This window comes from Vidua macroura, chromosome 13 (assembly GCF_024509145.1).
Source record: "Vidua macroura isolate BioBank_ID:100142 chromosome 13, ASM2450914v1, whole genome shotgun sequence".
NCBI lineage: Eukaryota > Metazoa > Chordata > Aves > Passeriformes > Viduidae > Vidua > Vidua macroura.
The window spans coordinates 3,183,029-3,327,207 of record NC_071583.1 but is presented as its reverse complement, the minus strand read 5'-3'; the positions used below and the strand labels follow the sequence as shown (position 1 = coordinate 3,327,207).

At 43.4% G+C, this 144,179-nt stretch overlaps 1 protein-coding gene across 3 annotated transcripts; it reads right to left on the bottom strand.

Moving 5' to 3' along the window:
• Positions 1-25,567: 25,567 nt before the first annotated feature.
• Positions 25,568-125,695, bottom strand: CNTN3 (contactin 3). 3 transcript variants are annotated; one of them, XM_053989501.1, is made up of 22 exons: positions 125,598-125,695; positions 123,887-124,044; positions 102,036-102,172; positions 77,790-77,885; positions 65,892-66,095; positions 64,413-64,515; positions 63,272-63,456; positions 55,530-55,666; positions 53,358-53,487; positions 52,100-52,250; positions 43,012-43,139; positions 41,493-41,668; positions 38,705-38,822; positions 37,420-37,578; positions 37,186-37,335; positions 36,301-36,371; positions 35,251-35,485; positions 34,613-34,728; positions 33,792-33,978; positions 29,900-30,012; positions 28,102-28,270; positions 25,568-27,555 (listed from the first exon to the last, which is right to left on the bottom strand). In XM_053989501.1, the coding sequence occupies exons 3-22, from the start codon at positions 102,091-102,093 to the stop codon at positions 27,452-27,454; spliced, it is 2,790 nt and encodes a 929-aa protein (XP_053845476.1). In that variant the 5' UTR covers positions 102,094-102,172; positions 123,887-124,044; positions 125,598-125,695; the 3' UTR covers positions 25,568-27,451. The 3 variants fall into 3 exon arrangements, with proteins under 3 accessions (XP_053845476.1, XP_053845475.1, XP_053845477.1); XM_053989500.1 differs by lacking the exon at positions 123,887-124,044; XM_053989502.1 differs by lacking the exon at positions 123,887-124,044 and having other exon boundaries at positions 41,502-41,668.
• Positions 125,696-144,179: the final 18,484 nt, after the last annotated feature.

Sequence of the window (144,179 nt, the reverse complement as noted above, 5' to 3'; positions counted from 1 at the left end):
AGTGGATTGGTGGGGCTGATGCCTTTTTCTCTGGTCCTAGAATCACGAACCAGACAGAGTTGGGGTGCTAAAAAGGAGTTATCTTTATATAAAGATCCTTAGGTGCACAACTGGTCAGGTGGAAAATGCCAAAGATGCACACGCTGGGTAACGTGTATAAAATTTTAATAAATTTTGCAAATTAGCATATCTGACAAGAGCCCCCAGTTAGAAGCACACCTGGTGAATTCACCCCCAGTTCCATCCAGTACCTTCTAGATCCTCCCCCCTCAAATGAGGACTAAACTTTATTTAGGAAAAATTCAGTCTATAAGAGCTGGTCTCAGCCTTGGTTTCTAAGGAGATCCAAGACAGCACAGGGGTCTTGGAATGTGTTTTGTCTTTCTGCCTAGGAAAATACTGAAGTGACAATAATAGACAACAGAGCTACAAATATATGTGTAAAGAATACAGAGAATATATAATAGCAAAAAAGGCAAAAATCAGCACGGCATCAGGGGAAGCAGGGTCAGGGATGAGAACACGGCTTTTGCTGTGGTTGCAGCTCATGTCTGGCCTCTGGTTTTAGGTAGCCCCAAAAGGCATCAATGGCTTTTGAAGGATTCAGATGAGCTGAGCACCACAGAATCCACCTGGGTGCGGGTTTAGGGTGCAGGTTTAGGATGTGGGTTTAGGGTAAGTTTAGGATGTGGGTTTAGGGTGCAGGTTTAGGATGTGGATTTAGGGTGTGGGTTTAGGCTCGTTTTCCCTGCCCATTTCACACAGGTGCCTCTGTGGGACCCCTCTCCAAGCTGGCAGGTCTGGGGTGGGGACACGCCAGCCTGATGGGCAGGGGGTGCAGAGTGCCAGGGAGGGGATTTTGGAAGCTGCTTCTGAGCAGCCCCTGGGGCAGCTGGGACAATGCCCTGGCTCCCAGGGATGCTCCAGCCAGCAGCACCCAGTGCTGAGCCAGGGATGGCCTGAGGTGAATTCTGTGGTGTTCAGCTCATCTGAATCCTTCAAAAGCAATTGATGCCTTTTGGGGCTACCTAAAAACAGAGGCCAGACAGAATGAAGGGAATAAAAAGCTGTTCTATTTATTGAAGGGCTTCAGGTACATTTAGGGCAGGCAAAGCCCCCAGGAGCTACACCCAAAAATGGACAATGGATTACAGGTTTTCACACTTTTCTAAGTTTGGTCCATTTGCATATTGGGGGTGAATCTCCCAATTCCAGCTTCAGCTAATGAAGTCACTGACCCCAAGTTTGCTCCCCCAAGTCACTTTTGTTCCCATCTCTCTGGCCTGAGGCAGTGAGGTGTCCTTGACTGCCAGGCCTGGAGAGGAATTGTTGTGTCTGCCCAAAATGGGGAAGCAGCAGCTCACACTGTGTGTGGAGTTTGGAGTTACACACTGAAGAACTGCAGGGTTACAAATAGATAGAAAATATCAAAGCTGAAATCCTAAGGAATCACAATTAGCACCTCAGCCAGCCTTGGCCGCAGCGGAGCAGGGCAGGTGACAGCTCTGCTGGCTGTCCCTGCCCCTCGGGCTGGCACCAGGCTGGCCAGGAGGAGCCGTGGCACGCTGCCACCCTGCCCTGCTCCTGCATGCTCCATGCCAGCCTCGCTCCTCACCAGAGCGGGACTGTGGCCAAGGGGAGCAGGAATGTGTGCAGATTGAACAGGACATGACTTCCCAAACCCAGCAGTGTTGTGGCTGAGCTCAGCTCTCCTGGGTGTGTGTGCAGCCCCTGGCACTGCCCCAAAGCTGCATTTCCACACAGGCTCTCACTCCATGCCACCATCTGTTGGGAAGGGCACTGGCTCCTTTTGCATGCCCTCAAGCCTAATTTATACATGAAAAATAGTGACCCAGCTGCCCATATGCTCCTGCAGGTGAGACTCTGCCTTGAAGCTTCTGAAAACAAAGCCACAAGTTCTGGTGGCTCTCCAAAAGCTGTGCTCTGATTGTGACACCTTGGTGCTGGGACTGTGGAGCACTCCTGGTGCTGGGAATGCTGCTGCAACCATCCCAGCCTTACACAGCATCACCCTGATCCCAAAAGTCCTGGGAATGCTGCTGCAGCTTACACAGCATCACTGTGATCCCAAATGTTCTGGGAATGCTGCTGCAGCCAGCCTGGCCCTACACAGCATCACTGTGATCCCAAATGTTCTGGGAATGCTGCTGCAACCATCCCAGCCTTACACAGCATCACTGTGATCCCAAATGTTCTGGGAATGCTGCTGCAGCCAGCCTGGCCCTACACAGCATCACCACATCCCCAAAAGTGTGATTGGTGTTGAAAGCAGTGTCAGTCAAAATGGGTTTCTGCAATATTGTGATCTACTTGGAAATAACCTGCTCCTAACTCAGAAGGGAGCAAAAGGAGGAACAGAAAATTGCCTTTGTGCTGGATTTAATATTTACATCTCAGACTTTGCCAAATAGGTTTGTTATTTATAGCAGGAGCAGCAGGAATATTCATCAGTTGCCATGGACATATTAAGCTCACCAAGTACAAGAGTGAACCACAATCTGCACTGGAGTAATTTTAAAATGCTTTCATGCCGAGCGGAATAGTTTGTATTAAATTTAAGAGTTAAACGCTGGGTTCCTCCAGTGCTGTTTCTGGGGTTTCAGATATAAAAATGGAAATGCTTTATTGGAAATTTAATGGGAAGAGCAGTGCTGTATACAGGAACCCTAAAGAACTCCCTGTCACTAGGCAGCGTTCAGGATCGCAATTTACGGGGCTTAAAAAGCAGAATATGCAATGAGGGTGCTTAGAGTGCCATTAATAGGGATATATTTTTGATGAGTTGAAATAGTAAATGTAAAATAACATTTTGTAATGTAAATGGAAGCACATTTAGGGGCTGGGTACTGCCTTATTGCTGTTGGCATCTGTGTTTGAAATGTTGGTTGGTGTGTCTGACCTGGGCCAGTAATCACACATGACCAAAGCCTCCTGTTCTGCTTTTGGGCAAGCAACCCTCATTTCTGAAATGCCAGGCTTCCAAAATATTGCTGGAGATGCAGGTTTTTCTTTCCTGGGCTAATTTAAGGAAAGAAAAGACAGAGAAATTATCCAAGGCTTTGTAGTCAGAGCCTGGGCAAGGGGTTGAATCTGGGCAGGGAGATCTCAGCAGATATTTACTGGTTTTCCACTGAACCTGCCCTTCCACTTCCCCAGCCCAAAGAACAAATGCAGCAGTGAAAGAACAGCTGAAAGCTGTCAGGCTTTAATACCCACAGATAAGGTCATTCCTTAGGGGAGACCTGCTCAAATGCATAATAATATAACCAGGCACTGTAAAAGACACTGAGATATATTAAAAGATAAAATAAAGCAGACTGAAGTTCAAACGTAGAGAAACCTAAGCTTTATGTGGTGAAAGGTAAAATATTCTCACAGATAAGTGGAGGCTCTTGAGAGAGGAAGTGTTTGAAAGGCCTGGGAGGCTGGAGAAATCCTTGGGGATGAGAGTTTGAGACTTACATGATCCAGATAATGCAGGAGGAGGGTTGGGAGGGGGCCTGTGGGAGGCTGAACTCACCTGCCACGGTGGCCAGGGGGTCTGGGAGCACAGCAGGACTGGAGCATCGCTCTGGCCAACTGGGGGAGCAGCAGGTACCTGGGGAGAGCACCCAGTTATAGAATAATAGCCCGAAAACCCAAGGAGAGGAGCCTCGCTCGTGGTGTGGCACAAGCACTGGAGGCCAAGGCTGTCTCCAGGGCTCTGGGATTTTCTTCTCCATTGTAGTTTGCAATTTTTTGTGTTAAAACTGAGAGAGTCTGAATTGGATCTGTTCTGAAGGGATTCCTCTCCTAAGCCTTTTTGGATTAATGTTGGCACTTTTTTGTTGTTGCTTTTTGTCTTTAACTTGCAGGGTTTTTTTTAATGCAGCATCATCCTGTAAATCCTCTCAGTGGGGCTCTGGGCTGGTCTGGAAGCTCCAGCTCAGAACACACGTTTGCTAAGGTGTCAATATTCCATCTGCCCTGGGAAAGGAGCCTGCTGCTCCCTGGTTTTAAACCCCATCCCACCACACACCTGAGGGGCAGCCCAGGGCTGGATCCTCCTGCCTTCTGGGGGGGTTCAGTGCTCACCTGGGCTGTGCAAGGTGGGCTCTTGAACATTTTCCACCTGGTATTTGTGCAGGGAGCAAGAAACTGATGGTGGGACAGGGCTGGGAGCGATGGCTTTTGGGGGGATGGCACCTTGGGGGTGGTGAGGGACAGTGCCAGCAGTTTGGGGGGAATCCTCTGGTTTCTGAGAGAGCTGGAGGCTGCCAGGATGCCTCAGCACCAGCACTGGAGCAGGTTATGCTTTCCTGTGTAGCACAGGAAGGATTCAAGGATCAGTTTTGCCAATGAAATTACCTGCACTTGGTCCAATTCTGTGGAATTTTAATAGTTCTGTGGCTGAAGACACAAAAGTGATTATGAGCTGGACTTGAGGAAAACGAGCTTCTTGGAAGGGATATTGCAAATGGAATTGCAGAGTCGGGAGTATTACACCTTGTTGATTAAACTTTTGGTCCCTGTTAATTAAACTTTTGGTCCCTGTTAATTGAACTTTTGGTCCTGGCTAAGTGGTCCTTGCAGGCTGCAGGTTGCTCATATTCCTCTCCAAACCCTTCCCTGCTGCCAGAACAGCCTGGAACCCTCCCTGTCAGGTTTTCCTTTTCTTTCTCAAACAGACCAAGCCATGCTGCAGCTGTTTTATGGTTTTAGCATGGATTGTTGTGCTCAATGTGCCGTTGTTATTTCCTTGCCAGCAATACATTGGAATGAGCAGCCCTCCACTGCTGCTGGGTTCTCTTCCCTCCCAGTGTGTGTGGGAGGGATTACTTCCCTGAGATAGACATGAAATCCCACACTGAGCCCTTCAATGTGTTTTTCTTACAAAGAAAACAAATATGAAGAAGAATGTGAGGGAAAAAAAAAAAATCAATGTTTCAGTTGTTCAGTTTTGTATTTTCTTAGTGAGTTTTTCATCTACCAACTTTCGCCAAGCAAAAGGGGCATGCAAAGTGAAAGTAGAGGGAGAACTCTTTAAAAAACCTACCTATAAAACTCAGCATGTCTTGATCCTTCAAATACTATTCCTCCTCCCTGAAGTGCAGGGCAAAGGGGCTGAATTAACTCTGCAGATTATTAGGACAAAATGATAAAACTCAGTGCAAATGATCCCTCCTAGGTGTGCTCACTGCATCTCCTGAACACCTCCTGCTGCCCTTCAGGGCCTCTTTGTGCAGCAGAGAACTCCAGCAGGACCAGTTTCCCCCCCTGGATTCTGTCTTTAGCTATTCTCCGCAAATATGAGGACATTTTGTCTAGACAGCTCACTTTTGACTCTAATTTTAGAGTTCACCTGATTTCAGCTATCCTGCAATATTAAGCATGTCTTTTTGAAGGCTGGGAAATCCCAGCTGTGCATAATTTAGTTAAAATGGCTCTTGTTTAAGCTGGAATGATCTGAATTGAAAAAAAAAAAAGAAAAAGAAAATTATAAAATTTCCCTGGAAGTAGGAAAGTCATCAATGAGGTTTGTGTGTGTTCACTGTTTCCATTTTGTATTCAGAAGGCTTAGCCCCAGCTACTGCAGAAAAGTTGGGGAATTACCACTTGCAGATAAATCTTGTGTCTAAATTGTACTTCTTGGTTGCTAATTTTGCTAATTAAAATATCTATCACCCATGCACGGCCTCAGACGGATTTAAGATAGGAGCATCACTGTCTGTAATTTAATGAGGAGCTGTACATGATCCTCAGGTTCTGTGCTGGATTTTATCCCTGTGCTGAGGATGTGGAATGTGTGCTGGGTGGATTTGGATAATAATTCACATTTTCCTGGCAGGGTTTGGTGGTGCCATCCCTGAGCCACAGGGTGTTGTTCTGCATTGCAGGGACCACTGACAACAGGACAAGGTTAACGGTTTTAAATTAAAAGAGGGTAGATTTAAACTGGGTTTAAGGGAGAATTGTTGTTGGAGTCCAGCACACCCCTCTGGCTGCCCTGGCTGGCTCCAGACCCTGGCAGGGGGCTCGGAGACCTTGGCACAAAGTCAAAAGCACCTGTGGCTTCCATTTTAGCCCATGGAAAAAGCTGCCAACTCTGTATGAGGAATTACAAACCACAAGGGTTTGAGCAGTGTGGTAGCTGAATTAACACAGGGTGGAAAAGTAGAATTTTGGGGCTTTTTTAGAATGGGGTTCAGGGGACAAGATGGAGGGATTTGGGTGTGTCCTGACCTTCTTCTCCTTCTCCTTGTCCTCCATGTCTCGCTGTGCTGGTGACACTTTTCTGTTGGTTTAAGGCACAGACACACTGTCCAACATCAATGACAGACATTGGCACGTTATTGTAACCATGGCACACGGAGTTTTTGGTATAAAATGTGAACACTGCCCTGAGGGCAGACAGAATGCCATGGCCGAGCTGCTGGACAGAGCTCAGCAGGGCAGAGAGAGAATGTTCTAGAGAAGGGAAAATAAACAACCTTGAGAAGCTGACCCTGCCCATTCCAGACTCCTTCTTTGGCTGCACGGGCTGGGAGAACAAGGACTTTTACACTCTTGGGGTCATCCCAACACACAGACCCCGAGAAATTGTTTTACAGTGAGGGTTGTGAGGCACCAGAACAGTTTCCCAGAATGGTGGTGGATGCCCCATCCCTGGAAGATGAGGTTGGACAGCACAACCTGATCTGGTTGAAGCTGTCCCTGCCCATGGTGTGGGGGTTGCACTCAATGGCCATTAAAGTTCCTTCCCAACCCAAACCATTCTGAGATTCTCTGGTTCTGGCTTGTGCTTTGGAGCTGCCAACAGGGAGACACCAAAACGTACAAAGCTCTGCTTGCCCACAGCCTGGAGCCTCAGTATAATGGTTTTCGTGGGAGTTCTCATCAGATTCCTGTTGGCTCGTCTCCTGAGGGAGGAGGGCTGGATCCTGCTCCTGACCAGGATGCTGTTCACCTCGGGGACACTCTGGAACACCCCTTCTCCCACTGGGAGTTTCCACACTGGACCCCCACCCTCTCACCCTCACTGGCCTGAGGCACCAGGAAATGTTTTCTGCTCTGCCTCTGCATTCAAATGGGAACCAGCATTCCCTGTGCACTAATGTGTATCATCAGTCTTTGAGAGATGCTTGATTTCTGTTTGATTCTTAATTATTATAATAGTTAAGGCACTTAACATGCTTTAGTGATTTACTTCATTTAATTGGATGTAGTGATTAGAATATCTTTTATATTGCCCTCACTGTGGTTTTAATTTAAGATTATAATCTCATGGTTCTTCTCAGCTCCTCTGGCTTTCATTTAGATACTGCTTTTCTTTTCTGATTTGATTTTGTTTATTTGTTTTTCCTGCTGATTCAGTAAACATGCTGCTAGGATGATTTCTTGGGAAACCTGAGTGTGGTTATAAATTCTTTCATTCAGCGCAGACATTAATTAATTAAAAAAAGATATGAAAATGATGCATGAGCCTGTGCTCAGCCTCTGGAGTTGTCTGTTGCTTTTTGCAGTAATGTGCTAGAATTAAAAAAAAATAAAAGAGAAAAGAAATTATTCTCTTGACGGGGCATATGAAATAAGGAGATGGAAAATGGTAATGTGAGACACACTCTGTGTGTGCAATGGAGGCATGCCCTGCCTTAGCAGGTTATGACCCAGTGTCTGAGATTTTGGTATTGGTCCCCAGAGGAGGAGCTGCTCTGGTGAAGGGAATTCAAATCTGAGGCTGTAGGTTCAGAGGACACCAGCACAGGCACTGGAGAGGAGAGAGGAGAGGAGAGGAGAGGAGAGGAGAGGAGAGGAGAGGAGAGGAGAGGAGAGGAGAGGAGAGGAGAGGAGAGGAGAGGAGAGGAGAGGAGAGGAGAGGAGAGGAGAGGAGAGGAGAGGAGAGGAGAGGAGAGGAGAGGAGAGGAGAGGAGAGGAGAGGAGAGGAGAGGAGAGGAGAGGAGAGGAGAGGAGAGGAGAGGAGAGGAGAGGAGAGGAGAGGAGAGGAGAGGAGAGAGTGCTGAACAAGCTCATTCTGTGTGAATTGAGGAACAAACGAGCATTTCTCTGCAGGGACAGTGGCAGATTCTCCAAATTAGTCTGACACGTACAAAAGCATGTTCTTTTTTCCTCTTGGTGCTGCACAAAATCACACAGATAATCCAGCTGGTTTGTCACTGTACAAATATATAGTATCTGTATTTTTTTTTTTTTCTCTGCTCCAATGCCAAATTCCAGGAGTCCTCCATGGCTGTAGTTCTCCTTCCAGAGGGGAAGGACCAACACACATTCAGGCACGCACAGGAACTCAGAGGACCGGCAGGAGAGGAGTGGCTGCTTTGTGAGAAATTCCCACTTGCAATTAGGCTGAGAAAGCTGAGACATCCATTTGAAGGGCTGCTCAGTGCTTGGGGCTTTGTCCAGCTGAAATCCATGGAGGTGGAAAACTGTTTTATCTGCTTTCTCTCCTGGCAGCACAGATACTGCAGCAGGAGCAACAGGGTTTGCTTGAATCCTAACACAGAACTCAAATTACAAAACCCCCAATCCTTATCTTTAAAACGTACCAGGGATCCTGTTCAAAGAGAATAAAGGATGGGGTTCCCTGTGCAGGTCCTGCCCAGCAGTGGCCACTCCAAGAAGGGAAGTTCCTCATCCCACGTGTCCCTCCGGCACCAGCAGTGCCCAGGGCTGGGGGCAGCTGGAAACACAGGGCTCCTTTTTCTGCCAGGCCACCTGATGAGGTGAGAGCCACTGATCCACGCAGGGCCTGAGAAACAGCCTTTGATGAATTAGTGATTTAGCCTGGCTCATCACACCTGTGTGCCCCAGCATGGAATCCCCTCCCGGACTGTGGGAATGCCAGCCAGAGCCCCGTGCTTTCATCCCTGACAAATGAGCTTTGTTCTGGGAAGGTTCCCTGTGAAATCAGTTAGGTTTTGTGCAGATCAAGCTGCACCTCAACATGATGTCAGGTACCTGAGCCTGGCCTTGGGCTACCACAGCATCTGCTTTGACCATGCTGGAGCATCCCAGTCACTGCATTGCCATGAAGCATCAAAATACCTCCAGTGCTTGGAGCTGCCGGCTGTCAGGCCTATGATAGACATCCTAAAGCACTTAAAGTGTTGTTATGAGTGCAAGAATATTAACAAATCGTTGGTTATTGAAAGGGAATCATTTAGGGCTCATCTGGCTAATGAGGAAGGAAAAACAGAGCTGAGCCCTTGCTCTGAGTTGTAGGGAGACGTCTGAGATCTGCTGTGGTAGGAAACTATCAGGGAGCACACCTCGTTAGCTCCCTTGTGGAAAACTCCTTATCTGCCTCTTATTAGTCTTTCATTAATTAAAGCTCCAGAACTCAGTATTTTTGGCTAGCTGTTCTCTTAGCATGAAATTCTGCTAATTCTTCTACTATTGGAAACAAAGCTCCCAGAATGAAGTTTATTCTTACAGTATTCTTGCAGTTATTTATTTCATAGTGCTGTCATGCATGGATGAATTTATATGATGCTCTGATGACCTTTAGAAATTCTTCTGATTAAATGCTGTTCTACTTCATTATGACACTTCTGTACTTGTAGTACCCGATTTGATGTGTACAGCTTAATAACACAACTAGACATGAATGCTAATAACTTTACAATTCATTGCATTGCTATTTTTTAATGTAGATGAATTTTAAAACAAGTTTCTCTTGCTGCAGGCTTACATGAATCATATAAATTAGAAGGTAACAAAAGAACATATTAGCATTTGTTAGCCTGGATGCACAAATTTTGTAGTAACCATTTTAATATGTACTACAACTTTTCCAGCCTCAAGTTTAATATGTACTACAACTTTTCACCCTCGATTTTTCAACCGACATCATAATTGAATTGGTTTCCTTCTTGCCTAAGGATAATGATTTTACACTGATGGAATCATTATTAGATTCTAAGGATTATACTGATGATGCCTGTTTTACATAGAGCTAAAAAAAAATTAAAATTATTCAGCCGTAAAACACTTTTCTACACAAAGGCTACTGTAAGTTGGAGATAAATGAATTAATTATTGTGTTTAGAGTTGTTGTTAATATCCAGCATCCATAACTGGAGCCAACTCCTTGCTGCAGCTCCGTGCAGGGGGTGTGGAGGATTTTTGAAAGCCTCATCCCAGGGCGTGCCCTTGAAGTGCTGCAGGTGGGAAGTGGCTGTGGTGGAGCTGCTGCTGGGCAAGCATGTGTTCATCGAGGCAGGAGAGGGCTCCTGCAGACCTGCAGGGCAATCAGGAAACTCCTCATCCACAGCAACAGCCTCCAGCAGCGGGAGGAGAAGCAGAGGAAAGGTGGGAGAGGGGGAAGGAGAAGGCTTTGCCCAAGTGTTTGACTGGGAGGGAGCTGGGGGTTGGTTCAGTTGGGGTTTGGAAGAGCTGCCCGTGCTCCACCTCACCTTGCTCAGGGGTAAAATGGCTTGAATTGGTCCAGAGTGTGTGAGACCCAACTCTCCTGCATCCATCACTTCTCCCAGAACATCCAAGCACTGCTTCTGGGATGGAGGGAGGGGAAAACAAGCCAGGTTAAGCATAAATGATGAATTTCTGCTATCCTGAAAGCCATCAACATTTCATGGGTAATTACACTTCAGGCTGCAGAAATAGCTGTTGAATTAATTGATTTTGCAGTTTCATCCTGATGTGCTGAGTGGGTGTTGGTCTGTGTGGACGTGTCAAAATAACATCTTCAAAGGTCTCTGGGGTGAAAGACATTTACCTCTGTCTGTTGAGTAATCAGCAATTAGAATACAATAAAAATATCTGAACAAGAGGAAGAAAAGCCTTTAAATGCATGAAATATTTTTTGCAATTTTTACCTGTCAAATATAAAAGTGCCTGGAACTGAAATTCAGCAAGTAGTTCTCTTCCTCTGGCTTTTTAAAGCTGGAGGTTAATCTCAATTAAAAAAAAAAATAATAAAATCATGGTTTTCAAAGCATCTATTTAAAATAATTTTAAATCACAATTGAGAGAGCAGTCAGCATAACTCCAAGGGGCTGAACGTCTGCATGGCTTTAAAAAACCTTTGTGCTTCATGACTGCTGCTCGATGTCACTGCTGAGGTCAGGGAACACGATTGCTTCCCCTCACTTCAGCTTCAGTCAGTTTTATTCACTCCAAAAACAAGAGGAAGGAGCTGCACCAGCTGTAAACTTGCACTTACTCTACTAATTGTGTACAGAGCGATCAATACATAAATCAAATGCTATGTCTGTGCTGCATTAAAACATTATCAAACTCCTGTGCTCCTCAGCTCCTTCAACGGGGCTCCAGGAGCAGCACAGAGCTCCTGTTGTGCGTGGTTCAATAGTTTCCCTAAGCTGAGATGTAAACTTGTCTCTAAAAGAAAAAATAAGCTGACCTACAGGTAATAGAGCTGCATTGAATTCATCTCGAGCACATGTTAAATTTTCTTGACACCATTACCCTTTTCCTTAGGAAACTTCAGAGTGGTTTTGATTAATAATGAAAATAAGGAATACAACCTGTAAAAGCAAACCAGGGGAACTCAGTGGCCCATCTACTTTCAACCTTTTGCTCTTTGTATTCTCAGCAAAAGAAACAAAATCTCATCAAGCTTTCTTTTCAGCATTGCACAGGGCTTTGGACTATTTCCTATGCTCAGCTCTTTGGAACAACAAAACAAAATAATTAAGGTAATTGTTTCCAGCAATGTTAAATCAAGTCGATAACGGGAGACAAGATCTCCAGATCCCAACCCAGGCTCTGCAAAGCATTTATTGAGCAACCTGGGCTAAATTGTTTAACCTATTTGCTGCTGCTCCCCTGTCTTTAAAGTGAAGGCAAATGAAACTTTCCCTGCCCTGGCATCTGTCAGCGGGGGTGTTGGTTTTTGTTCTGGGGGCTTTTGGAAGCCCAGGGCCAGAAACATCCCTAGAAAATCCTGGGGCTGTTTCCAGCTGATTGACGGTGTTGACAGGGACCAGGCTCTGTGGCACCACAGTGCCAAGGCACAGGTGAAATACCCCTGAGCCTCAGCTGGGTATGAATTCACTCCTTTTAGCTCAAGGTGCAAGTCCCCACCTGCCTGGCTGCTGGGAGCAGAGCAGCTCAGAAGGCACTGCCCCACAGCACTGACGTCTCTGCTGCTTCACCAGCTTCATCATCAGCATCAACTTTGGTGTTTTCTTGCTCCCCAGAGCTTGAATTAGTCTAAAAATTGGCCAGATTTCTGTACATCTCTAGAGGAAGAGTAAAATCTGTTGTTGCAGTAAAGCCTCATTATAGGCATGGTGTGATGTTTCAGAAGGGATCAGTTTGGGAACATCTGTCACTGCTCTGTCACAGGAGGTGAAGAGTGGAGCTGCAGAGAAGCTTCAAGTTGACTTTGGGGGATTGGGCATGATCAGGGATTTGCTGAAAACTTGCTGTAATTAAAGGGCTGCTGTCAGAGGCCAAGCAGGCAGAAAAATGTTCCTTCCTCAGCTGCTGTGCCCTCTGGTGAGTTCATCCCGACTTCCAACCTTTGATGGAGAATTAAATTTAATTAAATTAAATAAAAGGGGATGTCTTGTCTTAGGGATGCTGTGGTGACTCGTGAGGGTGTCCAGTGTGCACAGGCATGGAGGAAAGGAGTGGGGTCCCTGATCTACCACCCAATCCCCCAGATTATCCCAAAGGCTCTGCAGGGAGTGTGCTGTGCCCCAGCTGTCTGACTGGAACAACCAAATCTGCTGCACCACTGAAGAAATCCTGGCCCACAGGCTTGGAGAAGACCTTTTCCTTGGCACAGGTGATCCCAGTGGGGATCTGTATGAGGAATGTCCAAAGGCAGGAGGTGCTCCTGAGGGCTTTGGGCAGAGCAGCTCCTGAGCTGTGTCTGTGTTGCCAGGGCTGAGGTTGGGATGTGTGGGACTGGCCTGGATCCTGCAGTCCTGCAGCTCTTGCAGAGTCCCTCTGAGGAGCTGGCAGCAATGGCCACATTTCAGCAATTTCTGCACCCTGCAGCTGCCTGCTGGGGCAGAGACAGCCATCACCACCAAAATACCCCAAACTGTGCAGAGCTGGCACTGATTGCACAGAGATCTCCTGTCCCTCTCAGACCACGCCTTGAATAATTTGGGTGCATTCTGCTGGGCTTGTGGCCTCCCTCTTTGCAAAGAATAATATTCTGCATTTTCAGGAGAAGAGATTCATTCTTCTGTTGTTTCCTTTCCAAACATTTCCTTTGGTGCAAGTGTGAATGTTACCAAGTGTGTTTTAGAGTGTGGGAGCTCACGTTAGGCTGAGGTGGTTCCTTTAATGTACAGTGCACATAGGCTGGATGGATGCATTAATCATATTCCTATTGCCTTTGTTATGGTAATGGAAGAAACAGGCTCTTGGGGTTTTTTTAAATTAAAAAAAAAAGGAAAATGGGTTAGGGTTTTTTTTTAAGATGCATTATATTTCAGCAGCTAATGAAGAGGAAATAATGATGACTGTGCACTGTAATCTGTATTAGAGCTCTAATTAGACTATAGCAGAACTGCTTACAGATATCTTTTAAACACCTGCTTGGTAATTTTGAGCCCCACGTGCTCCTCCATTCACCAGAGCAGGCGTGGTGGGAGGACTGAGGTAACACTGAATCATGGAACAGAGCACACATCAGCCTCCAGTTGTGTCTTTTGTTTGCCCTGCTCCATATATGTGTAAGAAAAGGATCCCGTGGATGGTCATTGAAGGGCCCTTTGTGTGGGCTGGGATCTCTACTGCCCGTGGCAGGTGTTGGGAAAGGAGTCAGGTACATTTTCTGACTTCCTTGTGACCACCCAAAGGCAATGTCACCACATTCAGGACAAGAATTTCCAGTTCAGACTCTGTTCCTGCTTGTCTGTTAGACCAGAATGTTCTGTATTGTGCCTCCAACATTCACTTACCATTGATTTAGTTGTGAGTGTGTGTTTTGGAGACCATTAAAAGCTCTCAATCTGGAAATAATGCTGGCCTTCCTTTTTAAAGCTGTTTTGAAGTTGTCTTTTACTGCCATAAGAAACCACAAATATTTTCACTCTGTCATCTCATTTGCTTTCACATTTCTGTCAATTATGTAAATAATTGAATTCTAAACATGAATTACAAATGTGCCCAAAATCAAGTGGAGTTCCTAACTCAGCTGTACCTGTGATTCAGCTTGTTTCTCTCAGCTCTTCCCAAAGGAAACCTTCCCTGACTTCACGTTCAGGTGTTGGAGGATGTGGAGCTGTTGGTGCCTGAGATCTGAGCACAGCCCAAATGAGGGTGCTACAGGTGAGCAACTCTCATTCAAAGCCTTTACATTTTTTTTATCTTTGCAATGAAAATTTTCAGTGGATGCACTAAATCCTGAGACAGCCACATGTTTAAATGGAGTATGACCACATTTTTCAGGGGATAATGCATTTAAACGTAACCAGCAATATTTTCGCTCATAGGTATGTCAGGCTTATTTTCTGTATTTTGAAATTTTTGGTAACTACCTGCGATTTCATAGAACCCCATTTCAGGTGGTCATTGAGAGCTACAACTGATCTCATCCCTCTGAGGGATCAGTTCTTCCTTGCAGAGGTGCTGCTGCTTTGTGTAACTTCTGCTCTGAACCCTGAATGCAGCAGTAAAATTTGGGTAACTTAATGCAACCCCCATAGACAGGACAGAGCTGAAGAGGAGAAGAACTCTGGGGAGTTCAGCTGTCCTTGGTAGGATTAGAGTCCCAGAAGAGGAAAAGATAAAAGGATCAGGTAAGTGGTGAATGCAAGTGGCATCAGGTGCCATAATCAGCTGTGGATTTGTTGAAGGCAAAGAGAGAAAAGGAGAATCTCCTTTCCTCTTCCTCCCTTTTCAGCAGGGCATGTCCAGGCTATGTGGCAGATGTACACATTTACACCTGCTGCAGTGGCACTCTGGGAGGCAGACACATGGAATTTCTCAAGGTGATTTGGGGCTGGTGGCAGAGAAAATCCCTGAGATTTCACAGTGTCCAGTACTGGTTGTCCTGAAGGGATGTCCCAGGGACTGCAATAATGGAAGGTGCTGCCCTTGGATGGGAGGTTTACAGGCAGAAAGTAACAAAAAACTTACTCCAAAAATAAGACAGGGGACTTATTTGGATTCAGCAAGCAACTAAAAATCCCAGGACAAAGCCCCAGCAATTTTTGTCATGCTCCTCGCTGGGATAAGTGATGCTCTCAGCACCAGCAGTGCTTGTGGAGGCAGCAGAGCAAAGAACAAACGCGCTCATGCAAGGGACCTGGGAGGCCAGAAACCGAGTCTGGCAGAGCCCCAGGTGGCTGCTCTGCCTTGCTGAGCCAGCCTGGTGGCTCGGTGACGCCAGCTGCCTGTCCCCAGTGCCCTGGGTGGCACGGGTGGCAGCCGGGAGCCGCGGCTGTCAGAGCCGAGCTCGCCCGCCAGTGAAGCGCTGAGCAGGGACCTCGAGGGTTCCTGAGAAACCCAAGCTCATCTTTCAAGTGATGCTGCTGGGGCTGGTGCTTCCCTTCCGTTCTGGGGGAAATCAGCTCACTACCGTTTTTCAAGGGAGGAAACTTGAAAGAGGCCTTTTAAATTCCACTGTGTGCAGCTGCCGTGCTGGGAAATCTGAGGGGGTTTTGCCACCACTCCCAGTGCTGGGGTGTCACTGCCTGGGCGTTTGTGAGACAAGTCTGTGCCCACCTCTCCTTCCCTTGTGGCCTCAGAAGTTGTGTCCCCTCTCCAGAGGAGATGGAACCATGTGCCACCTCACCAGCATGAGATGAATGGACAGTCCAGAAGAGCTGAAATAAAAACCCTCTGGAGGGTATGCACTGCTTTCTGGGGTCAGATCAGTCCCTGCAGGGGCCCTGCCCTACCAGCTCCCCAGTGCATTTCAGGTGAATCCAAGGATCTTGGCTTGTATTGCTGTTTAACTGCCCACCTGTATCAGCAGCATTCTGAGACATGAGCCATATCAATCTAATCACAAACCCAAACAGAGCAGCAGTCACTCAAGTCCTTTATCTATTGGCGGCAACAGCAAGCCCTCATCTCTTATCCACTCTGCATACACACAATGTTTCTGCAGCCTTCATCAGCACCAGGAATTCAACAGCTGAGACCAACATTTATCTCAGTAAATCCAGCATGTGTGTCTGCCCCTGCCATGACTATTCAAACACGCAGCCACATCAGAGCTGCTCGTTTGGAAGGCGATGACAAGGGTCATCATTTTATGCTTTATCTCTTGCTCCTGGATGCCAAAGCAAGGCAGGAAACAGCATCCTGGGGAGCTCGAGGGTGTGGATGACAACCTTGCCATGCCTGGCTCTTCATCAGGGTGTCACAGGAGGATGAGGAGCAGCGGGAGGCAGAGCTGAGCATCCGTGCCCCAGCCCTGGTGCCAGCCCTGTCAGCCCCTCCAGCCACGTGGGGAAAAGCCAAAGGGCAGAATTGCCATGTCAGGTAAGAAAGCTTCAGCCTGGTCAAAAATCAGCTTAATTTCTGAAGATGAGACAGGTTTGAATTGAGTTTGAATGTCTCATACTTCCCTCAGGGCTGTGTTTTTAGGAAAAAGGTTTTGTTCGGCTGCTTTCCACTCACACGGCATTTACGTGCCTAAAAGGATTCAGCTGTCAGAGCCTGACAAGCGCTGAAAAGCTCTTGTTAAGGTCACTGGTATCAGAGAAATGTCTCTCCTACAACATCCCAGTGAATCAGGGCCACTGGCACTGGGACACAGGGACTGATGTCAAGGCACTGTGCTGCAGACAGGACCGTGCCCTGCTGTCCCGGCACGGTGCCTCCTCCCGAGGAGAGCCGTGGAACTCTGCTCCAGCTAAGTGCAAAAAAACCCCAGCTCTGAACATCCCTGACCTTTAAATTCAGGCTGCAGCGAACAGATCTGCTGCTAACCAAAAATCCAGGCTTGCTTTCATGTGCCTGAGCGTTCAGGGAGTAGATGTAGCTTAACATGCAAATGCTGGGCTTCCTGCAGCACGCCGCTGCTTTTCAAGCTCTCTCATTTCATGCTGTTACCTCCATCCCTGCTGTGTCTGTGAAAAGAGCCTCTCTGAGGAAAAGTTTCCCACAGACACAAAACCTGACTGATGCGGTAAAAAACCCAACAACCAGTGACTTACAATTTTATTTCTAAATGCAGTGTCCATCTGCAGCCTGGCAATCAGCAGCATCTGTGCTGCTGGCGTGTGGAGAAACCAGCCCCTCGCTCCCTCAGGTTTCTGGGTGTGTGTTTTATATATTTGTCCTCGTGTTTAAGTGAAGAAGTCCTGAATTTGTGAGCCAGGAGTCCTGTCCTGCCATAGGTGTGCAGGAGAAGGTTTTCCCTCTGGAGCAGTGATGTTCCAGAGCCCTTTGATCATTTGAACATCTCTGTGTCCGAGTTCCCGTGCTCACAAAATTCAATGTTCTACACAGAGAGGGAAATAGATATCTCTTGTCCCAGGTAACGAGCCATAAGAGAGGGAAAATGGCCTCAAGTTGTGCCAGGGGAGCTTTAGATTGGATATTACGAAGAATTTCTTCCCTGAAAGGGTTGTTAAGCCTTGGAACAGGCTGCCCAGGGCAGCGGTGGGGTCACCAACCCTGGAGGGATTTAACAGAGGTGTAGATGTGGTGCCTTGGGGAGGTGGTTTAGTGGTAACCTTGGCAGTGCTGGGTTAATGGTTGGACTTGATGATCTTAAAAGGCTTTTCTACCCTAAATGATTCTGTGGTTCTCTGTTCAAATGCCTTTTTCCTTATCACCACTGAAAAATGCCCTTCAAGCCCATGTACAGCAGCTGCTGGGCAGGTGGGACTCACCAACAAATAATGTTTTCTTGGCACTTCAAATATCTTCCTTGAACCTTTCTTGAATCCTTAAAGCAACACATGAGGCGTTATTGACAGGTGAAATGGACAAAATGTTCCATGTTTCTCTAATTCTCTTTTTATTCTCTTCTAATTTCAATTTTTTCCCATTCTATGCCACTACCATATAATCCAACATTTTAAGCATATTGTCCCTCATAGTGTCTGCTTAAATTTATAAGCTTGTCTGGTTATTTTGGCCACAGGAGACATCATGAATTCCATCAGCAATTGCTCTCCTTGGGAGCTGGTCCCAGCCCTGTGCTGCCCCAGCAAGAGCAGTGGGTCAGGAGCTGCTTTGGGAATGGCAGGACTCAGGTGTGGCTGCCCCTCAGCTGGGCTGGGACTGGAGAAAAGAGCATGTGGAATATTGAAAGTTAATTTAAACCTCATAGAAATGAGATTTAAACCTGATTTTCAGCAATTCAGTCTTGAAGTTGTGGCTGTATGTAAGGGAGCCCATCAGCAGATGATCCAGGCCTAGAAATCAAATCATGGTCTCTAAAATCTGGGCTCTCATCCCAAATATGCAGCTGGGTGTTCATGCTGCCCAGGTGTAAGGGAGAATTCTGATCCATGAGGCACCAAGAAAATCAAGAGATATTTGGTTAAAAGCCCTTGAGGAGGGGCCTGACCCTGTCCCACACTTTCTAGCACAAACTCCAGTTAAGCAGGGAATCTCTTCTCTTGAACTCCACGAGCAGGAATGACTTGCTCAGAGGAAAAGGAGGTGCTGGGAGCAATGCCTGGCTCTCAGCTGGGCTTTTCTCAGGCTCCACCACGGTGTTCACACTCACATGGCAGCACTCTGGCCCCTCAGTCACCTTTTCCATCTCAACAATCATCATGGACCACTCCTGAATTCTGGCAGCACTCACCCAGGACAGATGGGCTCTGTCTCTGATAGCTCCAAAACATCACAGAACTCTCATCCTCTGAGGAAAGCCTTCCCCAAATGGGTCTCATTTAAAGCATGGCCTTTCTCATTTCTTCCCAGAAGACAGCTAATTAAGTGCAGAAGGGACAGCTCTGCTCCTCCCAGGGCAGGCACAAGTGGGTGTTTGGTATCAAAAGGTTTGTGGTTTGATTTGGTTCCAGCACATCAGAGAGGAGAGATGATGAACTCGGTAGAATAAATATCAGTAAATGTTTTGAACTCCCCATTTTGTCTGAGTTTACCAGAGCTGGCCAGAAAGAGATGAATTCTTAAGAAATACCTTGTGGAAAAAATTTTTTACTGCAGTGGCCAAACCCAGTTCAATCTGTGTTATCTCTCATGAGTTCTATTAATAGTCTGCTGCCAAAATTGGTTGTTGCAGCTGAGGAGCTCAGAGGAGGTTGAAACAAAGCTCTTGTCTTCCTTTCCAAGCTCTGCCTGCTCCAATCCAGTTGTTTCTGGCTGCCATTTCCCAGTCAATTGTCTGTGGTGGGAAACTTTATTCTCTTTTCCTCTTGTGCATCAAAGTAGTTGCAAGAGATTCTTCTCCTCCAGGCAGGAAACCCTGGAAACCCTGGGTCTTTTAAATTAGCTGCATCACAAACTGATTTCCAGCCTTGTCTCTCTTCTCTTACACGAGCAATAAAATCCCTTTTCTCCTCCCCTTTAGCTGAACTAAAATGGGCAATTTTTAACCTGCTTTTTACAAGCGTGTCTGCATGGTACAAATGAGGAGTTCTGCCTTATCTTGTGTTATGTAAATATTTTTGTGCTTCCCAAACAAAGTTTCTCTTTCCTTTTGATCTGGCTTTCTTGTAGCCAGTTTAACCTCCAGAAAGAGTCAGAACATTCACAGAGATTGCCACTGGCATTAGTCCTGAGGGAAACTGGAGAGAGAAAAGAAAACTCCAAATTACTGCTGTAAACAGCTCGTTTAGAAGTGGATGCTCACCAAAGGAAAAGGTTGTCTTTCAGTGTCCTTTTTAAAGCAAATTTTTTGCTTAAAATAGCTGGGACCAATATAAAAATAGCATTTGCTTAGTGTAATAGAAGATGAAAGTGGTGCTTTTCCAGGGAGGTGGCTGTGCCCCAGACTTGTGCTGTGGCTAAGATCTCAGAATTATTGGAGTTATTTTTACCCTTCCATACTTTTTTCACTGCCTAAATTTTTCACTGATTGCTTTGGGCTGTGATGGCAGGGCAAGTGTAGCATTCCCAAAGGAAACTTTTATGGCAACTTCAAACTCCTACAAGAAGAGGCTGATTCCAGTTTCAGTGATTTCACAGCGTTATTTATTACAAGAGTTATTTCACAAAGTAACCATATAGAGTTACATTTCCTAATTACAAAACTAGCACCAAAGCAGTGCTGAAGGGAGGAAAAAGAGCACGTGAAGTCTGTAGATAAAAATGTTTAATTCCACTTAAAAGTTGTTATTATACAGAAGATGTAACAGTAAAGATTTTAGTAGCATTTTGGGTAGAATGACAGCAGAAGGTCTGACTGAACTCATGTTTTTGTCCCAGTGGCCAGGACTACCAGAATGGTTTTTATATGGAGAATATGCATATAAATAAATAAATAAATAAATAAATAAATAAAATGTATATTTTATATACTATATATTATATAATATATATAATTATATTATTGTTATATTTAATATATATATATATATATAATATATATATAAATACCCCCAGTGGCCAGGACTACCAGAATGGTTTTTATCTGGAGAAAATGCATATAAATAAATGCATTAATAAATAAAAAAATATTATATATATATATATATATACACGTATATATACACACATTGTATATATATAGATATATATACATTATATATATAATTAATATTTTATATACTATATATTATATAGTATCTATTATAATATTTTTGTTATATTTAATAAATAAATAAAATTATAAATAAATAAATAAATAAGTGGGGTTTATATAGTGTTTGCATATCTGTTTTCTGGACGTTTCTCAGGTCTGCTGCTGGTACCTCCTTGAAGAAAAAGTGCCTTGACTATAAAAACCAACCAGGTGAAGATGTTGTTGAGGTCATGGATGTGAAGGCAAGAGGAACCACTGCCCTGGGAGTGCCCTGGAGCCTCCTGGTGACACTCTGGAATCACAGCCAGCAGGAAAACTTGGCAGAGCTTTGCCTCAGCCCTGCCCTGGTTCAGCAGGGCTGATTGATCAGCCCAAGGCTGCAGAAATTGGGGTGAGGGATTCATTAGCCTGGGATCAGGCCCTCAGCACTGGATACACTGCTTGCTTGAAAATAGGTAATTAATGGTGCTTTATTTTTCACGTTTCCAAGGTAACACAAACCCCCAAGACATTGTTTTCCAGACCATGAACTGATGCTTTTGGCTGCGGCAGAAGCTGCCCCATCTCGTCTGAAGCTGCTGAAAAGGTACCAAAGCCATATTTTTTGTCATTATAGTCTATTTACATCCCATATCCAAAAAGTAATGGTGATCAGATGCTGCTGATGAAATGATCTGCTCTCACTGCAGAACTCATTCAATCAGCAGAGAGCTCTGCTATTCAAACAGATAATTAGTGTTGTGACAAGGGTGACTGTAAATGCCTCAGTTTGGTGGCAATGTTAGGAAGTGTGACAAAAATTAAATTATTTGTCTGCCTTAAGCATGGCCCTCCTTGGATTGCTAATGAGGGAAATTCTTGTTAAACACACGTCCTCTTCAGACTCCTTTACAGGTGCTGGGAAAATGATTTATTCTTTGTATCATCGGGGGCAGGAAAGCCAGGGCTTTCCCCTGCTTTCTCTGACTCTTTTTTTTGTGCTTTTACCTGATGTAAGAGATCGCTGCTTGTGTTCCAGCACGAAAGAGAGATCCCCCCAGGGACAGCGATCCCGATGGACACCTCTCCTGCCCAATTTGGGAAGGAATCGGCTCAGGGAGAGCCTTTGGGTGCTCCAGTCTCAGGGGAACAGTCACAGCAAACAAAACCCACCTGCAGCTCTCCCCGGGGCTCCAGGCTTCAGGGCTGCCTCAGAGTTTGTGTTCCTGGAAGTCCCTGCCTCACTTTGCAGGATCAGGAGGCTCCCAGGGCCCCGTGTCCCTGAGCAGGAGGATGCTGTGGAAGCAGGGAGCCCCTCTGGAGCTTTTGTGCAAAGGAATCACTTTTATGGTGCATTTTCATCGATGGCCACGTGTTTTGGCAGCTGGGTTTAGGTCCCACCTTTGCCCAAGGGGATGCAAACCCACCCTGTGCTGCTGGGGCAGTCCAGTCCTGCAGCCTCGGCTCATGATGGAGCAAATCCCTGTCCCTCCTCCTGCAGTTCTGCATCCCGAGGCGTGCAGGATTTGGGAGGATCAGGGCTGAGCAAGCAGCAAGGAGCTGGACTCCCCCAGAAGTTTCTCTTTCCTGATGGATAATTTTGGCAGTCCCACTGTCCTGGGAGCTGTTTTTGAGTTTAAATTGTCACAGCCTGGATTAATGAACATCCTGAAGTTGCATCCTTTCACTGGCTCCTAACGGGATGCTTTTGATTCTTCCTTTTTCAGCCTCTGCCAGTGCCTTGATGTTCTCCCCCCCAAGGGAATTAATGGCTGGGAAGGAAGGGAGAGCACAGCACAAAGAGCAGGCATGGTCCAGACCTCACAGGACTAATTATGCTCTTAAAGGGTGAGAAAATAATCTCGGGTACATTGGGAAGAAAGCGTCTCAGTAATGCTGCATGGGGGTTACAGGCATGTCTCCTATATTTGGGCATTTGAAAAAATAAACAAAAAAGAGCTTCAAAGACACTTTTTGACCTCAAAAAGATCAGTGAAGAGTTCAAGAAAAGAAATTTAATTCCAAGTTGAGTTTATCATGTTTTCTTGACCCTTAAGGATGGAAAAATCAAAGGAAGGATGCACATGAAGGTCCTGTGAAATTCTAATACTAAAACACTCTCATGCACAAACTGTGAAGTCTGAAAACAGAGTTCAAACCCACAGCAAGCGAAGAGCAGGGTATGAATTCCAACGAGGGCACTGCAGACGCTGCAGCCTGGCAGCTCAGGCTCTGCAAGAGCAACCAAAGGAAAGGTGAGAGTCTCTATTGAAACACCAAACTTCTGGGGGGCAGCTCTGTGGTGCACCTGAGAGGCAGGACAGAGGACTGGCACTCACAGCCACTGGCACAAGAGGAAAACATGGAGCCCAAAGTGGTGCCAGGGTTATTTGAGAGTGACAGTGGGCTGTATTTGTGGCAAATACTCGTGCACAGCACACTGGTGCCCTCTGAGGGCATCTCCTAGGGACAGTCCCCTTGCCCTGGCACCACCTGCCAGCAGGGGAGAGTGGCAGAGCTGGCACAGGACTGTCCTGGAGGGGGTGCCCCAGGGGGGGCAATGGGGTGTCCCCCCCTCAGCCACCTCGGGAAACACTTCCAAGCCAAAGGTAAGGCTCTAAAAGCTGTGCAAAACAGAGCTTGCTGAGGCTGCTGAGCAGGAGTTCACAGAATTCACAGAATGACCAGGTTGGAAGAGATCTTCAACATCATCCAGTCCAACCCAGCCCCGACACCTCAACTGAAAGGTGGCTGTGCTCAGGTGGGGCTGGGCTCTGTCTCCAGGAACTGACAGAACCAGAGCACACAGTCTCAAGCAGCACCAAGGGAAATTTGGTTGGGTATCAGGAAAAAGTTTTTTACAGAAAGGGTGATAAAGTTCTGGAATGGCTGCCCGGGGAGGTGGTGGAGTCACCATCCCTGGGTGTGTTTAACAAAGCCTGGATGTGGCACTGGGTGCCAGGGTTCAGTTGAGTTGTCAGGGCTGGGTTGGACTCAATGATCTTGAAGGTCTCTTCCAGCCTGGGGATTCTGTGAATTCTGTGAGTTCAGCCTGGAAAATGAGACATTCTGTCCTCCTTCCTGGGCTGCTCCCATCTCCTCAGAGCCCCAGGCTGTGACCTGTGGGATTGCCAGGAAATCCCTTTTCCCAGAGGACAAGGCTGCTCCCCAGAGCTGCTGAAGGCGCTCCACATCCCCAATTCCTGGCAGCTCCCGGGTTCCCAGTGCCTCTTTCCATCCATCAGCCCTGATAAAGCAGCAGAAGGTGCACTCAGGTCTGTCTCTGCTGAACACATCCCTTTTTATTGATTTGCAGGAGTTCACAGCATTAGCATAAAACAATCGAGGCGGTTGTTTCCCCTAAGAGAGCCAGGGCTTGTTTACAAACTCATTTTGTTTTCACAATATTCCATTGTTATTTATTTCAGACAGAGCTGCCAGATGAATGCACTCCCTCATGCTGGACAGCTTGCTTTATTGCCTGTTATTAAGACATAACAGATATAACCTGACAGGCACTGCCCACATCTGCCTGCCACCACTGAAAGGCAAATTAAGTAGAAAATAGAGATCTCCAATATTTCTTTGGCCTGAAGTGATATTAGTTTTTAGCTCATTTTGTATTCATAGCGAATCCTGCATGTTTGTAACATATCCCACAGTGAACTGTTCAAAGGAAAAGTTGGGTTTTAAAAAAAATTCTCACTCCAAGTACCTCTGAGAAATTCAGGCTTTAGAATACAGCTCTGATGTTGGATGGGGAATTGAAAATAATGCAATTTTTAAAACTATGACTGAAGCCTACCATTCTTCCTTATGAGATTTCATATATTAGATGTGACAAAGTGCTGGTTATTTTGGGGAAGCCTAAGTCCAATGGAATGGCAGAACCACCTTCCCCCCCACCACCTGCAGTTCTTGTTGTATAAGTAATTCTAGTCACATTTTTCATTATTTTATTTTATTTTTTTATTTTTTTTTACCCCAGGACTGAGTTGCTAATTTGGGATGGTCACAGGAGCTGCTCAGGAAATGCCTGCAAGAGGTAGGATTATCCCTTACTGCCTCTCCACCTTTTCCTCCTGCCCCTTCCCAATGCCAGCTTGTTTTTCATCAACTCACTGGAGAACCAAGACACTTCTATTACTGCAAATAACCCTGAGCTGTATTAACATGATAGGAGGAAGAAAGAGATCAGTTTAAAGGAAGACTAATCTGGACACTGGAGGAGGCAGAGCAAGGCAGGAGTGTCCACCTACAACCATCTGACAGGAAAAACCTGATTTACTCAAGAAAAATTACTCTACTCTGTGTGTAAGTACACACTTGTGATTTGTTGGGATCATTATTAACCCTTATTGCAGTGTCTGGATCAGCTCCCTGTAAGGCAGGTAGGATCCACACTTTAAAAACTTAAAATAAAGTTAGTTGTGCTGTGCCTGTGTTCCCAAGAAAAAGGTTTTAGTGCTGGAAAACCTCAGGTTTTATGGGAAGCTGCAGGGTGTAAGGAACAGGCAACTGCAGCAGCAAACAGGACCTGCAACTTAATGCTAAATAGTGATATGCTGAATAAATTATTATAAAAAAAGAATATATAATTATATATGTTATATATATTATATATAACATATATATGATTATATATATTATAATATATATTCCTCCTATCATGTTTATATATATATACATATATATATATATATATATAATATATATATATATAATTATAATATATAGTATAATTACAGTGTAATTACAGTGGTTTTTTTTTTTCACTTTAGGGAAGAGGAAACAGCCTGATTGGATAGATGGGAAATGAAGCCAGGGAAATGGAGGTGGATTTCTGCCCATCCTGATGTAAACCTAGGCAGAGGAGGAGCTCACAAGCTTGAGCACAACCGTTTTTAGATGTATTAAACCCCCAACGTGTGCAAACATGTACAGGAACAAGAAATAACACTCTGAGATGTTCTATTATCCCTCAATGTAATAAATATTTTATTAGAGCAATAGAAAAGAATGCATACAGATAACCATAGGATACACACACAACTGGAAGTTCAAGGATAAATTTCAACCTTTTCAATATGAAACAAGGTACTGGGTACGTATCTCATGGAGATATAGAACTAGAAATCAAGTAGTAATACAATATAAGCGCATGAAAAATGGGCAGTACAGGAACCTGGACTAGAATTTTGTGAAACAAGAGTCACCCTTTGTTGCATGAAATATAACTATTTACTCACTAGGAACACCTGGATTTCCATGTCCCACCCACCCCCCTGTTTGCAAGTGTCTGAAAACAACACTGGTCAGCCACATGGAAAAGCAACTAGTTTTTAACTCATTTGTAACTTTCTATATACAGTATATACAGCTCCTGCTTTCCTCAGCAGCACTTTGTCTCATCTGGAGCTCATTTGCCAGCTGTATGCATATAAAGGAATTTTTTTTTCTACAGTGCTACCATAATTTTATGAATCCTGGTTCTCCCTTTGTAGTTGTGTGTGTTGTGATAGTATTGTGAAATTAAAAAAACCCCAGTCTTTAAGAGGAGATGCTTTATGTCATGTGAACACGTGCTGAACAGGGATGCTGTGACCTCTCTAAAAGGTGTCTAAAAAGGCTGATTTGGCTGAAGCCACAACTCTGAAAGTCAAATGGACCAGGCTGAATGTATCTTTAATTTACTGCCATGAAAGAAAGCACAGATTTCTCTTCAACAGCAAGTCTGAAGTGTTGTTGTATCATTTTTTTTTTAATATTCCAATATTGCCATGAACTTCCCAGACTCATGTGACAGTAGTGGGGCGCAGCTGAGAGCCAGAGCAGGTGGAACAGCTCAGAACTGGCTCAAGAGCAGCAGGAAGGAGAGGTCTGCCTGCAAGTCTGAATTCAGGGTGTTTGCAGTGCAGTGTGGCAGAGAAATGAGCAAGAGAATTTGGGGCTGCAGGTCTGGGAGCACCAGGTCACAAGGGAGGGAGGAAGGGGGTGGCTGTCCCTCTTCCTAAGGCCAAGGTGCCCCTGCAGCTCACCAGGGCTGCCAGCTGGGCACTTCAGCTCCTGCAACGCTGGCAGGAGGCCACAAAAATCACCCTCAAGGTGGGAGAGTTTGGTTTTGGAGGAAGAACCTGGTTAGGAAAGGTAAGGTGGGGAGATGGACTTCAGAATTTACTGATGAAGGCTGGGTGTTTGAGGAGGTGCACAAAAACATCCTCAAATCACAGCTGGGAGATCATTTCTCAGGAGCAGCAGTGGAGGCCCTGCCTTTGCCCTGCTCCAGATGGGATTTCTTTGGAGATTCCTTTTGGGATTTTCTTTCCATTTAGAGCAACTCCCACAAAGGGCAGCAGGAAAATGATCCCAGCTCCCGGGTGATGGCACTGCCTTGGGAGCAGCCACGGGGTGGTCGTGTTACCCTCCAGCTGGTAACAGCCACAGCCCTGACTTCATCTCTTCCATGTCAAAAGTTATTTTAGCAATGCAGAACACACCCAGAACAATTCAGGGGTGCTGCAAAAATGGGGTTTCTCATTCTCCATCACAGCCCCAACCTCACAGCGCCATCCCTCCCCCTCTCTCTTACACTGTATCTGAAGTATGTAACATGTAAACTCCTTTGGTTCAAGTATTAAGGCATTTTAGATTCCTTTTTAAAGGATTTGCTAAACTTTACATGGTATTTTTACTTCAACTTACAGTGAAATATAAAGAATTTAAAAACACGTCAGGATAGAAGAAAAAAACATGCATTAACCACTGCAGTTTTTTTTAAAAAAAAGCACTTTAGTAACCTTTTTTTTTTTTTCCCCCAGCAAATGCAAATATATATCAGCACAACACAGAATTAAGGGTCAAGGAAAATATTGTTGCTAAGAAGCTGGAGACACTGAAGATACTCAAGACTGATTGCCCAGAACCTCTTGCATCCATACCTGTGACAAAGGAAAAAATGAATTCAGGATTAAATGAAAGCATAAGTATGTGCTCTGCCACATTATTACTCTTCCTAGATGCTAAGCAAAAATTACTGTAATTTTTTTCTTAGAAGCAGTAGAGATGTATAAAAATACAGTGAATATTTAAAAATTACAGAGATGCTGTGATCATGAATGGTTTTAGTGCTCTGGTTTAGCTGACAAGGTGGTGTTTGGTCAAAGGTTGGACTCAATGATCTTTCTGGTCTTTTCCAACCTTAATGATTCTGTGGTCCACTTTCAAGGTAATAGTTTTTAAAAAAAAAGAAAAAAAAAAAGGAGAAAAAGTAAAAAAAGTAACATTTTTAACATGAATCTACATGGCAATTTACCACTTCAGCAGAATGGAGTTTGCCATGCATAAGGGCACGAAGACTTTAATTGCTTTCCTTTTTATCACCTTACTACCACACAACGTCCAAGCATTAATTTTAGTTTTTTTTTTCCCCCCATCAACAAAGGAAGCAAAGACAAGCTGGGACAAAGGAAAGTGGTTCAACCTACTGGCTAGTCTGGGGATGAGGATCTGCTCGCTGCTGCTGCCATCTCCCCCCTCCGTGGTGGCTCTGACCTCGATGAAATAATCGTCCTTGAGCTGCAGCCACAGCTCGGCCGTGGTCGTGTCCGTGGTCAGCACCTCCACCCTGCTCTGGCTGCCGGTCCTGTACAGAACCTGCAACACAGCACACCCTCAGCACCTGCCCTGCCCCTTCTCTGCCCCTAACAAACAAGGCTGCAGCTTGTGGAAGTGATGGGATGGAAGCAAAGATCTGATTTTTGGTTAATATTCCAGGGCAGAATTGTATTTAAGGGAAAAAGGGAACATCAATCAGGTGTTCTCTTTTGAACACTGACTCAAAAATGTTCAAAGATTTGAACATTTTGAAATGTTCAAAAACATTTTTTTGAATGTTTTTCGTTCAAGAAAAGAATGAATTTTTCATTAATTTTAGAACATTTTTTCACCTTTTATTCCAGATTTAATTTAAAATGGCACAACAGATGCTAATACATATTATGTATTATTTTTATTAGAGTAATATGAAATAATGGGTGGTGGGACACTGGAACAAGCTGTAAACACGTACTTCTTGCCAATACAACTTGGTGGGTGATCAGATCTTCAGCTTAAATCTTTTTTCAGGAATATATCATGTGGGATCCAGCTGTACAGAGCTTATCAGGAGCATCCTCAGATGTTCTTTTACACACACTTTGCATGACATTTTAAAACACTTCTACATTTGTGTGCTGATCAGATTTAGAGCAGGTGCAGCAGGGCAATTTCTACCAGGGATATCAACATGGCCCACAGCAGGTAAGAGGAGAAAGGTTTAAAATGATCAGTTTAATATATGTGATAATATATAAGAAATATAGTATATACACCTGGCCAGCAATGGAAGCTACACCCATCAGGCTAAATGGTTTTGGTTTCTTTCAAAGTTTTATCCATTTGGGTAAGTGTTACACATTTAAAGTAAGAGTTAATAGATGTGGTAAGTGTTTAAATGTTCTCAGATCTGGGTGTGGGTGGGATCCCAAGAGCTGAGCAATGCCAGCACGGGCAGGAAAAGGGATTAGGGGACATTAATGGTGAGACACTGTCAGAATAACATTTAAAGTCCCCAAAAAGGAGACCCTAGTGAAATGTTTTAGGCGTGGCATTGAACATGCAAACAGACAAGTGTTGGAATCCTGGATGCTGAGAATTTGAAACTTTCTGTGCTTAAAGGCACAGGCCTACAAGAGAACACTGCATTTGACCTGAGGTCGTGGAACAGGCTTTTAAAATTGATTAACAGCACTGGGATTACGGGTGTGGAGTTGGTTAGAAGTGTGTAATATCACAGGGTGGAAAACTCAGAGTTTGGGATTTTAGAATATAGAAATAAGTATGAAGATGGAGGTTTTAGGGTGGAGACAGGTTGTTCTTCTTTACCTTCTTCTTCCTTCCTCTCCATGGGTTTGAGTGATGTTTTGTGATTAGACAGATAAGTCTGCATTGCGGGCTTCGAGGGATCAGTTATTGGGTTAAAAGGGAAAATAATCTAGGTGTCCTTTCTTAATTGGACAGTTTAGTTTTAAAAGACCCTGTAACAAGAGTTAGTTAGCCATTTTGTGCCTTGCTAATGAAAAGCTGCCGAAGTCACGGTAGTGAGGCTGTAACATAGATAAGAAATAAAAAACACCTGAGTCCAAACATGAAATACTGTCTCAAGTGCCTTCAGTCCCCACCTCGAGAAATGGACAGACAAGGAAATACCAGCTCTGGGTTGTTCCCAGCTCTGTCCCCACTGACCTTGTACCCCGTGACCTCGGACTCGTTGTCCATGGCTCTGACCTCCTCCCAGCTCAGGACAACCCTGGAGTCTGTGACATTCCACACCACGTTTCCTGGAGGTTGGCTGGGTGCTTCAAACACACAACAAAAGCACGACTTTAATTTAATTGGCATTGGTGATCGATTCACCAGCTCAGGTAATTGGCTGTCATTGCACCTGGGAAGCAAAACCAACTCCAGTGCAGGCTCCTCTCTGTGCACGTTATGGTTCAGAGGCTAAATGCGAAAAACAGAAGGAAGGAAAAAGCCAGAATGGCACATAAATGATGTTTTTGAAGTTGAAATATCTGTTGCTGGTCCTTCATTCAATACAGCCAGACAGAAGCATGTGCCTTAGGACATGGGTGATTAATTAGAACAAAACTCTAATGATGGTAACAGATAATTTCTAGGTTTAGTACAGTGCCAAGAATAAGAGAATTCTTCACAATAGATTTTTAGACAAATTTAGTCTCGGTGAATATTCAAATTTACTCACTATGTTGATTTAGTTTAAGAGGTTTGTTATTGAAAATATTTGCAGGTTTTTTTTGCCTGCTGGCTCTTCCAACTCGAGTTGTGGTTCTGAAGTGAGCCTGTGCCAAAAGTGGGCTTTGGCCACGGAAATCTGCAGGGATTTTTGGTTCATTAGCAACCCAAGCCTGTTATTTGTGAAGCAGCTGCATGCTTTGGGCTCTGCCCCTCTGTGCACCTTGGAGCTGCCAAGCTCTCAGGGAAGTACAAACCTCCTCAAATATCTCAGGTTGGTTTCCCAGAAAATGGGTCCTGCAGTGACACGAATCAATGATTAAAATCTTTTCTAAATGTGTTAAGGAAAACAATTTACTGTTGCTGTCACCTAGTGGAGGCAACTGCTGCTTAGGTGGACTGAGCTGTGCTTTGAGACTGGTGGTTCCAGCTTTAGGCACTCAGAGTGGTTTTGAACACTTGTATCCATGTGCTTATGGGTTTTTTCCTCTTTTCTTCCCCCTCCTCTTTTCAATTCTCTCGCACAGGAAGTTCCCTGCCTTCTTTCCATAAGCAGTCAGATCAAAACCTACCTGATTATACTCAAAAAACAGAAAAAAAACCCTCTGAGTCTTAAAAAAATTATTTCAAAGTCAACCAACCACCCACAGCTATTTTTTTTTCCACTATTTGTCTTGTTCTGTGTACTGAGGAAGATTTAACCTGATGTTCTAATAATAACCACTTCTTGTAAATGTAAGAGGAGATTGTTTCACTCCTGAGAATGAAGTGTTACAGCATGTATGAATCGTTTTCACACCGAGATATTACAGCTGAATTTCAAAGGAAATGAGTCATCCTTGAAATCCACAACAAAATATTAAGATGACATGTGGGAAAAAAATGAAGAGTAATTATCTATAAAAACTGTAAGCCTCTGTCTACGGGATTCAGAAGCTCCATTTGCTGCAGACACCAAAATCTCCAGCAATCACTGGTGTTCAGAACTTCATTTGTGGCAGGTCCTGATCCATCAAGTCACGTCAGGACACGTCCAAGGAGCTGCAGGGATTTCTGAGCTGCTCAGGAGCTGGAAGCTGCTCTCAGGCAGGAGCATTTCTCAGAATTAAGAGCTGATGGACAGAACACTGGGTTTTATTTTAAGACTTTCGAAATATGAAAGAATTGTCATAACTTAGGCAAGTCTTCCCCACTAATTTGGCATTTTACACAGCAGTATTTAAACCTCCACTTATTATTCTGGGCTGTAAACATGCATATTTCAAATTTCAAAGCAAAGGTATTTTAATTGTCAAAGGCTCACTTTCAATTTTGAAATCCATTGCCAGAAGAACTGAACTATTTGTATTTAATATAGGAAAGAGTTTCTGAGATGTACCTGGCAGGTCCTGTGGGGGAATGCAAACCCTTCACAGTGAAAACCACACCAATCACAAATATTCAAATTAAATCACAAACTGGGATTGATTAAAAATTACATATTTGAATGAAAAATCAGTGTTTTTTTTTACTGCAGTAGCATGGAGAATTATTTCTCTCAGCAATTCAACTAATTTATCAAAATCTTCAGACTGACATTACATGATTTTGCTCTCTTTACTCACCAGAAAGACTCATGGACATAATGCAATTAATTTTCCTTTTTAATGATTCCAAACAGCAGCATCTTACCCAAGGGCCTGATCCAGATCCTGCTCACAGCAGTGGGATCAGGGGCTTGTCCAGTTCTCAGTCACACACCCCAAAAGCAAGGGGCACACTAAAAATGGACTGAAAATCCCTGAGCTGACCAGCCTGGCACCACCTCTAGTGAGCAGCCATAAAGATGATTAATTAGAAAAAAAATCCTTTTCCCATGTCCTGTCCAGGCTGCAGGCAGTGAGTCACTTCAGATCAGCCAGTTCATGGTAATTGTGCATATAATATATTTAAACTCTGGCAAATCTGAGTTGGTTTAGTCCTCAGTGACAGACTGACACTCATTTCTGCATAGAATAATTTCTGATAAACTAGCTTATTTCATAATATTAATGCTACAACTCTGTCTGCTCGAGGGATGTTAATGATTATTGCAGGGAATTTGACCCTTCAGACAGATTTAATTGTATGTTCTTGTGCCTCTGACAGAAACACTTCGAGACTGATGACCCTGATTCTGAGCTGTATTACCACGGAGGAGCAAACTAAAAATATTTCCACTTGTAGAAAAATTAGTGCAGCCTTTGACAATCTGTTCTCCAGCTTAATTTTGCCTTAGCAGCAGCAGAGTGGCCTCTTGTGCAATTTGTTCAAGGGGAAACAGTGGACATGAAGGATTGCTTTGCATGAACTCCATGAGGTTCATTGCATTTCAAAACCCATGCCCTAGAGAACTTATAAATATGTTATAGAGCGCTGAAAAATTCAACAAGTCTCTTTTTTTTTTTTCCTTCTGAATAACGGAGATTTTTCTTCTCAATTTCTTCCAGTCATTAGCAGCATAACAAAGGTTCAGTGCAGAAATTACAGATCTTCCTTGGGCTCCCCTGGCACGGTTGGGTTTTGCCACCCTGCTGAAGGAGAACGTGGAAGCTCTGTGCTTGGTTCACGTGACTACGTGGAAATTTAGGTCACTCAGACTGTGATTCCCAGGAATTCCACTGCTTTTTTTTTCCCCTCTAAGTGCTTGTCCCAGATTGAAAGGCAAGATGTGTTCCATTTGCCATCTGTATGGCAGCTGTCTTGTGTTAAGTGGGCAGCTTTCCTTAACTCTTCCACAGCCAATCCTCTCTCAGGGGAGACATCTGCTGATAATGGGCCATTGAATGTCACTGTGGGACTGATAAGAACTGGAACATCCCACTGGGAGATGCTCTGCCCACAGGGAGGAGCCAAGCATTCCTACCTGGATATAATCTGAGTTTCTGGAACACCAGCACGGCTTTTCCTGCACTGCATTTCCCAGGAGAACAGCTGCCTCTTCCACTGCAGGAAGGCTACAGCCTTTTCTACAGGATCCCTGCTCCAGCAGAACCACACCTGACACTCCAGGAGGGCTGCAGCCATAATTCCCAATTGGACTGCTGCCAGCACCCTGTCCAACAGAGTGTCAGGTTGTATTCTGACTCTGTCAGTGTTGTTTTAGTTCACTGCATTGTTTATTTTATTTTTTTATTTTCTTCCCTAATAAAGAACTGTTATTCCTGCTCCCATATTTTTGCCTGAGAGCCCTGCCTTAATTTCAAATCTGTAACAATTCGGAGGGAGGGCGTCTACATTTTTTTTTTTTTTTTTCCATTTCAGAGGAGGCTCCTGCCTTCCCCAGCAGACACCTGTCTTTCCAAACCTAGACAGTGCTGCCACACCATTTATGCCTCTGCCCGCTCCCAAGTGAGGTACTCACGTGGCTTTTTGGTGGTGGCATTGACAGTGGCACTGAAGGGCCCTGCTCCAGCGCTGTTGTAGGCACGCACAGCTGTGTAATAAGCCAAGTTGCTCCTCAACCCCGTAATTTTTATTGATGTTTCATTCCCTGCTGCTTTTACTCTGTTTGAAGATTCTTCTTTTTGGCCTTTATTCCAGTACCTAACCTAGGAGATAAAAACCAAACCATTTAAATCTTGCATGGAAGGGGCTGTTCACCCACAGCGTTGTACTCGACTTTTTAAGTGCATTTTTTTTTTCCACTTCAGCTGAAAAAGGTAGAAATACATTAAAGTTTCAGAAAGATGTTTACTGTGCAAAAAAAAAAAAAATACTCTTATCCATCTGCTTCTCACGCTTGCTGCTCTTTTCAGTGTGACTGCAGGAAAAAGACAATTGAAATATTAGATCTTGCTTGAACTAAAGAATGACAAGAGGAAAACCATTACTTCATTAAGAAGGAAACAAGCTCAGAAAAATGTATCTTATAAAGAAGTTTATTCGAAAGCAAATGCAATTCTGAAAAAATGTTAGCTTGCAGTTCTGTCGGACACGTGACTATCTATCAGCAGAAGAAGCAAAACACAACTTCATTCTGTGGGTTTTTTTTAACAAAGATAGAAAAAATTATCCTTCTCCTGGCTGTAGATGGGGCAGGAAGAGAAAGATCTGGGGTGAATCTCTGTGGTTGTGCTGCAGCCTGCACGACCCTTCTGGCCCAAGGCCCTTTACAAAGAGGAGTGGATTTTATTTAATGAATAGGGTTGATCCATTGAAATATTTTTATGTCCACAGACTCACCTCATATCCCAGCAGCCTTCCATTGCTCATCTTCCAGGGGATGGCTGTCCAGGACACCTGGATGGCCGAGGAGGACAGGCTGGTGGCAGACACTCCCGAGGGGGCCGTGCTGGGCTCTGCGTCGGGAAATCAACACGGGAGAGGTGACAGTGGGAATAAACCTGAAACCTGCCCTCATCCCAACCCACCTCCCTTCCCCGAGCCTCTGCTGGGTTCCCTGCTGGAACTCATGCCTTCAGTTTTAGTTTTCATATTTCCCAGGCTCTGCACTGCACTGGTGTGACTCTGAACTCCAGATAAAGTGTCAGCAGCTCTCCTCACAGCTCAGGCACACAGAACAATCCTTTTCCAGCCCCAGAACCAAGGACAGCGCTGCAGCTTCAGCCCAAAGAGTGCAAACAGCAGGGAATGGAGGAGAGCAACCTGGGAGGGTGGGACTGCAGCACTTGGAGCTGGAATTGGGCAATGAACCCCAACATGGAAATGGACCAGAACTTATAAAAGTGTCAGAACTCCTGACTCAGGGTCCATCTTGGGTGTAGCCCTGGCTGCACTGACTGCCCAAGGTGCATCCTTTGAAGGCCTTTTAATAAATCCCCACTTTATTCCTTTAACTCTGGGGCAGCCCAAGGCTGTACCTTCCTCGGCTGAGAACACAGTGGCCACGGCGCTGAAGGGCCCCTCTCCCTTGTTGTTGTAGACCCCGACTTTGACCTCGTAGGGCGAGAAGGGCAGGATGCTCTCGTTCCTGAAGACGTATCTGGGCGTGTCAGGAGAGGTCACCACGGTCTGGATCCACGTCGTGGTGCCCGAGGGGCGGAAGGCCACCACGTACCCGAATCCCTCCCCGTTCTGCAGCTCCTCAGGGACGGGCTGGGACAGAACAACACGGACCTGTGAGGCCACGGGGGAGGCTGGGCAGGAAGAAATGTCATGGCATGTCATCAGGGGCGTGATGACATGATGCAGGTGCTGGCACTGCACTCGGCATCAAACCCTCAGCCAATTACCTCTGCTACAGAACAGCAAAATGTGCTCCCTACAACCTGTTTTAAGGCTTGCATTTCAAGAACAGAACAACTTTCAGGTATAATCTCTGGTTTTCACTAAGTATTCTGCTGCAAGATGCTCTTCAGTAAATACAGCTTTTCTTTCATCAAGCCACAGTTCATAAAAAATGAATAATTGCTTGGTCAGCTGTTAGAGAATCCAATACCACCTTCATAGAGTGGATGAAACTTTCTTCTGATGTCACTATGATTAGATAACCACACAGAGTAGTCAATGCTAGGAACAGAATATTAACAGTTCTTTAAATCATTAAAAAAGGGATACATAACATAAATGGAAAATGGTTAGCATGTGCATCCAGATTTAATGGTGGGAAAGCAAGAACTGCAAATCTGCACTGCAAAGCCCAACTCTTTGGCTTAGCCCTCTTGCCCTGCCCTCCTGCCTCCTTTTTAGCATCAACATTTGTTTGAGAACAGAAGAAATCCCAGCCAAACTGAATTCCCTGGGGATTTCCATCCAGCCCAGGGACACAGCAAGAACGAAGGCCAAATCACACAGGGCCCAGAGCACGTGCACATCCCAGAGGAGAAGCTGCTGCAGCCAGGGAAACTCAGAGAGAGCAGAAAGAAAAGAAAAGCAGTTCTGTGAAGAGAACTTCTCCCCAGCAAACTTACATCCCACGTTATGACCAGCTCAGATCTGCTGCCTCCTCCCCCGCTGACCTCAGACGGGGGAATTTCGGGAACTGTGGAAAGGAAATGCAGAGATGTCAGCACAGAGTAGAGACAGGAGAACACGCCACATCACCCTCATGCTCTGAGTTTAACCCATACTCATACTCCTTTTGCAATCAGGGGGAATGGTTTTGGGGTGGGAAGTACTGGAGAGCCCCAGTCCTGACCCACTCTGATCCTTCCTGGGCCAGGCTGGGGCTCCTCTGAGTTGTGAAGAACCTCAGCAGCTCACAGATTACACCACTGCTGCTGTGCTTAGGAACTTCCAAAAACTGGAGACAAGCTTCATTCTTCTAGAGTTAACTCAGAGAATGGCCTGGGTCAGAAGAGACCCCAAAGATCATCTTCAGACCATGTTGCTCTGAATTCCACATCCTTGAACACTTCCAGGGATGTTATGCAGATAAATTGGGAAACAGCCTCATTCCAAGTGAACTGGGGTTATAATTGATGGGTTCTTCTGGGCCACATGCTTGTTACATGGAAAGGTTTCACTGATCAAACACCAGGAATGAAAAATCCCTGTCAAAATTAACCTCTTTCCATCCATTAATACCTTTGGACTCTGCAGCACTGCCTGAACTGGCAGATTTTGCCACAGTAAATGGATTTAAATGGATTTAGATGTTATGCTTCTGTGGTGTTCAGTAATGCAACACAAACTGTCCCACAGCTAAATGGAAACATATGAACAAACTTGCTTCAGGCTTTTATATCCAATGGCAATTCCAAGCTTGTTTGCAAAGAGCCAAAGATATGAACACTCATTTTCTCTGTTAACATTCAAGATTCTTGAATTAAAAACAAATAGAAGGACCCACTAACCTGCCTCTTCAGTTCTTACTTTTTCTGAGGGCAAACTAGGCTCTCCACCTCCTATTTTGTTACTGGCAACTACACGAAATTCATATTCAACCCAAGGATTTAAATCCACTACTGTGCTTGTGAAGGTTTTCCCGTCGATCACATCTGGAACTGGGGAAGAAAAAGGGAAAAGGGAGCTCAGGAACAGGGTGCAAGAGCCATTCCCACGGAGCCTGGGCTGGGAATTGTGCTCACCTGTGGTGGCTCGCTGCCAGCCCACGGAGAAGGGAGTCCTGGCCTGGATGGTGTAGGTGGTCACGGGGCTGTGGTTGTCCGTGCCCTCCTGCCAGGAGATCTGGGCAGTGGTGTCCGTGATCTCGTCCACCTTCACGTGCACAGGGGGCCCAGGAGAGCCTGGAATGGGATGGGAAACCAGGCAGAGTTTGGTGGAGCCCTGGGAATCACTTCCAGCAGGATGGATTCCCGTTTTTTTTCTTCCTCAGGGAGGAGGAAAACAATTCAGACCAAAATCAGGACACTCGTAATTATGGTTTTACGTTCACTAAGCTTAACTCTGATAATTTCAAGCTGAAATACTCTCATTGGCAGAACAGATGTTTTGCTTTTTTTTAACAAGAACCTTTGTTCAGCACATCTCTCTGTCTTTCCAATGTCTTTTCCTTTAGTCCTAAATGTCCTCTTTAATCTACAGACACATCTCTGTAGTCTGGAAGTTTTTTACCTACAACTTCTTTACTGTACAAGGCACTGGAATAATTTTTCAGCACATCTGACCAGCACCCCAAGCAGCAATTCAGTCAGACAAACTTCCTGCTGCCTTCTGGAAAATCCTCATTCTGGGCATTTCCTGGCCAAAATGCTGGGTTTTGTCTCACCTGCATCAGCAAAGGGGGTTGAAATGAGTAACACTGCATTAACAATGAGAAAATATCTGAAATATTTTAAAATATATTGAGTGAATGCTGATCACATAAGGTGCTTTTCTAGTTCAGAGTTTTTACCTTGCAAAAAATGTAGCTGTAACACCAGCAAAGAAAGCCACAGTTCTGGCTCAACTGTGAGCATTCCAGCTCGGAATGAAAAGGAATAATCCTGCATTATAGGCTTTAAAGCCTAGGACAAAGCCTCTCCTGGGCTCTGGCAGAATTGCCCATTTCACAGGAAGGATTCTGGAGTCCCCAGCAGTTCAGTCTGCCGAGGCAGCAACCCCAGCTGCCTCAGAGCTGCCAGTGAGTTCCCTCTTGGCAGTCACCTGAAGGACTGGCAGTGAAAAAAGATGTGAAGTCACTATTACAACCTCCAGCTCCTCGTTTCTCTGGGAAAAAAATCAGGCTTCACCCAAAACGTGAGCTGTAATTCTCCCTAGCTGCAGGTCAGAATGACATAATTCAACTCACAGCCATTCATCACCCCATTCACACCATGCATTGGTTCTGTAACCTCCTCCATCAGTTATTTCTACAGCCTGTAATTTAAGAAAAGGTGGAAAACACGATCCTGGGGCTGGGATGGAATGTACCTCGCACGATGAGGTCGGCAGCAGAGGCCACACTGTCCACCTCTGTCTTCACCATGCACACGTACTTCCCACTGTGCTTCAGCTGGATGTTCCTGATCATTAAATCCCCTGATGCACTCTGGGGAACACAGAACATTCGTTAGTGCAAACACTCCTCCCTTGCAGTTTAGTATTTTCTTCAGAAAGGGAAAAGAAATCCACCAAAAATGTGAGGTTGCTCAAAAGTTGCACTGCAGGACTGTCAAGAGTCCAGAACATCCCTCTGGCTGCCCTGGCTGTCTTGAGACCCTGGCAGGGGGCTCAGGGACCTTGGCACAAAGTCAAAAACACCTGTGGCTTCCATTTTAGCCCGTGGGAGAGGCTCCCAACCTTATATGAGGAATTCCAAGCCAAAAGGGATCGAGTAGTGTAATAAGGGAATTGACACAGGGTGAAAAAGTAAAATTTTGGGCTTTTTTAGAATGTAATTCAGGGATACAATATGGAGGAATCTGGGTGTGCCCTAGCCTTTTCTTCCTTCTTCTTGTCCTCCATGTGATGGTGACACTTTTCTATTGGTCTAGGACAGGGACACACTGTCCAACACAGATTTTAGGTATTGGTACGAGAACTGTAAACATGGTACAGGTAATTTTGAGTTTATAATGTGGGAGATGCCCAGGGCTTGGGGCAGACTGCCATGCCTTCTGTACTAGGTGGACCTCGGCAGGTCAGAGAGAAAATATTTTAGATAAGAAGAAATAACCTTGAAAACTCAGCTTCACGCCTTGCAGACCTTTCCTTTGGTTGCTGGGCTAGGGAAAAAGGACTTTCACACTGTTGGGGTCTTGCCAGCTGACCCTGACACAGGACAGCACGTTCCTGCCCATCAGCAGCTCCATGCTTGTTGTCTGGGAGCATTTTCCCAAAAATCAGGACGTGATGTCCCTTTTTTGGGAGAAATGAGCTCCAACATGAAGAGCTCATACTGGGGAAGGCAGCTCCTGCCTGGAACCCCCAGTAACCTCAGTGCCCTGTGACCATTTGTGTCAAAGCCCTAAAGAGAGAAAAATGTGTTTTCTGTGGCCATTACCAATTTGATTTCTAGACAGAATTCATGGAGTTTTTATCTGGAACTTGTAAGTCAAGTCATGACAGATTCTTAAGGAGTTCAAGTGTGTAAAAGACAAAGTTGAATTCAGTCCATCCTCCAGGTTATTGTGAGCACCTTCATTTAAAGGCTGCACATTCTAGGCTAAATTTCCCATTTTACAAGCCCCAGCTCTGTTCTCTGCTATTCACTGAGTATTTAATCTTTAGTCTTTTTTTCCCATTGTTCTCTCTCAGATCACAGCATGTGGTTATTTCCTGGATCATGGGAAAAGAAATAAAACCTGAATGAAACTGTAACTTCCTATCACATTAGGGCTCCTTGTGCAATGTTTGTTTTCTACACCACTGAACAGAAAACTTGATATTAAACCTTTGCTAAACAGTGTCCCTTTAAAAAAAATCTCTTTGTGTCAGCTCAATTACTGCCTTAACTCAGTTCCAGTCGAATTTTCCAGGTGAAAAATGCCTCAGTCAGATTTTAATTTTTAAATTATAATTTTTCTGGACAAGCAGCATTTTCTTCATGGACAGAACCCTAATTTGTGGGCATTTTCAGCTATTTTGGCCACTAATTCATGGGCAAATAGTAGTTTGTGAGAAAGGCAGAGACATGACCCTGAAGTTTATTTTAGTCTTTGAAAAAACATGAACCTTTCAAAACATTTGATTATTTTTCTTTGTTTCAGCATTACAATGCGTCAATTCTTTATTCAACACAAGCTGAAGCCAATTCTGCCTGTGCCTGGTCTTCTGTGAAAGCACAGATGGAAGTTGTTTGCAGGACAATTCAGTGCTGATTGCTTACAATAAATTAAAAGTTGAGTCAAAAGCAATCTAAAATCCATCTCCTTGATTGGAAGTGGATATTCAGGGAATGCCCAACATCAGCAGAGAATGCAATCACGTCCTACACAAATTTCAGCTAACTCAATTTGAGATATCTCACCAAAGGGGAGGGGGGCTTCAAATAGAACAGCTTGACTTGAAATAAACCTCAGCAAAATGTTAACTCTGCATCTCAGTTATTTGTGGGGGTTTGGGAAGAGTCTCAAGGGACTGGGGGAGGAGCAGGAAGCTCCCCTGTGTTGCAGTAAAGCAGATGGGACTCAGTTTCTTCATGAAGGAAAAGCCAATTCCTTTGGACTTTTTTGGGGAGAGGAGAGGAGAGGAGAGGAGAGGAGAGGAGAGGAGAGGAGAGGAGAGGAGAGGAGAGGAGAGGAGAGGAGAGGAGAGGAGAGGAGAGGAGAGGAGAGGAGAGGAGAGGAGAGGAGAGGAGAGGAGAGGAGAGGAGAGGAGAGGAGAGGAGAGGAGAGGAGAGGAGAGGAGAGGAGAGGAGAGGAGAGGAGAGGAGAGGAGAGGAGAGGAGAGGAGAGGAGAGGAGAGGAGAGGAGAGGAGAGGAGAGGAGAGGGAGAGGAGAGGAGAGGAGAGGAGAGGAGAGGAGAGGAGAGGAGAGGAAAGGAGGAGGAGAGGAGAGGAGAGAAGAGGAGAGAAGAGAAGAGAAGAGAAGAGAAGAGAGAAGAGAAGAGAAGAGAAGAGAAGAGAAGAGAAGAGAAGAGAAGAGAAGAGAAGAGAAGAGAGAAGGAAGAGAAGAGAAGAGAAGAGAAGAGAAGAGAAGAGAAGAGAAGAGAAGAGAAGAGAAGAGAAGAGAAGAGAAGAGAAGAGAAGAGAAGAGAAGAGAAGAGGTTTTCAGCTCACCCCTCCAACCTTCTCGAAGTGCGAGGCGTCCCTCTGGAAGTCCGTGAGGGTCCCGTTGAAGTACCAGGTGAAGCTGATGTCCAGCAGGGGATCGTGCTGCACCTGGCAGGGCAGCACCACGCTCTCCCCCACGGTGACATCCATGTTGGAAGGTGCCAAGGTGATCCTGGTTGGCTCTGCAGGGAGCACACACACATTGGTTATTGGATTTCTCTGCACTGCTGAGCTTTGCCTGCCGCTGATATCCCCCCACGTTCCTCGGGTGGGATCAGTGACAGCCACTTCCGAAGGTGCAGCTGGACTGGGAATGCTGCCTGGAGCTTTGTGTCCTGGCATCTCCCAGCAGGAGCTGCTGGGCACTGCAAAGGTGAATTTGAGCCAATCCACTGCACCAAGCTGAATCCACGGGCAGGAACTGCCTCTCCTCTCCTCTCAGCAGCCCCACTGGGTTTTGAAGCAGCAGCAGCCACTCAGCAGCCACTGGGCAGGTGAAGAGGGTGGCAGTAAGGGAATAAACCTAATAAACCTAATAAACCCCAGAAACTGCAGGAAATCCACTTAAGGAGGAGCACTCTGCCTATTTGGGTCCACACATCACACAGAACATAAACAGTGTCGTGAAGAACAGCTGTTTTGTTATTCCAGAATCACATTAACGGAGAAAAATTTCACCTACTGTAAATACTGTAACCAATAAAATTTAATTCCAGGAATTCTCTGTATATAATTTTATTATTTGTATATAAAGGGATATGAATCATTTAGGAGCACAGGCTGAAAACATGAAGCTGTTAATTCACTGAACAAAATAATTCTGTTTGGACCTATGAGATATATAGGATATGTAATGCAGTGGGATATTAGATAATTCCGAGTTTGGGAAATCTTTTAGTCATTAAAATCTTTGAAAAAGAACACTATGAGAGTAGACATTCTTCAGATAAACTTCACAAACTCTTGGCTCTTTTCATCCAGTATCTCAACCAGCAGCCAGGAATGGATTACTTGGAGGAAGGATCCCTCTGAACAACAATTCTGTATAAAATTTGCTTTTCAAAGACTGTGTTCTACTGCCTGTGGAGTCCCTGAATGCTCCCCTGCAGCTGGAGTTTCCACCACATCTTTTACCATAAGCAAACAGCATTTAAACCTCTTTTGGGCAAAACAGATTTTCGACTGGAATATGAAATTACCTCAAAGATTTTTTTTTGATTGACGTGTTTCTTTATAACAAATTAAAACCCCCACGAACTTAAAAGCATAATTGCACTATTTAGTGTTTAGAGAAGTGAGAGGAGGGAGGCAAGTGCTCAGAACTCCCTCACATCTGAGAAATATCTTTGTCAAAGACAGAAAAATCCCTCAGTGTCTTTTACACTAATGAAAGAGCTGTAACAGCTATCCTTTTATCTTTATACATTAAATAAATAACTTCTCACACTCTTTACATTCTACCACGCCACTGCAGGCTCCTGAGGCTGCAATCCCAGTTCCAGCCCCGGTGTCCCAGCTCACCCACCTGTAACTATCAAGCTGGTGGAGCCCTTGGCTGTTCCAAACTGGTTTGTGGCCAGGCAGGTGTAGCTGCCAGCATCCCCCTTGGTGACGTTGGCTATCCTCAGTCCTCCATCCTTTAACAGGCTGATCCTGAAAAATTACGGGGAGATTTTGAACGTCGCAGCATTTGCAGACAAAATGCTCTCATGCTTTACTGTTATCTCTGACATTAAACTCTATCAACAATTAAGATGAAAACAAGCTCTGTGCCAGCTGAAAGCAGGACAATTACCAAGCTGGGGTTTGAAAATGTTGTGGCCATCCACTGATAATGCACAACAAATTTGAACCCAACCCTGTCTATTACGTTGGACATATCACTTTGGACAACAGTAGAACCAATTTTTTGAGAGATGTGGGCACATGTATGGGTGTGAAAGAGAGAAATCCCACGTGAGCTCCATCTTTTTTAGCTGCACCAATTGAAACTGGAATAATTTCCAGCTCTTTTGTTGTTTACCTCAAGCAATCTTGCACAGCAACTTTGAAATAACTGTGATTACCATGACAACTCCATGGGGCTGTTCATGAACCTCCTTTGTGGAAGGACTTTCAGAACAGAAAATTCCCTTCGCCCCACACAACCTCCCACAGTGAGAGCATGGAAAAGCAGGAAGGTGCTTATAGAAGATGTGGAGAGAAGAAAACCCATAGAGGGACAGAGGAGCAGGAATGTCCCCACAGCTGAGGTGACATCCCAGACAGCAGCATTGCTAATGCACAGGTAAGGCTGATTTGACTCCCTTTTCCCCTATTTCCTGTCCTCTCATCTGTTCTATCCACAGCTGCAGGGACTTCTACCCTAAGACAACCTACAGCATCAAAATAACTGAATATATATATAAATGTCCACAGTAATTAGCAAATTTTAAAAAAGTACCCATTTTACTGATATGCCCAAGTCAAAAGAGCTTCAGAGATTTTCTCTCACATCCCGTCAACCCATCTGAGAGGCACCAAACTGGAGCACAGCACCCTGGTTGGGTGGTGATTTGGAAATTTGGGAACTGAGCCACAGAATGAACAGAGCAGCAAACAAACCCTCTCCAGGCAAAGCCCTGCCTGCATTAGCTGAGTCCTGCTCACTTTCAGGGCAGGTGCCAGCTGAAAAGGCAGCAAGTGTCACCAAAGTTGACACTGCCACCTTCCCTCCCTCAGATGGGAGGGTTTTGCCTGCTCACTTCCACCTGTTGCTTTATTCAGCACAAAAGGAATGAATTCATCACACACCTCTGCTGCTCTTTTAATTGCCACTATTCCTGAGGTAAAACAACGTCAGTAGATCCCCAGCACTCGTCCCAGCTGAGTTCTCTGGCTAAATTCTGCTGTGTTGGGATCAGCATGGGATCAACCCTCCACAAGGCTGCAGTGAGGGGTGGCTCAGTCTCTTCTCCCAGGTGACAAGGACCAGAGTGTTGTAATCTTGGATGCTGAGAATTTTAAACTTTCTGTGCTGAAAGGCACAGACTTGCAAGAAAGCACTGCATTTGACCTGAAGCTGTGGAGAAAGAATTCTGCTGCCCTGATTTTTCAAAGTGTTTGCTTTTATAGCTCTTTTGAAAGTTTTATAGTTCTCATAAAACTTCTTTAGCCTTCTGATAATGTTTACATATTTGAGAGTCAGAGTTCCCACACGATTTCATGCATAAATGAAACATAAACTTTAAGGGATTCAGAGATTTTAGAGGAGCTAAGATTTTAGTTAGAGATAAGCCTTACTAGAGTTAATTAAAATAAATGAGTAGGCCTTGATGAAGTTAAGACTTAGTAGTTAACTAATAAATGATTGCTTGTCAACACAATGTTTAGTTAGCTGGGTTTATAATGGAGAATATAAAAACTGACACACAGCTTTTAGGAACATAAGACAATTGTGGGCCTCCTCTGTTATGAAACCAATTGAAGACAGGGAATGGGAGTTCTACCAAGGTTCATTTGTCATATTTGCATTGAAAAGGTAGAAAGGTCAAAATGAGGAAGACTTCATTTACTTCCTCATTTTGGGGCCCCTCCCCATGAAAGGGACCACCGACCCATTTCAAGGAACAAACTACGCATGCTTAACAGCTTTGGGAATGATTAGCATAGGAAGCGAGGAATGGGATGTACCAAAATGATGAATATGTATTTGTATTTTGGGTATTCAATTCTGGTGTGGATAAAAGGACTCTGTAATGATTGGAAAGGTGCAGTGTGTATTTGGGAGCTGTCCCGCACGCTGCCCGGCGCCGCAATGAACATACACTTTCTAACTTTAAACTGTCAGAGAGTTTTTGTCCGTCACAGTTGGATATCGGTGCTAGATCAATATCGGTATTTCTTTAATAAATCATAAATAGAATAGTTTACATATTTCTCTGTGGGTGGAGAGAAATGATTGATCTTTGGACCAGTGTGGTTGAAGAGTTTTTAATTCCATCCTCCAATCCACGGTCACCTTTGGAATTCTATAAATACCAGATGTTTGAATAAAACTGGCTCTTTTTCTCTTTTGAACTTACCAAGCTTCTGTGTACTCTTTTTGTGTCCAATAACAACAGACTTCCAAAATTGATTAATAGCACGAGGATTAGGGGTGTGTACCTGGTTAGAAGTGTGTAATATCACAGGGTGGAAAACTCAGAGATTTGGTTTTTAGAATATAGTAATGGATATGAAGCATGAAGATGGAGGTTTTAGGGTGGAGGCAGGTTGTTCTTCTTTGCCTTCTTCTTCCTTCCTCTCCATGGGTTTGGGTGGCATCTTGCAATTGGACAGAAAAGTCCACATTGCAGGCCTTGAGGGATCAGTTTTTGGGTTAAAAGGGAAAATAATCTAGGTGTCATTTCTTAACTGGCTAGTTTAGTTTTAGTTCAGCCTTGAAAGACCTTGAAACTGTACATCTGGGGCCATTTTTGTGCTGGTTTTCCTGCACACAGAGCCTGGTGCAGACGGCTGCTGAAGTTTTGATAAGATAACAATAAACTGGAGCTGAAGAGCTGAAGATGGAAAAAGTCCTGTCTGTCTCTTGTTCCTGACACAAAACTGTAACAGGAGGGCTTCCCCCGTCAGGGGAGCCCCCAGGGAGGAGCCCAACCTGGGGCCATACCAGAGCCACAGCCAGGGAGGCTTAGACTGGATTTTGGGGGAAATTTCTTCATGAAAGGGTCATTCAGTGATCCCATCCTGCACACTTAACTCCTCTGACCCAAACCCACATTCCCTAAGTGCAAATCCCAGCAGTGGGAGAACACCAGGGCTCTGGAATTCCACTGCCCCACTCCCTCACCAGCAAACCCAGCTCCTGGAGGCTGATTTCACCCTCTGAAAGCAGCAATCTGCACTCTGCCACTCTGCACTGCTCCGTACAAGGAAAAGAGAATTTCTGGAATTACGACACAGAAATATATGCAACTTTTAAACGCTTTTTCTCTTAAAGAATTCAAATTGCATTTTGTATTTCCCTAAAAAGGGTGTTTCAGCTCTCAGTGCTGGAGCTGAGCATCTCTTCCTCTGGGCAAAGGTGGTGCAATAATGAAATTAGCAGATGCAAATTACAAGAGATAACAAGTCAGCCTGTTAGAACAACAGACAGAAGCATTTTATTGGGGTGAGAAAGAGAGGCAGTTTAATCCATTTATAACCGCAAAGCATCCTGAGTTTCCTCAGCTGATATGGTGGCATTTGAGGTGTTTTTACAAGGGAGGATGTGCCTCACCAGTGACTTCCCTGAGGTTCATTAACTTGTTTTGGAAAATTCCTCAGTCATATTTGGCTGCACGTCGTGTTAGATGGAACATTTAAAATTAATTAAACCGTGCCATATGGTTTATAGGTATTTTAAATGTGTTAAAGACATGAGTGATACATTTTATAGGTAATTAGAATGACATCAAAAAAAAGGTGTTAAAATATATCAATTATGGTTACAAGCAAGTGCTGTTGCACTTTCTAGCTGAGGCTTAATCTACTTTGATGCAATTTCCAACAGAAAAAATACAAAACTAAAGAAACCCCAAGTGTTGACAAAGGCTAAGATCAAACAAAGGAAAAAGCAGGATCAGGGAATAAACCTGAACATGTCTATTGTTTAATTACAATGAATCACTTTTAGACTGCTCTGAGCTACCTGCAAGCCAAGCTTGCCTAAAATAATTAAACAGAAAGCTTATTAAAATCCTGATATATAACTAAGAATAATTTTTTTTTCTAGAATTAGAAACAAAAAGCAAACAATACATGAAAAGAATCAATTAGAGAAAAATAATATAGTGGAAATAAAATCTTTACTGGTAAATTAGAAAAAGAGCAATACTCCACTTTTTCCAGTTACAAAACAGTAAATGCAGCTCAGAGCCTATGGAAACCCCCAAACCCAAAAATAGCTCTGCCCCTCCCGCTGAAACAGGAGACAAACCACAGCTTTTAGTTTAAAAAGAATTATTCAATATTCACACACGGTGCTGGAACAGTGCCAGAGAGAGACCCACACCTGTTACACACACAAATAACAATCCAGCCTTTGGCATTCCTGTATCTACAGGTGTTTTCCCATAACATTTTGCTTAAGGCCAGCAATTTTCCATGGAAATTCCATTTTCCACAACCTGTGCCCTTCTGTAACCTGGCAAATAGCACAAAAAATTTAGCCCTTCAGAAGGGACCATGGGGGGGGAGTGATAGTCCTAAATCCACCTCAATTCCAGCTGGAGATGGATTTAGGACCTGTTTGGTCATCAGGTCAAAGCATCACTGACAAACTCATCACCCCTCACTAATTCCTGAGCAAAACTGGGGGAAATTGATGTCTGGGGAGATTCTTTTTCTCTACAGTCAAATAAAACCCCCTTACCTCACACCCACACCCTGACACTGAGGGCAGCAGGATGGGGAGAAGGATTAAACAACTTCAGGACTTTGGGCTTCCTGACTTGAGAGAAATTATGCCTCTTTATACACTTATTTAAAAATTATACCTCTTTATAGATTGATATTTAGAGAGAGAAGACAGAATGTGGCCTCCACTGAGACTTGGTGTCATTAATGCAGCTGTTAATGACTGCAGACCTGTTCATCTTCCCAAGGCAATGCTTTATTACTGAACTATCAAACACCAGCCAACTCAGGAATCACTGCCTGTTTCATTTCTCAGATTATCCAGCAAACACAAAAAAAAAAAACCAAACAAAACAAACAAACAAAAAAAACCCCAAAAACCAAAAAACAAAAACCCAACTATTTTAGATCCTTATTGATATGGTAATAAACACAAACACATTCCTTTCCAGTTCAAAACACTTCAGAGCAAAGGAACAATGGAAAAGTGGGTCAAAACTGTCTTTTAATGCATCAATCACATTCCAACTAAATTAAAGCAGATTAATTAACAGGCAAGTCAGCAAAATAAAATCCTATGCAAGTACTGGTAAGTAATTTTTTTTTCACATCACAGCACTTCAAACTGTAACACAAAATGAATAAAAATATTGAATTCAAATTGCAAGGAAGCTAAAACCATTAACTAATACTTCTAAGTATAGTGCAATTTTTTATCAGGACTTATTTCTTTCCTCCTTTAATTTGCCATCACTTGGCCACAATGAAAGCTGCTAAAACTGGAGTTTTCCTAAGGGAATTCCACTGGGAAGTCTTTTAGTGAAGTTTTTGCAGCATCTTCTCATCTTTTTCAAGTTTTAGTAAATGCAGAAATATCTAGTAATAAAGGTGAGTTTGTTTAAAGGTGAATTATTTTTAAATGCTGCTCTGCATTTTCACAAAATCCTGGTTTTTAACCCTCTCCCAGTCAGGTATTTGAGCCAGGAGTTCAGACCCACTTCAGCCCACAGGCAGTGACTGTCAAGTACAAACTGAAAATTAAAAGTCATGTACATACATAAAACATTTAGGCAATCTTGGAGGGGTTATGTCTGGACAGCAGCTATTTTAGTATTTATTCTGGTTTTGGTGAGTTAAACCAGCATCAGGAGCATTTAACCTTGGTTAAACATCTAATCCTCCTTTTCTGGAGGATAAAAAGACAACAAAAATTCACCCATCTGGAGGTGGAGGTGTCTCAGGCAGCTGATAAATTTAATTCCCATTTTCTGTCTTTCCTTCTGCATGTTATCCTGTGCTTTCACTGCTCTCTGCACTCCACTGCTCTTTAATGTTTAGCTCTCTTTATTAAAGATATTCTAGAAAAAAAAATAAATCACATACTTCGCAAAATTAACAAGGAACAAGATTGCTTTCTTCAATGCTGAGCGATTTCTCAGCCCAGAGCTCATGAATCCATTTTGAATTATATTTTCTCCCCTCCACAAGACACACTATATTCAGCTCATTTAATTAAAATTTACTGAGTCATTATCCAAATCTTCTACATAGGGAAAAAACAGCACCATTTAAAAATAAATTAAGAACACGAGCAACAGTGCCATCAAAATGAAACTCTCTCAGGCTTTCCTAAAGCATTGTGGTCAGTACCAAGATCTCTGATGACAAGAAATTCAAGTATTTGTGTTTTATCTTTATTATTCAAATTGGAGTTTTCTTAAGACATATAAATTCTAGCCTTGCTGCTGCAAATGGAATTAAAATTCAGCTCCTTTTGCCTCCCCACCTCTCCCAGGTGCTGTCCATGCTGGACCTCCCTTGTGGGAGGAATCCATTCCTCCTGCTTGCTGCAATTAAAGAAGAGGAAACACTCCCCAGCAGACTTCTCCACTGGAACTGGAGTTCAGGGCTGAAAAATGTACTGCTAATTTGAAACCCTTTCCTGAATTGCAGGAATTTGTAGAACTGCATGAAATTCACGAATTGCAATTATTCACAGCAGACAGTAATGAACTCCAGGGTTTTCTGCAAAGAACCTCACTCTGCTCTTCTCCAAAGGCAAGTTTATTTCATTTAGATTAATTCAGGATTACTGCCTTGTTATTGTGCTTCTTCTGGAAGCCATTTACAGTATGTTGTCAAAAATGCACGCTCTGGGTCATATTTTGGAATTACCTGCACTTGGCAGAAGCAACAGCTGTAATTTATGTTCATAAACCTAAAGCAGGCAGCATCATATTCAATTCATTTTTGGAAACTTAGTGTTGATTTCTTCAGCCTGGTACTATCACCCCAAATGAAACTGATACCATTCTTCTTTTTATGAAAATGGAAACTGGGACAAAAGCTGGGAATTTTCCTAAATAGACAAAATCAGCTGCTGTCCATTCTTTGGCACACGCTTTACAAAAGCGGTCATAAAAATAAAACTGATTGAGATCCATCAAAAGGCAACAAGTTTCACACGAATTTGAGAGGTCATTGTTTAATGTAACACATTAATATTGTTTAATTAAAGGCTAGAAGGATTCAATAACCCAGTAGTGCTATTTTGAAAGGGATTTTGCTGGCCTGCTCGCAGGCAGGCAGCCAGTGAGGCTGTGGCACCACGTCCAGCTCTGCAGCAACAGATGCCCCAACTTGTGCCAAATTGTCACATTTGACAACACTTAACACCAGAACACATGAAAACTCCCAAGGCCCCTGTGAACAAAGAGCCAGGGCAAAGATGGCAGTGCCCAAAGCTTCTGGGTGCAAGGAGACAGCTCCAGCCGTATGATGGCACAAATAAAGGTCTCCACTGAAGTGTCTCCACGTTTTATCTATCTGGGAGCAACTTCTGTGTTTAAAAACTGCAGAAGAAAAGCACAACAGGGTGTTTTACAGGAGTAGGACCAGAAGAAATTTGTCTAATTTAGAAGCTGATGCCAGGCTAAGCTTTGTACAAATCAAAACCCACTCCTAGAGGAGCAGGGACACATTCCTTAAATCACACCAGAGTGCCATGGCAATCCTCCTTCAAACCCTCACGTTTGCTTTCCTCAGTGGCACGTCTGGCCTTCTGGACCCTCTCTGTCCATGAATTATCCTGCCAGGCACAGAGTGACACCAGAGGAACACGCACAGTCCCTGTCCCCACTGCTCCCAGCACACACTGGGACCTGCCAGAGCTGCTGCTGGGACTGCAGCCTGTGTCTAACTCAGGCAGAAAGGCTGAGCTGGGCCCAGAGCGAGCTCCCAAAAAACACTTCTGGCTCCCCTGAGCGTGCACAGCCTGTCCTGAGCACTGAAGTGCTGCAGCTGGCATGCCCAAAGTGCCACACTGACTGCAGCCATGCCAAATCACACCTGTAACCACCTCAATCACACCTTTCCTCCAAGGAAAGCTTCTGTGCAGCCCCAGCTCACTCCCTGGAGCTCCCAGTCTGTGTAAATACTGGAATGTAGAACAGAAAGGCTGGGGGAAGTCAGCAGGGCCCAGTGTGGGAGAGCCCTGCATTTTCTTTTTATACAATTTAACCAGCACACTTGTGCACTTTCAGTTTATGACTAATTCAGTAATGCTTTAATGGGTATTGCTGGGAAAAAAAACCAAACATTTATATGCTGCTGGAAATTAATAGCTGGGGCATGGGTAAATCCCAAACTCTCCCCTGAGAATTACAACCCCAAAACACATCCACTATCACCCTAACCCTCACGAATAAACATAAACAATGATGGCATCTGTTATCCCTGGAAGGATCATGGTTGCTTGGAAAGGACCTGGAAGTGCATTTTCCTTTTCTTTTCATGTTTTCATCTGCTGCTCTTGACCTCCAAATCAACTTTTCTTTCTCTTCTCAGCTATATCATCCCCATGGCTGTAACACACCTCGAATGCTCCTTTGCCAACATTTCCAGAGCATTTTCTTGAAGCCTTTTAGTACTTTTGTACAGGCTTTGCATTCCCAGTTTTCTATCAGTACCTGGTTCTCTCTAAATCAGGCTCAACTCTACATTAAACTGAAAACAAAATGTGAGCCTTGACCTCAGAGACAGCAGCACACTTGCACTCTCAGTGCTCTCATACCATCACAACAACAACAAAAAAATACCCAAGCAAAAAACCCCAGGCCAGCCAGACTTCAGAGAGACTTTACAAGTGTTTGGACCAACAGCTGACACTACTGCACAAAAGGACACACAAAAGCTTCTTGTAAGATTAAAACAAATAAACCAATGTAACGTGGTACCTTTCATTTTCCTGCAGCTGCTCACCTCCCTTCTTCCAGGAACATTTGGCCTTAGGGAAAGCTTTGGGTTTGCACTCAAAATCAACTGTGCTGCCTATCTGAACCTGGATCAGTTTCTTCATTGGACTCTTGGAAAAATCTGGAGAAGAAGCTAAAACACAAGGGGGAGTAGCAGTGAAATAAAGCACTTTTAATGATATTAATGATACTACTAGTTAGCACTTACACGAGCGCTTCTCAGATTCCGAAGATAATTAACACCATTAGTTAGCTCAGACAGATCTTCTATTGGGCAATTAGGCATTTTCTCCTCCTTTTTTGTACCTCATCCTGCCACCAAAGGTCTCAGCTGTGTAGGTGAGCACCCAACAAGGCAAGCACAGAAGATCAAAGCCACCAAAGCTCAACGAACCCAGTTTCATGTTCAGCGCCTGCCCAAGTGGATGCTCTGCTGAAGGGAGCACATTTATCTGATCAATCTAATCAATACCACACCAGGAAGCTCACTGAACCTCAGGGAACTGGAAGGTTCCCAGTTCCACGTGCCAGTGCCTGCCAGATGACAGGAAATGACAGTGCAGCCCATTCTGAGCGAGGTTTCCATGAATCAAGTTTTGAGGAGGCTCGTGGCCTCTCCCTGCAGTAACACTGAACTTGGAAAGGAAACTCAGTGTTTGAGGAGAGCAAGGCTGAAAGGAGCCTTGTGTGCTCATCCACAGCACCAAGGAAATAACCTGTGTCCCCAAAAACACAGCTACAGCTCAGTTTGGACTGTGCTGGAGGGAGAAATGGCATAGGTGTGTCAGTCCCAAGGCATGTTCCCTCAAACAAGCGGCTGTGCCTACTCCAGCCCCAAGCACAGGCTGGGTGGGTGAATGGCACTCCCTGTCCCTGGCTCCTGGAGGGCTCCACACAGAGGTTTTTAACCCCACGGTGTCCCTGAGCCTCCCACAGAGGTGAGAGCAGCTCATGAAGACAGCATGAGCACAGCACAGCAGAGGTTTTAATCCCAAACCCCCATCCCTGCTCCTCCCCTCGTGAATAATTTATCCTGCTCTCTTTTAAATGAATGATTGGCCTGAAAATCCTCTGGCAGCTGATGACTCAACTCCTCAGCTCTGCAGATAAAGATATCAGGGTGACAAAAACCTTTTATTTCAGTGACAGCAGTTGAGTGAGTTAAATCTGAGGTGCAATCTGGAGGGGTGTAGAGAGGGATAATGAGGTTTGTGTTTTAGTGAAAAAAGGAACATCTTACCTACAACCCTGAGCTCTGCACTCGAAGAGATGACACCATGTTTATTTTCAGCTATGCACTGGTATCTGCCAGAATCTGTCAGATTTAGATTTGATATTGTAAGTGCACCATTTTCAATTTGGATCCTTCCCTGAATATTAAGAAAAATATCTTTATTGATGATATATTTCCTGTGAAAATTTTAAAGTAAGTAAGGAATAGAAATAGGACAGCATAAATACAATAAATAGGGTAAATGCAAAAGCATAATCATGAGAACAGTTCCAAAAGACGTGACAGGACTGCAGCATGGTACAACAGTGGTGATCAGATATGGAGACTGATGCAGTGTATGAAGTAATTCCTCAAACTTGCCCAGTCTCACCAAGGTCTGGGAATCTCAAATACCCTTTCATTTCTCCAGAAATACTGACAGAATCCTACCAGCCCCTCAGACAGACCAGAGAATCCAAACAGTGCAGATGGCACTGGCATTTCACACTATTTAAGAGATTTCACATGTCCCACTTGCTAATGAGCTCTCCCTAACACTGCAGAAAAAATTCCAGCAGCCATTGCACCAAAGACACAAACTGAGTGCCTTGGAGCCAGCACAGGTACTCAGCTATCTGGGACTTCTCACCTTGCTTATCCTTGGAAAGCTCAATTACAGCAGGAAGTGACAAATCTGAGTGGCAGAACTGGTGGCAAAAGGAACCGGTGAGAAAGACAAAACCGAAGGGGCAGCAGCTTTGGGGAGCAGCCCCTGGGGGAAACCAGAGACACAGAAATGCACAAAACCCCAAAGGGCCTGCCCAGAAGTATTTTCTAAGGGCTGTTTTTGGGATCTGGCCCAAGCACAGGGTGACTCCAGGACAGCTCAGCTCCTTCCCTGGCAGGTCCTGTCCCAGCTGAGGGACTCATCCAGACAGACAGACAGACAGACAACAATCCCAAAGGGGGAAAAGCTGAGTGTCCATGTCTTGATCTCCTCTGTAGCATCCCAAGCTGCTGCTCTTAGGGAAGATTTGTTCATGGAGAAGGGGAGAGCTGAGTGGAACAACCCCAGAGGGGTTTGAGAAGGAGACCCAGCACAGGGATTACTGCAGTCCAGGAGCAGAGGACACCTGATCACTGCACACAGAGAATAATTCCTCTGGTGCCTGCCAGTGCTGGTTCTCAAAGAGCTCCCTCACTGCTCCCAGAGGAAGTCACAGCCAAAAGGCTGGACAGCCACACTCCAAACTGGACAAAGTGGGAGCCTGAATGATTCCAAGGTATTTTTGTACTTCCTGAGGTAAAAAAAGCCCATTGCCTCAGTGACTCTGTATGACACAGCAGCAATGCTCTCAAATCACCCAGAGGAGATTTGTGCTCCCTCATTTAACCTGTCCACAAAACACCACCACTCCTGTTAGCCAGCACGGGTGTAAGAAACGCTTTCCAGTGCTCTGCTCATTTTTCAGAACCATCCAGTGAATTCACCTGAGCAGGCCCTTTCTCCCTCAAAAGTCAGTGCTGAGCACAGGGCACTGGCCAAGGGCAGAAGTGCCTGGAGTTCATATTCCTGATAACCTGAAAGGGGCTGTTTTCCAACGAAGCAGTGAGATTTAAAATCAATAAATAAGGGATAGCAGATCCTGTTCTGCATTTCTGACCTTTCCCCTTCAAAGTTCAGCCTCTCTTCCCTGTTACCAAATGCATTACTTTCAATTAATTTACTATGACAAGTGCATTAAAGTAAATATCTAGGTTATGTTGCTGTTTGCATTCCATTCTTTGCAACAAGTAGTGGTAAACCCATGAATCTTCAGGAGTTTTGTCAAGAAGTTGGAAAAATATTTTCTTACCGCCTTTAATGAAATGCCAGCTGCAAATATAATAAAATAATTCAAGGTCTCTATCCCTTATTTATAGCTCTTTATTTATAACATTATTAAACTTCCTTCTCCAGTCATTCCTTACATCTTTCTTTCTGTGGTTCTATTGGTTTTGAATCTGCTTTTAGCTGGGATATTTCTGCACAACATAATTTGTCTTTGAAGCTATTGAGGCTTCATCAGGATGCTCTCAGAAAATACAAACCCTATATCAAAGACTTCCCTTGACTAATACCAGGAAACTCTGGATTCTCCTATTTGCATGGATATTGTTAATTTTACACAGCACTGCTCCTTCCAAACAGATTGTTACCTCTATTGCCAGCTGCTCTCCATTCTTCAGCCACCTGTAGGATGGTTTGGGCTTCCCACTTGCTCTGCAGTCCCAGGACAAGGTGTCCTCCACAGCAACCTCCACATCCTTTATGGTCTGGATCCAGTGAGGCTTTGCTGCAGGTGGAACACACAACAAAGATGCTCATAAGCTACTGCTCCAGATCAGAATCAAAGGGTTAATTACTGGGCACAGAACTCATCCATTTCCTGCACAGACTCATCTCTACCAACAGAGCTTCCCACTGGCCCTGCTTCAAGCCCCCCTGAGGAAACAAATCACTTCTTATTCCTCTTGCACATTTTTATTATGAGCACTAAACCAGGAGAAAACTGAGAGTACAGATCACTAAAGCTGGACTAGTGAAACCAATATTAAAATCACTAATGATTAAACAATGTCATTTTGCAATCGAGGCAAATGTAAGAGAAAGACATTAATGACAAGACTGAAATTAAATAAGTGATGTGGCTAAATCATCAAATTAATGCTGAAGAGAATCCTTTAAGTCCTAAAAAAAAATAATGGTATGTCAGCCTTAGTGCTAAATACCATTTAAATTGCTTTCTAATGCAAGGCAGCACTTAAGTGGATGAAAACATGGATATATGAGATTGTTTTTGAAAGTAGAAGTCTTGGCACAGAATTTGGGTAATGCAAACCAGTAGAATCAAGTCCATAAAAATCACTATCTTTTCAAGCCAAAATTTGAAGCAATAATACCAGACATCCTTCAGAATTACCCAAAATACAGTTAAAACTGTAAAGATATTTGACACATACATTACAGCTTTCACAGCAAGGAGAAAGCTCACTTGGCAAATAAACATCAATGCATGAAAGACAACAGTAACTTATTTTTATTCCTTTAGTGCTGTTTCACACATCAGTTCAACACTGTCTTATAGGTAATTTGTGAATTTTCTTTGAATTTATTTAATTTACTAGCAAGTTTATAATCTCAGCCTATGCTATTTCTCCAAGAAAAGATAAATTCTGGACATTGCCTATGGAAAAAACAGACGAAAGAGCAGGATGGGACTTGGCTGCAAACTCCTAGCTATGGGCAAAGAATTTTCCAGAGTCAAATTGCTTATCTTAAGTCAGTAATTCAGGAAAATCTCCTACCACCCTCCTATGGAAACAACAGGGAGAAAACAAGTCCCTGGTGACGTAGGAAAACATTATTTAATACCTGAGTTTAGGAAGGACAGAAGGTCAGATTAATTCCCATTGAACTTCCCACTACCATGGAGCTCAGCAGCAATTAACCCAGGCCAGGGAATTAATGATTTGCCCGTGGGCACAGCTGAGAGCTGAACCTTTCCACTGCCACAGCACCAGCCAAGCCAGGTCTGGACCAGGGCTGGCACTAATTCCATTTTAAAAGATTCCTTGTTTCCTAGCATGGAAATTTCCTTTCAGTCCCAGGCTCTGCAATGCAGTGAAAAAGCCTCAACACGACCATGTACAGCACCAGGCTTTTATGATAATGATTATTAATCTATTTATGATTTATGTATCCATATTTGGGGTTAACTTCTTACAGAAGAACTTCCTAAAATGTATTCACTGAGGTTTTAACTACTAATAAATACTGGAATTCAATCAATATTTGCTGATACCCTCTGAATATTACTTTTTTTTTTCACACCTTTCAGTGACTTGGGGATAATTTATTTTTTGCACCCTCTTTATCAAGGTCAGCTGGCAAAAGACAGGATGATCTTTGTGTCACATGGATGCACAATTTCACTGGTATTAACTGGGGTTAAATCTCCAAAGTCCATGTAACAACAAGAGTTCAAGACAGCCCTTGCTCCATCCCACATTGTCAGTGGGAGGATTTGCCCCACATGTGCCAAGGGAATGAAACCTCAGGGCTCCATGCAATGAGCACTTTGCACACCTAAACATTTATGCAACATTCAGCAGTGCTTGAATTACTGATGGATCCATACATGTGGAATATTTAACCTCTGCTGCCTATCTCCACTTGAAAGTAGGTTAAACATAATCTATTTTCAAGCCTAAAGATCCTGGATTCAATTCTACCAATAAAAAAATCATTGTCTATCTAATCTTGTTTCAGGACTGTGTCAGGCAGTCTCCATAGGAGGGCTTCCCAAGTTCCCACACAACACAATAAAGCAGAAATGCACAGAACAGCTTCCCAAGGCACAGGGTGAGAAATTCCTGCTGCTTGTCCGTCCCCAAGAGAGTGCTGATGGAGACTTCAGTGATTTCCTGGAGGAAGGCTCTTTTTCTCTTCCAATTCCTGATGGAGGAGTTGAGCAGGAAGAAAAGCACCATTTTCAGTGTCTTTGAAAGAGAACAATTCGACCCAAAAGCTCAAAATTGAACAGGCAGCTCAACAGGGGCAATTCCAGCTGGGAACACTCTGACTCCTGGCCAGGATAAAGGTGCTTCATGTGCAGAGAAAGAAAGTCAGGTATCAGCAGCTCTGATACTGCTCTGATGCTTTGACACCCTCCCAAAACAGGAGCAGGACTTGCCAAGCCCAGCAGCGCCTCTTTTTGTTCACTTTTTTTGACACCTGAAGGACTCTGAATAAACAGCTTTATTTCCTCTCAAGGTTCAGCCACTGCCAGGCAACCTTTACTGCCCAAAAGATCTGATTCCACCACCACTGCCACATCCGTGCTCCTGAAGGAAGACTTGCTAACAAAGCCTCATTTTCTCCTGGAAATACTGCAGAGTTATTGTGAAACCTGGATCTTCCTGAGGAGTCACTCCTTCCTAAAGCAAGGAACAGGCAAGCAGGCAGCACATCCTTGCTGAGATTGAAAAAAAATAAACCAGACATTGTCCTGCAAGCCGAGAGGTTGGAAGTTAATTTTAAAGGAGTTCACAGTGCAGGGTTTGAGGCTGTGACAGGAATCTGTATTTTGGGATAATATTAAGAATTCTTGGGAACTTGCTGTGCAATCTTCATGAAAGATTCATCTGGAGCTCCCCCGGGATGAAATGCTTGTAGGTAAGTGATTTCCTAAAGCAGGTTAGCCGTCAGCTCCATGGCCAGTCACTTGGAAAAGCACCAGCCTGCATTTTGCTTCAGTTGTTTCAGCCTAAAATATTCCTTGCAGTGCTCGTGGTCCCAGAGGCAAGGAGAGAACAAGTGTGTAACTTCATAAAAAGTATCCCAGCGGGAGGCCTCTCTCATCTTTTCTTGGTGGTTATGATGACCCTGCTCTTCCAGCCAGTTAAGCCTGCAGGAAACAACTGTTGCTTCATTACACTCCAGGCCTTCCCTGTAGGCCAAAAGCGAAGGAAGAACCGTTTTTTCAGATTTTACAAAATCCTCTGTGACGTCCTGGGGGTTGATGTGAAGGAAGACCGACTGCAGGGATGCTTCTGGCTGAAGAAGTGACACTTTCCAGAGGCTGCGCTGGGATTTGTGAATTATTTGTGGGCTAACCACGCACAGTGCATCAAAACATGTATTTTTGTGTATTATCTCCTTCAGAGTGAGGGAATCCAACAAAAATCTGTTTTTAATCCTACAGGCCAGGGGAATGGAATGCAGGGAAGGCAGAAGTTCAGGGCCATGACTCCTGCAGGGAGTTCTGTGCTCTGCTGGGAGCCAAAGCCCCCGGGGAGCTCCTCCAGATCAGGGATTCACACAAGATGTTCCCTTCTTACACTTTTACTCTGACATTTCCACTAGGAAAGCTGGGCTGGAAATCTCTTGGAACACTTCTGAGGAGCTCAGCAGTTGGGCAAGAAAATCAGAGCAGAAAGAACTTCCCAGAGCACAAGAGGGGAAGCTGTGAAGCAAACGGGGGGAAAACCCACCCCAAAAGTGTAAAACCTGCAGGTTTCCCGTCTCCAAGTCAGGCTCTGACACTCCCACTGATGCCTGCAGCAGGGATGAACCCTTATTTCACCTCAGAACTCCAAGGGACTTCAAGCACAAAATCACTTTTGTTCTGCTGAGACAGCTGGGCCTGGAGAAGCAGCTGACAGATCTCTGAAAATGTCCATTATTTTGGAACCCATTCGAAAATAAGAATGCCCCCAAGCAACAGGTAATTCCAAATCACTGGGAAAAGCTTTAGTACGTAAAAGAAGACAAACTATTTGTCTGGGCAGCAAGAAAATTATATTATTAGGCAGCATTAACAATTAAACTCTAGGTGATCAGAGTCAGCAACTCATTGATATTATTTAGTCATTTGTAACTTTGCTATCGATGTTTTGAAGACATGCCAAGCACAAGACAGAGCCAGGCCATCAGATGAAACCTTTAAACAGAGATATTCTTCCACATAAATAACAGATTCAGTTTAATTTTGCTGATAGATTATTCAAAAAAAAAAACCAAAAAAAAACGCCCCAAATATACCAGTATTTTTTAACACACTAAAAAAAAAAACCGAGGTAGATTCTACTTATTCCTGGGGGATTTTGTCTTCATTATGACAGTCCAGCACTGCAGAGCAAAAGGAGAACAGCAGCAGAATTTCTTTCTCCCTGTCAAACATGTTACCTTGCACTGCCAAGCAGGACTTCTGGTATATCAGCATGGGCTAATTAAGAATATATTTTCTTCAATTATGCTTTAAATTAATTGCTTTACATATCTTTACCGTGCTTCATGTTTAATTGCATCCTAAACCACAAAAATGCAATTGTTTCGTCTCCTCTCCTTTTTCTCTGCCATGAAACGTCTCCGTGGATTCTTTTATTTTCTGTTATCTCTTTATGGGAAGCTAAAAGCGATGACAAACGAACACGCTAATAAAGGGAAAGCAAATTATTTAAATCTTCAGGTTCTACATTCAATCAAAGTTGGATAATCTTGTCCTATTTTTAGCACAATCTGAACTCCCCTGAGTAGAAAACTGGCATTTAACAAATGCTGGAACTCTAAAAAGGATAAAAAACTGAACATTTGATGTCAGGCTGTTCTTGATAAAATCCTTCAGGAGAAAAAAGGAAGATTAATAGTCTGTGAGTATTATAATGAACCCAGAATATCTGGTTTAGAATATCTATTTTAATTATCAACACCAACTGTGGGTTGAGAGCTATATTTAAAACACACAATAATTATAATAAAACAGACTAATTTCATTTCTTTCAGGAGTTACAGATGTGACAGATTTATAGAAATACTTGAGAAACTGACTATGGGCAGGAGTGAAGCTGAGCCTGTGTTCAAGGGCTTTGTGGCTTCAAGGCTGTAATTCATTATCGGATGAAAAAGTAAGGCTTTTAACCAAACTATTTATGGACTGGAACACCTGATTTTCAGATTTTAAACTTTGCAGTTTCAGCTCATGAAACAAATCAGAATAGGAGTGTTTCACTTCGTAGCAGAGCAATGAATGCTTCAAGCTTTGGTTTAGGACCAGCTTTATGTTACATTTACAAAGAATCCTTAAAGTTTGCAAAGAAAGAAAAACCATGAACAATTTTTATCAATATTTCTTCTGCCTAAAGATTTATTTTTCATATTATTTCACCATGACAACTTGCAAAACACTAACCCCAATCCTTTTTATACTGTGTTTTTTTTTTCTTTTTGGGTCAAGCAGAAATATGCTTTGTTTTGCCTAGAGGAAAATGAACGTTGTCACTCTTGAAATAAAAAGACATTTGTACTTTTGTAACGTTTATATTTTTCTATGTTTGATATGCAGACCCGCCTTAAACTTCTACCAGTGAAGTGTTCTAACAGCAGCCACCACTCCCTAAAAACAGCAGATTTTTGGATTTTTGACAGCATTGGTACTTTCTGGCAGATGGGCGATTTTTTACTCTATGTCTTCAGTTTATTGCATTAGTTTCCCCCAAATCCTCATCTGCTTTTAGAACAACTTCCTTAAATATTGATCTTTTATTGGAAGGCTGAGTGGGATGTGGTTAGATTTCTTCACCAGACAGATTTCTGGGCTTTGGCACCAGATGAGGTGGCAATCCATCAGAAGATAATATCTTCAGTTATAAAACTTTTAATTATCAACAGAAGTTATAAATGCTCTTATCCTGAATACAAACTGGTTGGAATTCTAACTGCAACAACAAAGCAAGCACCAAAATAAGAAAGATTACTTAAATCTATTTAATTCTGCAGAATGGGTTCCATGAAGCAGAACAAATGAAATGAAACAGTTGGAGTGCCATTACTGCCATTGCAGCTCTCATTATTCTTCTTAAGATAAACATCCATTTCAGGGATGACTCCTACCATGGGCAGCCATTCCTACTGGAACATGAACTCCATCTGAGGGTTCAAATCCCTGTCTAGATTTGCAATGGAAACGTTCACACTGATTCCATTGTTACACAACTGCAGCTGGGCTGCCTTTGTTCATTAGCAACATCCTTTAATTTCAGCTCTGTGGCCTTTTAATGAGCAAAGAAGAATTTGGGCAGCAGGGCAGGAACCCTGGAATTACAAGGACTGATGATCAGATCCACTCTATTTTATATCTAATTTCTCTATTTTTTTATCTACTCTAATTTTATATCTGATTTACAGTGATGTATCTCACAATTGCCCCGATTTCACACTGCCATAAGAATGTTGAGCCAAAATGATGTACAAACCCCAACTCTGGAACTTTCAAGCAGAAAATAAGGTCACTTAACAAAACCAAATGCACAGTGCCAGGTTTGGCACGGCAGAGGACACTGGCAGGTGAAGCAGCTTGGATTTATTGCCCTATGTCAGTTGTAGGATTTCTCAAAAAGTCCTAATTACAATCAGTGCATACCTGACCCTGAAACAACGGGACCTTCATTCAGTGTAAAGATTAATTTGGAAGGTGGGAAGGAGAGAAATTTTCCTTCCTCCTTTTAAAGTGCCTAAAACTAAAATCTTCATGGACCAAAATCTGTGTGTTCTACCAGCCAGCAGCTCCCCATGGAGAGGCACTGAAGAACTTGCTCCCAGCTGCAGAGGAGCTGTGCTCTGTGCCTTTATCCAACTCAAAACCCATCTCCTTGCTCAAATATTCCTCCATGAGGGAAACATTCCAAGGCAGAGTCAGAATCACTGTTTAAATTGCCATTGAAGTAAAGAAAATCATATTTGCTGAGATCTGGCTTTAACAAAAATTGTCAATTACCACTCTGTTGCAAATCACTCTCGCTTTACACCACCACCAGTGTGCTTTGCTGATACTCATTTCACTCTATAGCCTCAAATGCACAAGAGACTGCTTTTTTTCCAGCTATAAAATTTCATATTATTTCATTTCCTATACTGGATTATATCCTCCCATTTATTTACTCATTTTAAAATAAAATCGGCTGTTTTGAAAGCACAGGATTGAGAATATCCATCAGTAATCTTTTCACAAAGCAAGACAAAATTTGTACTTCCCATAAATGGGAGGCCTAAATGATCCCCCAAATAAATCCAATTGACTGAAAATTGAAGGTTTCACCAATGGACCAAGAAGAAATGTTAAAAAAAAAAAAAAAGTCTTTCCATCACAGACAAAACCAAGCACAAGCAGACTGTACTTTACTCTCAGCAATCCTTGTGGGCTTTTAAGCCATTTCTTAGAGACCTTACCAAGAAACTGCTGCAGAAATTCTCATTTTCTGGTAGCCCTTAAAACACGGTGCATTTTTAAGCCCAAATGCCCGATGGAACTGCAGAAAGTGGAAATTCCAGAGCACCCCAGAGCAGTTTGTGTTTCATGAGTGAAGAAAGGTGGGAGAGGGGCAGAGCAGAGGTTTCCTACCATAGTAAGTGAGACGTCCTCTTGCAATGTTTTTGCCTCTGGAGTTTTCAGTAATGCATTCGTAGAGCCCTGCGTCCTCCTGCTGGAAATTAGGGATTTCAATCATGCCATTGGATTTCCTCAGCTTTATTTTACTCGGAAATGGCAGCCCGTCAGTTCTTCTCCAGTTAATCTGAGGCACAGGGCTAAAGAGAGAGTAATGAGATTTTAAACAGTTTTGCTTAAAGTCCTTGATTGTCATAATGAGATACTTAAAGCAAACTAAATTCAGCAGTGACTTCCAGGCTGTGTTAAAAGCAGTAACCACACTGTACATGACAGATGGTCAGACACTCAGGCACCTGATTTGCATTCCCTGCTGATTCCTACGCTGCATTTGTGGGCCCAAATTTGTCAGGAATAACTCTGTGAATGCCCAATAATTGCAACATTTCTTGTAAATCAGCACTGGCCTCCCCAGAGGATGGGTGAGATTTACCAGAGGCTTCTTCCATGGAGGAAGAATCTAGGCAAGTCTTTTGGAAATGCCATCCTCCAGCAGCCTTTAATTCTCTGATTTGCAAACTTTCCCTGCCCTCGCCAAGGAGCCAAAGCAATAGTGTGTGATCAAGTCATCAATCTGATATGGGCACCTGACAAAGAGCCTGCAAACAAACCCCACACAGGTAAATAAATACATTTACAGAAACACAAATGCATTCTCAGATCATCTGTGAAAGAGCAAAGATATCAGCTGTGAGTGAAGCATCATTCAGAGGAGAAATGCATTTCAATCTTTATTTTGGCTGTAAAGAAAGAACAATATTATGAAAGCATCAAGTACATTTAAGGGGAAAAATCAGACAACATTCTCACAGACTTCAGCACCATTTCCTTGCACAAAGAAAAGAGACTTAGCTCAAAGGTCATATGCAAAACCACACTGGAGTTGATTTGAAATGAAATGTAAATTCCTGTGCTGGCAACATACACATCTTAATTCTAAACAAGATCAAAATACACTCTGAGAGTCTCTGCCCTCTCATTTCAAGGCAGGAGCTGTGATGACCAAAATCAGGTGCTGGGGAAACACCAGAACCCCACAGCTCTTGTGCAGGTGAAGCCAAAGGTTCTTCCATTTTCAGTGAAGATGAACACTTACTTTCCTAGGGCAAAGCACTCCAGCTTCACAGTGGAGCCTTTGGCTGCTGCCAGCGTCTCAGGGAACTGAACTTCTATTTTGGGCTCGTATTCCCCCATCACACCTGTGTGAAACAAATGAGAAGGTCAGATTTTGAAGGTGATTTTCAAAGGGTTTTCTTTCTCTCTTCTGCAATTCAAAGATTATTTCTCTGACACTCTGCTTATAAAGGGAAGCACAGTGATATCAGAGACAGAGTTAGGATGCAACAGAGTTTATCTTAGAAGAAAGTTTGACTGTGGGAATTGGAAAAACAGAAACTTCCACAGACACTGAAGGATTTATCTGCAGCCTTGAGAGAAGCTTGGGTTGATGCAAAAATACAATACACAAACATTAAGCAAAAAAATCATAAACTTATGTTTCTATAGCTGTAGGTGAGGATATGCCTTAAGTAAGAAGCTGTACTGATAAGATGGTGATGGGTTTATAATCTAAAGGTGGGGTTGTATGGAATAAGCTGAGAGTTATGAAGTTATGGTAGAAGCATATGTGTGTACATGAGCTAGAAGCCCACTGGATAAAAGTATCCACAGTGCAGCAGAAGTAAGTAAAGGTGACAGGTCAGAAAAGCAAAATAAACCCTGTGGCAACTGTCCATTGGGTTAGAAAGTTCTGTACTGCCTTGTGACAAAGAACTTGTGACTACTCTGAGCTGTGGCCGAATGCTGCTCCTCTAAAACCCCACAGCCTCTGAGACTGATGTTTATCTGAGCAACAAACCATCCTCAGCCCAACAGTGATCTCTAAAACCTCATGGCCTCTGAGACTGGCATTTATCTGAGCAACAAACCATGCCCAGCCCAACATTCCCATCCCTTCATCCCGAACAGCAACAGCAGCAGGACAACACACGAGGATTGACACTGCAAGAGCCAAGAGCTCTGGGAACGGAGTGAAGCTGGGAACGACCCCAGGCTGGGAGTGACCCCAGGCTGGGAGTGACCCCAGGCTGGGAACGACCCCAGGCTGGGAACGACCCCGGGCTGGGAGTGACCCCGGGCTGGGAGTGACCCCGGGCTGGGAACAACCCCCATCTGGGAGTGACCCCAGCCTGGGAACAACCCCCATCTGGGAGTGACCCCAGGCTGGGAACGACCCCATGCTGGGAACGACCCCAGGCTGGGAGTGACCCCGGGCTGGGAACGACCCCAGGCTGGGAACAACCCCAGGCTGGGAGTGACCCCGGGCTGGGAGTGACCCCGGGCTGGGAGTGACCCCAGGCTGGGAGTGACCCCGGGCTGGGAGTGACCCCAGGCTGGGAATGACCCCAGCCTGGGAACAACCCCAGGCTGGGAACGACCCCAGGCTGGGAACGACCCCTGGCTGGGAATGACCCCAGGCTGGAACGACCCCAGGCTGGGAATGACCCCAGGCAGGGAGTGACCCCAGGCTGGGAACGACCCCCGGCTCCCGGTGCTGACCGCGTTGCAGCCGTACCGTCCGTGCGCAGCACCAGGGGCGTGGGCGAGCCCAGCACGGGGCTGCTGCTGGCCGTGCTGGTCACCACGCAGCTGTAGTTGCCCACGTCTGACGGCTCCACCTTGGCTATGTACAGGTGCCCGGTCTCCTGGGACACGAAGCGCCGGCTGTCCTCCTGCACGAACGACGGGTACTCGTTGAAGATCCAGGCGAACGACAAGTCTGGGTGGGGGGAAAAAAAGAACACAGGCAAAGGCATTTGATAGGGTTCCCCCAACCTTTTTTTTTTTCATTCAAAGACCGCTTTATTGCTGTATTTGACAGCACTGCATTTACAGTGCTTTGCTGTGTAACAAACAGAGCCAGTGACAGAGAAAAATACATTTTAAAAAGTACCTGGAACTAGCAAAACCTCCCTTTTTTTTTTTCACCACTTCCTCCAGCAGAAGACAAAAAAGGCAAAAGAAATCCAGAATATTAGCAGGTTTGTTTAAATCTCCTTATTTTCTCTCTCTCTTTTTTTTTTTTTTTTTTTTTTTTTTTTTTTTTTTTTTTTTGAAATGTAATAGGCACAGAAATAGGAGCAGGCAGCAAAAACGAGAGCAAACTTTGCTGAAATGGAAAGATTATTCATTCAGTAGCTACTTAACTCCTCAGCCAGATGATTAGCAGGTAGAAACAGGACAGCAGTATCCACGTGATAAGAATGTCAGGAGAAGCCTGAATTCCCAGCAGGGCTCATCACACAGCAAAACTATTTTTTTCATACAAAAATCCGTAAAAACTCCATTAAAAACATTTCTGTATGATGTAGCAAAGTAGCCCTCGCTACCATTCATTATGATTATTTGAAAGGAAAAAAAAAAACAAACCCACACCTCAAAAGAGAAACGAAGAGATTTGGCAAAAAATCCACTGAATTTGTTTTGTTTCCCCAGCATCACTCTGAGCCTTGTGTGGCCAATTTTAATTGGCAAAAGCCCCTTCCTGTGCGAGGCCACGTGTTTGTCTCATTCATTTCCTACAGGATCAAAGGAAAATAAATTTTTAATGGTGTTCTAGGCAAGGAATAATTTTTTTCACCCACGTGGCATTTATACAAAGATTACAGCTTCTGGAAGTGCTAATTAGCAGTGATTACAGCCTGATTGACCTCTCTGGTGCTGCAGTGTGTGCAGCACTGGCACTGCCCCCACGAAATGGAGATCTGCCCTTCCTGCACAGGTTTAATTTGAGGCTGCACAAATTTGGGTGCACCACGAATTGAAAAGGTGACACATCCTGAGCCCTCAGCACCTCCCCAGGCTGCCAAAGCCAACAGGACAATTTAACACAAGGTAAGACGGTGCAGGTGAAAAAACCACTCAATAAATGAAATTATTAAGATATTTATAGGCTGCCTAATGCAAAAAAGGCATCAAATGAAATGGATCATTAAACTGCATTTAATTTTCTTCTATCAATATTTAAACCTCTTCCGTTACGATAATTTTGCAGCAGAGGCACGTGCCAACCATTAACAGGCTCAGGAGTTAAACTTCCGTCATATTGAGAAATATTATAAATAACTAAAAATAATAATTAAAAATACTAGCAATATTACAAATAAATAAATAAATAAATATTAGAAATATTTATTGTCAAAACCAGAACCATAAGGAGGAAAAGACCTGCAAGATCATCACCCCTGTGGACCTGCAGCATCTCCTCAGGAGCACCAATGGCTTTCACCACAATTCCTTCCTCCAGAACTCAGAGGTGCAATTCATTTATGGAAAGGAAGGCAGCCAGGATTTGTCAGGAAACAATGGGGGAATTAGTGCAGCAGGAAGCATTAAATAATAATGAAAAAAATTTAAAAAGAGAGTACACCTGAGGAATTTGAAGGGGTCTTAGGGAGCAAGGAATGTGGGGCGTTTCTAAATGGGAAAGGCAGGAAATAAAAGAGAACTCTTTCTGCAGAAGAGCTGGGTGGAGAGAGTGATCTCAGGGCTGAGGGAGGGGCTGCACACCAAGTTAGGGACCCAAAAAACTCAATTTTCAGCTCCACGCCAAACTCAGACACCCACAAGGCAGCAGGGGGTGACACCAGGCTTTACTGCTTCTGCTATTTATTGAACCACCTGTGTTTCCTTGCTCAAAATATTATTTTATGCTTAAAAAAAAAAAGGAGGAAATAAAAAGAAAAAAGATGTCCAGAACAGCGTGGAGATCTGGAGATGCAGCAGGAAAAGAAGCAGCTTCATTTCATTGCTGTGATATTGGGTTAAGTCAAGAGTGAACAAGGCACTGGGATGATGGCAGCCATGCAAAGTGGATTCCAGTTTAACTGGGTCCTCCAACCCATGAATAAACACCCCTGGAAACCTAATTCCCCACTCAACACTTATTTTCATTGACTCCCTTAAAAAAGGCTGGGGACAATTCTATCCCCTGTGCCCCACCACCTCACTTTATATTTATTGTCTTTTACAAAATTGCACTCTTATTTTCCAAAAAAAAAAAAAAAAAAAGGAAGAAAAAAAATCATATTAAACAACTTGTTGTGTGATTTATTATGTTTACACCATTTGCCTGTTGCTGATCTTAGGGCACCTCCAGGGACACAAACTCACTCCCTTTCTGTCAATTACAAGTTTTCAGTTGATTTTCTGTTATAAATGGAAGTAATATGTCTCTCCTGGGCTTCCTCTGACTTCTAAGCCTTTGCTTTCCAATGCATTTTTTCCTTATTTGGCGACCATACATGGATAAGGTATTGGAAATTACAGTTATTACTCAATTTTTATTTGTTTACTACGTCTTGGTTGGCGGCTTCTCTTTATTTTGCATTATTTGATTATTATTTACTGTGCAGTTTCCAACACACTCAGCACGTTCACACTGTTCCAGGCCTTTTGTGCACCTAAGTGCTCAAATTAAAAAAATGCTTATAAAATTACCTGTCATTTTAAAACCTGAATTCTTTATGAAATTCAACAATTAAATCACCATGGCTTTTGAGGTTTACCAGGGTCATTTCCTGCTATTTATGAACCTTAAAAAAACCCAAATTACTGTTGCTAAAGGAACATAATGGGGTAAAACCCACACATTAATTGGTTTTTAACTATGTTTGAAGTCAAGCCTTAAGCTTATGCATGTCTTTTTGAAAATATGGCTTTAAATTATGTATAAAGAATTTTAGAAACACAGAACTTAAAGAAATGACACATTTCTTCTAAGGGAGACTGAAACACTTCACTGGGAGATCATTTACAGAAGCAGGGTGATTTTACTTCTTGTAAACAGAATTTAAGTGACAACAGCAGTGGTGGAAATCTCAAACTGTAATTAACTTCACGAAGTTGGAAAAGCAGAAGTTTAGGGGGCAAAAAAAGCCACACAGAGCTATGATCAAAAGGAGTAGGACAATTCACAAAGTTAATTTTATCCACTCTTTGCATAAATAATGCCAGCTCTTGCTCCTTGTCTTCTGGCCCATCATTTTTTTACACCTGCTTAATATCTACCTGCCAGCCCCATAACTCACACCTAAATGAGACTTCTAAAACAGCCACAAGTAAGTGATGTGAACAATGTTCTTCTGAACCAGATTTAAAATGTTCCAAACTGACTGGACTTGAATTAGCTAAGTGGGTGTTTACAGAAATAAAGTTGGTAAGAAATGAACATTCTTGATTTTGGGGAGCATGGAGCAGACTGAACGATACTTCAAGGTTTAAAAAAACCCCAAAAATCCAAAAAAAACCCAAACAAATAGAAAAAACCAACCATCAAAACATAAAGAACTTTCATGTCAATCACTGATACCCCAAATCCCAATTATTTCATGCACTTCTCCAACTCTGATTTCACAATATTCTGTGGCAGAGACACAAGGAAAAGCTGAAGTATCCAGGAATTTTTTGTCTCCAAATGGCTCTTTGCCTATCCCACAGGATGCCACGTGGCTCCTGGAAAACTGTTTCCAAGAAACTAATCAGACAGAATTTAGCAATGACAGAAACTGCAATTAAAAACATGGAAATCTGCAGCAAACAGCTATTTTTGATTATTTTTATGATCTACCTTAGGTTAAAAGTGATGGCAAAGTAACACTGATTTTGAGAGGATAATAACAGACTCCCTAATTAAGGCAGAAACCAATTAGTTCATCATTTGGCCCAATTTCAGCTCCAAGTGTGATGAAATGGCAGAAGAGGGAGCAGTTTGTGGATGAGCATCACTCCCTCAGGAGGGAGGAGCTCTGGGAGCTCACACTGAGCATTCAGGCTGGATTTTGTGGGACAATCACCCACAAAAATGTCCATTTATCACTGCTGCAGCTCTGGCTGTCTGCACAGGAACCTCTGGGAAAGTGCAAACAAATTACCTAAAAGCAGGAAAATTAATTAATGAGGTAAAAGTGCATTAAGGTCCCAGAGGATGCTCTGGGGTGCAAACTGTCCTCACTCACCTCTCTGCAGGCAAATCCTTGGATTACACTGCTGTGGGACTGGGATAATGGGATGTGAGTGCTCCCAGGGGTAGAATTTGTTTTATTTTACATAAATCACTTCAAGCTTCTCCTTAATAGTTTTCCTTTCTCACTCGGGCCGATTTTCCTGCTCTTAGTTCAGCACCTTGAGCACCCCATCCTGCCCTGGGCCAGCCCCCACCACCCAGCTCTGGGTGTTACCTTCCCTGTGCCACAAACCAAGTAACATCTCCCTCCTTTCTTCTGGCAAACGTTAAAGGTTGCTTTCCAAAATAAAAACCTTCTGCCCTGGAGGCGTAGGACAAGGTGTTTATGTGCTCCCATAACATATGTGTAAACTGGAGCTTAAAATGTCACGAGGTGCCCCTGTCAGATATGGCAGCATTTTGGCAATGAAAAACCAGCTTAGAGTATTATTTGAGATAAAACTGTACATAATTTCAAGGGTTTAGGGTATATTCCTGCACATATTCAATGCTCAGGAATTAAAAACTATCCTTGGTATGTGCAGCTGGGAAAAACAAACCAAACCAAGGCTCAGACTGCATTTCCAAGGGGGATCCTGGGCTGCTGGCATTCAAGTAGCTCTATCACTGATAATGAAGAAGTCTTTAGCTGCAGTCACACTTCAGAGAACAAACAGGGTTGATATTTACTTTTTGTTCATGTTCTCTATATCAAAATAATGACAATTACAAAACCTCTATAGCAGGGCTTGAACTGTGGCCTCCCGGAGTGATGTGAGACAGTGAGATCTCCTTGAAATAGGTGCAGTGTTTTCCCAACCACTGAAATTTCATCTGAACTCTGCAGAAGAACTCTTTTTGGCTGAATTTTTGTTTATACCAAATGTAAACTGCGTGATGGGAATGCAAGTCCCGCTTATGGACAAGAAATGAAGAATGTATCCCCAGAAATTAATTTTATTCCGGAGTATAATGGCGACACTCTTGATTTGAAACTAATGTATAACATTAATTGTTTTGGCATAAAAGGTGAATTATTTTATAGCTAAAATGTACCAGATCAATTTTCAGCCTGCTGTGCAGGTAATCAGGCATGCAACTTGTGTGTATGGAACAGCCCAGAACAATGAGAGCAGTGAGACACAAACACACACGATATCTTGCAATTCCAATCTACTCACTTAATGAGAATATTGAAATGTTTCAGCTGAGGCTGCAAGCTTCCTACTCCAGGCTAACACCCGATATTCATTTTTGAATGAAACGGGGTAGGAGTGCACTTGTTATTTTGATTTTGGAATGAGCTTTAGTTTGATGTAAAAACAGATGTAATTCTTCAAAAATACTGAATTGTATTTTTTTTTTCTGCTGTCCCCCAGCCCAGAGCACAGCCATGGAACTGGCCAAGAGGTAACTGCACACAAGGATCAGCTGCCACAGGGATGTCAAACAGCCACTTGTTCCCTACACTAAATAATTCCTGGAGCTTTTCTAAATCATCCCAAAAGCTCACCACTGCAATTAAAGCACCGTCGTTTCTCAGCTCATCCTTGGGAAACAGATGTTCCAGGCTGGCAGCTGATTTCTTTATTAACACCAACCCCCTCCTGGTCAGTCCAGCCCCAAGGATTCCCTGGAGAGGGGCTCAGCACGTGGCCCTGCCTGCTGGCCAGGGACCACCAGCCAGAGCAGCTCTGAGCCTGAACATGCCTTTCCATCCCAAAGTGCTCCTCAGCTGGCAGCTGCAACACCCCTGGGTGCTCCCAGGGCAGCCCAGCTGCTAATGAGAGCCTGACAGAACAGCTCTGCTGCACTTGGCTGCCAGGGCTGAATAAAAATCCCCACTTTGGTTCCCCTGGAGCTGTGCAGGAGACGGATTGGTTTCTCCTCATCACATTTCTGCACTAATTGTTCCAGACTGGCTGTGTCATTACAAGAGTCCTGGCCCTGAGCACTGCTGCTCCCACTCTGGAAGCAGGCAGAAAAAAAGTAAGAAAGTGCTTTAGGAAGCAATATGTAAATACAGCCCCATTAGCCACATCCATTTCAAGTGACAAACTGTTCTTTTAATCACCTCCCTAGAACTTTACATTTAATTGCTGAGAGCATTTCCAGAACTCTGTTGTGCTTTTTTCAATAGCTGGAAGTATTTTAAATTGCTTCCTGCCCATAATAATTTTGAGGATAAAATAGGCGATAGTTTAGTTTATTGCTGAACTAAAATAAATCTGATTTCTAGTGAATGTTAAATATTAGGGACATAAACCAAGGGAAACTAATGGAAATAACCAGAAGTCAATTTTCAAAGTAAAGCACCAATATTTATACGTGGCAGCAGTACTTAATGACACTTTCATTTGGTACTTTTGCACTCTTGTAAGAGAAAGTACTTCATAAAACCCTTGTGAAAAACAAAAATTCCTTTCAGCACTCTTGTTCTGAGTGCTGGGATCAGCTGTGTGCTGGGACTGAAGCCACCTCCCCCTAATCAATTATCCTGTTTGCAAAGAAAAACCCAAATATTTTAGTAGAGAAGATAATAAAGAGCTGGAGGAGAAACATTCCACAGTCACAATTTAGGGATAAAAATAAACTTGGTGGAGGGCCAAATGCAGTTATTGTCTCCAGTTTTCTCCTTTTTTCCCCAAGGCAGAACTGAGATACCTGGGACTGTCTACGTGAGAAGGTTCAACTTGAATTTTTTTCTTGCAATTTGATTCTTCCTCATCTACTTCTCCCTTTTTCTTTCCATCTCCCCATTCTTCCAAGAGACATCCCACAATGGAATGTGGAGTTAAAGAGCTCTGTAAGATTTTGGGGTTAGAAACTGCTAAAAGCTTCTAAGGTCGTTTATCCACCTCTGTGTCAGCTTAAAAACATGCACTACAAAGCAACTGAAGATGGTGCACAAGTATATAAATAAGATATATTAATCTCAGCCTGGAACACAGGTTTATCAAAAGAAAAAAGTGCTTCAGAAAGACTGAATTTGACAAAGTGCACAGCAGAGTGTCTCTGCAGCACTGGTGTGGTACTGGTGGTGAAAATAATGCTCGGGCAGATAGAAATCACTGGAAGATCCAGCTGTGAACATCTATTATTTCCCCTCATATGGACAAACATAAGTGTCTCTCAGGTACCATTTGATTTCAAAGTGTCAGCTGAAATTTGTGCAGATGATGATGATGACACCAGCAGGACTATTGAAAAATATGTTTTTAAATAAAAATGCCATTTCTCCTTGGCAGATTGAAATAGCACAGGAACACTATGGAACCATTTTCAAGGCCAATGCTCTTACAATATTCAAGGTACCACTCTCCTCAAAAGACATTTTTGTGCAAGAAGCTCTGCAAGTGTGATTTATCGCTGATGCCCAGACGTGTGTCACCCACAGCCTGCAATGACAGCAGGAAGCAAAGTGCAGATCCAGGATGGGGAAAGGCAGGTTTAGATGGGATATCAGGAATTCCTCCCTGTGAGGGTGGGCAGCCCTGGCACAGGTGCCCAGAGCAGCTGGGGCTGCCCCTGGATCCCTGGCAGTGCCCAAGGCCAGGCTGGGCAGGGCTTGGAGCAGCCTGGGACAGTGGAAGGTGTCCCTGCCCAAGGGGTGGAATCAGATCTTTAAGGTTTCTTCCAACCCAAACCACTGATGTGCAGTAGGACAGAAATCCTATTCTGGACTCGCACCTGTTTTTGCTTTAAAGGTAGAAAACGCTTCCAAAGCCAAATACGTAAAATTAATTCTTACAGTTCCCTGAAAATATGGCATGTTGCTATTCGAGAGCTGCAGAAGAGAAGCAATCGCAGCATCCAAATATTTCTGGCATCTGAGACTCTTTCCATGCCATGTTATTCATGAAGCAGAGCCCTGCTGGAACTTGCAGGTCTCCAAATGGCAATACGAGAGGCACGAGCAAAAATTTGCAAGTCTAAACACTCATTTGGAACAGACATGACATTATTCAGTGAAGGATTTGTCACAGCAAACACTGAGCAATAAATTGGGATCTATTCTTCCATGATCTAATATTATTTCCTATCAGCATGTCACAACTCCGACACAATATGCTGTGAGCTGAATTGATCCCTGCCCTTCAAATCCTGCCTCATTTATGGATTAAATGGACATTTATCAGGGAGTTGTGTGAAGAGGGAGGACAAATCCTTGCTGCTTTATCCATGTAGGAACATCCCTGCCATACTGCACGAAACAGGAACACAGAGCACACAAGGCTAATTAGGAATAAAGCAGAATTTCCTTGCAATTTCCAAGCAACAGCTCGTCAGCTCCACAAAATTCTTGTTATTTATTTAAGTTCTCTTGGGTTATGGTCACATTCCCCATGGGAATAATGCAGCAGGAAGTACACCAACGTAAAACTAATGTTGTGTTTTTCCAGGCAAACTAAAATTTGTTGAAAATGTTCAAATAACCATCGAGCAAATCTTCACTTCTACCATGAAAAATCATCTTTTTCTCTGTGTATAAAGCAGTTTTAAACCACCCCAGACAACACAAAAGGACCATGCCTCATTGCCTGCTCCTCTCTCAAAGAGCAGATATACCTCATAAATCCAAAATCAATGTCAGCTGAGGAAAACTGACTACTAAACAAATATAAATCACAATATACAGGAACAGAAATAACAGCTGAAGACAAGCTACACAATAATCACAATACAGTACAGTAGTAACAGGAGGTAAAACCCTACAGGAACTCAGATTTGCTTTACTGAGGGCTTTGTCACTCGTTAGATACCAATTTTGGAACAAAATCAGTAGCAGAGAAAAATCATTTTTAGATCTCCATATGTCTAGCTTTTCCCATTCTTGGCAGAATGGGCAAAAATTAGCATCACATGAACATTTTTTAACCAGCTGCACATTAACTGTGTCCAACATTAAGTCTGGGATATTGAGATGTTTGTTGGATCGACAGCCCTTTAAAACCATTAAAGACATCACAGTAACACAGTAAAAAGTGAAAATAGCTGTAGAGATTTCAGTGCAATTTGAAGGTTGTAACAACTGGAAAAGTAGCAGGAGAGCTACATAAGTCCATTTTTGATGTTATTTTACCTTTTGAGCATGTGGGTGAGATGATTTATTGATTTTTGGTGGCAAAAAAAAAGGGTATTTTAACAAGTTCCCTGCAACAGAATTCAAAGATCCAGAAGTATTGCCATGCAGAACGATGACAGATGACCATCTTAATTATCCAAACATCACTGCTCAATTATGATACAACTTAGAGCATTTAACATAAAACCAGCCTGGATCAGAAAAATATTTTGGGGAAAATGTCTTCACACTCAAATCCAGTCATTTACCAAATCTTCCACTCAGTAAATCCCAAACAAGACTGCTAGAAGAGGGAATTTTATTTAATTTCCAGAAAGGGGAAATGTAGTAGCTCTAAAGGAAGTATTGGAGTGCTTTGTGATTCCTAAGTGGAGCCTCACTGTTGGTTTAATGTTGGATGTCCACAGCCCAGAGGAGCTGGAACTGCACACTCAAAAGGACAAAACCACTGCCAAATGCAGGAATAATCTGCTCCCCGTTGAAAAGGGACATTCATATGACTTATGGAAATATCTGTGCCCAAGATAAGCAAAGAAATAAATATGATAAATTGCAGAAGGGAAGCAATTTTCTTTTTCCATACTGTGAGCTGGCATTTCTTTGGGGATGAGCATTGGTTCCTATTGTAACTGGGATGCTGTACACGGAGGAATAATCACTATTTAATCAAGTCTCTTCTTGCAAACTCTTTACAGAGAATGCAAGAAATAAGTGCAATTAAGTTAGCAAGCTCTTAGAAACTGCACAACACACCAGAAAACAAAAGCAGAGTATTTTGGGGGCTACAGGGGGAGAGGAAACAAGCTGGTGGAGAAGGTTTTTAGAATTAGTACTGTCTGGAATTATTCGATAGCTCAGCGCAATAAAAACAGACTCCAAGTAAAAAAAAAAAAAGTCAGATCACTGATCTGGAAAGGGCTGAACATCCCTTAGGCCACGTCAGCTGGTCCTAAACCATCCCTGCCCTTCCTAACAAACCACTTCTGCTTCCTGGCTGGATGTTTTATCCCAGACTTCCTGCCCTGCATCCCACCCTGCGTGTTGGATGTCACCTTGCTACAGCTTTATCTCAGTGAAGAAAAGAGAGGGGTATTTTTCCACCTTGCTCCACATCTCCAGAAAACTTTAACAGTTAATCCTCCAACTCTCAGACAGATTCAAGGATTTGAAATAATTCTGGTACCAGTTCTCAATCCCATTTGGTAATTCTGGGAGAGCTCAGCTCTGTTTTTGCATGAATACCTCAATTACTGTGGGGGTGTCAATCATCTCCCATCTGCTGACTGCAAGAGGAATTCTCACCTCTTCCAACCACTGTTCTCAGCACCATGAGCACGTCTGGCATCACCTCCTGTTCCACACCTCAAACTTAAACCTTGCCAGAGTCAGGCAGCGTTGCCTCAGCTTGGCCATCACCTCTGGGTGTAAACCCACACACAGGACACAGCTGTAGCAACAGCTGGGGCAGTTCAGGCCTTGGACTGCATCTAGAAGGAAAATGCAATCATTCTAATTCTTAGAGGTAGCTGGGAGAAGGACCCATTTCCTCAGCTGCTGAAAGACAAAGCTGTTGCAAGGCTATAAAGATGATTTAAGAGTATGTATCAGTTTAGAGGGGAAAAAATTCTGCAAGCTCAGACAGTTGTAAAATTGCCACTTTATGGCTGTGTCTGCTTGGACTCTGCCAAATTTATGAGGCCACAACACCTATATTATTGAATATAATGTCTAGCTTTTATTACCTTGTCTTTGCAATCAGATCTAATGTTTAACATCACAGCCCTTCAATAATGACACTCCGTATCAATTAAAAACAATAAAACCAGTTCCTTTCAGGTATTACTTGAGGCTCAATAGCAATTAGTCAAAAACTGAAGATGTAGAATGAGGGAAGAAATGCACTTGCAGCTTTTGGTCCACCAAGAATCCGTATACCCACTTTTCTCACTCCCTCAGTGCAGCAGTGGTTTAAATTACACAGCATCATTCCATCCCACCACAGAATGTCTTGATTGCAAGAACACAGGCAGACACCAGCACTGTTCAAGACAACCATTTACTCTCTGCAATTCTCTGCTCACAGGGAAAACTGGATTCATTGAGGCCCAGCAATTGTGAAATTGGGCAGAATGTAACTCCAGAAGATACTCCATTAATTACAGGAAATCCCATAAAAATCAGACACATTAAGTGCACAGAAATTACCAGGGACGAGAAACGCATTTCAAGATAAAAGTAAATCCTCTTAAATACTTCCCTCCCCCCTCCTTTGTTTTTGATTTTTTTCTCCCTGCTTTTACTTCAGAACTCAGATTTTGTTATAATTGTGATTTTACCTTCCCAGGGATGCTGCCCAGCCCCATCACCTCGGGGGTCCCCCTTACCTCCAGCCCGGGGCGGGGTCCCGCAGAGCAGCACGACCCCCTGGCCCTCGCGCACCGACACCGCGCTCCTCATCCTCGTCCTGGAGCTCTCCACATCTGCACGGGGAACAGCAGTGAGCAGCACGTCAGGAAACACCAACAGACAGGACACTGACACTCTGAAATCCTGGCACTCTGAAATCCTGACCTCCCATCTCTCGGTCTGCATCTGAAACCGGCAGAACCACCACAGCCCTTGCAGAAGAAAAGGCTGCCTGGCACGAGGTGGGATGACAGAATTAGGGCTTAAGGGACCCAATCTGCAGTGAGATAATTGATCAGATCCTGTGGCTAATTTTGCTCTTATGCCTGGCTTCTGCTACCCTGACTTTGATAACCAAAAGGGAGCCAGTGACTTAAAAATAGGTCCTTAATCCACTGCTTCTTTGGAGATGAAGGCTATGATGAACACAGCATCAAGCTCCCATTCCAATGTAAAATAACATTAATAACAGCTATTCAGAAAACAGATATGGATCTTTCCCAAGAGCAAGGAACCTCCTGGATCACATTCCTGCAGGAGAATCCCCTGAAGCATCACTAAGCCAAAGCTTTGCACCTCGATGTGCTGACCCAGTGCTCTGCTCTGACTGGCCTCGGGTCTCTGGGATTATTTTAAGCTGTGTAAGGATCACAGGACACCCTCAGGGGGCAGAGATTATTGAGTCCATCTCCTGGCCTTGCACGGGACACCCCAAAAATCACACACAGCACTGAACAGCACTTCTTGGGAGGAAGCAAACACTTCAGTTTCCATAAATTTAAGTATTTTATCATAAATTTATACCGGTTTTCCCTCTACCTGGTGAGTCAAGATCAAAGAAAGTTGGGCCCCATTATACCCTTAAACTAAGTGAAATACAACATGTAATACAAGCCAAGATCAAAATCCTACAGTAACAAAAGCTTTTCCATAAATAAGCCATATATTTTTCCATAACAGAACAGACGACAATTTAAAAAAAAAAATTGTTTATAACCTTGTATAGGATGCTAAACTAACACAGTCTTTAAATAAGGCTGTCTTTATAACCAAGCATAATAGGAGCAGTGAGTTGACCAACAGCAGCTATTTCCCCAAAATACAGCATTTTTTATTACTGCAAAGCAACAGCTGTTACAGGGAGAACACTGAATAAGAGCGATCAGAATTTCAATGCTTCCTTTAAAAAATGCTGCAGTAAGAGAGCGATGTACAGTCCTTTGTTAGTGCACATAAAGTTCACAGGAATATTTCTTAGAAGGGCTGTTTTCAGCTTTCCAAGAGAATTTCCACGCAGGTATCCTCAGAATAAACTCAGATCCTTTTGCTGGACATGACAGAGAAGTCACATACAACCCCAGCCAAACTAATTTCGCTCAGGGATCAAAACAGCACAGCCTTAAATTTTGTTTCAGGCCTTTCCAGCACCTTGCTCTTTCTCCCGTAACATTATACATTCATCAGCTGCCCCAACACCATTCCTCAGAGCCATGGAAGGAAAAACCAGGAGCTGACAGCACCTCAGAGAACACACACTGTTCTGTTTCAGGATGAATCACCCCCACAGAATTAATATTTTACAAAAAAAATTAATTTAACCACATTTTGCCCTCTTACATCACAACCATGAGAAGGCATAAATCTTCAATAATACCATTTCCATAACTGAAATGGGGGTTTTAAGCCCCTGTGTTCATTTATTGCAACTTCAGAACCTTCCTTGTCTTTGTGTTGTCCAACAAATCCTCTGGGCAGGATGGGATTGGGCTGGGAGCACCTTGGGAAGGGATGTGGGACGTGCTGGAGGACTGGGAAGGAAATCATTCCAGAGGTACCCAGTGAGGACCCACCACAGCTCTGCAATTTGGGCTGTTCCAGTGTTGTAAAAATTGGAATGATTAAACACTGATTGCAGGTGAAGACTGTTATCACAGAAAAGCAGTTTTTGAAGAAACAAGAAGCAATGCATATCCATCCAAAAATGGAGAATACAAGCCATGCTACAATAACAGAATCATTTTCCACAAATTAGCAGGAAGCTCCCCACCCCACCTTCCAGAGCAGCTCAACTACCAGACTCATCACACAGCTGCCAAAATACCAGCACTTAGTTTCTCTACAAACTTCTGTATTCTCTTGTCTGCCACAGCTTTGAAATGAATAACGAAAAATCAGGATGCAAAACAGGAGCAGGGCTCTTCATTAGCATTACACAGTGTAGTCCCCATCTCTGACCTTGCAGAGCACTGGCTGCTCCTGAACACGATGCTGGGCTGATTTTCAGGTGCTCCTGCAGCACGTTCAGAGGACTGAAGGTCAAATCCAGGCATGTTTGGAAGTGTATCAAGAGTGATTGTTTATCCTTGAGCTTCTTTGTTAGGTTTTTGTTTGATTTTTAATAAAGCCACTATCGCAAGCACAATAACACCAGGGAGGAGAGCTGTGTCTTCTAAAAAAAAACTTATTATTACATGAACTCATTGGGAAGGGACATTAAGTCCTCAGGGTAAATAAAATACCTAAAAAGATGGGCTAATAATGGCAAAGCTTGTTTACTTTTACAGATTGAACTTATCCCTCCGAAATCTCATCCTGCTGAAATGTCTCAATAGATAAAATATAACTGAAAACAAAGACCAGAGATCAGGACAGAAGATGCTTTTGAGGAGTGGTGAGTCAGAATAGGACATGCTTTCCAGCACCCATGGGATGACAATATCCCACTGATCAGTGAGAGAAAAGGCCAGAAATACATGAAGTGTTCCTGCATTTTATCTGCTGGACTAAAGACTGGTTTATTCATCAGCAGATCTTTAAAACTCTCTCAAACTGGTCACCAAACTGAAGTGCCTTCATTAGTTTCTCTTGCCTTAATCTTTTCACTTCTTCCTTGCATTTATTAAACCTTGCTTCTAATCTCCTTTCATCTGAAAAGCAACTATTCATGGATAAAATTAACAATTTAATTACTTAACCCCACCAGGCAAAGGTTCTAATCCTGCCACTGAAAATATTTTGGTAAAAATGTTACAAAAATCCTGACTACAAGGGGAAAAAAAATCCAACATAAAAACCAATCTGGAACTGTAATTTGCAAATTAAATGTTTTTATTGCCTGTTTATAGTTTGCCATATAGAAGGAAGTTTAAAATTAGCAGTTTCTGAGTCCTGAAACAGCATTTTCTTCTCCTTTCCCCTGCTAATACATGTATTTGCCTCATTGCTTTAATACCAAGTCCATAAAGTTGTATCAACTGAAATATACACGCCACTGCAATAAAATGGAGGAAAAAAAACCACAATTCAGCTTTGTTGAAAAGTCTTTGATTCTGCCCAGAGTGAGAACAACAAGAGGAGTTCCTACCCATATAGAAAGGATGTGAAATCTGCATTATTCCACTGGGTTCCCTCCTTTTGTTTAAGAAGCCAGGTTTTCAGTCTCAAGCATTGAGACTCCAAGTGGCTGAGAAAGATTCCAGAATGTGGAGTGACAGTGATGTGAGTATCAGACCTCTGACAGCTGCACTGGAACACTCCTGTGATACTCAGGACAATTAAAGACATGGATGTGTGGATTCAGGAGGGGAAAACACGACCTGCAGCATCTCTGAAAGGTAAACAGGACTGAGAACAGGGACATTTTAATACAAGAATAAATCAGAACCCATCTCAGAGCCCGCTGACCACATTCACTGCAAGCACCTGTGTCCTGGCTTGTAAGATAAGCATATATTCTATGTGCCATCTGTTGGAGGTGGGGCAGGTATCCTCTGTTGAGCAGTTTTCTTATCTTTTCCAAGAACAATGTCTCCCCCTCCGGGGAGATATCTTCTGTTAATGGGCCATTGAATGACTGATGAAGTTACATCATCCCATTGTGAGATGCTCCACCCAGAGGGAGGAGCCAAGCATCCCTACCTGCATAAAATCAGCAATTCTTGAGACAGCAGCTCAGCCTCTTCACTGGATTCCCAGAGGAAGACCAGGCCCATCTACTCTATCACCAGACCTTCAGAGAGAACTACACCCTTCGACGGGATCATTGCTTCAGCAGCATTTCATCTGCCACTCCAGGAGCAGGAGGAGCAGCCACCATTTAACTGGACTATCACCAACACCCTGACTCCTCAGGCTGTCAGGTTTCTGACTCTATCAGTAGTTTTGTTTGTACTAATTACGTTTTTTTTTAAATTTTTTTCCTAGTAAAGAACTGTTATTCCCATTCCCATATCTTTGCCTGAGAACCTTATTATTTTGTAATTGTGGTAATTTGGAGGGAGGGGGTTTACCTTTTCCATTTCACGGGAGGCCCTTGCCTTCCTTCACAAACTCCTGTCTTTTCAAAGAAAGACAAACTCCCAGATGTTTCTGTTCTGTGATCTCGTGTGACAGAGAAGGGACGGGGCAAGATCACATCCAACAGCACAGCCATGCTTTGGAAAGACACAGAACATCCTGCTGTGAATGAAAAACTCAGAGCATTTCTGATGACAAAGCTGCTCCACACACACAGCTGCTGGCGTGTGGCAGCGCTGAGTTATGTGGTGTTTTGTCAAGAAACCTGTGTGATATTTCACCCCCAGCCACCAGTTCTGTACACAGGAACTTTGTAAGATTTGCAGGCAGTGCTAGAACTTACACCAAATCCTATTTATTTTTTTTAAGTAATACACAGAACACATTCACTGTGAGAGGAGCAAGATTCAGTTTTCCAACTGTTTTTTTTTTTTAATTCAGGTTTCTGACTCCAAGTCCAGCAACAGCCAAGCATCTCATGACACTTCTATCAACTGCTCCTTATTGTCAACACATGTTTGTTAGCAATTCTACCATGTTTTGAAAACTGCAGAACAAGGATTCACGCTCTACAAACATAATTGTCCCTTAATAGCCATGAAAATATTTACTGTATTGCTGCACCAGACCCAGTGTTATTCAAAGGAGCAGAACTTGTTAAATATACTTTAGGTGTAATGCTGTATTGGTAGGATGTTCAAGTGCCTAAATGAGTCAGACAACCAAATCTAAGCTGTTTTCTTGAGTGGGTAATTCTGAAGTGGGGACTCTGTTTGATGTCAGCACATAATGAAGCACTAATTCACAGCCCACTCGCCCTGGTAAAAGTCACATTATTAAAAAGAACAGAAATTCCACTCTCTCAGCTCTTGAGGGCAAATAACAGCCTCAGCACGTTGTAATAGCTATGTTGGTAATGAGAACTGCTGGAGAAAACAGAGTAACACCAATTTGTTTCTTTAAAAAGAAAAAAAACAAACACAAGCAGCAACAAAACCCAACAACCTTCACACCACCCCCTAACTCACCTGTGTGCATGAACAAAGCTTCTTCCCCAGCACCCTATACCCCAAAATTTGCCATACCCAGGCACTGCTGTGATCATGAACTTTGTATTTCTTTAGCCAGACGTCCAAAACTAAATGTGCACTTTGCATAATTAATTTCCACCAGGATATTTGGGGCACACAGCCTGTTAAACCCAACAGAAAAACACCACACCAGAGCTGAACGTGAGCCAGTGAAAAACTTTCTGCTGCCTTCCCAGGGCCTGGATGGAGCCTGGCAGAATCACACTGAGCTAGGAGTGAGGGATGAGACCAAAAATTATCTCTGTAATAATTTCTGCTGGGTAGAGAGAGAGAGGCCAGAAATATTCACAGTGCAGGAGTGAACATTTCTCAGAGCAGGCAGGGTGGGGGTGATTTGTCACTTGAGAGATTTAGAGGCTGCTGGGGAAGCATCTCCATGGTTTCATTCACTTGGTCAGGCTGGTGCTACAGGGAAATCACAGAATTCCACCAACCTCTACAAAATCCCTTTCTTCCGTGCCACATGGCTGAACTTGCATTTTATGCCCCGAAAGCTCCACGACAGAGCAAGCAAAACAACCTCCCACCCTTCAAGGCTCATTTTACACCCAAAATGCTGCTCAGACAACTTGTGAGTTTGAAATATTGTTCCCATCTCTGCTCACGTCAGTCCCGCCAGCAGAGCCCATCTGAGTCCACAGAACTCCACAGGAATCCACTGAGTTTGAAATACAGAAATCCATAGAAATATTGCCAAAAAAATGCTGCAGACCTCAGTGCAGAACAGACCCTGCAGGTTGTTTCCATCCCACGAAATGCTGAATATCTCACAGGTGAGTCCTGCTGGGGTGAACAGGCTGCTGGAGCCAGGTGCAGGGAACAACCAGCCAACAGCAGAAAAAAAAAACCCTACAGATCTTTGAAACTCTTCCCCTTCCCTTGAATCAACTTGACGTGCAGGAAAAAATGAAACAGGAGACAATTAAATGCTCTCACACCCATTAAAGGAGAGGAATTCACAAGTCTGTGTTATATAAACACAAGCAGGAAAAGCTAAAAAATAAATTGGCACAGATGTGTCAGAGTGTGGTGAACAGGAGATGCCAACATGGGAAGAGGCAGAAGAGTTTGCAATAATGAGGGGAAAGATGGACAGAGGGGATGAGGTGATTTGTGGGCTCTGTGGAACTGAAGGAAAGGACCAGAGACAGAAGAGATTAAAAAAAAAAAAAGGCAGTAAAAGAATATTAATAGCATAAAAGTTGAGTCAACATCTGATAAGCAAGGAGTATTTTTTTAAAACATGTTTTGCACTGGCAAAAATGCATTGAAAGAACTGGAAAAAAAACCAAACCAAGCCCTAACAGCGTTACTAGGGAAATGCACGTTTTGAAAGAAAAATGTTCTCCAACATATATTTCCAAAAATATGCCTTTCATAAATTTGTATTATCTGGGAATTACCACTCAACTCCAGGCAAACACAGCACTGAACAAAGCAATTCAAGCAATTTGAGGAATATCTCAGGAGGCAAGGATGTTTGCTCAAGGATTATCCTATAGTCGACTTCTCCGATGCAACACAGATTTTTTTTTTTTTCCCCCTCTAGCACTTCCCCAAAACAAGCCCTAAGAACATCCTGGCAGTCTGCTGAGCACCAGCCTCGGAAGCACAAAGCAGGTTTAGTGCTGAAGAACACCAGGCTATTCACGTTTTCATAGTTAAACAGATGGCTAAAGCCCTGCCAGATCTAGCTCTAATTATCTGAAGGTTTGATTATTTATTAAATATGCAGCAATGTTCCCAAAAAGCCTTTCCTCAATAAATAAATCAATGAAAACCATCCGACAACAGCTCAGTTTTAAAGCACTGGGAACACGCTGATGACTGTGGGATTTATTTTTTTTTTCCTGCCACTGAATTCAGCCCTGATGTTTCCAGAGCTGGCACCTTGCACACAGAGAAATGCACAGATTCTGCCCCAAGCATGGCAAAATTTCTCATCACAGAAAGGATTCCTGGGACAGGAGCAACCAGGATCTGCCATCTCCTCACTCCACAAAGGTATGGAGCAGCTGGCACAGATCCCAGCTTCGACCGGGGCCACGTGGGCCAGCACAGGTGTGACAGTGGCAAAGGACAGACACAGCAGATGGACAAGTGTCCTGCCCACAGGTGTCCCACCCTGGCTGCTCTCCACACCTCCAAACTTGTGAGTCAGCAGAAAAATCTGACGTTCACCAGCCTTCCATTTAGTTGGGTTCTCATCCAAATGTGTGGCCTTACCTGGGCTGAGCAAAAGAACGTGAAATATTTTGTTGTATGTGCAATGAAACACATCATCTCCCCATCCATCTACAGTGGGATAATATTATTTAATTTATATTATATTATATTACATTACATTATTATATATAATTACTATTAATATATAACAGTGGAATAATAGTATTTAATTTATATTATATATAAATTAATATATTCTATAATATATATTACATTATTATATATATTATTACTCTTAATATATAACAGTGGAATCATAGTATTTAATTTATATTATATCTAAATTAATATATTCTATAATATATGCTACATTATTATATATATTATTACTCTTAATATATAACAGTGGAATCATAGTATTTAATTTATATTATATCTAAATTAATATATTCTATAATATATATTACATTATTATATATTATTAATATTAATATATAACAGTGGAATAATAGTATTTAATTTATATTATATCTAAATTAATATATAATATATATATTATTATTATATATTTCTGTATTATTACTATTAAATATATAATATATATTATATTATTATATATAACCGTGGAACAATAATTATTTCACAGCAGTGAAATAATAAGCCAAGAATAAGACATCCAACCTTAACCCAATACTCACCCTGCCAGAATCACCTGTGCCATTTTCTGTTCCAAAATCAGCTGGGTTTTATTTCCAGGTCCAGCTGCTGTTCAGTATTTTTAACTGGACATGTTAAACACAAATGGACTTTTCTTTTTTCTATTTATTTTAATAATTCTGCTCTTTACTGACGTTCTCAACCTCAGGTATGTTATGCCTCAACTCTTTAATAAAAGAAATACAAGGGAACCTGGAGAAGGTGACAATTTCTACATAACTGAATTCAATAACCCACTTGAAGTAAGCTGCAGAGAGGATAAGGTGCAAGGATTGATTCATACCGTAAGAAAAATATTTACAGAGGAATAGAGGAGAAATTTAAACTTTTAATTCTATTACTGCAGATGAAAAAGAGGCAGAAATAAAAGTAATATGTTTTCAGAGTGCATTTGCCTGGCTCATGCAGAGGAAGAACAGTTATTTCACTGCATTAACTATTCACATCACAGTCTGAAGGAAGAGGTGGGCGAATTTCCACGTTTGACAAATAAAGTACCTCAGCCTCAGTATCCTGAGCACAGCGTTTGGGACTGACAGCAATTGCTCCTGTGAATTCAAACCTACCATTTCTGAATCAGGGCTAGAACGTGCTCTTCCCTGGACTCCTCCCCAGCCCCAGCGGGATCTGAGTGAGCACCGAGATGTCACCACAGCATAGAACAGGCTCTGCAGAATTGCTGCAAACACTCCTGACTGTAAATCTCTGGGGTTACTCGCTGGGATTAGACTACATTAACAGGCTCAGAAGGACAGCAGAGATAAGAAAAATGATCTATTTCTATCCTAGCACCGTACAGCAACACTGAAGTTGTAGCTTAATGGATGTTCAGGAGCACATCAAAGCAAACCAGAAGAGATTTTGTTCACTTCCTTCACAGCTGCAAAAAGTGGCTAAAACAGACAGTCTGGAGTTATTTCCTTACAGACTTCAGGGAACAGGAATGCAGGGAAAGGCATTTCTTACCCTGATGTCATTTGCAGCTGACAAGCAAAACAGGTATTTTCTGTGGCAGATAAGGCAGAAAAATGGAAAGAAACCCCACGTTACTGTGATGTGGACAGCAGAGGTGTTTAAAACAATAATAATTTGCCAGGTTCACATAAAAAATGCAAAAATGAAAATTAGAACTTTATCTCCAGGAGACAGACCATGGAAGAGTCCATCAGGCAAAATCATTTCTTCTGTGCTGAAGATGAAAGCCAATGATGAAGCTTCCCAACCAAGCCACATCTCCAACCTGTGCACAAGCACGAGCTGGTAATTAATTATTTAATGAAAAGCAGAAAACCACTGCACAACCTAATTCACTATTGTGCAAACTTATTACTCTCCAGTCCCTAATAAAATTAAAAGAACACACTGAGGTTGCAAACTCAATTATTTGGAGGTAAAATAATCCCAGAATTAAGGCTGCCTAAGACCACAAATATTGGCAGAGGAACAAACCAACAGCCCCATCAGAGAGATTCCTGCACCACGGCTGATGGCTCACACCAGGGCTTCCTGCTATTAAAGCAGCCACTCTCCTGTCTTACCTGGAAACCTCTTAAGTGCTGCTGAGTGTGTTTAATTAGTTTTCAAGAGCCTGAGTGCTCAGTGGAAGGTGTGAGGTTGTTCTGCAGCAGGCTCTGAGCTCTGGCTGAGCGCCGGCTCCGTGCTCCTGGTGGGATGTTTGGGGAAACCAGAGGAGCAGTGGCCACTTGTAGTTGCTCCAACACGCAGAGCCGGACCTGTGGTTGCCGTTCTACTGATGTGTAGCCGTGTAAACAACTTCCTCACACTTGTACTGGCCATCAGCAGCTCCCAGCAGGCAGCAAAGGCTCCGTGGTGCGGGGTGAAGGGATTCGGGAGCAGCTCCAGGAGATGCCCAGAGTGGCTCTTTGCAGGATGCTCCCATCACAAGGTCGAAGCACTTGATCCTGGTGGCATTTCTGAGGCAGGGCAGACCCAAAGGCTGCAGCCAGGCAAACTCGGGTCAGAATGATAACCCCAGGTCAGCTGCTGCAAAGTGGGGAAGGGCTAACACCAGGGTCACACAGTAAAACCCTGCTGTGATACCTGTGAGACCCACACAGACCTCTCACAGCTCCTCCTGACCTCTCATCAGAGGGAGACATGAATAACCTCTGGCAGAGCTCATTTTGTCCTCTCTAAGTACTGTAAGCACTCCCTGTCATCCCACCAGAGCACTGCTCCTGCCAGTGACAAGCCCAGGCCGATCAGCCCAACCAGGGTGACAAATTCCACCTGCTTGCAATCAAGCCCAAATCCCACTTGCTCTGCCACACGCCCACTTCTGCCCCTCACAGCCTCTCTAGAAATCACAGCAGCCTTTTCAGGACACGTGCCAGAGCTTCAGCCTGGTTACAAAAGCTCTCTTTCAATATTAATCATTGCTCTGACCCAGATGTAACAGAGGCACGTTGAAAACCCAATCAGTGTAATCCCCACGCAGATAACAAATCCCATGTTTTGCTTTATGAAGGCAGGAACGATAATCATTACACAATTAAACAAAAGGGTAAATAGATGAGAAAACTGCATCTGGCCTGGCTCAGACTGATCTGGGATCTGCAGTGTCTGGAGCAAGAGCAGGAGACCCTTGCAAGCATGACTTGGAATAAATTAAATTCACTGCACAAAGCTTTTGTGGTGAGAACTCAGTACCTTGACCTACTGGGTCACTTGTAGAGCGACAGATCAATGGCACCCAGGGCGTGTGGCACACGAGGACCTGGCTGTGCCCACGTGCCAGGCTCTCAGCTGGGAGCAGAGCAGCCCTCTGCCAGCCTCTCCACACGCTGGCACATGACAAACCCATTCTACCCTTGCCACAGAGTCAGTCAACACCAGAGCCTGGAAGGATGTGCAGATCCCACAAGTTTAGATACAAAGATCAGACCTACAATCACAAGACAAGTTGATTTTTTTTTTCTTCCTCCCCACAAAAGAAGGATTTATTATGAGGCTGTAAGGTTTCTTGAAGAAGTAAGACAGTAATTCCACTGAATCCTCATCAGGAAAGATAGGAGAAAAATAAGGGATGGATAAGATGCAATTGGCTTAAAGAGGTGCTAAAGTTACTTTTAAATGGAAACAAAAAAGAGATACACAAAAAGATGAAAGAGTAAGTTAGAGCAGCATGTGTTATTAAGAGCTGAACTTATAAAATGCTAAGGAGAAAAATGCTACATATTGCTAACCAAAGCGGCATAAAAATTCCTCTGAAAAGAATCTGAAATAAAATTAGGAAGAGAGATGTAGTAAGAAATCAGAGGTTCAAAACCAGCTGAATGCAAAGGAGTTTCAACAACAGATAAGGAAATGCAAAATACCACTGTTAATATCAGATTATTAAAAATCAAAAGCATCATATCACACACTCATACACTCATCTGGTACCCAGGCAAGCCTCTGGCAAATCACACACAAGAGTTCAGCCAGCAGAGGAGAGGCTGTGGCAGTGCAGAACCAGCCCCTACACCCAACAAATCACTGGATCATTTGATTTTTTAACTTAATTAGTGGATAAAATAGCAGTGTGTACAGTAGAGGCAATCAATGCCATTCCAAGTCATTAGATGTGACAATGACAGTAAGTTCATCCAGTGAAGCTGCACTCAGGGACAGGATTCCTGCTGGGGCTGGCTCATTTCTGACCATCCTCTCCCAGCTCTTACTCCCAAAATCAGGGATTGCTGTGACCACAGGCTGCAAAGCACTGCCACTGCAGACATTCCCTGCAGGCTGGGGGCTTTCTGCAGTGGTACCACTTGTCAGAGACAAATGGCTGTGGACAAAGCACTGCTTCAACTTCAGGCTGAAGTGATTCCCACATGTCATTAATATTTAAACCTGGCTCAGCTTGTTTTGGGCAAAGAGGTTTTGATTCAGTTACTTCTGTTTCAGGAAAACATCTGTACAACGTTTTTGTAAAGAGCTGTAGAAATAAAAAGTGCTAAGAAAACAAATGAAGGCATTTGAAACACAAGTGGTAAAGAGAGCTTCTACCCAGCTGGTGAGTTCATCTTCCCAGTCTGCTCCATCCCCCAAAAGCCAGTCCAAACTGATTATCCAGGAGCACTAGTTTTTTGCTCTTCTTGCAGCAAGAGAGCAAAAAGAAAAGGCAGGGATCATCTGAGCACATTAACCTCCCTGGAAGAGAAGGGAATGAGACAAAATCTTTAGAGAATTGCATTCTGTCTGCCTCTGCAGTAATGGCATTACACTTGAATGAAAGCAAAATTATGTGGAAGACTGTTAGTTTACTGAGGGGGTCAAAGAGATGACAGCTGTGGCAGGAGGAGGCAAACCTTTAATATGCCATGATGGACCAATGTGCACATCCTTCAGTGGATGAATAAATGTGGCTGAACAAGGGATTACACCTGAGCAAGCAACGGCATAGATTAATAAATTCAGCATCAGACCATTCAACAACAGAGGCTGCAGAAGTGGAAATAAACCAGCTCCTGCGAAATAGCTGAGTTCTGCTACTCCATTTAGAGAAACAAATACAATCCCAGTGCTGCTGAGGAGAGTTTAATAGATTGAGACATGTAAATAAGGAGAAAACCCCCAAAAGACAGGGGGACCTCAAATCTTTTTGCTGGTATCTGAGCAGAATTGTTCCACGACAGATGCTCCATGTGCAGCCTGATCCCCAGCCTAAGCCACACTGCTCCTTGCAGGGTGATGTAATCCTCACAAATACATCCTTAACTACAACTGAATAAAAAGTCATGGGCTGAAAAAATACAGTTCCATAAAAAAAAAAAAAAAAAAAAAAAAGAGAAGATGTCTCGCTGCACAGGGCTGAGAGAGGCAATAACAGGAAAATAAATCAGGTACTGCATCTCTTCTCATGAGTATAGAGAATTTCCTTGCTTATTAAATGAGACTCCCCACAATTCCCAGCCTGTGCTCTCTGTAACTACTCAGTGCCACATTGGATGAGAACCAAGACATAAATACATAATCAATACAAGAATAAAGACACAAGCAATGCAGTGTAATAGGAGCAGCTCTCTAACTTCCACTGCTTCAGTTTTAAGATGCCTACTTTGCTTTGCAATGAACATCAGAAAGCAAAATACACAGGCTGGCAGCAAACTGCAGCTCTGAAAAAGTATCTTTGAAGTAAGGTGATACCCAGTGAAGGCTCTGAAATTGTTATTTCCAATCTGTCCACATTTATTGGGCTGCAGCCAGGGGTTAATTCAGTCAAACTTTGCTGTGTATTTTTATAAATTCACTGAATGTCAGAGTAACTCTGTACATCACAAGATACTGTGCTTGTTATGGAATGACAGCACCATTTAGGCTGGGAAAGATCTCCAAGAGCCTCGAGTCCAACCATTCCCCAGCATTGCCAAGTCCCACTAAACCACTTCCCTAAATCCCCCTCTGCACATCTTCCAAGGGACCTCAAAAGAAAAGGACATCTCTACATTATTTGAAGAACACCTTCAGTAAGGTAATGTTGTCTAAAATCATGCCAGGGCACCAAACAAACAAGCAAACAAACAAAAAAGAAAAACAAACAAACCCAACAGCTACTAACTGGTGACATCAAATATTCTCTCAGCCACCCAGCCAAGCCTTCCCTTATTTCAGCTCCTTGTCCAAAGCCTTTTAGCAACACCCTCTTTTTCTTTTTTCTACATCATAGCTTGGTGCTGTAAAACACATTCCAAATTGATATTGTAAATCTTTATTTCAGTTTGAGGAGGCTCCAAATCCAATATGAGCCATGAAGGGTGGGGTAGGACACAGCACAGCCGTGTTTCTGTTGACTGGAACAATTTTCATGTTTGATTTTTCTTTTTTAACGTGCAAGAAGTACAGTTGAAAGATCAAAGCATTCAGTTCCTACTGAATGTTCCTATTAACTTCAATGGGCTTTAGATCAGGCCCTTAATGGGGTACTAATGTAAGGTAAACATTTTTAAGTATTATCTTAGTATTATCAGGAGCATGTTAAATGGGCTAACAAATGGGTAACTCTGACAAATCAAAAGCTGAAATACTTTCCTTAGCAAGGACTTGCTTTGATTTTTTAGTGAATATAAGCTCTGTTTTCCCAAATAACCTGTATTTCAGAGTTTTAAGAACAGTCCTGCATTGCATAAATCCTAAGCAACATCACTGCTTTTCTTAAACAAAGAAACCACACACACTAAAGAATTAAACTATTTCTGGTTTAGAGCTTTACCAGGTGAGGGGAGCTGTGCGGGAAATGCCAAAATTTTTAGTTATTTATAAATATTTTTTACAGAAATGAAGTCAGCATTTCAAAAAGCTCCTGTTAAAAAGATTTCAGGATTTAGGCATAAAGTGTAAAAATCTAAAATCATATTGGTGTCCATTGTCTCCCGTGCACTTCTGACACATCTTATATTAAGCAAGTCCAATCAAGGAGAGTATTTAATAGAAGAAAAAGATGTAGGGAGACAAAGCAACAGCTGTGTTTTTCAACTTCATTAATGCCTAAAGCCAACCAGCAGCTGCCCCTTGATGCCCTGATTTTTAAAAGCGTTTTCTTTTATAGTTCCGTAAAAGTTTTAAAGTTCTCATAAATCTTCTCAGCCTTCTGATAATGTTTACATATTTGAGAGTCAGAGTTCCCACACAATTTCATGTAGAAATAGAATAGTTTACACATTTCTCTGTGGGTGGAGAGAAATGATTGATTGATCTTTGGACCAGTGTGGTTGGAGAGGTGGTAATTCCATCCTCCAACCCACGGTCACCTTTGGAATTCTATAAATAACAGATGTTTGAATAAAACTGGCTCTTTTTCTCTTTTGAACTTATCAAGCTTCTGTGTACTCATTTCGTGTCCAACAGCAACAGCCCCTGAGTGAGGATGTGCAGGTTTTGGATGAACAGGTTTTGTGCTGGGATCTGGAGCCCCATCCCTGGCATCCTGAGCGTTCAGGCACCAGGATTCTCCCAGGGCTGGACACAAAGCTGGGGGTCCTGCCCAAAACTCAACCTTCCCCTAAGAGATTCCACATTCCACGAGGAGCAAAAATCATGGCAAAGCAAGGCTTACCTTTGCTCAGAGTGGCACTTTTCCCAAGTTATAGAAACCATAATGCTACAGAGCATTAAATCTGTATTTCTGGCAGAGCACGTGGGCTGGCCTAAACGTTTTGGAGGAGTTAAGCTCCCACAACATCCTAAAACAGCACTAAAGCTTTAGCCTTCATGAAAAAAAACCACATGGGAAAATGATGATGAGAAATGGCTTTGGGAGGAAAAAAAGTATTCTTTAAGCTCTCTATTTTCTGCTCCAAAATATTCTTTCCCTTATTTTCTATGCCAGAAAGTCTCTGCTCTCTCCTTGCCACACTCCTCTCCTTCACAAGCTATTCATGCACAAGCTTTGAAAGATAGTAAGAGACAAGCAGATTTACATCAAAAAAATAAAGACAGATAAGGTTGCTATGGGAATAAGAAGACAAAAACTGTTACTTAATCCAACATAAAAAGGATGAGAACTGGAGAGAACTCAGATGGAATTGAAACTGTCACCCCAACCAATGAGGTTATGATCTGAAACAACTGCTTTTTCTCCCTCATTTCCTCTATGCTTTTATGTAATTTCATTTTCTCGTCAGAATCTCTTTACAGAATACAATATTTCATGTTAAGATTCAAAAAACTTTAAAAAATGAATTAGAAGTAATATTTTCCAATATGTTGCTCACTACTGTCACTCACTAGGCAAACTCTTGCAAAAGCTGAAATATGTCCCCCCTGCAGCAATGCTATGGATGTAGATGTGAAATTGGAGATGAATCTTTAGATTTTATATATAAATTATGTATAAAAAAATAGATTCAGCCATGTAGTTGTCTCACTTTTAACTACAGTCTATGGTCTACAATAAAATTTTACATAGGCTAGCAAGCAAATTCAGATTTAGGGTTTTTTTACAGCTGCAATCAAAGGCAATTCTTGTAAGTCTGAAGGCAGAAAGAACTGTCACACACCCCCTCTCCCCAAAAAGCCAAGGCACCATTACTGTCAGTGGTTTATCTCAGAAAACACTGTCTCTTATCAGTGCTTGCTGGGACCGTCTCCCAGCCAGCACAAAACAGCGTGGCAAGGAATGAATCTGTCCTGTTTTCAACTTGTTGGTACAGGATAAATGTCTCTTCTCATTTTGAAGAGCGTAGGGAAAATGTCTTTCCTTCCATTCCACACCTCCAGAGCTGCCCTGACTTGATAAATCCAGGGCCAGGTGATCTCCCTACACAGCAAACCTTAAAAACGAGAAATAATGGGATGAAACCTTAAAATACCCAATTCAGAAAGTCCCTACCAGGGAGTGATCTCTGACAACATAAAGTCTGGAAATAATCAAGCTAAAAACTCTTCCTGGACGTGCAGCAGAGCTTTGGAAGAGGAACTCTGATTTGCACCTTAACTCTCCCAAGCTATGCCCACCATCTCCAGGATCAAAATTTGCCACTCAGGTGTTCACCAACAGTGAGATCTTTATGTGCCAGCCCTGAGCTACAGGAGAATCCTTAACTGAATCAAGCATCAAAGTACCTGAGGATTTTCTTTATTGCTTTCTGAGTTATAAATAGCTGTACGAGGATAAAATACACACTAATTACCCTTGACTATGCAAATGAAGCTGTTTTTAATTCAGGTTTAAACCATTTTCAAGTGCTCATTGCACAGCAACTGCCAAAGGCAAGGGAATGCCACACTTCTCTTTGCAGGCCTTTGCTTCCTGCTGCATGCAGAGCACCTTAAGCTGCCCCAAATAATTCTGCAAAGCAAGTGCAAGGTGTGACTTTGCAGCTCACAGTCTGTGAGGGTGGAGTGGCAGCACTGGAGATGAAAAATTTTCTGATTACTTCAAACAGTGATACACTCTGCTGTGTCTGCTGAATAAAAGTGATGCTCACTCCTCATACGGCACTTTTTAACGAAGTGACACTTCAGAGATAGGAACAAACCCTGATGTGCATTTAGGATAATGTGGCAAGTCTCAGCTTTGGCACTCTTTTCACCCAGACCCCTCGGACCACACAAAAACTTCTCAAGTGTCACTGGGCTTTTTCCTGGCAATTGAAGTGGGAACTTGAGTCACCTGCACAAGCTCACAGGCATCACAATGAAAGCCAGGTCTCCTCAATTGTGTGTTATTCCATGTTTCTGTGTCCCTGCCTGTGAAAGGAGATGGAACTGGATGATCTTCAAGGTCTCTTCCAACCCAAACCATTCTGTCCTTCTCATTTTACACCACAGGGAAACACCCAGTTGGCTTCAGTATGGAATTCTTTAATTTGTGTAACTGCACAAAGTCACTCCGTACCTCCCCTCCTTCACTAAGGTTTTCTGGTCCCATTGACTGAGTAAAATACTACAAATAATTGTGGTGGCTGCTTCAAAAAAAAAAGTGGTTTCTACCTTCAAATGTTCCTGAACATCTGAGCCCCAACTATGCAGAAATAAAGGACAGCCAAGCGAAACCACGTTTACCTACACATCATCTTCTGCTTTCTATTCCAAACACTTGCCTGGAAAAAGTTCTGCTTCCCTGCCCAAAGGCCTGGCTTTGAAATGCCTTTAATTTTCTTGAAAGACCCCTAAAAAACCACTGAGAAAGTCGTAACTCCATGTTCCATCCAAGGAGGGGAAAAGCATCACAACTCTGCTAGTCAACTGAATTTTAATATTCTGTTTATAGTTATGGAAATTTGGCTCGTTTTAGCATCAGTAAGTTCTGATTGTGCTAATCAGACAGGAATATAAATGAGCTTTTATTCGCTTAGGTTTTCAAACACGTTTAGTAAATATGGTTGGGGTTAAGCTTAATACTTTACAATGTTGTGTTATTTTGTTACTGAAAAAAACAGTGTGTAAATTGTGTTTTAATCCCTGATAAATACTGATCCCTGAAATCTCACTGCTGATATGTACATCCTGTATTGGAGGAGCTAAAGGCTACTATTAACACATTTGTTATTACACAAAAAACTGAGAGGTTAATTACGGCACAAATAAAGCTTTTGTCCAAGGCACTGGCAGCCACATATTTAAAATCACCAAAAATTAAAAACCTAAAGCATTCATTTTGAACATCATCATTAAGAACAACAAGAAAAATCAGAACAGTTTCTACTGAAGAGCTTTTTTAAAATACAAACTGAATTATTGTCAGTTTTGCTGTTTTTCTGAACATCTGCCAAATTATTCAGCTTTAGATTTCAACCCAGTGTACCTCCCCTGTTTTTCAACTGTCTGTCACAGCCTCTTTAATCTGATTTTTTTAACTCCACAGTGTCCTGAGCTTCCCAAGTAAAGGGATGGAAGCCGAGAGTCTTCCAACAACTTTCAAGATCTCACTTCTGAAACTCTGACTGAGTTATTCCACACCAAAACCCAAAAAAACACCCATGGAGAGGCTCCTGTGCTGTCTTTGTCAAAAGGCAGGCAAGATGGGAATCTTCAGAAGTCATTTTTTCCAAGGTGTCTGGGGAAAAAAGTCTGAAGTCACACAGCAAATAAGTAGCCATAACCAAAATAGCAGGCAATGATCTAGCTACCAAAAAATTCAGCAAACAGAAGTTCTAAGGCACTGGGATCTACCACAATTCCCACTAAATCAATATTTATTTGTGGATTGGAGTAAGCATTCCAGGAGGGGTTACTATTCAATGTGCCCAAGCTCCATAACCTTTTACAAGACATAGATTGGAATTATTTGCTCTATTGTACTGCACTTCAACCTGCAGTAGGCAGAAGAACTGTGTAAGTACAAATGTACAGACTTCATGCTCAGTAGTATGTGCAGTAACAAGATTTTATTGCAGGATAAACCGCTTGGAAATTCCTTCCTGGTAATTTATGTGAAAATCAGAATTGCCACCAGCCAAAATTTCTCCATTCAAATGTCATCAAATCTGCAATGAGCTTAATTAATGAAGATAAAGGCAGCATTTGTCTCGTTAAAATGAAGCACTGACTGTCTGAAGGTGAGGATTCAGCTGTAAGGTTAGACAGTATCTGCAGCACCAGGGAGCTGCTTTTCAAGAGGAGGCATTCTTCAGCTTGAAAGGTAAAGCAGAGACCAAGGAGACTCTTCAAAAGCTATTAAAGGTCTCTCTTCAAAAAGAATTTGACTATAACAGCATTTTCTGCACTTATGGAATTCAATGTTGTAACTGGTAAGGGCACGCCCACCATGGGAACCTGGACTCCTGGAAATCCATGAACTTGGAGAAAGGCTGGGACGTCAACAAAGGTCCTTCCACAGGCTTTGGACTTAAATTTATACCCAGCTCCAAGTTAATATTCAGCTGACCAGAAAACACAGGTCCTCATGAAGGAGACTCTTTTTTTCCCCTCACCTGTTTCCAAGTGAATGGATTAAATGTGGCCACCTCACCCAGCAGTGCCCAAGGCTGCTACAGGAGGAATAAAGGAGCTGCAGAGGAAGGTGAGATTTACCCTGGGCCACAGCAAGAGGTGAAGGCCCGACAAGAATCAAAACCTGCAGGAAGCTACACCTGGGATTAATTCAGGACTTCAGCACTGCTTAGTCTGGCACTTCCACTGTTCGTGTTGTTCTGCAAATTTTACTCATTTTTATCTTTGAAGTTGCTCTTCACAGTAATTTAAAGATAATAACGGCAAAGTGTGTGTTCTAAATTCTGAACAAACTACAAATTTTGAATACATATATATATATTTTATATATACAAATATATATTTTATATATAAAAATATATGTTTTATTTATAAAATATATATCAATATAAATATATTTATATATAAATATATATTTTATATATAAAATGGTTTATATATAAAATATATATTAATATAAATATATTTCTATATAAATATTGTTATAGATATAAAATATATTTTATATAAAATATGTACTATATATAAATATATATTTATAATATATTTTAGATTATATATTTATTATATTTTATATATTTATATATTTTATATATATTTTTTTTTAATGCTAAGTAATCACCTTTTTGCTCCCCGAACACTTCAGAAAAAAGCACAACTCTCAAGACTGGTTCCTCATTTTGTAACTAACTGAACCCAAACTTTCTGGCAGTGCACTGAACGCTGGTAGTGCTGCACAAGCCATCCCAGCTAAACAATTCTGACAGTCACTCCTGGCATAGCTGCACTTGAACATGATGGCTGGACATGTAAAATGCACAAAAAGGAAATTACTATTAATATGCAAAAGCATTATGCATCAAAAACCAGGCTGGCTCTGTCTGAAGGCTGTAACTCTTAATGAAAACCGAATTTGAACAAGAGTAGTAAATTATGTTAATTTTTTTTTTTCCCCCTTACAAATGGACTTTTACCCATAAAGAAACTCCCCACCAAAGACTAAATCTGAAGGGGATATTTCTGCTCTCCTTGTGGCATGATTTAATCACAACATCAGAGCAGTAAGAACACAGAGGGTTTGTTTTCATGCTCTTTGGAAAATAAAGAAAGAATCATGCCTTCCAATTTCATCAGTCTCCTAAAGTTGATACTCAGAAAGAGAACTGTGAATCCGATACATGACACTGCTGCGCCTGAGGGCTTAGCAGTTTATTTCTGTATTAGACTGAGAAAACAAAATGAAAAAATGAAAATGAAAGCAATAAAAGCACCTGAATTGACATAAAGGAATACAAAGAATATGATCTAGTTTTAAACTCAAATGGACTGCTGAGTAAGGAATTAGAAGAAAAACCTCCCTATTGGCAAATTTTAGTATAAAGTGACAGAACAGGAACCAGGCTTCAGTGTCCAAATAATTTCTATATATTACAGTAGTGCATTGGCTGGGTTTTTTCTTTGTGGCTTTATGGTTTTGTTTGGTTGCTTTTTTTTTTTTTTTTTTTTTTTTTTGCCAAGGCCTGCAATGGCTGGAAGAAAAAAAAATATAATAATTATTTTTGTTTTTCTTTATTTAAATAAGGTGCAGCAAGGCCAGGGAGTCAGAATTTCAGGAGAGAAACTTAATCCAAGTGGAGTCTCCAGGTCTCACCCTGGACACCGCGTTTGAAACATCCCCCTTCACCTTCTGAAGGAGAAAAATTTTATGCATTTACACACAGAGTCCTCCTTGTTTCATTTCTTTGAACTCTCTCTTTATTCACAGCTTTCCTTCCCCTTCAACCACCCTTCAGAAGTCGTTTTTCCTGTTAAATCTCAGGAGAGGCTTTAAGAACATCCCTTTCAGGGGAGGAGAGAGCAGCTGGTTCTAGCAGGGGAGAACAGCAGAGCACTATGAGGGAGTGAAGAGAGCAGTGCCTGCGCTCTGCAGGGCTGGAGCAGCCCCAGCACTGCCCTCCGTGCCTTTTCCTGCTCTCCAGGAGCAGGAAAACGAAGCCAAAATTCACAAAAGCGGTCAGAGAACACAGCTGCCTCACAAACTGCAGGGAAGTTTTTACACACTCGTGTGATAGGGGCTCACAAATTCATCAAAATGCTCATCAAATTGCTCCTGACACATTCCAGACAGGAATTCTACCCCAGTTCCCCAAGGGACCAAGTGCAGTCAGCACACCCAGGAGGGGTGAAGGCCCTACAAGAATCAGAAGTTGCAAGAAGTTACACCTGGAATTAATTCATGTCTTCACCACTGCTTAGCCTGGCACTTTCACTGTTGATGGTGTTCTGCATATTTTACTCATTTTTACCTTTGAAGTTGGTCTTCACAGTAATTTAAGGTCAATAATGCTAAAGTGTGTGTTTTGAAATGCCTCTCCTAACAAGGCAGACATTTGGAAACCCCACATAAATATATATATATATTTAATACTCAGTAATCACCTTTTTGATCCCCAAGGTAAATGGACAAAAAACCCCATGGGATCATTAGTCATACAGATATAATCATACTTCATTAAACAAAAACCCAAGGGCCACTGGTTTTTTTTCATTAGATCCTCTCACATTCTCCTCTTTGATGAACTATGAAGATTCACAACAGATAAAGGAAAAGCAATTCAATATAGGACACTGCAATAAGGGGCCTAGTTTGAAATACATTATCTGCAAAGACAGACAATGTCAGGGCTCATAAGCCAAGATCAGCATCATCTCCTTTTCTGCAGCTGTGATGTTATTTCACAACACTGAACTGCACACAGCTCTTTCAAGATTTGTCTTTTTGCTTATAGGCAAAGCAGAAGAAAAATGGTTCTCTATGGGCAGGCAGAATACCTGCTGATCTGTCTTAATAAGAGGTTAAAATAACATTCTCCAAACTGTTTGACAACTTGTTTCCACATTTACAGCGTGCTCTTACTAAAATCTGCTTTGAAATCAATTCAGCTCCCAAGTGGATTTTAGCAGCCTGCTGCTCCAAAGGTCCACTGAAGAGATTCATGCAATTGAAGCCAACAGGTCGTGTTAGCATGGACCACATGCCCAAAGAACAAATTTTTATGTCAGGATTGAGCCCTTCTGCAGAGTTTTGAGGGAGATGGGTCAGGCAGCTGGAAATGCTCAGTTCCTCAAATTCCATCTGGCACAACTCTCGTCTCTGCAAGTGCTGACTGGGACTCCACACAACGTCCTCAGTGACAGCAACCCAACATTAGACTGGGATGTACATCCTTGATGGCTGCTCCAGGCCGGCTTTTGGAAATAGGAAAAGCAGCTTTTCACTTGAATTCTTCCTGGTTCTCCAATCTGCCAACTCCCCATGGGCACTAAAGTGACATTTGGCAAGTACCCAGCTGCAGGGAGCGACCTGAAATAGGTGCAAAGAAGGGCTGGGAGGATGGACACTGGTCTAACAATATCACTTCTCTTTTTTTGAAGTTCCTGACTAAGCCAAAAACAAATCTTAGCCCCCTGAGCCTCCATGAGAAGGTAAATCCATCTACCCTGGAGCTGTGTGCAGGACTCCAACCCTGCTGAGCACAGCCAGGACACAAGCACCAGTCAGGGGAGGAAGAGGATGGAAGGAGAGGCTGGCACAGCACAGGAGCAGGAGGAGATCCCAGCCAGGGGACTGCCCAGGGCAGCCCCAGCATTTCCCTCCATTCCCCCCTGGAGTTCTTGGAAAGCAAACTCATCTATCCACAGCAGACCTTGGGAGTAAACCACTCCATTTTCAGGGTACGTGGAGTGCAGGCACTGCCCTGCTCCCCAGAGCTGGGCTGACCTTCCTGACGAGGAGGCACAGGGGGCATCTGGGCACTGCCCTGCTCTTGGCAGGCCTGGCAAAGCCAGGGGGCACAGAATTCACCAGAGCCAAGCCCCGAGGACAGGGCAGGAGCTGCTCCTCTCCTCTCACCCCCCTGGCACCACTGGGGAGGCTGGAGCAGAAGCAGCTGAGCAGAGAGAGCACCACGGTGAGCCCTGTGCTGCTGGGAGCAGGCACTGAGCTCCCTAAGGGAAAGAAAAATGACTCTGCAGAGCTGATGTGGCAGCAGAGAGAGACCTCAGCAGCAGCACCAGCTCCAAACTCTGAGAGTTGCCTGGCACAGCAAGAAAAGCAAATCTCTGCACCAATTCAGCAGTTCAGCAACAACCCAGGGCTGCCCCTCAGGAATAAACCCCATTCTAAAGCAGAATTTTGAGAAAAGCTGCAGCAATCAGCCTCAGCAAGAATCTGGAGTGTCCAGTTAAAGACAAACACACATTGCAGCTCTCCAATCAGCACACCCACCATGCACTGCTACTGACAGCATCCTTATTGCATCCAAATATCTTCTGCTTGCTTGGAAAGCACATCCCTACATAGCAAAGGCTCTTTTCATTCACTCACTTTTAGTATTTTGCATTATTTAACACATCTATTGTATGCTTGGCTTCTAAACTCTACATAACTTGTGCATTTCAAAGCCTCTGGGTTCTCCTCCTCAAGTGCAGATGAAACCTTGAATCTGGGAACTCGGGCACAGCTCTAAAAGAGAAATTAGAGATTATTGTTACCTGCAAGGCAGCCAACAAATGACACCAGGAACAGCTGCTCCCACAGCAGCAGCAGCATCTTCAGTCTCCTGAATTCAGTAATTCTGGTTGTCTCACAGGAACTGTGTGTCTGAGTCTTTCAGGTGGCAAGGTTTAACCTGTTAAAAGAACAGACATAAAACTGAATCCCTTGATGGTCCTTAAGAGCTGGCTTCCTTGGTAATGCACTTTTAAATAAATACAAAGTTGACATATCCTTTAATGGTCCTCTTTTTTTCCAGGACTTAATCCCCCACCAGAAGGGTGCATTCATATTTCACATTTTTTCATGTACATGAGGTGCTGGAAGTTTTATTCTCCAGCAGGAGCAGAGCTGACAGCAAAGTTGATTTTGCAGTTCCCACTTCCCACCAAGCTCCAGCACTGATTTATTTGTGAGATACAGAGGATTTAAAGGAAGGGTGCAGCCATACACAGTTCAGCAGCTGAACACATCTGGGAGGAGCAGCTTGTGCTGCACTTGCCTTGTGCCAGCCACGCTGGCAACAACACAAACCTGCAACTGATTTAATTAAAGCCATGCCCAACCCATCCTTTTTTGATGTACTGGAGTGTGATGAGCTCACTGGTGGCTTTTTTAGTTTTTAATTCCTCTCTGGACTTCTGCACCAGGTGCAATGAACCAATTTGCTGCCATTTCTACCTCTGCCACTGGCCAGATGATAAACCCTGTGCTGAGGCCTACCAACCTGGCTGTGACATTATTGCACTTGTATTTTTTTTCCTAAAGCAGCTTTACAGTAATTTTTCTTTAGTTGCAGGACAACTCTGGCCTATGTATTTTCTGGATGTCACTTCCACAGCATCCTCTTTGTTCAGAGGAAGGGGAGACAGGCAGGACACAGCCCAGACTAAATGATTCCTTCTGGAATTACCCTACAGATCACTGCATGGCCATAATAAGGTCAAGAAAGCAACTACTAACTCTGAGGAGCCAAATATGAGCTGTCTGAACTTGATGTTTCCACATGAACTACCTTTTTTTTTTACACTAGAATTAAAAGTTTAGTATTACTGTAGAACAAGTGTTAGAATTTCTAGCTAAGCTCCCCAGAAAAAGAATTCAAACAGAGGATCCTCTCTGACACATCCCCAACTTGTGATTAGCTAGGAGAATTTTCTCCCCTCTGATACATCCCCAGCCTGTGATTACCTAGGAGAATTTACTCTCCTCCAGAACACATCACCCTTTGCCACAAGGAGATTATTTTTTCCTCATCCTGCCATCCCTGGCTCCTGTGGGATCCACACAGAGCTGGCCATGGCATCCTCCATCCAGTGTTGAAAAGTTCTTGCCTTCTCATTTTTCCCACGTGCTTCTAAACCAGAAAACAAGCAAATCCAAGCCCTCACATCTCTATCCAACACCAGGTATTGATCCCCCAGCAAAGCTGGCACAGGGGAAGGAAGGCTCACAGCAGGGTTGCAGCAATTCCCAGGCACCTCAAATGGGAATATCCCACCCCAGGGCACCTCCCTGGGTACAATTTTAGGAGCCTCACCCAGGTCCTGACAGATCTCAGATGGAAAAATGTTGGTGATACACAACTGAAACGTTATTGGTTTCCAAAAGGAGCAATGGGAGTACAACAAATTCTGCTCATTTTGCATGGGAAAAACCTCAGAACAGTGCTCAGGCAACAGGTTAGCTCTTCACAGAATATCCTGAGTTGGAAGGGACCCACAGAGATCCCAAATCCAACTCCTAGCCCTGCACAGGACACCCTGAGGGTCACACCCTGTGCCTCAGAGCATTGCCCAAACTTTTCTTTGAGCCCAATGAAAAGTGAGGTCACAAAGAAACCTGTTCTGTGCCAGATGTGCAGATGTTTCTCCTTTTCTGTTTGGTTTTTTGGTTTTGTTTTTTTTTCTCTCTCTCCTTGGCAAAGCAAATCCACAAAAAAAAAAAAAAAAAAAAAAAAAAAAAAATCCGAAACTAACAAAACCCCACAAAAAAGGGACAAACTGAAACAACAAAAAATAAACCAAACAACATAAAAAACTTCTTGTGGGAGCTGTAAACTTGGAGCTGGCCATTCCTCACCCTGTGTTTCCAAGGGGAACCCACAAAGCCTTCCCAAGGGATAACAATCAACACCATCCCAGCCCCTGGAACCCAGGAATTCCACAGCTGCCCAGAGCAGAAGGGCAGGGAGGGGAGAGGGGAGGAGGTGAAGCATCAATATTAAAGTAGGTCACTCTTGTGTGTCAGCTTTCTTGTGGTCTTGCAAGGGGAAAAAAAAAATATGGAGGAGCTAAATTAATTTGGTTTTGTTCTCTAAGTGCTTCTGGGCAAAGCAGAACGTGATAGATCCATTTCAGGCCAGGAAAAAACTGCTTTGGTAGAAGCTAAAAAAAGAAATTGAGAAATTGAAAGCTTTGTATGTGGGTATAAAATAATAAAAATACATTTCAACCTCTGGCTGCATTATATCTTAATAAATTTTAATATCTAAAGAGAGAATAGTAGCTACCAGCCAACATTGTAACACTTAAATTACTTTAAACACTTCATTTTCACTGTGTTCTGAGAGGTTTTGCTAATCTGGGATCTATTCCTGAATACCACTGCTTCATTTTAAAAGCGCCTCACTTAGGAGTGCTCAAATTTCCAGCTCTAAGCTGGAAAAATGCATCCTTGTGCTCAGTAATATCTGTTCTTTACAAGATGCAAACCCAGATGCACACCCAAAGTAAGAACTTATTGAAGTTGCTCCTCAGTTCATTGCTTTCCTCTAAAGAAAAGGAGCCCAAAGACGTTTTTCTCTGCAGAGAGGTACATGAAGGGCTGCAAAGCAGAGCTGCCCCTGGCCAGTCAGTGGGATCAGGCTGTTTATAGAGCCTTGGTCAATGCCTGGCACTGGAGAAAGCTTCTCCCTTGGAAATTGCTCCAAAAAAGTAAAAAAAAAAAACTTTAAATTTTTAAAAAAAATCAAATACTGGACATCACAGCAGCTTAGCTGCGCTGTAACCTTTTCTTTCTTACCCCGATGATCTAAAAATGAAGATGTTAAAATGCCCAAAACGTTGTATTGGAAAGGCTGCAGCGAGCTGCTTTTTGTAACATACATATTCCAGTTGTTTCTGAGCTAGAAATAACCTGCATCAAAGAAATCCACTGCCAGTGCAGGGATCCAAAACCCAAGGACAAGGCTGAGCATCTCTGTCACCTTCACAGCTCCTCCATAATCCCAGCTGTTTTCTCAGGTCCCAGCCCTTTGCCTCTGGGTTTTGTGTTCAAAATGTCCCATTTCACAAATTAAATTTTAATGTAATATTAAAATAGCCACATTCAAATAATAATATTAATAAAGCATCAATTATTATAAAATTACTCTTAATATTAAGAGTCATTTCATGTCCCCCTTTACAGCAGCAAAGAGGCAGATTCACATCATCATCTGGGGGGTTTTGGAAATAAGACTTAAACTGGTTCCCCCAAAATCCAGCACTGTGTATGTAAAGGCCAGGAAGAATAAAGACAAACAGCACCTGATGTGGTTGGAAAAGATTGTAAAGAAACAAAGAAATAGCCACAGAATATGCAAAAGGAAACAGAACTTTATTTTTAAATCAGAAAGATTCCTATTATTAGGAAGTGCTCTGTTTTTAGAAGCCAAAGTTATTTCAAGGCAGTAAAAAAGCAAAGCTGTTAAGTGGTGAAAAAAAAACACCAGGAAAAATTAACAGAGTTCACTTCTTTATTATTAATGTCTTCAACTTTCAGAGAAAAGTCAATTTTCATTAGCTGCTCCAAACATTTTTTTGATGGAAACAACCAGTTATCCAGAAAAAAAAAACAAAACAACCCAAACAAACTACCAGCCAAACAAACTAAGTCAGATGGGAGCACACACATATAAAAAAATTCAGCTTCATTTTTTTTTTTCCTATTAAAATTAGCCTTCCAGACCTTTGAACTTTCAGATCATATAATATGGCAAGTGATGCACATGAAAGTCTGAAAGAAATAAAAAGTTTGGGAAAGGTTCAAGAGTCAGTAATTTTATTCAGTGACCTTAATTTTTACTATACAGAGTCAAACATAAAAAGCAGTAGTTCCCTAAAGGTGGAATTTTTATTTCTATATATATATAACTGGAACTTGTCAGAGCTGGCTGGAAAGTTCATTTTAAACTTGGAGTTTGAGCAGGAGGAATTTGTAGAGTCATCGAGTCTAAATTCATCAGAATTTCCTGGAACTCAGGAGAGCTGTGGAGACCCAGAACTTGTTTTTTCTGTATTGATCACAAAGCACAGCCCAGAAAATCAAGTGATGTCCTGACACTAGAGGTCAGCAGACCTTTGCTGAGGCAGGGAATTATTAAAATCTCATAAAATCATGGAATTATTTGCCTTGGAAAGGACCTTAAAGCTCATTTCATTCCCACCTTGCCATGGCAGGGACACTTCCACTGTCCCAGGCTGCTCCAAGCCCTGCCCAACCTGGCCTTGGGCACTGCCAGGGATCCAGGGGCAGCCCCAGCTGCTCTGGGCACCTGTGCCAGGGCCTCATCCCAGGATAAAATATCAGATTTACCCTCCAGTTAATGCTGAAGTCATCTCCACAGCACAGCATGAAAAGATGAGGTGCTGACCACCCCACAAGAAGCTCCAGCAGCAGCAGCTGAGCTGGGAATTTCCTCATCACTGAGTCAAACCTCCTACAGTCCCCAGCCAAGCCTGAAGGCACCAGTGCCATGATGAAAATATTCCAGTTTTGCATGAGAACTCCACATTTACCTCTCCATGGTCAATGAAAAAAATAATTAGAAAAATGCTACAGTCACAGGCTTTTGAAAACCCAGAGGAAAGAGAACTAAACCCCTGTGGTAGTTCTCCATTTGGACCTGATTTATTGAGCCAATCTTTCTCTAACACCAAGTAATCCCCAGATTTTGCTTTCATAGCAACACAGCCCAGTTCACTGGATCTGTGTTGGGATGAATCCAGCTCCAGAGTGCTAAAGGTATCTGCAAATATCCAGGCAAGGTTAGACTGTCCAATGCCACAGCTGACCACTAATTATTTGCTAAAATCAAACTGGTATCTGTCATTTGCTGCACTGAAGCAGAGATGGTGCCAGATTAAAGAAGAGCATTTAGAGGGGACTTTTGTCAGTTGAAGGAAAGAGTTAACTCAATTTGACATCATCCACCAGGCAGGTCTAGAGAGTAAGATATCAGAGTAAATTCATGGGAGAGATTGGAAAGGCTCTGGAAAACAAAACACAGAGGCAATATTGACCAGCACAGAGCCAGCAGTGGAGCACGCTTCTGAAAGAAACAAAAATGCATCCACTCCACCTGCAAGGCTGTAAATAAAAAAGGACTGACCAGTTAAAAGCCACAGCAGCAAGACAAAGAACAGAGCTACAAAACCTGCTAAGCAACGCTGTGCCCTGCTCCTGAGATAAGTTTAGAATGGTGCTCCAAGAAAAAATGGGATTGCTCCAACTCCTTTGGGGCCTCATTAGATCCCTGTTCCAGGGCAGCAGCACTCATTAGGAAGCTGCTTGCCAGGGAGCCCCTGTGAGGTGCCCCTGGCTCTTCCTCAGCCTGCTGCCCCTGCAGGGGCTCTGGCAGCAGCCAAGCCCTCCTGACCCAGCTGCAAGCACGAAATCAGCCAGGAACTTCCACGGAAACTTCTCCATTCCCGAGCAGGATTAAAGCTCTCTCCGGTGTGCCATTAGCAGAGGCCTAGTTAAAAGCATAATTTTATACAAAATTAATTTACAACAGCTTAATATGGAAGAAGCAGCAACTGTTCTGTGGAGAGTTTTATTACAACTTCTGTCTGGCATCATTTATGGACACTCAGGCACAGTCTCCTGCCTCCCCAGCCCATCCATCCTCTGCACTCGATCCAAAGCTCCCTGGAGCTCAGCTCACACAGGTGGTTCTGCTCTGCAGAACACCCTTCTCCCTGGCCTTGGGACTGATTCCAGCCCCTCCTTCTCCCAGTGCAGCAAAGAACATTTGTAGTGCCTGAATGGCCACTGTGCCCACAGCTAGAGGCACAGAGCATCTCTGCCCTTCATCTCTCACTGCTCAGCCCCTGCACGCAGCAGCAGGGCTTGCTGAGCTCCCTGTCTGCAGCTCTGCCTCCTCACAGCTGTATCACTGAAACACCTTCAGCTCAGCTCAGCCTTTACCACAGGGAGTTATTCCACCTCAACAAAAGCAGCACGGTGGCAAGAAAAAAAAAAAAAAAAAAAATTAAGGAGTGACATTTATCTTAAAGTCCTCAGGAATCCTGCTCTGTTTTAAGACCATCAGCTTCCACAGCTCTGTGCATCAACCCCTCCAGAGCCTCTTCACATCCTGCCACAGGTTTTTACTCTGCAGCACCCGTGGAGACAGCTCAGCTCAATCAATCCCGGCACAGCCATGGGAACACTTCACCAAAGAACCAGCTCTGCATTCTTCCCAAAGTTTCCTGGGAAACTTTTACCAGACTCCCTTTAAACTCTTGCCACTTTATCAGTTATGAGATACAATTTAAAATTAGTAAGTCTGAAGCAACAGCAGCTCAAAACCCAGCAAACACTGAAGACCAATTCCCACCACAGTGACCCAAATCTCATGGCACGTGGAGTTCCTGGGAACTATTTTTGGTGTTGGTGCAGTGAAGGTGTTACACTGCTAGAGCAGCTGTTAAATTAAACCAGAATTATACTGCCCTTTTCTGCATCACTTAGTGAAACATCCACACACGGAACTGCTTTATCTTATCTGCACACAGACTTTGTGTTTAACACCAAACTCACACCCAGGCTCCAACCAAAACCTTCGTTCAGTGCCAAAATTGTACTTCCCAAATATACAGGAGAGAAGGATGTTAAAAACCAAATACTTTCAAAAAGAATTCTTTACCTGTGGTAACCCAGAATTTTGCATAATTAGCACAAAGTTTGAGAGTCTGTGCAAGTGTTAATAAAAGTGAAAAGTAGATATTCATATTCACCACTCACTGCCAAAAGCCAACTTCAGCTGCTACTTTAAATATTTCCATTTACTACTCTGTACAGATACATTTATCTAGACTTCAGTAATTATTAAATGCCTTCCCAACCAGTGACAGCACAAACTTTTGCATTTAAACCCATGCAGATGAACACAAAAATGTTAAAATTGCAATGCACCCTTGATGACATGACCTGTGCTCTGCCCATTAATTCTTCCTTTCTTGGAATAACAATACTTTAAACCAATAATCAACTTGAAAAATTCTTATTTTTTTCCATAAGAGTGACCTGTCAAAAAAATCAAGTACTTCCTCTGTTATTTTCAGGTCCCTGTTGTTGTAATTTGTATGCCTGAGGCTGTCCCCCTGTGACCTACCAATTCCAGACACCCTTTTGATAAGATTTATGGGTCAACACCTTCAACCAGGCATCCCAAGGCAGGTACACCCAGAGGTCAGGAATTCTGTGAACCCACATGACAACATGTCACAAATCACTTCAAAATAATGTAGGGCTGGAGAATTATGATAAATAAATCAGAGCTGTTGGAATTTAAAAAAAAAAATCAAATATGAAGTTGGGTGAACTCTGGCTTGTGCAGCTGCAGTGGGGGGAAAGGGCGAGACCTGATTTTTATTTCCGTAACAGGAATGACTCCCACGTCTGCATTTGGGTTCCAAACTCTCCAGGACTCACTGCCAGGAGCACAGGGAGCCTTGGGATGGAGGAGATGATCCTGCTGGGTCAGTTCTTAGTCCCTGAAAAGAAGGGTGACCACTGGAACCAGAATGGTTTGGGTGGAAAGGGACATTAAAAACCATCACAATCCACCTCCTGCCATGGCAGCGACACTTCCACTGTCCCAGGCTGCTCCAGCCCCAGTGTCCAGCCTGGCCTTGGGCACTGCCAGGGATCCAGGGGCAGCCCCAGCTGCTCTGGGCACCTGTGCCAGGGCTGCCCACCCTCCCAGGGAAGGATTTATTCCCAATATCCCATCCAGCCCTGCTCTCTGTCAGTTTGAACCCATTCCCTGTGTCCTGTCCCTCCATCCCATGTCAATTGTCTCTCTCCAGGTTTCCTGGGGCTCCTTCAGGCCCTGCAAGGCCACACTGAGCTCAGCCCAAAGCTTCTCCTGTGCAGGTGAACAATGCCAGCTGTGCCAGCCTTTCCTCCCAGCAGAGCTGCTCCATCCCTCTGATCCCCCTGGAGCCTCCTCTGGGCTCTCTGCAGCAGCTCCAGCTCCTCCCTGTGCTGGGGCAGGGCTGGGGCAGCTCTGCAGGTGGGCTCTCACCTGGGAGGGGCAGAATCCCCCCAGCCCTGCTGGGACCAGCCCAGGGTACTTTCATGACCCATTCCTCATTCCCGAGTCCAGAGCCTTGACCAGCACACAGAGCTGTCCCTGGTGGGGCACAAAAATCAGCATTTCTCTGCAAGCACCTTCCGTGCCATCCACTACAAATCACAGCTTCAAAAGCCTCTTTCATCCTGCACGGCTGCCCCAGTAAAAACTCATCACTTTCCACTGCATACATAATTCCACTTTGATATTCCTTGGCCAGAACAAAGTTGATCTGTGCCTCTCTGGTGTCCAGCTGGAATTAACACCCACATCCCACACGGATCCCCAGGAATGCTGATCCATGCTGGCTGCCCTGGCTCCAAGGGTCACCTGCAGCAATTTGTCAACAGTTCCCTCCTCATCAAAAATTGACAGGCTGCTGAATTTCCAATGATGCCACAGCCCACGGTAAAACTGTCTTCCTCAAATATATATTTCTAACAGAATGTGCTGTTCTCCCTCATATCTCTGCTCCAAATCACAGGGTAAGACAAGATCCTACACCTGAGCAAATCCCAGGAAGTGAAATTCAAGCAGATCCTGAACTGAGGCATCCAAGGAGCAAAGTGACAACAGGCCAGCAAGCACTTGAATAAACAGAACAAAAAATCCAACACAAACATGAAGCCTGTCCTCAACTCCCTCCCAACAAAAAGATGTAAAGCAAATTAAAAATGAGACAACAAAACCCAACCATAGACAGCCCATTAAACACCACAAAACAGCCACACAGACACTCCACTTCGAAAGTGCTGACAATATTACTCTGCAACTTAAAATAATGTAAAATTCAACACAGAGATACTCTCAACATCCAAATGTATCAAAATTGACATCAGCAGGGCCCTGTGTTTAACTTCTCCTAAGAAGTTACTTTGATTTTCAGAGCTCTTAGTGCCAAAAATCCTCATCCACACGAGCACTCCAGCCTGCCTGGTCCCTCTCATTAAAGGAGAGGCTCAAAGTCGATCAGAGCAGACAGAAACAACATTTCCAACCCACTGAACTTCCCTTACACTGACAATTTAAACTGGAACACATGAGAAAATCATTCCGTGCTGAATACCTTTAGAGCTGACAAATTAAACAATCAGACACTTTGGGACTGAAAAACTCCAGAGGCTTTTTAGGTTGAACAGTAAAATGTGTAGCTACCTATACATACATATTTATATATATATATATATATAAAAATTTAATAATGTGTACTAAAAAGAGAATGGCAGAAAAAACTCTTCCTTCTCAGGCTCTCTTCCCTCCTTCCAAGTCTCATTAATGCTCAAGTACCTACAAGAAAATTTATTCCATTTAAATGACATTTTTGTCCTATGACCAACCCAATACAGGAAGAGATCGCCCCATACACCACCACATCTTCAAAACACCCAATCCAACCCTAAAACATGACCTGTGCACTGCATTAGCCAGGAATTTTCCAGAAAAAAAAAAAGCAGTACAGTTACTTCTTTTTCCCAACAGAAATTAAAAAGAATTCCTAACAGATGTGAAGATGAGAACCTGCACCTCTCCCACCCAAATGCCACCATGGCACTCGGGCTTCCCACAAAGCCCTGGCCTCAACCTGGCTTTTAAATGGAAAATGCCTCCAAGACAGCAGATTTTAAACTCTTAAATAATGAATTTTAATGCAGGCTTTTCTGGCCAATTTACTCAGAGCAAGACAGGACAGCCTTTTCCCACTGCCCTGCAGATGATGTCTGATGGCTGGGTTGGTTTTATTGGGGGTTTTTAACATTAGGGAGTCTAATCCATCAGAAACTCAAACAAATAAATGTATTACATGACACAAAGGCAGATGATTGCCCTCTAAATGGATCCTACACATGGTGTGAATTTGATATTTTATGATTATTATATTACACATTTGTTTCTTCCTGACCAACAGCAGTGAAACTCCCCAGACCAAAGCTGACATAAAATTGGTTGCTCCAGTATCACATCTGTTTACAGCCCAACATGCAACAGGTAAGGAGATGTTTTGTCTCAGCTTAATCACAAAAGAACAATTAATTCCCAAGAATTAATTGTTGAGAGAAAGAGAAGAAAAGAGAGAAAGAAGAAAAAAGAGAGAAAGAGAAAAAAAGAGAGAAAAATGGGATAGATGCTTCAAGCAGGGAAGCAAACAAGAGGAATAAAGGAAAAAATGTGAAATTTATTTATTTCGTATACAGCTTTGCCAGGTTTTTCTTATTCTTTTCAAATATATATATAGAGAGAGTGGGAATGGAGGAGCTTGATAGAAATATTCACCAATTTCAGGAAGGAACTGAGCTTTGGGAGATAGGGCCACAGGTACCCTTAATCTATCCTGTCTGTGATTATCTCCCTCCAAGTCACATGCAGGAAAATAATCCCCTGCAGCATAGAGCACTGATGTGAAAGGAGAGAAAAGCTCAAAGTCACAGCTGAATGGTTAGAGCTGAACCCATTTCTGCACTTTTTTTTTCCCTCCCTTCTACTTCTTGAAACCAAGGCAGCTTAATCTGCATTGATGTCTGTGAAGTTTCACTTGAAAAGTTCTTCAGTCTGAGAGAGTTTCCTCTCTCTTATGAATAGGAATATAATGCTCAAATATTTTTGTGAAAAAGTTTCTTTTCTTTTTTTTTTACAAAGGAAACGATGAGACATTGCTTGAGAACTTGAATACTGCGTTTCAGCCAAATTTCAAACCAGTGGCACAGATATTAATCAAAAAGTGAGATTGTAAGAGAAGAAACACCCAACCAGGAGGCAGAACAAAACCCACAGGAGACCATGAGAATCCCACTAGAGATGTTCAGGGGATGAGCGTGGCTGATTTGAGTGCACATGACAGGACAGAAAGAGAATCAAACCATTTTATGGTTATTATTAATAACACAGAATGTGTTTTATTCAACTATTATTTTCATTTTAACACACACTTTGCCACCTCCTCCCATCCCTCGCTTTCTCTGTGCTTTGCTGCTCACATCCCTGCTCCCCTTCATTAATCCACTTAATTCCAGCATTAGTTTAGATACACATTTGCTTCATTAACTCACTGCTGGAGGAGCCAGCAGCCTGAGATGGAAAGGAAAGGGAAGTTTATCTCAGTTTTCTACAATCTAGATATTATAGTTATTATTATTTGGGTGTCTTTGTTCCTTGTGTCTTCAGGAAAATGAGTCTCAGCATAAGACCATAATTTGGAAAAAACAGAAATTAGAGGTTAAATTCCAGATCACTGACACTAAAGATGAATGTTACAGCCCATCCCAAGATTAATGCATGCAAATATGGCTGATCCACCAAGAGCAGTAAAGAAAACCAACTTTTTTTAGCCAAACAACTGTGGAGCAGCTCTTTTATCCTTCCCAAGTAATGAGGCCTCACTTTCGGGAGAAAAAAAAAAAAACCCAAGTATTTAAATTACTTAACAAGCTCTCTTTAAATATCAGTACAAGGTTACATGTGATAAAGACTCCACTGGCTTTACTGGGCCAAGTTTGACAGCTTTGGTTTAAAAAAAAACCACCAAAAACCCAAACAAAACTGGAAGGAGCAGAGCGCTACACTGAGATAACAAGATAACATTCAGTGGTGATGAACCTAAGAGTATCTAAAGAACTAAAAAAAAAAAATCAATTTCTTGACTTAGGAACTAAATTCAAATTAGGAAATCTCTGTTTGACAAAGGTCTGAAACACATGGAAGGAAAAGAAGATGGGGAGAGAGGTTAATTGGTTTGTAAAGTCTTGAAAGTACCAAGATAGAAAATGCCCTGGCATTTTGCCCTGGCAGGAAAACAAATCTGCAGAAGGGTGATGCAGAGAGAGCCAATGCAGGGGGATGGAGAAAAAAGCACAAATTTAGATTTTGAGGTCCAGGAGCTTTATCCCATAATGATGATGGTAACATCGTTGTGAGGTTAATTATGGCGCCACAGTGAGTTTGAGGTACAACTCCAGGAAAGTTACACTGGGAGCTTTACTAACCACAAAAGCTCTACTTCCCAAATATCACTTTCCTTCAGAGAGTAACAATTCTTTTGCACCATGTCTAACAGGATGCAGCAGCAAGCCCCAGGCCTGAGGAGATGCTGTTTTTCTTTCAGATCTCCAAGGTTCACTTCATGTCTTAATGCACTTGGCGTTGCCCTCACCATTAATCGTGTACTGCAGACCAAGAGAAAGTGCTTTTCCAGAAATGACCTCAAACTAAATTCATAATTCTTTAAAAACCAATAAAGCCACTGAACCAGAGAGCTCAGCCCTTCTGCACTGGGCTACAGGCACACAAAGCTGCTCTATTCCCTTTAGCAAGATCCACTAGCACCTTGATTTAAAGCACAGAGTGGAAACTGTTTATATGGTTTAACAGCAGCGCTGTGTTTTGAGCCAGCAAAGGAAGGAAGAGGCCAGAAGACATCAGAGGTCCTTTAGAAACAGAGACTAGAGATGTGCTACATAAATTCAATCCACCAGTAAATCTGTATTTTTCTGTGCTAAAGCACAGTCTCACCTAATACTTAAACCTCTCAGATCTAGGGGCAGCAGCATCCCTTAACTCCTTCCAGATGTTCCCAGAGAACTCCAGATCTTCTGCATTTCACTTTGCTGGAGTTACCATCATCAGGGGGAAAGATCCTCTCTGAAGAATGGATATTTGTGTGTGTCACATATATTGGGTGGGTTCTCATCTTCCTCACAGGCAGAAGTTACTCTAAGCTGAATATGAAATTTGAGGAGCCACATCTTTTTGTCATGGCCCAAAAGAGGCTGCAGCTCCTAAAATATTTGGGACACCTCTGCATCCTTCACTGTACAGGAGTGAAGGTGAAAATCAGAGCCTTGAAGAACACATTGTGCCTGGCTTGAAGTGGTGCCATTAACACAAGAACAAAGTATAAACTCATCTACGAAAAAACCTTGCACAAGAGTACTCGAAGCTGTGCCTGCAATGTGTGTTTTTAACTCATAAAAAAGAATTTTAATTCTACAAAGCCTTTTGGAACCTTTAGCTTTTTTTTTTTTTTTTTTTTGACTAAGCAGACCATTAAATTCACCAGACCACAATGAATCAGAGAAGCAGGATTTTTCAAAGCCTAATATTAAAGGAGACTTTCAAGACTTCTTTCACTTTCCTATAATATTAATTGGATCTCCATATACTGGATGGAGAGGAAGAGCACATGCATAGAGCTTTGCCAATTGATGATAAAGCCTTGCTGGGATTTTGTTTCTCAAAGTACCAACCCCTTTTAGTCAGGAAAACTCTCAGGTATATAAAACAAAGGGCTGGATTTTTTTAGAAATCCTCCACATAACGCAAAGAGAACTCGTGGAATTTACCAGAATAATGCATCCCTCAGGAGGGTTTGCAAGGAACCAGATAAATAACAAATAACAAGTGTGCCCAGAACTGCAGCATCCTGCATCTGGACAGAGGCCCTGGCACAGGTGCCCAGAGCAGCTGTGGCTGCCCCTGGGTCCCTGGAAGCGTCCAAGACCAGGCTGGACAGGGCTTGGAGCCACCTGGAATAGTGGAAGTGTCCCAGGATGGGAGTGGAATGACCTTTAAGGTCCCTTCCAACCCAAACCATCCTGGGAGTCTCTGTAAGTTCATTGTCAGTTAAACTTTACAATAGGAAAGAGTAAATGGTTTTTCCATCAGTGCAACATTAACATTTCTTTTGTGAAAGTAAGAAAACCACATCAGCCCTCTGCTGCCATCCCTGCCAGTATCTGAACCCCTTTGCACAGGTGCCATTTAACCAGTTCAAATCACTTTGCATAGGAATTAATCAATCTGAGAATGGAATGTCCATTACCACCTTTAATTAGGCTTATTGAACAAGCTGCTGAGCCTTTTGGAAAAGAAAAATGTGGATCTTTACCAATCTAGAATTAAAAGAAATTTGCATTAGAATTACAGGCACTTAACTATCTGTAGTGCTTATTCTGGGAAATAACGCAGTTCCAATTTTTCTGAAAATACAGAGGAACTGCTGATTCCTCTCTCCCTGCTGCAGGGAGCCAAGGGCTGGGAGAAGATGGCCCTCGTTACAATATTGTAAAGGGGCATCAGGACAGAAGAGACTTTTTTTTTTCTGCTTGTTTTGCTAGGTTAACTGCAGGGGGAAAAAAAAATAATTTTTATGTTCAGGGTGTTGTTGTAAGCTCCAAATAAAAATTCCAAGCCCGGTTCTCTTAAAAAAGTCACTCTGGACTATTTTCTCCTGGACAGAGAACATCCTTGGGCACTGGAAGTAAGTATGTCTACGTCATTAGGGATTTATAAGTTTGAGACATAATTTTTCAGGCTGGAAACACCTACTGTGACAATGCCCAAGGTTCTCAAAAAGGCAGCAGGTACCAGGTGAGGAATTAAAGGGATTCAGTGACCCAGATCAGAACTGATGCCTATTCTGCATGAAGTAATCAAGAGTCCATCTCAGAAGGAGAACAGACTGGAGAAAACTCCAGATTCAATCCCAAAACCCCGCACAGTTTTCTATCAGTTTCACACATTTTGCTGTTGTGATTTCATTCTGTATCCACAACTACACAAAGGTCTGGGAGCTTTTTGTTCTTTCAGGATGCAGAGGCAGGAGGAGATAACTGAGCAGGTTATCAAAATCTGCACCATCAGGATGTTCAGATGCTGGGGGAAGAGAGGACTGTGTTAAAACAGCTCAACAGGAGAAGCACAAGGTGGTGGAGCTTTGCAACTTCCTTAAACTGCTTAGCTCCAGGTAAGGAGCTTATGGAACTTTCTTAACCCTGGAGAAAATCCAGCAAGTGATGGCAAACAGTGCCAGGTTAAGTTACACCTGGGACAGACACTCCAGGACTCATCCTCTGACCAAGGAAAGAAGCAAAAAATCCAAATCCTCATCCAAAACAAACCTGTCCAGGAAAAATCAGGTATGGTTCAGGAGAGGAGATGAGTTCCATGTTTGTTTTCCTTGATATTTCCCTTGCATGACTTGGGGAATGGCACAGAAGCTCCAAATCAGCTTCTGAACCAGAGATTATTTCACATTTCTGAGTGGAGCCTGACTGTGAAGAAGCTGCTTTGGGGTGGTACTTTTGAAAGCAGAAGAGCTTTAGAAAGGATTTTAAACCCTGCAGCCATTCCAGTCACCAAACACACCTACTGAGGGCTGTTCAGGTTCTTCATCTGGAAATAAACCTATCAATCCACAATGGGCCTTGTCAAGGGTATTTATGGGACAGGACAGGGACCAGGTTAAAGCCTTAAGGACTTACAACAGGCTTGATCTTGTTCCATCCAAGCTGGGAACTGAGGAGAGAGACACCCCAGTCCTCTTTGGCAGGTGTTGAAGAAAGCGTGAAAAAAGCTTGGAGAAGTCCTTTCTTTCACCTCAGTGCCTTCTGGAGGGCCACCAAATGCCACCACCATCACTTCCAGGGGTGTCACTCGCCAGATCAGGGCTCAGCAAACACCCCAGGGGCTGGCACCACTCCCCTCTGCAGCCAGGGGCTCTCAGGGCTGTGCCTCTGAAGAGGATGGAGCCTTTGCTCATCAAGGTCCAGCTTATTGCTGCTGTTTTGTAGGAGGACAGGTCTGCAGAGTAACTTTCCAGTCTCCAAGTGCACCTGATGAAAGATTTGAACTTTCTAATCTCAGGATTTTAGTGTGTGAACCACAGCTCTGTGGCAGGGAAGAACCTGCTGCAGAAAAAAGTGCCAAGCAAAATCCACAATCTCCTATTCCAGGAGCAGAGGGCATGAAACTCTACTTATCCTTCATTTAAAAGTTGCAGAACAGCACTGTTAGATGTAACACCTTCTGTTTGCATTTTAAGCTTATTGATGAAAAGAGATACTCAAAGAGACTACAAACTACAGCTTTTAAAGCATTAGAAATACTGCTCTTCACCAGGGCCATAGCAATTTTTATTTTCTTCAGCAATACAACAGCAAAAATAGTCAATGTGAGATTGAAAATCAAACAGGTACAAAAATTATAGTGAGAAATTGAAAAACTGCAAGATCTGTAACCAGATTAAGCTCCACAACTAAAATGAAAACTACCATGTGTATGCAGCCACTTCAAGAACTGCATTTGATTCTACAAACAGTTTGCCAGTTCTCTGTAAGGCTTCACTGCTTTTTCCACTATAATTTCAACAGGATTTTTAGACCAGGAAAGATGTGACAATCAATGAGAGGGAAAGCACTGTGTGAGAATGCAGCCCCTCAAAAATGGAGGGGAAGAGGAAAACAACTCTGGTTTATGTTAATTTAGCTCCTTCTAGGATGAAAGCTAAGTCAAGAGTAGAAAAGCAGTCACTGCCCAAGAATGACAAAGGGTTACACATGAGCTGCTGCTGCCCCTCATCTTGTCCAGAAGGATAAAAACCCATTTAAGTGCATTTCTCCCACAGGCAGGCAGGCATGGCACAGAACTCCTGGGGGCTGTGATTGCAGCCCTGGGCTAACACAGGTCCAGGTAAACTGGAATTCAACTCCAACACACAAAACTTAAAAGTTTTCAGCATGAATTTAGCCAGCCAACCTCTACTTTTTTTTGCAGGAAGACATTAGGGGAAGTAAATCAAGGTAAATCTTCCTTCTCTTAGGATCAATGACGAGATCTTGAGTCTAAAACAACAAAACATTTTCTGTGGGGTGGAAAGCTCAGTGTGCAAACAGATGCTTTTCATACACCACTGACAAACACACAAACATAACAGCACTGCAGCATCAATAAATCTTTATCCAAAGGAGGTGCACACTGCTAAAAACATGCTCTTAAAATGCTCAACTGATGCACTTGAAGGACTGCAAACCATAGAAACCTGGGGTCTTCTACTGACCTTAACAGTGCAAAGGAAAGAACCTCTGCCAGGGTAGATGCTAATGGTTCTTCATCCTGTTTCCTTAGAGCATTTGTTTTTAGACAGTGAAAGAAAGGTCACTGTTATTATTTAATTGTCCTGTAGCCTGTGCTTGAGCACACAAACTTCAGTGGTAAAGAGGTGCTGGTGGTCAAGCAGTGACCTGGCAGAAATGTTCCCAATTACACCCTGCTTTATAAATTACCCTGGCAAAGCAAACATGCATATACAGCCTTTTCTTTTTATTGTCATTTACAACCTACACCAACACACTGGGCTGAGATGTTAAATTACCCAGGGTGCTGCAGAGAGCTCTCCTCCCACTCTGCTTTGCCCACACAACAACCTGCACCACACTTGCAGCAGCAGGCACCAAAAATTTCCTATTAAACAAAGAAAAAGTCATCACAGGAACGCTGACATTTTAGTCATGAGCTTTTGATGTGAAAACTGCACCAGCCAGGACCACACCAAGGGCTATTACCTGCTCCAGCATCTCACAAAAATCAAGTCTCTCCCCCAGTGTGGCAAAGCCAGACCCTGCTTTCACGGGTTTACAATCCAACTATCCTCAAGCAGCAGGACAGATGGACAGGTGGGACAGACACATCCAGGTGACTGCACAGAGCTTTAAGGAAGCAGGATAAAATCAAAATATTTTGCAATATCCAGTGGAATAAACAGTGGTTCTTGCAACAACCATACCCACTGAATTTGCTGGTTTCTCCCTGTAAAATACTCCACAGCAATACGTCATTAGAACAGTATTTTTCATCTTGCACATTTCACCAGGAATGCTAAGAGATGCCAACTTCAACAAATGGAATGTCTTCAAATGCAGAGATGCGTGATCCTTCTGCAAATGAACTATGAAAATCTGTATGCTTGCAAGCTAAACAGAATTTATCATTTACTGATCCACCCTGGATTGGATTAGACAGGAATTGCTCCTTATGTAGTCAAGTACTGCAGTACACTGGAAATTACTGTCCTGACCTCAGCACAAGCAAAAGGAATGCTGGACATGCTTCACATTAAGCCAGACTGTGGAAAACCAGTTGATTTTCCCCACTAGTTTACTCCAATGAGAGGTTTACAGCTACAAACAGCTGTAATTTATTATATTTTACATTTCACAAAAGGCCTGAACATGTTGAGCAGTAATACTCTTCAGAATTGTCAAGGCCTATTGAAATGAAATATGCTTCCCACATCAGGAGCATGGCACTGTGATTTCAGCAGCGCTAGAAAAGCAGTAGGGTTTTTTTCTTTTAAAGAGTCAGTCACAAAAAAAACAGGAATAGTGAGAGGAGAGTTTTTAGAATAGTTCATACCAGGGTAGCTCATTACTGCTTGTGATGTTGGTGGATAAAGAAGCTGGATTTAACCATAATGTTTCAATAAGGCTCAAACTACTTTTTCAAAGCTACAGTCAAATTCAAGATTTCTCTCTTCTCTGTTAAAATTGAATGTACAAATGTATCTTTCTTCAACTATATATCTCAAAACCAAGGGGAAAGGATATAGGAATAGATGTATAGGAATGGTAGGAAACCTCTTGCAGGGCTGTGTCCATCACCCCTCACTCAGGCAGAGCAGCTCTGGACTGCACAGCTTCCTTTGTGCACTACACAAATGACTTATTAGGGTTAAAAACTACTTTATTTTAGCGTTAAAAACTTATTAGGGTTAAAAACTACTTCATTTGAACCCGGTGTGGCAGCTGAACCAGTCTAGCTGTTCTGGACTCCTTCTGCAAATAAGCAGGGCTCAGGAAAGCTGAGACAGATGCTCACACACCTGCTGAGGGCCTGCAGGAGCCCTGCTCCACCCTGGAACTGCAGAGCTCAGGGAGCACAAGGGTCCCCAGGCTCTCAGGGAGGTTGGTGGCACTGTCTTTAAGTCACATTTCCCCTGCACAGAGATTTTTTTCAGCACCTATTCGCTCCTTGCCATCGCAGGCAGTGCTTCCCCCTCAAACTGCAGCTCAGAAATGCCTGATTTGTATTTGCCAGCAACCAAGAACTGGCTGACAAAAAGAACCCCCCGGACAAGTCTGGTCACTCTGCTTTTCTCCTCCTGTTACCACTCACTCCAAAGCCTTTTACAGCCCACAGCTCATTTTCTGGGAGCCCTCCCTGCCTGGCAGCTCTGCAGTCCAGATTTTAAGCGTTTCATGATTCAGTCCAACACAGATAAAGTTCCTTCTGTGTGCAATCAGGATTAAAAAAAATACTAAAATACATGTCCAGGTTTCAAATCCTGGCTGTTCCCATTAAATGGGTTTCTCCAGAAGAGCACGAGCTGCAGGAGGGATTGTCCAGGGCTGAGCACAACCTCAGTAGCTCTGACTGCTGCTTCCCCCAGCTGGAAGTGCAACACCTCTGCCAGTTAATTAATTATGCTTTACATTAATTAAAATATTTTTTTTTCAAGAGAAAAATACCTGGATGTTATAATCTGGGAAAAATTCCTACATCAGCTGTGCCAAATGAAAATATTATTTATTTTAAGGAATATTATTATACTTTATTACACCTAAAAAGTGAAACTTTAGGAGTATAAAAGTAACTGCTCTTTAAAAATAAAGCCAATGCTGTAAACACTATGACCTGCTTTTCGATTGATATTTTCCCACACCAAATTTCCACATGCAGATTTTAACTTTACACTAATAAAATACCAACTAACTCCATTATTTCATCAGCTGCCCACCACCTTCTTTCAATCAAGAAGACTGAGAATCCATAAGATTTTTGAACTCCTGCCACTTCCTCTCACTCTGTATTAAGTCTTTTCTTTGTATTAGACAGCACACTAAAAAAAATAAATCAATATATAGTAAATTTCAGTTGACTGCAGTCAAAGCTCAAAGGTTTTTTCCCCCCCCTTCCAACTCTTGTTACCCCAACAGTGCTCTCCTGGGTACACTTCTGTTTAAAAGGCCATCAGCTCTGATCTGGTTTTCATCTATCTCAGTGGACCAGAGAACTGTGTGGCTTTTTGAGCTCTGAATCAGAAAAGTACTTCTCAGTGTATGCAAACCTGCAGCCTTTACCTAATCCTTCCCTGGTCAAGGCACATTACGAGGTACCACTGATAATTATTTATTTTTTTTTCCTGCAATTCATTTTCCTACACCACATGCTACAAAATGTGGACCATCAAATCTCCACTGAAAAGTTTGGGCTACAATTCTGGACAGCTTCACTAAATCAAAGGTGGAAATGTTAGCACAGGAGGGAACTATGGCTCTTCCCGTTTCATTTTTCTGCATTCCAGTTGTTTTTCAATGAGCTAATCACTGACTGAACTATCCCAGGTTTGGCTGAGAGAGGGAAACTTCAGCTGTAGAGCTGCAAAACCAACCAACCAACAATACCTGAAACAAGAATTGCTGTCACTGCAGATGTATTTTAAAGACAGCAGCAACAGAGCACCAAGGCAAGTCCATTTCCAGAGCCAGTGGCACATTCAGTTTTGAAGAACCAAAACATTAGGTTCCTAAGCTTCTTCAAAGTTAATTTCTGAGTATTCTGCCATTTAACCCATTTTGACATCACCCATGCACAACAGGAGCTCAAGCAATGCTTGCATCACACAGGACCCTTGAAAAAGACATTTCTCATCACTTTTATCTCCAGTAGTGTTCAATGTGTGTGTGCATCCCACAGGGCTCTAATCCACTGTTCCCTGGTTTCCCAACATGAACTGGGAGGTTATGGATCTGACAGCACAACAAGACAGACCTAGCTCCAAGCTGAGCATCAAGAAGGATTAACTTTTATTTTACAGATGAACAAACTTCCCATTTTCCTTGATTTTCTAGTAAACCAAGACCAGGCTTAAAATTATTTCTCAAATCATCCAAAGTCAGGAGGGATGCTCACGTCCAGCCCCAGTCACTCCTCATCACTGATCACCTCCCTGTCCCTGCAGGTTTGCTGGCTCCTCAGACTCCTCACACCACTGTGAACACACAAAAAATCTTGTTTGCAGACTGCAGTTAATCTGTGTCTTCTGGTATCAAAGTAAATCCTGATGATCCCTTCCATACATATAAAACCACTGGCTTATGTCACTTTTAAGACTCAGCCTCTTCCAGGAAGAACAGTAAAAGGATTGAATCTATTTGCAGAAACCTCCCGTCGCTGTATCACAACAACATTAAGATGTTCTTGTGGTATTGCAATGGGAAAATTCCCACAAGAAACACCACAAGAACATAAACATAAACAACATCAAAGACAGCGAAGCTAGCTCAGAAAAAACAAACAACCAAAACCACCGCCCCTGCACAAGTGGTTGGAAGCATTTGTTTGTGGGTGGAAACTTCAGAAGCATTACAGAAAAGTGACAGGAAAATATGGCACTGCTCCTTAGCTACGGTGACGTGATCTTTAGGGATTTAAAGAACAAGTTGTTTAGGTAAGTCTGTATTTCACATCCAGCTCAAGGGTTTGCAGGGTGTGCAGCCAGCTGGGTGCATGCTCAGATTTCTGGACAAGACCCCAACTTAGGTCACCAGCACTGGAGCTCAGTGACAGCCACAGGAGTCACCACCAGAGCTTGCCACCAAACCCCCCAAAAATCCAGTGGTTTAACTTTCTTAACGCAGAAAAAAAAACAAGCTGCAAGATCAGCTAGACAATCCCTACCTGTTCTATTCACCGAGGTGACATCCACAAAACCCGCTCTGGAAAAACCCCACAGCCATTGGCAGCTCGCAGATCCTGTGCTCCGAGCAGCACCTCCCACTGCTCTATTCCAGAAAACAGCGCTGCTTCCAGCTCCAAGCCTGCAGCCCGTCCGTCCCCTGCTGTGCAAGGGAGTAAGAGACAGAAGCAGAAGTAGCAGGGATGCTGTGGGAGCTCTGGGAAGAGCCAGCGTGGCAGGACAGCGCTCACAGCACCCTGTGCCTTTAGCTGCAGCCCCAACACCACGTCGGCAGCGTTTTGGCAAGAGTTAAGCACCTTCACCAATCATTCCCCACAAATGCTTTCATAAATGCATTTGCCAGATTACTATGGGAAGTCTCTTGCATGATAAACAACTTTCTGGAACAATTCCACATGGGTAGTAACACGCTTTCAATGCTTAGAAGTTCAGTATTTCCATTCCTGATTTTAGTATTTTGCTCACAACTTCCCATATACATTTAAAAAATGCACCATTGAACAAGCCTGGCATGCAGCTTAAGCTGGAGTTCAAGTTTCTCTTGCAAAATACAGCAGTCAATACTTTGGAGAGTTTCTTGTCCTTCATAAGGTCTTGGTTTTGATTTTTGCACTCAATAGAAATACTGACATTCTTCCCCCCCGTGTAAAACACGACAGCTAAAAATCGGTATTGATTCTGTGCGTGTGCCAATGGCACCAATAAGGTAAAGCTAACTAACCAGTTCCCACCCGAGGCTATTGCTGGATCACTCCCCACCAGGAACGGGCTGATCTCCCTCCGACGCATCCAACAAAATGGTGCTTGGATTTGGGTTCATCACAGCAGGCACAACGCTGGGCTGCCAACAAGGTGACACGCCACGATGCTGGGGACACCAGCAGCTCGCACCCAGCCAGGTACGAACCATAAAGTTGCAAGAGAAGGCAGATCAGTGGATAAGAAGGCGCAGCAGAGCCGGCGGGGCTGCTGCGGGGAGCGGAGGCAGCGGCTGTGCCGAGCCACCGCGGAAACTTGGCCGGCTCGGTCTGCTCCGCCCGGCTGACGGCAAAGTTCCGCGGTCGCCACGACTCGGTCAAACCCGAACGGCCGCGAGGGACGTGCAGAAAGAGCGAAATTCTCATTCGAGAGCGAAAGGAAAAAGCTTTTCAGCCAGCGGTCGCTGGCGCGGTGCGGGGGCTGTTTCAAACCAACACGCCAGAGCCCCGCCGATACCAGAGCTGGGTACGCGCCTTCTCTCGTTCGAGACAATTAGCACTTAATTAAAAGCAAAGCCAGAGCCGCCCAGCTTTAGAACTTGAGCAACTCCAGACTCAGAACAATTCTACGGGGGGAAAAAAGCCCAAACCCCGTGCCAACGCTCAGACCGCCGGCAGCCGCACGCTCCGGCGCCGCCGGACCCGGAGCGCATCCCCGGCCCTCGGGGGAGCCACGGGCGCCTGGCGGAGCCCTGGCCCCCGGGACAGGGGGGGGACAGCAGCTCCCTGCAGGTGGGCGAGGAGCCTCGCAAATGTCACCTGCCAGGGTCACCCAAGCGGGCAGCGACACGCACCGAGCTGCATCCCCCGAGCCCGGCAGGGACCCGCCCGGAGCGGTCTCCGTGCCCTGCCCCGCTCCATCCCCCCCGAGGGATGCGGGGGGCTCGGCGCTCCCCTCAGCCGCTGCCCAACTTTGTTCCCCGAAGTTGCCCACCTGCAGCAGAGCCGTTCCAGCCGCCGCAGCGCTGTCCTTCCCCGCGGAGCCAGCGCCGTAATCCTGCGGCTCCCGCGGCTCCCGGTGCCTCTTCTGGAGCGGCGCTGGCCGCGCTCCCGGCGGCGGGGCGGGCCCGGCTCGATCTCCCGCCCACCGCTCCTCACGGCTCCTCACCGCCCCGGGGCCGTACGGCCCAGCCCGGCACAGCCCAGCCCGGCACAGCCCCTCCGGGCACAGCCGGGCCCGCCGGCGCCGGGGATGCTCCGCTGGCGGCGGCCGCGGTTCCCCCGAGAGCCCCGCTGGACCCACCCGCTCAGGGTGGATGCGCTGCCGGGGAAAGTTGAGGCGTTATGGCTTAAATAAAAACTGCATCTCGTTTCTGGGCTGGAAGCCCAAGGAAAGAGTCAGGTTCACGTAGGTCGCTGTGCAGGAGCCGGATGGAGGTTTTATGGTTTTATTGGATCTGGCTCCGGCTGATCGCAGCATTAGAGCTGTGTGGTGTAATTAAGGCTGAGCAGAATTCCTTTAAGTTACCTATATTATCTTTCAGCATCCCAAAGCATCACTGTGTGTCATAATAAAGTGTGCATTAGGTCCCTGTGCCTCAGTTGAAGTCAAATTTTACCAGAGATGACTTTGTCGCAGAGCCACAGTGGAGTGTTGATGTAAGAGAGTCAATCATAGCACCACAGAATGGTTTGGGTGGAAAGAGACCTTAAATCCCACCCAGTGCCACCCCTGCCATGGCAGGGACACCTTCCCCTGTTCCAGGCTGCTCCAGCCCCAGTGTCCAGCCTGGCCTTGGGCACTGCCAGGGATCCAGGGGCAGCCCCAGCTGCTCTGGGCACCTGTGCCAGGGCTGCCCACCCTCCCAGGGAAGGATTAATCCCAATATCCCATCCAGCCCTGCTCTCTGTTAGTTTGAACCCATTCCCTGTGTCCTGTCCCTCCATCCCTTGTCATTTGTCTCTCTCCATGTTGCAAGAAACATGGAGCAGCCTCTTCAGGCCCTGCAAGGCCACCCTGAGCTCAGCCCAAAGCTTCTCCTGTGCAGGTGAACAATGCCAGCTGTGCCAGCCTTTCCTCCCAGCAGAGCTGCTCCATCCCTCTGATCCCCCTGGAGCCTCCTCTGGGCTCTCTGCAGCAGCTCCAGCTCCTCCCTGTGCTGGGGTCTTCCCAGAAGGGAGAAAGGACTTAATGGCTGTCATTTTGTACCCAGAGGAATTCTGGACAGGGTGCTGATGCTTTGCTGTCATGGCATGAGGAGGAAGGATGTGAGGAAAACAATTTTCTTCTTCAGCAAATAAGATTTAAGTCACTGCCACCTCCGTTTCCCTTCTGGCCAGTTGTGTCATGAATTATTGAAATGTGCTGGCTGAGAAACAATGACATCTCCTCTGGGGATAGTGGAGACTTGACACAGCATCTGTTGACCCAGACTTGGTGCAGGAGCCCTGACCTGAAGAGATGTCCTTACTTTTCCATGCATGTACAGGTTTATAATCAAGAAATGTCCAGCACAGAAGTGTAGCCACTTCTGTAATCAGATCTGGCATTGGTCTGAGGAAGGGATGTCAGAAAATGAATTATCTCAGGAAAACAAGATGCATTTTTAATTGGCAGAGTGTGATCACATATGACTTGTAGAGATGATAGAATTACAGGGATTGAATGAGCTGCCATGAGCTGACCTGAGAGGTTTGTAGCAGTGAGGACCAGCTCAGCCCTGGCACGGGGCAGGAGGGTGCTCCCAGCCTGTTTGGGCTGGTGTAGCACAGTCTGATAACTCCACCACATCTCTGAAACTCCACTTTGGGCTTTTGCCTGGGAGATATCACTAATTCCAGTTATTATTGCACTAATCCTTGGCTAGGACTGGGGTCAAGCCTTAGTTCCCCAGCAAGCTCCAGCCCAGGTAGAGCGTGGTGGCTGTGAACTCCTCCGTGGGGCAGTGGCAGGAGCAAACCCCAAATGCAGATTTGGCTTCCTCAGAGCTGTGCTGCTCACGTATGCACAACACCCGAGTCTTACGAGAGCTGACAAGGTCGGGGACCTGTGGCACAGCTCTCCACATGGAAATAGCAGCTTTAGCTGTGAAGGCCAGCATGAGGAGGATAGCCTGTATTTTTATGCTTGACCAACTACAGAGGCGGTTCAAATTTTAAAAATGCATCCTGCAGCTTGCCTTGCCTGGCGTCCTTTGTCACCTCCAGCCCAGCCCCATCTTTAGACTCCTTTGGCCAACTAATGTATTTTTTCAATTTCAGCTAAGTCAAGGACTTCAAAATTCCAATCATAGGTATCAAGTTCGGCCACATAAAAGATACTTTTATTTTAAGTTTGTCAGAGAGGCACTTTATGAGATTGTTAGGTTGAAAAGATGACTCTAATCTTTAGGATGACAAGTTAAAAAGGACAAAACCCACTCTTCCCCTCACTTATTTTCCAGCAACCCAGGCATGCAGAAATAGTGGGTTTGTAAGTGCTTTTCCTGTATTCATTTCAGAAAACACAGCAAAGGTGCAGTATCACCATATACTTACTGGATGGAAGCAATTTACAGACAGTGAATTCTCTGAGGTTACCTGGGATGTTTTCACACAGCCCCTGAGCCTGTGCTGCCCTTCTGCCATCTGAGGCTTCTGAACCCACTGCAACATTCACCTTCAATAATAACAACTGAATCACCAGTCTCACGCTCCTTCCAGCTAATGATTTATCTTTTCATTTCCACTTGTCATTCAGACATCTCTCTGAAATTACACGTGAAGAACAGCAATGCTTCTACTCTAGTGTTGTCTAATTAAGCCTTCCTAAGAATCAAAGTGGGGAAAAAAAGCCCTGCACAGGTCTAAGCAGGTACATGAGGATCATATTTAAACTTCCCAATTAATAATTTGTTTCAAAGACCTGGCTTAACCCTGTCCATCCTGATGTCAGCTGTAGACCTAAAACATCAACTGAGCTCTTGCTCCTATTAACTACGCCCTCTGACTGTTCTCTGCTTCAGTTGCTGTGTCCATTTCCAAGCAGTTTTTCCACGTTCATCTTTTCACCACATGGATTGCCCCCATAACTTTTGTGTCCTGCTTTGTCTTTTCAAATTTGAGATGGAAATTTAGCCATCAGTAACAAACAGACTCAGATACACAGTAAATTCCTCCAGAAAAAAAAAAAAAAAATCAATCAATTTTTTTCTCCCAGCTGCTTTAGCTTCTGAAGAGTTTCTCTTACCACTGGCAGAAATACCAAGGAACTCACCTCAAGCTTAAGCAAAACTTGGTTTGTAAAACATCTCTAGGACATGACCAAAGTGAGATCTTGCCAATGGGGCTCAATGGACCATTAGTCAGGTCTCACCATTCACAATCACTATCAGTTTCAATTAACTGAATCAGCCTAGAAAGTAGAATATTAAAAATAAATTTAAAACCTGTTGAAATTTTAGTTTTCAGTCCTTCTAGGTATAAAGATTAGAGCAGCCCACCTTTTCGAATCACACTTTCAGGCATTATAGTGTCAACGGCAAAAATATATGGACAAAATACAGGATTCTTTGGATGCAGTTAAATGAGTAGAAAATCGACTCTTTCCAGTAATACTTATGGGATTCTTATTTAAAGAAAACTCTTTAATGTCAATTTAATCTTCCCAGTTTTTAAGTGATGCTTCCCTCCTTAAGCTGACGCTGATGCCAACCAATCTGAGGCCTTGATCTGCAGGCACAGTTAAGAGATTGTGCATTTCTTTCGAGATCGAGGTCAGCTGTAACAACTGTTTTGGCTTTTTTTCGGAATATCTGTATCACAAGCCCAGGGGAGATTCCTTGGTGTGGTGGTGCCACAGGAGAAGCTGAATTCACTTCCTTGCCTGGTCCATGGTCACCAACACTGACCCCAACATCAGCCATGCTCCTCGTGCCCATGGCCAGCTGGATTTTGGATAATCCTGCTCTCCACAGCCCTGGGAGGCGTTATCTTAAAATAATTCTGTTTTTAGAAGCAGCAAGCACTGCTCCGGTCCAATTTCACTGAATTCAGTGGCAACACTTCTTGGCATCGAACCCAACTGATTAAATCACCGAGTATCTTAAAATTCCCATTTCATTGCCTCCATGAGCTGCTGCTCGTGCTAATAAATGGAGAGTGCAACTGGTGTTGGGAGCAGCAGGAGGGAAGGGCCGGAAGGGGGAGGCTTAATGAGTGGCTCTGGCTGTATTAAGGAAATTAATTCGGTGCCTGGATTAAAGAGAAGCACTGGAAGCCTCACTTTGCCCTGACAGAATCTGCATTTCAGGGTTTACACCTCTGTAATAACCCCAGTGGTGTTCTGTGGATGCAAACGTCCTTAGTGCAGGCAGGACGTGCAGCAGGCCACAGTGACTATTCCAAAAGCCATCAAAGAAAGTGGATTATGTGCAATTGTGCTGGAGAGCATCTCACAGAAAGAAAAGGATAATAGGAAGGTTAAGTGCCCAGCAAGTGCAAACTGATATACAATATCTTGAAATCACAGAGAAAGAAAATTAAAATGGGGAAATGATTTCACATATAGGTAGATGGAGGCATAAAAGCAATCTCTGAACTCTGGGAGGGAGAGCAATGAGAGTGGTGCTGTCACATGTGCAGCCTCCTGCCCATTAGAAAGAAGTGATTGAAGGCTAATTCCAATAAATGGGCAATTTTAGTTTTGTCATTATTTCAGGCTTGTTTCTTTTTTTTTTTTTTTTTTAACTCTGCCTTTGTGTGTCGTTGAAATATTTGTGTATTAATAGCTACTGATTTTAATAGCATTACAGTAATTTGAACATCTGCAGCTACCAGGCATTAAAATACGATCACTCCCCTGTATTTCAAGTTATTTTTGCAGTACTTCTGCCTGATTTTGTCACACCCATTAAAATGCAAGGGATCAGTTCTTATCATTGCCCATTAACTGGCAACCTTGAGCTGAAGTGTTCAGCAGGAGCCAGCCTGATGCCTGGAGGCCTGGCCAGCAATTCAGTGGAAGGCAAAGACATTTTATGGCTGTCCTGGAAGCTGAGTGATGGGCTGTGTAACTCTCCTATTCAAATCCAATTAAACACAAAATTGTATTCCCACCACCCCTGCCATCCTTTGTTCCAACAAATTGCCTGATGGACTATTCAAGTTTGCTAAATATGGAACATTCTATTAATGAGAGGTTTTAATTCCACCAAAAGCTCAGCTTAGTTTATTAAAGAAATGAGATGTTTTGTTTAGAGTGTTGAGGAGCTCTCACAGGGCAGGAGGCTCTCTCTGGAGGAGAAATGACTCCTCTCCTGGGCTCAAACTGACTTTTGAGAAGGGGAACCCACAGGGGATAAATGAATCCAGAAAATAACTTTGAATTTGATGTTCAGGGGTGAAGACAGAAACCAAAGCACAGGAAGCCATTGCCAGTGACATGTGGTTAGGAAATACTCGACCAGCAAAGAAATACTCCTGAAAAATGCTCTGAAATGTGATCACTGGCACTGTGAGGAGAGGAGGAAACAGCAGCTCCTCCTCCTTCTCAGACTCACAGGGATTTTTCATTCTACTCCAGAGAGCTTAACTCATATTTTTAAAGTGATTTCTGTAATGGGACAATATTTGCTTGCAAATGTGATGCAGGATTTTAGCCTTTCCCAAAGCTTTCACTTCTTGCTGGGGAATTCATGGCAGCCAAACATCAGGAGCTGTCTTCATCCCTTCAGCCATTTCTTACACAGCACCTTCCGTGCAGCCAAGGAGTAATTCTGTAGAACTTTAAAAATCATCTGACACTTTATATGTTAATATAATAAAGCAGGTTCAGGCTTCAGCATTATGCAGTTTCATTCATGAGTTAGCTCAGGCACCCCAAACATGTCTGAGGGAAAGAGAAGGTAAATGCATTTCATCCTTTGCCAGCAGGATCAGATGCAGCCAGATAAAACAAGGAGCATAAATAACAGTGACCTGGAAAGGAACAAAATGAAAACCAGCCTACCTGAAGGATAAATAAGGCAAAAAAGGGCCTCAGGAGCTTGGATTTGGGGAAGTATTTCAGCCACTATTTACATTTGTATTCATAAAAACACATGCCTTAATGCTTGTCCATGTTAAGAATACTTCCCTAAATCAAATATTAATAACTTTGAGATCTATAAATACCCTGATGGGAAAACTCTGCATTGGTAATGAATACAAATGACCCTGTGCAAATGTCTTTGAGCAGGAAAAATAACGAAAACAGCATGTCAGTGACCTCTAGCCAGAATGTTCCTGCAGCTCAGAGCGAGGGCACTTGTGACCCTTAACACACTGAAAGCAGACTTTAAAATACTTGCAGAATGTTAAAATAAAAGGAAGATACTAAGAGAATTCAAGTTGATAATATATTATTTTCCCAGTTCCTGCTGTTGATTGTTCTTGTGCCCCTCTCCCAAACACCAATTCCATCCGTGGCTGGCAATTTTCCACGTTCTTCAATAATTCCGTCAAACTTTCCTTGACAGCAAAGTGCTGCTTGGCTGGAAGATAACATCTCTAATTTCAGCATTAGAATCAATCCAATATCAGGTTTTCTACTCACTGAAACCCTGCACAGAGCTGGCTCCAAAAATTTAGAGATGTTGGCCAGAAAGTGGAAGAAAACAAGTTACTGTTTTCTTCTGTGTTTTATTAAACTTTGTCCCACTGGATGCTCTTTCTGTTAATTAATTTTTCCCTTACAATTCCAGGTAAGCTATTAATCTATTGACTTGAGGATTTTTCAAAGCCTTTCCCGAAATAAACTCTGGGATGAAAGGATCCTAAGCTATGCATGAAAAGTAGAACTGCTGTTTTGTCATTTTCAAGCCCATGGTTTATCCCAAGCCTCTCTAATTCCCTATACATGGATGTCAGGTGGAATAATACAATGAAAAATTACCTCAAGATTTTGTTTCCCATTGCAGAGGTGATTTGTACAGAAAGTTTGCCAAGTTTTTATATAAAATTTGATTAAAAAGTCACAAACATTCCAACTCCTGTTATTTAAAAGCAGCAAATTAATGGGGGTTTGGGTTTAAATTAATACCGGTTTTATTCTATTCATGCAATTTCATCTCATTATCTTTTGTTCCCTTAATCTCATTGCCCAAAAATTTGCTTTCTGATAGTGAACTCGACAGAAACACTCAAACACTCTTGCAGTTATGGAATGCAAAATCATTTAAATAACATTCCTTTTGCTATTAGCAGTTTCTGGATAATACAGGAAAATGCCACAAAATTTTCATTATTGGAAATAGATGGGTTTTTTTTTTCCTATGAATTTTTAAATTGCCTCTATTATGTCCTACTGTGTATGAAATAAATGTGATTTAAACAGTTGTGCCCTCTACTGGCATAAAGAACGTCATGAAAAAAGAGAAAGAAATCCCTTGTTTCCAGATGTTGTACCAAAACACAGTGCCTGAATCGAGTTTTTGTTGTTCCTAGGGGTTTTTAAAATTATGTTTTAGTCATATTTGAAGACTGGATTATTTTCATCATTAAATGTCAGCACATTAAATGCTTACAGATATTATTTTTAAAATAAAAAATCTGTTTACACTGTTAAGAGAGTATAAAAAGGCTTTGCCATAGAAGAATATGATGGTGGGGAGGGTGTGTTTACACAGTTAAGAAAAACTTCATTTTTATGACGCTTTTAAGACATCTGCTGTCAGAGACCATGAAAAAAAAAAGCTGTGTGACAAAGTCCTTCATGAAGTTCAGAGCAGCTTTGCAGCATTCATTTTAAAGAAAATCTGGAGCATTCATTTTAAATAAAATCTGTAGAATTTGATATATAATGTGAATTTGAAGATAGAATTTCATGTGATACAGGACAATCAAGACCTCACCCTCTGCTGAAACCCTTTTAATCAACCCTTCACCTCCCATTTAAAAGAAAACTTGATTTTCTGTCCTATCCCCCACTGCTGCAGTTGTCAACTGGCATTAAAATGGAATAATGAAGAAACAAAACCATCCCCTTTGGTGAGGAACTCGCATGCTGCAACTTCCCAGCATGGGCAGGATTAGTCAGGGATGCTAATGGCAATCCTAATTGACAGATTTATGCCATAATATGAAAGGCATTCAGCACAGTGGCAATAATGTTCATATCTAAACGAGCTGTGGGGAGCAGCCCTGCGCTGGGAGTCAGCCCCACACTTCTGTCCAGCCTGTAGGAACACATCAGATCCCTCGTTTTTCACCTTTTGTAAAATGTAGTTACAGACTGCAGATTAAAAGGATACCAGACCACACGGATCAGAGAAGAAAAAAAAAAATAATTACATCCCAGAAAACTTAATAGTCAGCAGATGAAGGGGCCAGTGTACTCTTGCCCCTTTCTTTGGCTCCAGCATTGTCCCTCTGCAGTGGGAAGAGTTTGTTTACCAGCAGAATCCAAATCATTCATCACAGAATTAAGTTATAATGTCCCCTCTAAGTGGCTTTATTCATAAGGACCTGTATCTGGAGATGAGGTGGGTACAAATAGCACGGGGTCAGCCTTCAGAAATCTCAGGCTGCTATTAAGGGCTTCATTGCCAGGGAAAACGACACTGCCCAAATGAGCTGTAATCACACAGGAAAGCAGAGGATGCACTTGTGCTTACAGCACAATTCTTTCTGCCAACTTCTCTGTGCTGAACTGTGTCACAGTAGAGGTAAATATTAGTGTCTCAGGTATCACTGTTGCTTTGAACTGCTGTGTGCTTCAAACATATTTAGCTTTGTGGAAGAACCTTTTTTTGGACAAAAAAAAATCCCTTAATATTCTAAGTTAGGAATCTACTGTGTGTCTTTGCTGAATCAGTGGAAAGCAGAATATTTTTTTATGTATCACAGGAGTATCTCAGAGAAGAAAACCAATTCTATTGCCATGATCACCTCCACACCTGAGCCTGCTAACCAAACTCTTGACCTTCAGGCAGTGTTGCAGACGAGTTTGTTCCTTGCTCCTGCAAAGAGCTGCATGGGGCAGTTTGGGCTTCACTAAGTGGACTCCAACCTTATTAATTGGTCACAACAATTAGCCACAGTGCCCAGGGCTTGATGGCCCTTGGTTACATGTGGTTCAGTCAGGATCTCATGGATATTCATTCCACTTTATCCACACACCAGAGCTGCTGCCCCATTCCTCTGCCCAGCTCTTTGTCTCTGGCACAATCCCAGCCCTCAGTGAAGTGAGAGTGGAACGATTTTCCCTTCCTTCCACATTTTGTTGAAATCAGTCATTTTCTGTGGCCATAACTCCCAAGGAGGGAATGCAGGTAAAGGACATCTGAGAGGGAAGTGCTGAAGTGGCCTGGCCCTGAGAGGAGAGAAGGATCGAGCTGGTCCTTCCCTGAAATTCCCTGGTGTAAAAAAAACCCCATGGTGCTTTACTCTTCTGACTTCACCACAGGAGCATCTCTCACTCCCAGACTCAGAGAGAGCAGGCTCACCCCACAGAGCCACCATGAAGGGACTTTTCTATTTCCTTCATAACATATCTGTGATTTGAGCTCGCCCTGTGGTGAAGCTGCAGCTGAACCAGCACCAGTCCCACTCCCACTCAGTGTGAGCAGTGCTGGGCTGTGACTGCTGCTGTGACAAACCCCTTAGGGGAGCCCAGATAAGCCCAAACCTACAAGCAAACCTAGATCCCACATTCTGTGACCAGCCAGACCTCAGTGCTGACTGTGGAAAGCAGTGCTGTGATTACCTGAGCAGCCTGGGGCACCGACCTGGGCTTGGGTGAACTTCGAGGCTGTGGGGGGAACATCTGGGGATGGCAAATCCTGGGATGTGTCACAGCATCTTTGGGCACGCTGTCATCTGTGACTGGTCAAACTTGGTCTCTAAGAACTTAATTCAGCTGCTCGCCTCTCTGCAGCTTGCTTTCTCCTCTTTTGTCTGCCTCTTGGTTTATAATTCTTTCCCTTTCTGCTGCTGCGATTTTGCTGCTACGGGAACTTTGCAGAAGAGAAGAACAAACAGAGCAGTGTTTGATGTTGCGCTTTCTGTTTAGAAGTTTGTTTTCCTTTCTTCTTCCATTGCATCAATATTAATATGTTGATTCATAAGCCAAATAAATAAAGGCTATAAATACATTCTTTCGATTTTGTTTTTTTAAATTGTGAAACCTCAAAGTTACAGTTCCCACAGCAACTGCACAATGTGCACGTACATTAAAGGCAGGGATATTGCCACCCAAGGCAGCAATCAAATATGCATGAGGGACTTATTTACACATGAGGAACGTGCAAGTTTGAAATCCCAGAATCAAGAAGCACCTTGAATCCATCCGAACATGTTGGTCCTTGTGGGCACAGGGGAACTCGAACTTGCCCTGAGCAGAAGTGCTTATGGATAATGGGATGGTGGTGCCCTATCCAAAGCTAAAGATGCTGTGGATAAAGTAATTACTGTAATTAGCTGAAATCCACAGCCAGAAGGTGTCATAACAACCAAAGCATTATGAACAGAAATCATGATTCACAGTCCTGACGATCCTTAAATGCTGTGCAAGAATTTCTCCCAGTTTGGTTGAACAGGAGTGAAGAGTGCTCCGTGTGTTGATGTCCACACTATCCAAATGCTGTACCTTTTGCCATCTGTGAGTTGATTTGATCCTGGTTTCTGGAACTCCACCAACTACTGGTTAATCAAAATTTATTTTTTAGGTCATGAATTCAGCATTTCAGCCACTTCCCGTGCCCAATACTGGGATCTCAATTTGCAACTGATGTTCTTCTCTGGGCCTTGCCATTTTAAACCCAGGTTTTCCAACAGTGCAGGCAGTGCTGGCATTGCACCTCAAGGCAGGAATTTGGGCATCTCCCTCAGCAAGTGCAGTGTTGCTTGGGAATCCAACATGTGCTTCCTGCTAATGAGGAACAGCCCAGAGAGCCCAGTTCTCTGCGAGGTGCCCTTAGAGCAGAGAGAATTCAGATTTAAAAATGTAACAGTGTCGATTATCTTCTTTTCCATGGTCTATTATCACAAATAGTAGAGGCTGTAGGCATCAGATTTCAGTGATAAAAAGAGAAGCAGCATCTCATCAAATGACTGAATTCTTGGTGCCATGAATCTCTTACAATCTAGTAATTAAAAGGAACTGGAGGATTCCAGAATTTGAAGGAAAGAGCCATTAGCATGGTTAACTATAAGCAGCTGGATATTTTATAGGCAAAAATGGGTGAGTGTTGATGAGTTTTTAGGCCTCCAGAACACAAACCAGAGAGAGGATTTATGGCCCAGAGGAGAGCACTGTCCTCAAGTGTCACCTTGAACCTGCTCATACGGATGGGCTCTGCATTATCATCCATATCCCTTACATGCAGCACCAACATGTGCCACGTTCTGGGAGGATACAAGAGCCTGGTGTCTGTTTCTGTAGAGAATGCATCAGGTTTGTTTTGACAGAAATAAGAGTGATTAGCATAAATTTACCTTACCACAGGGACGGCATTTGAAAGCAGTTGTATCAAAGCACCATCATTTCTGTGGAGCAAGTTTGTGCTGCGCTGTGAAAGATGCCTTTTAAAATGCTTTTATTTCTCTGAAAAGCAGCAGGAATTGCCAGGCAGATAATTTTTCAAAAATGTTCCAGGATTTCTTATGGATATTAATTTCTGTTTAAACCTCTCCAAACTTTGGCAGGAAGACAAGTTTCATTTTTCCTCTAACAATTCCTTTAGTTCTGCAGATGTTGTAGCCAGATTGGCAATAAATTTTGCTGGAACAGTTAACTCAACTTAGGGAAAGGTGCTGTTATTTAATATTCTCTTTCTGTGTCACCTTTTGAACCTTAATTTATAGGTGGTGTCTTTTATAGCTACCATTCCATATAAGTCTGCGAAACTTATTAGATTATTATGTTCACTGCCAACGAGAATCTGATTGGTTTTCTAAATAAATGTCTTCAGAAGCATGAGCATTAAACATGGTGTAAAGGGAAAAGTCCGTTTTATGTCCCAATTCCAAATGGATACACGTGTTTTGATTACACCTCTCTAATTTCCACCAGTCTGTTTCTGTCTTCCCTTTATTGGCCTGATTAAAAGCTTTCTGGAATGAGTGGGAAATCAAACCTCTCATTGACTTAAGTGGCTTTGAAGCGATTTTCAAATAGTCGCTGCACATTTGTTCCTTATTACACTTGAGAAAAGCTCTGTTTTCCTCCATTCTCCATTTTGCCTTGCCTAAAGACCAGGAATCTATCTTTGCTCTTTCATAACCCCAGACATCTGCACTAGTAACCATCCATGAAGTGCAACAGTTCACTCTCAGCTCAGAAAAAGACCTGACTGCCAAACATGTTTGATATTCCTGTGAAATGGAGTGTGACCTTCACCCTGGGCAGCAGCCCTGCTCTGCAGGGTCACTTCTGCCTCTTTTGGGAGCACTGCACAGGAATTGCCTTTTTTTTTTTCCTCCTCCCCCTACTCAGCAGAAAATCTAATCAGAGATTTTGGTCCTGTGTTCCACTGACTGTCAGGGGTTCGTGCGTGACTTCTCAAAGCAGTCAAGGAAACCCAGCCTGCTCTCAGTTAGTCCCAGTTCCCTGTACTGGGCTCTGCACCCTGACTGGGATGTATTCAGGAGCCCCACAGATCCCCAAAGCTCTGCCCTGGCTGTGCTGTCCCTGCCTGGCCCTGCAGGAGCATTTCCTTGGCATTTCCCCTTGGCTGGTGCTGGTGCCCAGCTGATGGAGTGATGGTATTTAAGCTGCCAGTTTTGGCAGCTGTTTTCTGTAATTCGGAGACAGGCTCTGGGTTTGGGGTTACAGGTATGTGACCAACAGCAATTCAAGACGACAGGAGATGACGGGAATTGTACCATAATGCCCACGACAACTAACATTTTCAAACAGACAGCAGAATCTCACCTGCAAAACCTGCTCAGCTTCAGTGGCTGGGTTTGCTTCAGCAGCTGGACTTGCCATGAGCTCAGGGAATTTTGTTTTGCTTCAGTACTTTAGGAAGTACAGAATCTATTCCAAACATCGAGAAAGACCATTCTTTCTGCAGGCAAAGCAATCCCTTTGCATCCCAGACCAATCTCTGCCAGCTGAGGAAATCCCTGGGAATTTTCCTGTCATGTGAAGGAAGCAGAGTGAGGATCGTGCTGGAGGTTACACACAGCCAGGTGTTACACCCTGGCTGACAGCCCTGTGAAAGCTGTCTCTGCCTTGCTTTCCTGGGTGGGTGCTTCATTTTATCCAGCTGAGGAGCTTTTTCTCCCTTCTCTTCCCTCTAGTCAGACCTGGGCCAGCTCTGTGATCCCCAGGTGCTCTGCAGATGGCTCCTCCATGATAGACTGGCCATTAGAGTGCAGTTTTATCTATTCTGAGCATCTCTTTTTGCTGCAGCTCTGCTCCTTCCTGCCAGGCTGTTGGACATCCCAGGTGACTGTACAGCCCCAGGGTACAGTGGTCAGTTGAAATTCAACCCAATTTTGCCTTTAGGTAAGGTGTATCCAGTGCTCAGGATATTAAGATTGTGGGCATTCTCGGGAAGAATATGGTTTGGAGTGGATTTGGAGCTTTATATTCAGAGTTACCAGCAAAAGCTCACTCAAGGGGAAACAGCACACACCAATAAGTGTAAACAAATAAATTCCAGCCCTTGGAATGAGGGGAAAGTGTTGCTGCATCCCCAGCAAACCTGACTTCTGAGACTCAAAAAATAGCAGTTTCTCACCTGAAATGCCCCTTTGTTCTTGCAGGGATTTAGGGAAGCTTCCATGCAGATTCTGCACTGGAGCCACTGTTCATCCTTGCACATTTTATTAAGTCCTTTTAGAAAAGCCAAGAGATGAACAGGGCAAGGTTTCTTCCGTGGGCAGATCGTTTTCTGTTGCACTGCAGTGAAATGGTTGGCACTCAGTTGGAGCTAAATTAATAAACTTCTTTATGATGGCTGGAAGTTACAGCTACTGTGTTTGTGGAGCAGGCAGATAATTGGAGTGGTCAGAGTTGTATCTGCAATGCTGGCAAATTGATGTAATAATTCTGGACCAGAAATTGTCTAAATAGAGAAGAAAGCAGGAGCATATGAATAATAGATCTTCTAGAATTCTGCCAAGACCTCTAGTGAATTGGATTGGGAGTTAATAAACTGTTAAATAAAATGTCCATGACAAGAAAAAAAAAATTCATTAACTAGGCCTATTGACAGCTTCCCTGATAAGGTAAACAGCAGTCTATAATCATTAACAGCTCGTGCAGAGATCTGCATGGGTTAGCTGATACGAATTCTAATAGAGCCATTGAGAAGGAATTACAAACACAGGTAGAAAGGACATCGTTCTCATGTGTCACTTTTTATGGTGTTGATTTGTATTTTGATTCCTTTCACAGTGAAGGTTGCTAGGAGTTATAGCTGTCTGAGGGTCGACAAATTTCACAAGGAGCTGGTCCCCTCCATCGGCCTGAAACAATCCCAGAACCTTGAGCTCTGAAATTCATGACACCCACATGGAAAAGTATCATTTTCTGTGATTTATTCTGGCAGGCACATTACTGGGTGCATGTTTACCAGGACAGATGGCTGTGCAGGAAGGAGCACAAGGAGCTCCAAATCACACTTTTGGAAACTTTTCTCAGCGTGGTGTATCAGGAGCAGAGAAGAGCAAAGCCTTTCATGGGGTGAGGTACACCAGCCAACGTGAATCCATCACTGCTGGCTGTCCCAGCAGAGCGTGCCCAACACCCTCTGCCTGCATGCCAGGCTCTCCAGGGTTCCTAAAGGCCTTAACATAATAAGTGTGAGTGCACAGAGAGCAGAAATACCAAATATTAATGTGGTGTCACTGCAGCCTCTTCTCTTTCATTACTTTGCCCCGTGAGGCTGCTGTGTAATCTGGCAACAATACAATCCAGTGCTCTACATTTCCTCTCAATGAAACATCCCTTGATGTCAAATCTGGTTTGCAGACTTGCACTCGTGGAGCAATTCCTCTCAGCCAGAGAAGCAGCAGCAGAGTGTGAGGTTGTTGGCGTGTTTCCAGTACCATTGTTAACAATTATGACATGACTGTCAAACCAGATTATCAGCTTTTAGGGATCTCTGTGAGACCCTGTAAGCACAGCTGCTTGGCTTTTCCCTCAAACACTGCTCTTGGAAGGCAAGAGAAGTGGGAATGGGCTTGGCCTTCAGGAGGAATCACTGGGTGCTTGCAGGAGGCCATGGCAATCAGGATTTTTTGGGGTCCTCTCTACCTGTGCTTATGTGGAGGTTTGGGGAGTTCATCTCCAAGAGCTTGGTTGCTCTTCAGAGCCCTCAGAGAGATATTTCAGCAAGTGGCCATAGCAGCAAGTCAAGGAAGGATGCTGCCCCAACTGAAATGTCTAAATTGGAAAGGAGAAGGTATGGAAGAGGGGGAGAGGGTTGGAAAAGGGCAGTGCAGTGTTATGGTGGCCTGCATTCCATGTTTGCACCTGGCTCTGTAAGCCAGGACCTCCCTTCTGCTCTCACCAAAATGAATCCCCCATCACCCCCTATATCCATCACTTCCCATCATGGAAGACTCTCACCTTGCACCAGTTGGTTCCTCTCAGGTGAAAATAAACTGAAAAATGTCCCCACAGGAGCACACCCAATTCACACCTTCAGGAAATTCATCCCAGGGGCGAGACCAGCTGTGTTCTGCAGTTAAAAGCCTCAGGAATTGTAGAGCCAGCACCAGCTCCCCACAGCAGTGGATCTGTCCCATGAACTGGTGGTGACAGGGCCCCACCAGTACCTGTGTGCTTGGCATGGCACCAGACAGACCATCATGGTGAAAGAATAAGAAACCAGTGATCCTAGTGTTAAATGGTGAAGGGAAATCAGCCATCATCTGTTATTTTACCTAGTGAGGGGTTTTTCGTTGCATTTTACCCAAAGGAAGCTCTGACAGGGAGTTCCAAAGGCTGTAAGGAAGGAGCATCTCAGTTACCTGCTGGGTGGGGAAGCAAATGTCTGCAGACATCCCTGGAAGATGGAGAATCATTATCCCATGCAGGTGTAAACTCTGCTTATTTGCTTTGCATCACCACCCCTAATCTGCCAAGGGAGACAGAGGTTGGAGTTTTGAGGTAAGATGTTCAGCAGGCTTCTGTCTCACACCCTAATGGCACAAAAAATAACAGATATTACATTTCACATGCTATTTTTTCAAGTCTGAAACATCCCTCTCCTGCTGGCCTTATCAAAACTCCCATTGTAATTGGCAAGTTTTCATTTCAGTGGGAATCTTGGGGGGGGATGTTGGAGGGAGGTCATTGATTTCTCACAACCGATTCAATCTTTTTATATGCCTGACTGCCCTAAATCACTACAAGTAGGAAACTATTTTCAAAATTTCTCAAGAGCCCTGAATGTATTGATTGAGTCTAACTTTGACTTCAGACATTAAATTCTCTCTTTTCCTTGAGAAAAACAACCCCTAACCTTCCATAAGGCCACTTGGTTTTAGCTGTCTCTCTGTTCTTGCTCCATTTATTTGTGCTCCTCTCAATGGCAGTCAGATTAAGCCTTTGACAGTTTGTTCAAAATTTCCTGATTATTGTTTTCCCATTTTCCAATGAAAGTTAGTTTTATTCGAATTTTCTCCCATTGTGTTGGTTCAATTACTAGCCCCAAACAAACAGTTGTTGTATTTTGTGCTTAATTGCAGCATATTGCCTGTGTAGTCATGTTTATAATTATTTCTCCTAAATTCCACTATCTCCAATTAAACTGCAAGAACTTTGAAACTTAGAAGTTGGTTAATGGGGAAAAAACCCTTCACTGTTGGATAAATCTTTTTGCTAATATCCTCCCTTGCCTTTATAAATATACCCTGAGATTTAATGCAGTTAGCACGAAGATTAGTGATAACGTTTTACCTCATTTCCCCCAATCTATTACAGTGTGCAGCTCAATTAGAATTTTTAGAGGTGGTCCATCATGTTAAGGCCTTCCAGTTTGGATTTTAAGTCATGCAAGGGCTTGGCACACAGCAAGATTGTTGTGTCTGACCAACCAATGTGTGGAGACAGTTAACTAATGCTTTATAACGAGTTCAGAGTTATACACTAAAGGTGTTGTGGAAGATGAAAGAGGAAAGCCTTATAAATATGATTGCCTGGCAAAAAAAATTGAGAATATGGAAACTATAAATGAGATTGAAATGAAAGCAAACTCTGAGACACCAAGCCTTAGTTACTGAACAACAGGAAAACAATGGTATGGCTGGCTGGAGGTAATCTCCTTTTGATGAAACAACACCCTCTGCTCGCAGACAGCTCCAAGGGTCAGAGCAGACCCTGCCAGCTTGGCAGAAGGGGTCCAAAGAGTAGTTTTTAGGGTTTAAAATGTAGCACAGTATGGTAATGTCCTGATTCTTATAGGCTGTAGGTAAATGCTGTAGGACTTGTATCATGTACTAGATTGGTTAGTGAAAATTAGAATATTCAGCACAGAAGAAGGTTTATTGTATTGTAACGGGAACTTCCTCGCTCTCTTTGGGGTCTCTCTTTGGGGTCTCTCTCTTTGGGGTCTCTCTTTTGAGGTGTCTCTTTAGGGTCTCTCTTTGGGGTCTGTCTTTTGGGGTCTCTCTTTGGGGTCTCTCTTTGGGGTCTGTCTTTTGGGGTCTCTCTTTGGGGTCTTTCTTTGGGGTCTGTCTTTTGGGGTCTCTCTTTGGGGTCTCTCTTTTGGGGCTGCCCTGAGCTGTGGCTGGCAGCCCCAGGCAGGGCCCTGCACCCTCGCCCTTTGCAATAAACCGCGAATTCCGAGCCCTGGCTGCAGAGATCTCTTGTCTCCGTCCATCCTGATCATCCTACCCACCACTTCTACATACAGGACTTGAAAAAACAAAATACAAAAGCTAAAATCCCAAGGCATGGCTGCCACTCCAGCAGCAGTCCCGTGTGTGACATCCCCGCGTGCCCCGGCCTGGCCGCGCCGTGCTGCCATTAAAGCCTCGGTGGCATTTGAGCGGTGTCTCCCTGTGACAGCTGCTCCCTCTCCAGCTCGGGGATGTCACTCCTGCTCCTCGGCACCGCTGGCAGCTCATGATCCGAGCTGGGCACGGATAAAGCTGTCGTGTGGGTAATGCCACCGAGGGGCGGCTGAAATCCAGGACAGCAATTACGGCCCGGCCGGCCCGGCCCTGTGCGCAGGGATCTGCCAAGGAGATTTCTCACCGTGCTTTGCTCCAGCTTTGATAGACCTCGAGCTCGCTGAGAACAATTAAAGCTGTCAGAGATCTGATAGCAGCTTTTAAAGGAGAGGTGTTTTAAACAGCTCTGTGGAACTCAGACATGGAGCAGAAGTTCCTGAAGAGGAAGGAAGAAGCAGAGCAATGATTTAGCTCTCATCCCTTCCCCTGCATAATCACATTGGATTTTTGATTTTATTTTTGGATGAACATCATTTGAGCAATGAGATTTTTATACTGCCTGTGTTTTGGTTTCAGGTTCCTTTTTGTGTGTTTGTTTGGTTTGTTTTAAATAGGGTTATTAGGCTGGGAGGTTTCATCAGGAAGGAAGCAAACGACGAGGACTGCAGGATTGGTATTGTCCAGGGACTCTCGTCCAGGCTGGAAA

Excerpts from the sequence above, each read along its gene's own strand:
- CNTN3 (XM_053989501.1), bottom strand. The coding sequence starts at position 102,093 with ATGCTGCTGCTGCTGTGGGAGCAGCTGTTCCTGGTGTCATTTGTTGGC. Across the intron at positions 66,096-77,789 it reads GACCCCGCCCCGGGCTGGAG|ACTTGTCGTTCGCCTGGATC; the intron begins GTAAGGGGGACC and ends CCCCCCACCCAG. Across the intron at positions 41,669-43,011 it reads CACCAGCTTGATAGTTACAG|AGCCAACCAGGATCACCTTG; the intron begins GTGGGTGAGCTG and ends TGCTCCCTGCAG.